Here is a 144179-nt window from a genome sequence, read left to right as displayed (position 1 = left end):
AGTGTTAGACAATCAGAATGGTGAAATCTAGATAAGGTGTACAAAGGGTAAAACATCCGAATGGCGGAATCTAGATATGGTGTACAGAGGGTTAGACATCAGAATGGAGGAATCTAGATAGGATGTACAGAGGGTTAGTCATCAGAATGGTGGAATCTAGTTAGGGTGTACAGAGGGTAAGACATCAGAATGGTGGAATCTACACATGGTGTACAAAGGGTTAAACATCAGAATGGTGGAATCTAGATAATGTGTACAAAGGGTAAAACATCAGAATGGTGGAATCTAGATAGGGTGTACAGAGGGTAAGACATCAGAATGGTGGAATCTAGATAGGGTGTACAAAGGGTTAAACATCAGAATGGTGGAATCTAGATATGGTGTACAGAGGGTTAGACATCAGAATGGAGGAATCTAGATAGAGTGTACAAAGGGTAAGACATCAGAATGGTGGAATCTAGATAGGGTGTACAAAGGGTAAGGCATCAGAATGGTGGAATCTAGATAGGGTGTACAAAGGGATAAACATCAGAATAATGAAAGTTAACGAGTAGAAAGTTGTAATAGTTTTGTCTTCAGATGCATTACCGAAAAAATGGACGAAAACTCAGCAAAACCCTTATGCAAACGATATTTTTAACAGACATGCTAAGAGTTGGCCTTCATTTAAGTTTCGTTAATGTTAGTCCAAAGGGGTTTCAACTATAAGCAATTTAACAAACTATTTTTAGTTGAAACGTCTCAGCCTTCAATGCATGAACGTGCTACCTAGAGCGTTTTTGTTGGTAATAAACTGGTTTATATCGGTTTCACAAACTGTGTATTTATTGTTACAGTTTCAAATAAAACCAAAACTAGTTGTATCGTATTTATTAACGCAAACCGAAACCGGTTTTTGAAACTATCGAAACCCCTACTGGAGGCGGTTTCATCGGTTCGTTGCATCCGAAAACTAGTTCACATTGAAAAACAACATGGCGGTCAGTGCTCCAACACGTGTGTTGAAACACCTTTTATATTAAACATGCAAACGACCATCTGCGGTATCATTGTTTTGAAGAAGTTTATAAATAATGGCTAAATGCAGTAGCACCGCCGGGTTGTTGAAACTGTACACAAAACCATGCATTTGTTACTTCAAGCAAAACTATCAAAACCGGTTACGAAACTGCTGAAACCATTGAAACTAAAACTGAAACTGGTTTGGTATCAACAAAAACGCCCCTAGATTCGCTTTTAATTCCAACTGAAATCTGCTGCTTACTTAGTTCGTGTATGCCTGACGTGAAGACACTGGCTGCCATCACTGATGGCTGGCCCGCAACTGAGTCTGACACACATTCTGAAAAAGATTATATAGGAGAATACCGTTTTATTATGAAATATTGAACATTTTGTTTGTTTATGTAATGTGCAGGATTGCATGGTAACTTTAACAAATAATCAGCAAACGTTTAAATAAGAGCTACACTGATCATTCGTATATATATATGCATCTATTTTTGGACCAACTAGTATAGAATATTATTCGAGTTTTTGCCTGTTTGTATTCCATATAACGCTGGGTCGCTGGTTAAGATTTATAGAACGCATTGACTGATGCAATTTCAAAAGTATCATTGGATTTCAACGATTTTATGAGATAAATGATTTAGGTAGTATACTAGTATTTGATTTTTATCCAAGCAATTGAAGGCTTGTGAATTGCACAAAAGTGTTAGGGTGTGATGAGATTCGAACCTTAGACGAAATTACCCTTGTAGCTAGCAACCGGAGTGCCCCCAATGGAGCAGTTTATGTGTGTGTGTGTGTGTGTGTGTGTGCGTGTGCGTGTGCGTTGTGTGTGTGTGCGTGTGCGTGTGTGTGTGCGTGTGTGTGTGTGTTTATATGTATTTCTTTAGTACTTTTGGATAACCTGTGCAAGCACTTATTTCCAACGGAGTCCTTTGTTTTTGCTGAAGGATCAGCAAGCTAATGAGACAGTGGAGGGATACAAGGAATCCGGGTGTGATACCCAAGCTCTTTTTCGAAGAGACCCATTGGTTCTTTTACGTGCTCGGTGTAAAGCACCGATACACGGGGTACAATTTTCCTGGATTAAACCAGTACTAAGTACACCACTTTTTCAAGCACTATCCTTTAAAGCCGAGCGCCAGGCAAGAGAGCTACTTGTACCAAATTTTAACGTCTTTTGGTATGACGCGGCTTGGAATCAAACCCACGACCTCCCGCTCCGTAGGCGGATGCCTAACCACTAGGCCACGGAGACGGTCTTAAAACCAAATAACAGTTTAAAGTTATTTAGTTATAATCAAAGTTGCTTTAAAGGAGAACAAAATAGTTTTATACTTGATAAATGCGCAAAAGAAATATATGAATTTTAACGCATTATTTTGTCAACTCATTTGACGTTAATAATCAATACAAAAAAAACATATGCTTTGTGTACAGTTTAAAAATCGATAATTTGGCGCTTTTTTTGTGGCCACGTAGCTGTTAATTGAAAACACCATTTATAAAGGTAATATTTCTATATTTTTTCATGCAGCTATTAAATGTAAACCTATATTGTCCCCATTTAATATATTCCTGACGTCATTTATCCTGAAGCGTACTGAAACACAGATGTTTGAAAGAACCACAAATGTTACATAATAATTATGTATTTTTTTGTGGAATGATATATACGTTCAATAAAAATAAAATGCCTTATTTCGCATTTTTCTATTTTTCTGTAAGACGTTAAAAAGATACACTATTAAATACGGTATATTTGAAAAGTGCTTTATTTTGCCGAAAAGAGCTTTAATATACCCATTACAAGTAGCTGTATATTGCTGTCAAGTTTTAGTTTGGATAAATAAATATCAGATCCACGATTTGACGTTTGAGGGGGCGTGTATATGACTTTAAAATATTTGAAAGAAATGTTTTCGTCCAACCTTTAGCCGCAGCTAAAGTATAATAATTTCAATAATAATATACTCAGTAAATTTCAATTATTATATACAAATTATATATTCATTGTTTTTTTTATTGTTCTGATGTTGTCATGTTCTTTGTCATGACATATAATTGTGTTGTATATCAGTGTTGTGTTGTGTTGTGTTGTGATATGTTGTGTTGTGTTATGTTGTATTATGCATTGTGTTGTGATAATGTGTTATGTTTTGTTATGTTGTGTGATGTGTTATGTTGTGTTATGATAATGTAGTGTGTTGTATGTAATGTTGTGTTGGTTTGTGTGTTGTGTAGTGGTAATGTATTGTGTAATGTTTTGTTGTGTTGTGTTGTGGTGTGCTATAATGTTCCGTGTTGTATTGTGTTTTGTTATTGTGTTGTGGTAATATATTGTGTAATGTTGTATTGCGTTTTGTTGTGCTGTAATGTTCCGAGTTGTGTTGTTTTGTGTTGTGGTAATGTTTTGTGTAATGTTGTGTTGTGTTATGCTGAACTGTGTTGTGTTGTGTTGTACTGTACTGTACTGTACTGATATATCCTGTTCTGTGTTGTGTTGTGTTGTACTGTACTGTACTGTACTGATATATCCTGTTCTGTGTTGTGTTGTGTTGTACTGTACTGTATTGTACTGATATATCCTGTTCTGTGTTGTATTGTGTTGTGTTTTGTTGTGTTGTATTGCATTACACTTTTTACATTGTTTTGCGTTGTATTGTATTGTATTGTGTTGTATTGTATTGTACTTTATTGCATTTTATTGTATTTTATATTATTGTATTGTATTGCATTGCATTGCGTTGCGTTGCGTTGCGTTGCGTTGCGTTGCATTGCATTGCATTGTATTTATTGTATTGTATTGTATTGCATTGCATTGCATTGCGTTGTATTGTATTGTATTGTGTATGTACATGTTGATATACATAATTGTGTTATCATATCAACGACCGTATGACCGAATATCGTGATATAAAGAATGTTAGTTTAATGTTTCCTACTCTTATTTAATCATAATACATATACTTATTTGCAAATTCAAACTTGTTGTCTCATACGTGACCAATGAAGCATTTCTTTTTCCAAGAACATAATGTTACCTCTTGAATTTATCAGTTCATTAAAGTGATCGTACAATGCGATCGTTAATAAAAAGATCCCATAACTATTATGAATATTATTACATCAAATATGTGCTTACCAAACTGGGTTCATACATCCACCTATGTTATACGAGACACCTCAAAGACGCCTCAGAAAGTACAAAAAGATGCTTACCCGGTAAGGAGTGGCATACTTCCAAAATCACAAAACAAATGAACGCTGGTTTCATCAGATGCTCCGAATGCATATTAACACCAAGTTGAGTTCTTTATATGTGGTCTTAACCCCCAGTTCTTTGGCTGCAATGTAAAGACATCGAAAACACGGACATGCGTCATGACTGAAAGAATCTGTAACAACGCAATTTATCTATTTGCTGTCCCAAGACTTCATTTAAAGAAGTATTCCATTATCAATGTTAAATCTGGTGGTTAATGAAATTCTATACATGAGTATTTTCAAATCTCTTACTTTTTTTGCTTAATTTGACATCAAGCCATCAATGACACACGTCGACATCTGTTAACGTGTCTTATTTCGTAATGGTCCATTAGATAGAAGTAAATTTGCATATTAAATGGATGTTTAACTGAATTTTCCAAAATAGTTGCTTCCGCTTCATTTGTGGCTATGGCACACTTGAACGATATTGCTTTGTAATAGCGTTATATCATACATTCCGTTTAAAATAAACGTAAAGAAAGTACATTTCTGTCATTTACCTACTATTAGTTTGTTAAATCGTGTATTATAAAAAGACTGACTCACTCACAAATTTAATCATAAATGTTGGCAGCACTTTTATTGAAACTTATTTAAATTGAGTTATTCTAATTACTTTTATGAATAAACAACAACTGCCAAATACTAATTCAAGCAGGATTTTGTAAAACCAAGAAATATTTTTAGTTACGTTACGCTTTTCGGCAAATAAAGCATTCTCTGCCCCTTTTTATATATCTATTAATAACAGGGCTGAAATATATCATTGACAAAGGATTTAATCACATTTCACACGGAATTATGTTTTTTTTCCATGTTCGATTTCAATATCGTCACGCTTTTTGTCAGATGAAGCATTTCCTTTCACTTTTGTTTATAAACAACAGAGTTCTATTCTATCATTGTAACAAGGATTTTTATTACATTTCACACGAAATTAAAGATGCGATCTTACTCCCAAATTAAATTACCAAAATTAATATTATTGTTTTAATATTCCAAAAAGGATGAATAAATGTCGAAAACAATGGTTCTTATGAAGGATACCGCGTTTGATTTGAAAGAAATGAGCATTAATTCGACTCTCTTTATTAAACTGCACTTAGCACATACATGCATGTGATAAAAGTTTATACAAAAGTATACTAATAACTACAATCACCAGGTTGTGGGTTGTTACTATCAGAAGGAAGAAATAATGTGGAAAAGTGGCTACACATTTATCAAAAGGAAAATACATGCTTTTATAATTATCTAACGTTTTGTGTGATTGGAATGCTGGGTGGGGTTTTAAAAGGATTTAATATAATAGCCAAAAATTTGCCTAATTGACGAAGTGTTTGTTCATTGTTTCCATTCATAAGAGATTCGAAACTAAGACAATATCTTTGTAATCGCTCTGGAATTTGTTTTTTCGTAATTGATTTAAAAATCTACATTTGAATAAGTAATGAAATTCGTCTCCGACCTCCACAGAATTACAAACATTGCGAATTATATCGTTACGTTGGACATTTGCCCATCTAAGTTTTTCAATAGGAAGATGATTGTTACACATTCTAAAATTAACTAATTGTTGTACAAGATAGGGTGACAATTTATCAAAATACCGTTCATATTTATGTTCATGTTTGTACAAACGGTAATTAAGGCATTTACTGGAATCAAAGACATTGCTATGCCATATCTGTGAGTACTGATTTTGAAGACTTGATTCTATTTTCTTTAACAACATATCTCTAGAACCATCAAACATTTGGTTTATCCATACATAGCTTAAACCACATTCATCTAGAATAGGCTTAACAAATGTTAACCAGTTATACATTTTAGAATTATGAACATAGTCTGAGTACATTAATTTATAAAACAACGAAGAAAGTTTATCAGTATTTGATATCATATTATACCAAAAGCCAATAATTCGTTTCTTGATAACAATAGAAATGGGATATCTCCCAAGGGTTCCATATATCATAATATGAGGAGTACTATGTTTAACATATAATATATTTTTCATAAAGTCTGTATGCACTTGTTCAGGTTAACGTCTGAGTACCCCCAAACTTCGCATCCATAAGTAAAAATTGGAAGAATAGTTGAATCGAACAATTTAAGTTGGCAATCCACAGATAAATATAGATTTCTTATTTTTCTGTATAGACTAAATAGGCCTTTCCTTGTCTGTTCAGCTATATGTTTTTAGCAGATGTAAACTGTCTGTTTTTGGAGAAACGAATTCCAAGATATTTAAATGTATCCACCACCTCGATTTGGTAAGTGGTTATTTATGATAAAAATTCTTTTTCTACGGAAACAATCTCCAAATACCATTATCTTATTTTTGTCAAAATGTATATCTAATTTCCATTGTGTGCAAAAGTATTAAGCACTGAAGTCAGATCCTTCTTTGTGTTTGCAAAAAGTACTGTGTCATCAGCATATCATATAACAATCAGTTTTATATATGTGTCGAAATTTTCATCAGCTAAGACTAAACTTATGTCATTTTTAGTCAATAAGTACTTCTCTAGATCATTTAAAAACAGAGAAAAAAGTATCGGTGAAAGATTTTCGCTTTGGCGTACACCTCTAGCACAGGGAAAAAAGTTTGACGTCTTATTATCAACAGAAATACCACTTTATATATTTTTTATAATAGTTAACATTTTTCCATTTATGTTATAACACATTAATTTACTCCAAAGGCTGGTTCTCCATATAGAGTCAAAAGCTATCTAGAAATCAATAGATTCTCTCGTCTATAGTATGCATATTGATATTATTAATAAATTCTTGCGTTTTGTCGCCATCCCATTTACGAATTTTTTCTCCATTTGCATCGTTATCAGATGAGTTTATTTTTTGGGTGACTAGTTTAAAATTGAGACAATAATGAACATCAGAGAGAAGGGGACACTATTCACTTACACTAAAATCTTGAAAAAACGAAAGCGAATCGCACGATGCGATTACATAGTCAATAACCGATATATATCATTGCATGTTTAATGACCACTTTTGTCATTGAAAGCTCTGCCATTGATAATAACAAAGTCGTTAGTTCGACAAAAGTCAATTAGCTGTCTACCTAGACGATTTACAGTGTCATCTTTAGAACAACGTTCAAAATTCATATTGTTGGTTCGAAGCTTTTCTCTCAAATTACTATCAAAAACATCCGACGTGTCAATATTTACATAATCAAAAATGTGCTGATCTACAACTGCAATATCCATTAAATTAGAAGCTCTAGCATTAAAATCGCCCAACAGTATCACATATTTGTTATTACAATTAAACTGTTCTATTTCAGTATACAGAGCATCAATTAATGTTTGATTAAAATATTTTGAACTATCCGGTGGTATATAGACAGACAGACAGACAGATAATTAATTTTGACTTGTACAATGTACATCGTCAACAACACATAATGATATAACATATAATGTCAACGTGTATGTAAAGTAACAGATAATGCAAACAAATTAGTATATATATACAAATATATATGTACAAAAGTATTCAATACTTCTAAGTAATTAAATTAAATAAACTAATATATATATATATATATATATATATATATATATATATATATATATATATATATATATATATCAGAGGATGAACATTAAATAGAATTATGTTCTAACATTAATCAAAGCGGATCTTTCTTTGAGAGCATTTTTAACAAACAGACATAAGTTAATCAGTTCAGCTCTATTGTTAGATTTCAACAGCTGCATATATTTAAATACAGAAGGTCTTATAAAGTAACAATTGTTGATATATTTCTTTCTTAAATTGCTAAAGGATTTACAAACACAAATAAAATGATATTCATCTTCGATGTCATTAGAGTTACAACACAAACAATATCTTTGGTTGCGTACAACGTTATTTCTATTGTATCTACCAGTTTGAATATGGAGTGGGTGCACGGACAGCCGTAGTCTACAAAAGAAAAAACGTAAGCTCTTTGGTAAAATATCTAAATAAGGTTCATATTCCAGACAGGTTTTAAAATGTCTATACACATCTAACACCGTGCTATTTTCTATAGTACTATACCAATCTTGTTTAAAAGTATCGATAATTCTACATTTGAATTTTTTTATGAATGATTTAACATCAATATTGTAAATATCACCAAAAACATAACTAAAACCATAATCATTTAATATCTTTTTAACATTATACACCCAATTACGGCAACCTTTATCACTATCACTCTTAGCCTGTTTGTATACAGATTTTATGATAATATTATCACTTTTAGCAACCTTAAACCAATAAGACAATATACGCACATATCTATGAATATATAATGGATATCTACCCAACTCTCCGTAAACAGTGGCATTGCAAGTGTTTGTTTTAACGTTCAGTAATCTTTTACAAAATTTCAAATGAATTCTTTCTAATTCCTTTGATTTAGTATACCCCCAAACCTCTGCCGAATAATTTAAAATAGAACCAACAAATGCGTCAAATAACTGACACATAATTTTGGGTTTTAAGTCATAATCTTGACATTTACAAAATAATACGTTCATTGCCTTAAGTGCTTTGCCATTTAAATGTTCTTGGTTCAGGTTAAAATTTCCAGTATAATTAAAAACAACACCCAAATAATTAAAATCATCAACAACATGTATATCATGACCATTGTAAGTCCATCTTTTATTGGGAAATAATCCGCCTCTTTTACGAAACACCATGATTTTCGTCTTATCAATATTCACCTTTAATCCCCAGGTATTACAGTAATTTGACAAATTGTCCAAATGGGTTTGAATTTCTTCAGGAGATTTTCCTACAATGGCCATATCATCAGCAAATAATAGCATAATTATGACAATATCATCTATTTGTAATCCTGAATTAATATCATTTTGTAGATACAATTCAATATCTTCCACAAATAAAGAAAATAACAAAGGGGACATAACTTCACCCTGACGCAACCCGACAGCATAGCTAAAGTATTCAGAATATGATGACAACGATTTTACACAAGATTTAACCTTCATATACATATCACGCACTATTCTAAGTATTTTTCCCTGTATTTCACATTTATACATTTTCAGCCATAGGGCATTTATATAAATAGTATCAAAACATTTCATCATATCAACATATATAACATAAAGCCTTTTGTTTTCAAACAAATAATTTTGAATAAGAGATAACAATATAAATACAGCATCAGTGGTAGAGCGCCCTTTCTGAATCCGAATTGGGCATCCGAAATAATATCATGTTGTTCACAAAACTTTTCAACACGCTTATTTATAACAGTGGTAAATAATTTCGATAAACAACTAACTAAAGTAATTCCCCTATAATTATTTACATCAGAATATGATCCTTTTTTATGTAAGGGGATTATAATCCCTTCAGTCCATTGTTCGGGAAAATAACCCGAATTTAATATATTGTTAAACAAATCACATAGATGTGATGCTAAAATGTCTATAGTTTCAATAAAATATTCATTCAACATATTATCAGTACCATCTATGGCTTTACAACGTTTTAATGACTTAGTAGCATTTATTATTTCTTGTACAGATATTGCCTCATCAAGTTCTGGAAAACTATTATTTGGTGCATTAAAATCATAATTAAAATTAAAATCTTCTGCGTCATGATTAAAGCTGCCAAAGGCAGAGGTACTGAGATTTGCGAAATATTCTCGAAAATTATCGAGTGGAATTTTATTTGATTTGTTTGTAGTTTTAGACTTAAAATATTTCCAAAATTCTCTAGGCTTACTCTTTCTCAAATTTTCAATATCTCCCATTCTCTTTCTATAATCAATATTCTTTCTCTTACGAACTGTATTCTTGTACTGTTTTTTCGCATTACATAATAACAATTTATTTGCATCTGACCTATCAGTATTAAAAATTCTAAGAGCATCTAAATACAAATCACGTGCTACAGTACAATCATGATCGAACCAATTCTTATTGTTATGGGTATAATTCTCAAAATATACATGATCTGAATAAAAACGTTCTTTTGAAAACAATGGTTCAGCTACACTCTGAATAGTGTTTGTGAAGGAATGTAACATATTGTTAACTGCATCTCTGTTTGAGCAATCAACATTATGAAAAATATTATTGAAAACAGGTAAATTAGAAATAATCCTGGAGCGAAATTGCTCCCGAAAAGAGACATCCCATTTAAATTTAAGCTCTGAGTACTTTGTAGTATTAGGTTCAATAGTATTGCATAGCAATGAAATATGTAACGGAGCGTGGTCACTCCATTCATTGAAAGATTTAATAGTAAATTCTTTAATCTGTGAGAAATTACGCTCGCTTGACAATAAATAATCAATCATAGAACAACCGTTATGTGACAAAAAAGTATACTGATCAGTGTTACCAATACGACCATTAACAATACGAATACTTGACCCTTTACATATATCTAATAATGTTATCCCATGGCTATTACTTGATTTGTCGATAGAGGCCCTATCGGGGATACAGTCAAAGTCATAATCAGGGCTGTCAATATTACAATTATATTTATCATGTATTACATAGTCCTTTTTATTACTCGTTCTACTATTAAAATCACCACATACATATACACTACCAAGACTGTCATATAAAGACAAATCATGTTCTAAAATATCAAACAAATCAACATTAACAGTGTTATATATAGGTGAATCTTCGCCCCAAATATATGCACCACATAAATATATATCCTCAAATGTGTTAAAAAAATTGTGGTCAAACTTAAGCCATATAATTGTGTCAAAGTGGTTTCTAATAATTTCAATTCCCTCGATTAAACAATCTTTATAATACAAAACAATACCTCCACTATTTCTTTTAGCGTTCCTATGCTGAAATTTACGATAAAAATTATGCGATTTATACCCCTTTAATTCAATATTGCTAGAAGAATCACACCATGATTCATACAAAAAACAAATGTCATATTTATCTAAGATATTTACAAAGTCGCTACTCTCCTTCTTGTCCCTAGTGAGACCGTGGACGTTCCACGAGAGAACTGACAGTTCACCCCCGTCGTGTCCCTACGTCCGCACCGGCTTGCCGTCCACGTACAGGGTGTCAAAGATGATCCACGCACGCTTACCCTCCTTCCTGGCGTCCTTCATCTTGGGCACTAAACGTCGTCGTTTGTCCATCACTTCCGGCGGAAACTGTTCATACATTTGGCAACCGGAGCCAGCCAACTGCTTCCACTCGCGACGTACAAGTTCCCTGTCCTTAAAAAACGTGAATTTAGCAATGACGTTGCGAATTCGCCCTTGTACCGAATATACACTGCACCAAATATAACATCTTCATTAGATGTGTTAACGGATTTCGAAAGCTTAAACCATTGTATAAACTCACAAGCTGTAGGTATTATTGAGAAATGATTTGAAATATCTTTTTTAATAAAGGTAGCTATTCCAGATATGCTGATAAAATTATCTAGATGGAACTGGATTCTTCTTCTTCATGTCACTTTTAATTATGACGTTTAAGTATACTTTAAGTCGTGATGGCAGACAAGGGTGTCATGCCTTTATTAACATTAGAATAAAATTTCTGCAACATAAAACGGAGAGTCTAGTTGGGGTGTATAATTGATAACCGTTCAGGATCCATAATGGTTAATTAGGCGTGGTCATCAGCCGCCTCCAAGCCACCGTCCCTCCTCCGCTCTTTAACACACTGACACACATGTATATTTTTATATATATGCCCTCCCGGACTCAGGTTTACGAAATTAATTATGAATATATTAAAGATAATAATAGTTATAGTCGATAATATGGTCGATTACAGGTTAATAAATCAGTAAGAGCTAATATTGGACATGTACTTGCCGTTTTAAATTGAACGTTATAACCAATATCAAAGTCATTACATTAGGGTAGAGTTTTGATGGGAGGTCAATTGCCATGAACCCTGACCTTTGACACTACAACTCATAACATTGGGATGCAGAATGGCAGAAGTTCCTCAAGAAAACGTTTTGGACCCCTTGGCAACCAAGATGGGAGTCCCAACTGACATGGTATTAATGCATTATTATCTCTTATATATTTTCAATGCTCAGCACAAGTCAATTTAGCTTTGCATCCGCTCATCTGATGAAATTCATAAATATGATGCTTCTGTAGTTCTGATTGGATTTTAATTTGTTCTTGAATATCATTATCAATGACTTGAATCGGAGTTGCTTTCATAAGGTTGTTTTCATGTTTTTTTGCATGTAGTATATGTAAAGGGGCAGTTTAATCAGGTATTTAACTCAATTCATTGGTTTATAGACCAGTTTTAAAAGGGTTTTATTCGATTTTTGAATTTCTTGTTTTAAAAAAAATAATTGTATACATGTTATAAATTTTGTATTTTCAGAAATAATGGGCAGGTTTTTATCATGTGGTTCTTTTTTATCTCTTGCTAACTGACTTATCTTTCAGAAATTTATTGACAATTCAATGGACTTTGACCGAGCTGCAAGTGTTCTATTTTCATCTCAAAGCAGTGGTCTAAGTTAGCATAAGCCTGCAATTAATACTCCTTGCATTGTTATCGCAGTGGCAGATCTAGTGGGGGCACAAAGGCCTGTGACCACCCCAGTTGGTTGGCAAGTGAACCCTAAAACACATAATTTAAAACTAAAATTGACACTTTAACAATTAAAACACTGATAAATGTACAATGTATACATATGTATAAACTATGTATATAAACATAGTTGTTTTCTTAAAGGATGTACCCATTTTAACAAGTATTCTTGAATAAAGGGTTGGAATGCTTCAACAATATTAAATGTTGTTGTTTTTTAATTCCTCAGTGATATATAAGTTTGAGGGGGTTTGACTTTTGTGCCCCCCAGTTATGAATTCCTCGATCTGCCACTGTATCTTAGAATGCTATCTTTGCTTCAAGCTTGCTCAAATTCTGGTTGGTATATACATTGTAGCAGGCCGTGCTGATTATTTTAATGCTAAGCAAAAGTGCATTTGGGATATTTCATCTGAAATTCTAACTTCTATGACTGATTAAGCTTTAACTCATCATTATCTCACCTAGATACTACAACTTTTTGTCCATCATTTGTATGAGAGAGGGAAACAGGCTCTAGCCTTCTTTTCAAGGGAAAAGACATATTTGACCCTCAGTCTGGCCCCAATTTCTCGAAACTTCTTAAGTCCCTTATAACAGGATTAAGCTAATCTCACTATTTTTGTTGTTCTATTAAATGTGTTATATTTAATTCTTTAAGATTTCTTAGAAATTATGTAAGAATAATCTGTATGATTATCAGAATAAACCATTTTTCATTTATTAAAATCCATTTTCAGTACGTGTTTTGGCTAATTGAAATAAGCGACTTAAGCCTGTTAAGCTTAAGAAGTTTCGAGAAATTGGGACCAGGATCGTAAAGAAAAAAAACAACAATATTATGTGGTAGTGCTGTAAATGTATTTACAAGTTTGATTTGAAGTGGACTGATTTTATTAATATGATTAAGCTTTGTTAATTGCTTGATATAAATACATGAAGTTGTTCATTTTTGTTTTATTTAAAGGATGTATAGCTACTTACCAATACAAAAACATAGATGTTTTGCATATATCAATGTTTTGCATATCAATTCTGAAGGCAAAGTAAACAAACGTCAGCTTTAGATTAACCAAGAATGATCATTAACAGTTGCTAATGTGGATTGATTGGGCCGTCCATTAAAATATGCAGTGGCTTGACCAAGACACCAAACATATCCTAATTCAGATATACCTTTGCATTGATTTAAAACAAACCATTTTTTTGTTATAGTTATGCTGTTGTATTGTTTACTTTTTCTTAGATATCATATGGTTTAGCCAGGTTTTATAAAGGGCAGGGTACTGCAGAAAAGGGACAGGGTGCTGCAGAAAAGGGACAGGGTGCTCATAGAGGGTAGAAAAACCATATTGTATTGAGGCTGTGAAGAACTTTTACAATTTTCACAACAAATGTTAAAATGGTGTTTAATTGAAGTAGTTTTATTTTTTTATGCATTTGTGATCATATAATAAGCTTTAAAAACAAATTAAACAAAGGAAACATTTGATTTTTTAAAGCATTCAATTCAGGGTTCACATACTTTAATTCTCCATGAGGGAAGAGAGATGCTACCAAAAAAAGCAAGGTGCACCACCCTCCTACGACCTTAAATCTAAAACATTAGACCAATTTTCTTCAAAGGGGAGTTCTTGGAGGGGACACTGCAACCCAGTTAATGCTATCATGGCCATCATATCAACAAACGTAGTGTAAGATCTATTCAATTCTTTTATTCTTTGTTGTTACAATTTTGTAATACCTTTCAGAAAATAATTTGGTTTGAAATTATATGAACTAGGTTTTAATATAATTTAAATTTGTGAATTTTTCTTTTTTTGACACTCCAATACTATAATTAACAGCAATTCACTATCTAACGATTTTTATTGAATGTTAATGTGTGTAGGATGGCCCCCAGGATATAATAATAGCTAAATATTATATATCATAAATGATAAATCTACAATAGTCATTTACATAATACAGCCATGATTCTTCTCTGCTGATGTCACATGATAACAAGTATCCTTTGGGAATATTGAAAATGATGTCATAAAACAATAAAGTGCATCATTAAAATGCAGTTTATTAAATGATATAATGAGAGTAACTGATTTTGATCAGGAAGGCCAAAATCAACTTTCAAGTTGAATACAACTTCCCAGATTAAGACACATACATGTATGAGAAAAAGGGCGAATCTGACAAAGATCTCTTTGATGTAATAAAACAGTAAAGTCCCAGACGTTATCACCCTCAAGCATGTCCCCTGGTAGTTAAGGATGTGGTATGACAAACACTGTTCGTGTATTACCCTTTAAGGTGTTTTTTTACTGACATAGCAGTTTTTTAACGAAATTGAAAAGAAATTAACATTTTTCAGGCTGATTTTGCTATAACCATTTTCTGTTGCAACTGAAATATGTCTGGCAAAGTCAAAATCGGTCCAAACCGACAAATTGTCGGTTTTTAGAAGCCCTGTTAATTACTCGATTGTATGTTTTCCATCCAGGCCATAGTTGTTGTCTGGGAAATATATAATGCCTTATTTATCATCGCTAAAATCATTTTTGTTCACCAAATTTTATCTATTTATTTATTATCTTTTTTTCATTGTATGACTGTGAAGTAATAATTTTCTAGACTGTGCTTTAAATCTAATAAAAATACTTATTTATTCTTGATGACTGTAAAAATAACTGGGAGCTAATATGAACACTCTCTTGTTTGTTTCCTGAATAGAAAGGAGTACGGTACTTGAGGAAATAATTGTATGAGAAAAACACCCTTGTAAGCTGTCCCACAATCTCTTAGGTGAGAGGCGGAGACCTATAAATAATACAAAGTTTTCTACAGCTCTCATCCTTAATAAGAATACTAAAATAGTGCTTAGAAATATCCAGCTTACATGTAAACTGACTTCTACATTATAGTGTATGTTTAAAGAAGAAAGATATTGAATAATGCATTGGATTTTATTATTACTTAAATAGCCTGTATTTTATTAAATTTCATGAAAAACAGGTCATTTTTGATGAACTTTAACATTTAAATTTTAAAGGTCCTTAAAAGTTTAAAAAAAATTGAAAGTCATCTGTTTTATCCTTTAATAATTTAATGGCCGAGGATACACTGGTGGCCTGATTGCTTAACGATTTAACTGCAGTTGTCAAAATGTTGACGGATGAACTCGTCTAGCATACTGGTACAGTACTTGCAAGACCATACATTGTCAAAGTTATAAAATTTGATTTAACGAAAGTAGGGCATTAAATTTTCACACTGCAGTATTGAGTTTTGTATGACAAAATTATATAATGTATTATAATATCCTTTCAGTATGCAAAACTATCTTTACCAGATCAGTTTCTTTAATATTAATAATCAAAATGAAAATTGAATATTTAAATTCCATTAAAGCTTCAGTTTTGCCGAGTGGTTTGTTTATTTATTTGAAAAATATTGACAACTTTTGCTGTGGTGTTGAACAATTCCACCATTTTAATTAATAGAGTTTTTATGTGTAATAAAATCCTTGCATAGAATCTGTCTCCAATTAATTCAATCGGTATGGTTCCTGACTGCAGACCAAGACTTAACTCACAATCAGATCCTTCTGCCAGCATTATATTTTCTCATTTTCCTTGAACCATTATATTTATGAAATTATTTTATGTTCTAACTTATCACTCATTGATATGTTTTTCCAAATCTTCTATTTAAAATTAAAGAAAAACTGCAGCTAATGGACCTTAAATAAAATTGTACATCTTTTCAAGTTTTAATTACACAAAATAGGAATAGCATTTACTTTTTTATCAAATATCTTTTTGAAACTTTTTATACCTCCGTTTTAAAAATACAGGACATACTAAAGTTTAATGGCGGTTTCGTCCAAAATGTTGTGCACTCAATATCTTTAGAAGCCTCTGTCCAATCATCACCAAACTTGGTCAGAATGTGTATTATTTTGTTCATAATATCCTGGACAAGGTCGAAAACTAGCCATTTTGCTCTAGTCACTGGAGAGTAATTGCCCTTTTATGATAGAAATAACCTAAAATTTGTCTTATTTAATCAATTATTTTAGAAATCTTTTTACAATTATCACCAAATTTGGTCAGAAGTGTATGGTTTGAATATCTTGGTCAAGTTTGATAATCTGCCATGTCGCCTCCGGAGATATGACCCTTGTATAGGCAAAAACTGTGTCGGTTTTGTAAATTTGGCTCCACATGCAACCACTTGTCACCAAATTTGGTGTACTGCAAGGGCGGGCATATTTTATGACAGCTGGTGCTTTTGTTAATTTTGCATTTAGTATTCATCATGTTGCGTAGGGAAAAGTTTGGTGTTACACAGAGCACTTTGATGCCCAAGGTACACTTTATCTCTAATAAACAATTTGATAAAGATTTGTTTACTTTCACACTGTTACTATATATAATAGAGGGATCGAACGATTACAATTGATTACAATGCATTTACCTTTATTAAGATAACATTACCTAAGTTTATCAATTACCTGATTGATAAGTTTTGACAATTAAAAGTAAACACTTTCTGGTATAAGCATTAAATTCTTTCATCAGTTTGCTTTACCGTATTATTTGTTTCAATTAATATAATTTCAAACTCACAAGCATATTTTTTGAAAAGGTCCGATTTATATGCTTTTAGATTATAACCTGCAGTTCCGTCTAAAGAGAAAACTTTCATTATGTTTCCGTGCTTAATTGTTTAGAACCAGTTGGAGCCTGTGTTAGTCCCACCAAAATGGTCGTGGTATGGAGCTTGTGTCTTTCTTTCACCCCAAAGGCCATGGGTTGGAGCCCATTTCCTCCTCACACCCAAAAATCCTTGAGTTGAGGTTCGTGTCCTCATTTTACCTGAGGTTTGTTTCAGATGTCCAATCAAACATCCAGATTTCACCTCATTAATTACTTAATATAATTGTACAAGGTTTCAGCTTTCGATCTGCCCAGGTTATTCAAAACAGTTAAACATATATATGAATCACCTGAGTTACTGGGGGGGGGGGGGTCCTTATTTATTTCCCATAGAACCCTTATGAATGAGAAAGTGGGAGTGGTCAAGTGGTTACAATAAATGTCTGCCTCAGAACCGAAAAGTCCTTAGTTCAAGCTTTGCCCAGGTAAAGTGCTCTCTGATACCCTCTCAAAGAAAGGTCCTTGAGTATGGGCATTTTGTAACATTAACACAGGGAACTGACTCTGCAGTTATATTTAACTGTCTGGCTGTTTCCTAGCCCTGGGAGTGACAAATAATGCCCACAAATAGGTAGAACTAATGCTTATAAACTTTTGATTTTGGAATGGATATTATTTTTCAAAATTGGAACATCCATGCAAAATGCGTCATTGATATTAAATCATCATTCTCATCATAACTGATATCTTAGATGCCTAGAAAAGGCCTGGGTCTTCACGATGAAGCGAAAACTTTTGACTGAAAAGCTTCAATTACAATATGCTGACAATATTCAACAATCAATGATGAACAACTGATCATTGACTCATCGTTTCTTGCAGGATGTCATCAAGGGATGGGAGTGGCTGCATGGAAATAGTTGCATCCTCTCAACCTTTGAATTTTTTTCTTCTCATTTCTTACTTCTCAGTGGGGGAATGTTCTATTTGAACCTCTCAAAAAGTCCGTCAGCTCCGGTTTCATCCGAGACATAATAAACTCATATCTTAGATGTCTTCACATTCCCAAACAGAGATAAAATAATCATCCAACTGCTGTTGACTCATTGTTCCTATCAAGATGATGTCACCATCACACACTTGTTTGTTTGTTTTATAAACTTATAGATATGATTTCATGATTATAATCTTCATCATGTCATTTCAAGTAATCTTTTCATATCTAGATATATGTAATCATTGCAATGGAAGTGAATTGTTGACAGATTTAGTTTTATTTTAATTTTTGCATCTGGTTGGGATCAAACCCCTGATTCTTGCTCTGCAGACAGCGACTCTATTGCATGTCTTAAAAGCTAGCTCAATAGCAAGACAGTATATATATATTTAGCTATATATTCAATACCTGGTGACATAAAGTGCATGCTTTTTTTGAGGGCGTGAACTAGCAATTTGTTACATGAATTATATTAAAAGTTTGAGGTAACAAAGGAGCAAATCTTTGCTAACTGCTGTGGGTCTTTTCAACGGTTGATGTATTATTTTAGCTTGGCTCTGTAGCTTCATGAAACCTTCATCAATCATCGCTTATGGAGAAGTCTATATGTTTTGTAAGTAGGGGTATTCACCAACACATATTCATGAAGAAACATCCAAAAAGAAATATATTGAATGGCCGTCCATGAAATTTGTTTGTCTGCAATAGCTTGACCATTACTTATCTCAGTTTAAAAGGTTGCAAATAAATTTAAGATGAAATAATCACTATTAGCTGTGGTGGCTGACTCCTGCTAAGTGGTGTGACGTAAAAGTATTCTATAATTATTGATCATATTCGCCACACCCAGTGGCAGGTTATCACTGTTTTGCTCTTTCGTCAAAAAAATAGGAAATGGCAGTAAACAGTCACCATACTTTGTACTTGAAACATGAGATCAACTTTTTTATATTATGAAGAAATATTTTTGTCTTCTCAAAGGGTAATTTAAACAAATTTAATTGGAATTATACAGTGCTCCAGCAAGGCTACGTCAGAAAGAGCACTTTTAATGCGCATCGAATGAGCCTTTAAATGGGTCACTTAATTGCAAGGGCCAATGTTCAATTGTTATTGTATATGTGTTTTAACTACTTTCAAAACTAATAGTTTGTTGACGACACTTTAAATGTTATCTTTGGCTTAACTTCCTTAGTGTCAAAATTATGTATATTTATTGTTTTTATACTTTTTTCTGAAAGGTGACTTGACAATATGTCAAATATCAAATATAGTTCATATTCATGAACGAGGCGTGGTAAAAAGGCAGCAGGGTGCCAGAAAAGGGCAGCAGGGTACTCCCCCCTGTTATTTAGGCCTAGCCTGGAGCACTGGAGTATATTGAGGGATGGTGGTCAAGTTACAGCAACAAGCAATTTTTAGTATTGGCCTTATGGTGAAGGGTTTCACATGTACTCAAGATTGAAGAGTAGTCACTAATGTTTTTAACAAGAAATGTATATTTCATGTTTACCCTTAACCTGGTTGTTGGTGATTGGTTGCTTTATTGAATAACTATAAGGCCATGGTCAGAGAAAAAATATTTTTAAAATTTGCATCCCCAGCCATTCTCGTCAACAGCCTGATGCTTTTGTTGGACAAAATGTTCAGCTTTGGTCCAAAGGTAAAATAGATGAAATCTAAACATTTTAGACTCATGTTATTTTGGTTAAACAGAAAAAAGAAATCCATCATATTCTGGGAACGTCCATATGAGAACCTAAAGATATTTTTTCCCATGGCTTCGTTGAATAAAACTTACAAACTAATGTAACCAAAATGCTTCACAATTCTATATACTTACATTATATGTATGAATAAATAAATGTATATTAAGGTTTTCCACATTTATTGAACTGAAAATCCACTGGAATTATGTATATATAGATGAATATTCCATTTTAAGATTTCTTCTGATATGTTGTTATTTAGTGTACAAAAAAGTGTGAACAAAATCTTAAAATTGATGTTAATTGTAAAATATAAGACATTCAGATTATAATATTCATTAGAGTTATTCATAATTTATATCCAAACTGTTCTTCCAAGATTTCAACTTTTATGTTGGTTTATAAGTATTGATAATCTGCGTTCTTTGTTAAGAAATAACTATTTTGATAGCCATTTGAAATAAGTGTTGAAGAAGTGTTCCATTAGCATTGTGAAACAGATGAAAAATCAATAGACGTTCTTTGCAGTATCAAATTGGTTCAATATTTAATTGTATATTTTGTAGTATTCAGAAATCTTGGCAAAACAACACATCCTTTGGTCAAATGTTCAGAGCATTGTTGAAGGTTAAACAACATTGTCAGCATCATCGTTGTTAACTTGTTTTTGAAGTCTTTATGTTTGTGTTAGATTCATGGACATGGACATACTTGTGATCTGCAATACAGTCGAAATCCATTGGCTGGATAGCGCTAATGGCTCGATTTTCTCGTTGACTTAAACTTGATGTAAAGGACTGATCTTTTTACCCTTTGTTCGTTTTGCTCGATATTGGCAAGTCTCGAAGAGTTTTTTACCGATCCCTTGGATTTCAAGTCAACGGGTTTCGACTGTACATGTAATATGTCAATTGAGAAAACTTTTTTAGCTATGCATGTTTGATTAAAATACGAGATTAAAACAAAGTATTTTATCTTTAAAAGTTAACAATGATGCCATAAACAATGTTTTTAACTTCACCAAAGTTCTGAACAATCGTCCAATTGTCTGTTAAAATTTAAAATGACATAAAAAATTCTTACAACCTACAGCTGGTGTTTTTCCTGGGCGAAGGTCTGTGTTTGTTATGTGCTGGACTGTACTACATGTACCTACCAGTGGAGAGGGTCGGCACGCGGGTTCGACACATAGTGGCCCTTGTTATCGGTATTCTGATTGGGACGCTCAGTTTCGGATGGTAAGAATCAATGCTTTAGTTATAATACATGTAGAAAATCAATGGCTTGTTGCAACACTGAGTCAGACCTTACTCAATAGAATCAATAGAATGTGTTTCGTTTGTTTTGCGCTGAGATCTCAAACTATCCATGTTTTTTTGCATATTGTACATGTGGTTCTTGTCATGTGACCTGTGCTAAAAATGAAATTAAAGAAATACATAACTCTGAAAAAATGTGATGTTATTTGAAACTGTTAGATGTTATTTACTGCCATTGCATGTCATTATGTAAGTAAACAACACGCATTCCTTTTGTGTGAAATATGCAACAACTGTCTTTTTAATGTCAATTTAAAAAAAATGAAAGTTAAAGTCTGTAAAAAAAAACTTGGGCATGCTCGCTGCCTAGCTGGTATATTAGCAAACCTTGTTACAGTCTTTCGTTCGTATATGCCCTTGGGTCAGATTGTTACATCTGCATCAGAAACAGTCATGAAAGATACTAAATATTGTTAATATTGCAACCCCTTAGTTATAGGTGGTATCATAACAAGCTTTATATTATTGTTTTAGATTTATAAGCAGTATTTACACAAAAAAATAGTAATTCAATGTGCAATACAAATTGGGATTCAATGATAGAATGATACACATCATGTATCCTGTAAATCACATGTACATCAATGAATCATCATTTTAGCCTCAAAACACTTGACATCCTTCAAGAACATCTAGAATCAAGCATAAGTACTCATGAAAACACTTTGTAACAAACAGCTGAGGCATTCTTAATACTAACATTGCTCTTAACCAGGCAGTTGATAAATATGTTTTCTTTTTATTTCAGGCAGTTTTCTTACAATTCATATATATATATATATATATATATATATATATATATATATATATATATATATATATATATATATATATATATATATATATATATATATATGAACACTATACATTTCAAGCAGTTCTTGTTGTATTACAGTTAGCTCTGTCACATTATCACTTTAAATTTAAAGCAATAATTGTTGCATGATCAATGTATATTTCAAGCATTTCTGGTGCATGATCGCTTTATATTTCAGGCAAGTCTGTCACATGATAAAAGTATATTTCAGGCAGTTCTGTCACACTATCACTGTATATTTCAGGCAGTTCTGTCACATGATCACTGAATACTTCAGGCATTGCTGTCACATGGTCACTGTATATTTCAGGCAGTTCTGTCACACGATCACTGTATACTTCAGGCAGCTCTATCACACTATCACTGTATATTTCAGGCAGTTCTGTCACATGATCACTGAATAATTCAGGCATTGCAGTCACATGATCACTGAATATTTCAGGCAGTTCTGTCAAATGATCACTGTATACTTCAGGCAGTTCTGTCACACTATCACTGTATATTTCAGGCAGTTCTGTCACATGATCACTGATTAATTCAGGCAGTTCTGTCACACGATCGCTATATATTTCAGGCAGTTCTGTCACACTATCACTGTATATTTCAGGCAGTTCTGTCACATGATCACTGAATAATTCAGGCAGTTCTGTCACAAGATAACTGTATACTTCAGGCAGCTCTGTCACACTATCACTGTATATTTCAGGCAGTTCTGTCACATGATCACTGAATAATTCAGGCAGTTTTGTCACATGGTCACTGTATATTTCAGGCAGTTCTGTCACATGTTCACTGTATATTTCAGGCAGTTCTGTCACACCATCACTGTATATTTCAGGCAGTTCTGTCACATGATCACTGTATATTTCAGGCAGTTCTGTCACATGTTCACTGTATATTTCAGGCAGTTTTGTCACATGTACGCCCAGACAACCCTTTGTTACATTGCTATGCTGATTCTACCAAGCTCCTGCATGCATATGTAAGTAATCCTGAAAGTAAACAAAAATGTAATTTGTCAACAATTTAAGACCATTGCATCTAACAATTGGTCAGGATTTTTGTCTTGATGTTTTTTTGGAAAAGTTGAATTGAGGGGGGGGTGGGGGGTTAATCTAGCTTACTACGAGATCTTAATCTCACATTTGCCAATAAGAGCCATAATAAATGTGTAAGCCTTAATTAACATAGGTGGCACTATCAATCAGGGATGGTGTTAATCATTGGGGGATACAACTACTACTACTAATTCTAATTAAAATGAAACACATTTTGCATTATCATTGTATGGTTTTAAGTATAACCATCGCCATTTTCACGAAAAAAATATTTTTCGTCACTGTCAACAAACATGGTGGCCGAAATTGACAGACGTTTTTGACGTATTTCCAAAAGCATAGATTAAAAGTTTTTTCTCCGACTTTTCACAGAATATTTTTCCTGCGTCTAATACCCCCTATCGTCTTATAACCAGTCATTTACGGTATATATATTAAAAGAAGGCCCCCAAGACAGTTACAAGACAGTTTTTGCCAAAAAATAATTGTGCTTGCAAAAATCTAAAGCAAATGGAAATAAGTACCCATTAGTTTTGTTTAATGACTTTTAAATTTCATGTTTATTGGGCAAGACATGAAAAAACTTTCTTGGAGATATTTTTAACATATAATGTAATTATTTATATATAAAAAATGCCATCTGTGACTCAATTCTGCCAGCCATGTGACTGATTTGAGCCATTATCAACTTGAAGACTGAGAATCTTAGACTTGCGAACCATCTGGGACAATTTCCTGTGTAACCGGATGACCATATCAATATTTCCCCATGTAGTAGACATACAGTAACAGTGTATTTGCATATTAGAAATCTCCATTTCACAGCAGCTTTGATATGATCTCAGCTTTAATCTTATTGGAAATCCATAGTTAGTGAGGATAAAACCTGTTTGGTGTAACTTTATACATGATAGGAGGCTACCAAGAATGTTTTACCCTTCCATAATACACAAACCTGCTCTTGACATGGACCAACAAACATCTTGTAGGAATGTGTTTATAAATTTCCTATTTTCTTTTTAAAATCCAATTAAAAGAAAATCAGCAACTCAGACTAAGTAACTGGCTCTTATAAATTGACATCTTTTTAGCACTAGATACATAAAAACATTGCATCGTGTTATAGAAGAGTTTGGGGCATTAAGAGCTTTTAAGGTCTTCCAATGCCTATTGGCTGTATTATGGCTTATAAACCCAGTATTGCATCCCCCATGTGGTTTAAAAAGGAATTATGAAGTCAAAGGGGAAATATATAACATTTATTCATGCTCACAGCTGCTAAGTAAGTACTAGTTGTTCAAGCAGTATCACTTTGTTTTATTAACCAGGTTTTCACATAGTGAAACCTGGTTATTAGAATGACGAACGTCGTTGTTCGGTCTATAGAAAGAGTTTATGGGTACCTTTCATGGGATTGTGTTTGGGGGCCCTAGGGTCAAGGTCACTGTTACTAAAAATAGAAAAATGGTTGAAACTGAATATCTTTTGTTAGGGTTGACATATCTTGACCAAACTTGGTCTATAGGAAAAGTTTATGGATATTTTCATGGGATTGTGTTTGGGGTCCCTAGGGTCAAGGTCAAGGTCACTGTTACTAAAAATAGAAAAATAGTTGAAACTGAATAACTTTAGTCAGGGTCCACATATCTCGACCAAACCAGGTATAAAGGAAGAGTTTATTGATACCTTTCATGGGATTGCGTTTGGGGTCCCTAGATTCAAGGACAAGGTCACTGTTACTAAAAATAGAAAAATGGTTGAAACTGAATAACATAAGTTAGGGTTGACATATCCTGACCCAACTTGGTATAAAGGAAAAGTTTATGGATACCTTTTAATGGATTGCATTTGGGGTCTCTAGGGTCAAGGTCACTGTTACTAAATATAGAAAAAACAGATACAGGCTGAAGTTCTTCTGTCAATCATTAAAAACCTGGTTTCGTCGCATTGCTTGTTTAATTATAAAATGACTAATTGCTTTTCATTTACAAATGAATATTGAAATATTGATGGTATGACAGGTCACAAGTTGAAAGTGGAATCCTCAGCATCCCTAACCAAACCCTTGATCAGCCCTTGTTCACCTAAATGGACATCATAGTATTTCTGTTCTTGGCAGACTTGAGACAGGGATGCATAACAAATGTCAAAATGATTAAAAAAATTATCCCTGAACCCTCACTATTGTTGCTAGGATATGCCCCTGCATTCTCTAATAATCTTTATTTCAGAGGGGTGTTTGTCCTAGCCATGGGTTACCTTGTGACGTTACATCTATATCGAGCGTACATGATACCTGAGGATGTCCTGTACAGTATTGATGTCTCTGGGTAAGATTACCGTATTTGTCCTAATGATCACCTAAGCCCATGTCATTTTTTCAAACCATTCGCACTAAAAAAAAAAAGTTGCTGTGTAACCTTTTTGTGGTACATTAGGGTACTTGTTTTAGTAATGGTGACAGCTGGTGCACTGTCAACCAAATGCTGGCCAATAAGTCATATAACAGTAAAATAGCATCATTGTTTTTATTGAATGTTTGAACTCAGTGTAAGCATTTTTTAGAGCCTTCACTCAGTTTAAATGCTAAGGAAAAGATTCACTTGGCTTAATGTTGTTTTTTTATATTCTTGATGTTTGTATGTTAGATATAATTATGTACTCTGGTAGTGTTTATTTCCACCAACAAAGCGAAGCCCCCTTTAAGCTCCTAGGTTTGTAGAACTTAAAGAGAATAAAGAGAGCATTTAAACATATCTGTTATAGTTGACTTGTTAAGAATTGGTGGGGTGTATATTGAGTTGGAAAGAACACTGTCCTGTATTTTTCAAAACTCCTTTTTAAACTAACACATTTTTATTTCAGCCCAGTTATGATTGTCACACAAAAGATAACCAGTCTAGCTTTTAGTGTACACGATGGTTGCTATGGAAACAAAGACATAATGTCAGATTTACGGAAACGATACATTGTCAGGTACATAGTAGAATTTAGCAAATACTTTGTTTCTTAAAGGGACCAGACACCAGATGGTCCAAAAACTAGCAAATACAGTATTTCCTCCAAACAAGCCTAGAATTGTCAATGGGAGCTAGTAGGAGGCGGATGAGACATTATTTTACATGATTCCAAAATAAACGCAACAATCATGTTGCTGTCTCATCTGTGTTTCCTCATTTACAAATAGTGCATGATGGTTTCATAGTTTAAATCATAACTGTTGATGAGTATAGATACTATACCGACCCAATTTTAAACATACTGGGATAAATGTGGTAGATAACCCCAGTAGATTCCAATTTTGGAAAAATGTGCAAAAACTACAAAAAGATATATGTGTCGGAAGTGATGTGATTCATCAGTAAGTAAGATTCATTGCGTTGTACACAGTTTAATGTAAGTTTTTGACAATTTACTTTTTTTCTTGCAATTGCATCATCTGATGTGTTAAGTCCCTTTAAGACCTTGACCTAAATATTATGACATACACCATTTTTTGACGATACTGATATTTATTTATATCGCAAATGTTATGGATGTAAAATTTATGCCCCTTGATGAAGTTTGAAATAGTATATTATAATAGCCATTCTACCTGCCAAGTGTTTTATTTTCATATTTTTTCAAGTGTATAAAAAGCATAATACAATTTTAAAATTTCAATATGTAATTTTAAGAAGGAGGGTCGGAAGGTTATTATGGTCATGACATTGAAGATGTGACAAGCAGTTTGATAAATTCCTAATTAATTACTCCGTTCAAGATATTCTATTTATTATAAAAACTAATTTGTTGGTTTTCAGCATAAAAACGTCACAATATAGAGGTCACATTTTCGATAATATTCATTGATTGTGTCATGTCAAGTTATAACACTAGTAGTATACATATATATATATATATGAAAGGTTTGTTATGAAGTTAATTCATGATCTCAATGTCATTTATGATTTAACTAAAGGTGGAAAGTCTTGAGGCCAATTTTATATAACTTTGATAAGTTGTCCACAGGGTATTTCTCGGCTAGTTGACTAATAAAGACAATTTAATTAATTGGTTAGTAGTTATTATTGGATAAATATTGACCAATCAATAATTGATTTGTATTAAAGCCTGAACAAAAAGCTTAACTGGTTAAATTCAATTGACAGCTGAACTTTTGGAAGTAATTGTCTATCAATTAAGCTCATTTAAAAAACAGTTCACATCGGCCTTTCAGAGTTAATAAGAGTTAAAAACAGATAAAAGCAGATAAGCTTCAATTTTCATATCAAATGTAAAAATATATTTGAAAAAAAACCCATAAAAAACATATCAGTGCTATAATATGTTGTTTAATGATATTAATTAAAAAAATAAAAATAAATTAAAACAAATATTGCGCCGGCAGCAGGGATCGAACCAAGGCCCTTATGCTCTACAGGCAAGAATTTAACCACAGACAGACACCAGGTCTAAAAAATACATATGGTTCGGGTTACCTGACCCTACCTACGTAATAGGCACTGACCTTTCTGTTTTTATAGTGAGTTGTTATATATATATATTTTTATTTTAAGTGTGTGTTTTAATATGTAGTTTAAATACATTTAAAGCTTTATACAGAAGCTTTCTTTAACACCATTTTCCAATGGTGACTATAACGTTTTACCAAAAAATTTAATAAAAAACCCCAAAACCCTACCTACCCTTCCTGTTTTTGAAAAGGATGTAACCCTAACCAATTTTTTTTTATTTCTTTGGCCCCACAGTGACAGATGACTGCAGAAGGGTTTATGGGGTTTATGAAACATATATATATATATATATATATACAATTTGTAATGTTTGGAACATTCGAGCAAGTTGATTTACATTCAAATATTTCTGTTTATTTGCTGTAAAGTATTTACATACTTCTAAACAAAGTTCACCTTTTTGTTGATTTGTTTATCAGAGAGTAATTAAGAAATCCGAAAATGCCAGATGCAACCAGTAATTCATTTCTTTATTTGTGAAATAACATTTAATGGTTATATGCATTGTGTTTTCAATAGTTGATGATCTATAATGGATGTATAATGCACCAATCAATTGTAACCACGGCCCCCTCAGGTCGGGAATAGCGGGGACTTTGACTCTCAGTCCAGCAAAGTCCGGCTAAAATCCCCACCCTGCGTGAGCGAATTGCCGCTAAAATCCCTGCTAAATGCCCCCACACCCCAGGGACCCTAGGTAAAGCCCATTCCCGGCTATTTTTGGCGTGAAGACAAAACCCTTTGGGTTTTGATATCATCAAGCAATGTATCATATGTAACACTTAAAATATTTTTTTATCCTTAAAAGAATGCCACATAGGTCATTATGTCTCCTCCATAAATAGGGTGGCATATTGTTTTATGCTCGAGTTGTCCGTCCAGCCATACGTCTGTCACAAATGGTGTCTGCTCCATATCTCTTTTGAGGGTTAAGGATTTTGAAATAACTTGGATAAAATGTTAACCACACTGTACAGAGGGCATGCTACCACCATCATCTTTCAAGGTTACACTTAGAGGGCAAATGTCATATGGCCTTATTTCGTGTCTGCTCCATATCTCTTGAAATGCTTGAAGGGTTTTGAAATAACTTGCCTAAAATGTTCACCATACTGTGCAGAGGGCATGAACTTACCTCCATTTTCTTTCAAGGTCACACTCATAGGTCAAAGGTCATATGACTTTATCTCATGTCTGCTCCATATCTCTTGAAATGCTTGAAGGGTTTTGAAATAATTTAACACAAATGTTCACCATATTAAAAATGTGCAGAGAGATTTTACAACCAGCTTGGATGAAGGTCATACTTAGAGGTCCAAGGTCATATGACTACTTTTCGTGTCGACTCCATATCTCTTGAACCCCTTAAAGGATTTTTAAATAACTCGCCACAAATGTTCATATAGAGGGACAATGTGAAGAGGGGTAGACATCTGGTTTTGACTACAAAAACAACCATCTTGTAAAGAACAAAATCACAAACAGCAATGACTTCATCTAAACTTTATATATATGGTAGTTTATATCAGCAAACAAAACCCTTTCAAATGATACCCTTACTGTATGGGGTCACAAGGCATCAACATTTAACATAATGGTTTTGTGAATTGAATGGGATCCTCGGGCAGACAATAGCTTATTTGTGGTTCAAATACCTAAAGTTATCTTTCTTGTTTCCAGTCGTCAGCCCAGCCTGCTGGAGTACTATAGTTACATGTTTTACTTCCAAGGCGTTGTGGTGGGACCGTTGTGTTTCTACAAGGACTATATCTCGTTTGTGGAGGGGGCAGATATCTCACCAAAGAAGGGGAAGAATGGATTGGTAGGACTTAGCTGCCATTTTTAGCTTGTCATGTTTTTTCACACACAAAAATTGGTGTACCGTAGTATAGTTAAAGACTTAGTTTCATCGTAGGCATTGTTGTTGTCATCATCATGCAAAAACTTATTGTTGTTCATAATTTATATTCCATTAAGGATATGAACATATTCACCATATATTTGCAGGAAAATAATAATGTGTACCAGTCCAACAGAAAACTGTCTCCGTTTGTAAGTAACCCTTTACACCATAACTCCCAATAGAACAATTCTACTAATAGCAATTTTATTTGTGTTTGTTATATATTATAGTCAATCTTTTCTCTCTGTTTTTCCACACAAGTCATTTGCACTTGAAAGCAATTTGAATGATAACCTTATAGGGTTTTAGCCACTGGCTTTAAAAAGGACAGTGTGCTGCAGAAGAGGTATAGGGTGCTGCAGAAGAGGGCTAGGGTGCTGCAGAAGAGGGCTAGGGTGCTGCAGAAGAGGGATAGGGTGCCAAGGGTGAAAGGGCTCATTGTATTGTGCTGAATAGCATTTAGAACATTATGAATTTTTTGCAGAAATATCAGGAATTGTGTTTAATTGGAGTTACTTTATTACTGGGTTTCCACAGCCAAATATGTAAATTGTGTATGTATTTTATTTTATAATCACATAAGTTTTAATCAAGTCAAAAGAAATATTTCAGTATCTTATGTAATCTAATATCTGAAGCAGAAGCATACACATTCTGTCCCCAGTTTCAACGATCTTAGACACTTATACGGCTCATTAGCCAAGCACACTATTTTCGCTTTGGGTATAATTTGTGTTATTTTCTTCTTTAAAGCGTTTTGAGAATATTAAAGTTATTTCTTAATAAAGTTATCATGATTATCTATTTTTTGTTTTGAAAAGTATAATTTAAGATTAGCTAAAGGAAATAAGATAAATAAGATTGTTATGATTAAGATTTTTGAGAGATTCAGCCCTTCAGTTTGACTCGGACTCAGAAACGTTTAACTTGGACTCAGAAACGTTTGACTCGGACTCAGAAATGTTTGACTCGGACTCAGAAACGTTTGACTCGGACTCAGAAACGTTTGACTCGGACTCAGAAACGTTTGACTCAGACTTAGAAACGTTAAAAAAAAGAATTGTTGTACAAATGCTATTATATAGACGCAAAGATGGTAACAAATGACAAATGTGTTACAAATAATCTGTTCTACAATCAGGCACATATCTTGAATCAAAATTAGTTATATTAAACATATTTTGAAACATTTAAGAGTTCAGTTTTCTGAGTCTGAAAATCAGACTCGAGGCATAAGTGAATATGGGTCTTCGTTAGGGCAGATGGGTGTTACAGTAGAAGACAGGGGGCAGCACCCTCCTATACAAGTCATTATATATTCAGAACTATTACTATTATTGCTCTAGATATGAACATGCAGTTAAATGTCACATTTGTATTGGTTTTTAAATAATCATGCTAGTTTATATATTTTTTGACTGCGCTTTTAAAACACCATACTAATTACATTTCATTATCAATTAAAATATTATTCTGATTTGACCTGAGAACACATTGATTTCCTTGCCTGGTAAAAATCACAGAATCACTTGATGTATATAGTGCATGAAATCTTCCTGATGTATAATTCTAACATAAATATCTTTCTGTGAATATTCTTCAGAATGTAGTTGTGTACAAGTTGTGTATCGCTCTGTTCTGGTTGGGGTTCCATTTCACCTTCAAACCTGTCTACCCTGAAATGCTTAATGCAGGTACATCATTTATATTTATGCAATCTAGAATTAAAGATAAATAATTATTTATGAAATTTAGAATTAAAGATATATTATTATTTATGAAATCTAGAATTAAAGATACATTATTATTTATGCAATCTAGAATTAAAGATACATTATTATTTATGAAATCTAGAATTAAAGATACATTATTATTTATGCAATCTAGAATTAAAGATATATTATTATTTATGAAATTTAGAATTAAAGATATATTATTATTTATGAAATCTAGAATTAAAGATATATTATTATTTATGAAATCTAGAATTAAAGATAAATAATTATTTATGAAATTTAGAATTAAAGATACAATCTAGAATTAAAAATACATATTATATATGCAATCTAGAATTAAAGATACATTATTATTTATGCAATCTAGAATTAAAGATACATATTATTTATGCAATCTAGAATTAAAGATACAATCTAGAATTAAAAATACATATTATTTATGCAATCTAGAATTAAAGATACATATTATTTATGCAATCTAGAATTAAAGATACAATCTAGAATTAAAAATACATATTATTTATGCAATCTAGAATTAAAGATACATTATTATTTATGAAATCTAAATTTAAAGATAAATTATTATTTATGAAATCTAAAAAAGATTTTTAGCCCATCTGATTCTTAAAGATCCTTGTCTTGTTGATGTTGTCGGCATCGGTGTACAAAACCTTTACTCTTGGCCATTACTCAAAAACTGTAAAAATCTTCGAATGAAACTTGGTACATATGTTGCTACTGACAATAAGCATATGTAAAGCAAGACCCATAACTCTGGCTATTTGTTGAGTTATGCCCATTCTGGAACTGAAAAAATATCACAACAGATGAGAATTGGCATTTGCTTATCAGTGCTCTTGTTGCCATCGTTCCTTTTTTCATTTTGTTGCATATTTATAAAAATAGAAAAAAAATCTGCATTATATATCGAAGAGATTTACATTGTCATGGCATTGCAGAACAGTCAACATTAATATTGCAAAAACAAAGCGTTGGACTGTGAATCGGACAACCCGGGTTCGATTCCCGGGCGGACCAGGTCACTTCTGTTGTGATTGGTTATGAAATCCTTTCTATGACCATTCACACTGTACCACTGCCCCTGGCATGTACAGAAGTTATCAGTTCCTTGCAGAGGTGAAGGCACCTAGTACTGGTAAACCACCAGATAGTCTGCCCAGGAAAGGTGTGCGGTGGTTGAACTGTCACTCTGGGACCCTTTAATGTGCTCACGCTGGGACCCGGAGTATAAACTACTAACACCACCACCAGTTTTGCTGCTGCAGAAGACTACTTTGACCCTCCAAATCCAACGCAAAAATGGTTCAGCCCGTCATCTTCCAGGTCAACCATGTCCCTGCAAACGAATCTATGATTGATATGTATCAGTATAGATATATTTGCCTTAGTCTTATGATGAACTTATTTATGTGTGTTTTCAGATTTAGAGTTTATCAGAAGTCATGTGTTTCTATACAGAGTGTGGTACATGTTGATCTCAATGCTGTGTTGTCGAGCCAAGTATTATGTGGCTTTTACACTAGGTAAGTTTTTCTTGGAACTTGGTGTTTACATCCTCGGCACCCCAGCGTATCAGGACTTATATGATACCTTGGGCAAGTCAGCTTCAAAAATCTCGTACTCATGAATAATTGATTAGGTGAAATCAAGCCGCTTGATTGGTCGCATGAGACACACCTCATGCGGAGCGGAAATGGCCGAAAAGTTACGGATGTAATCTCGGTTCGAATTAATCCAATGAGATCACAGCTTACAAATCGTTTTAGGCAGAATATTGTTAAATATGCCGATAGCTCTTTACAAAGGAGATTCTTTCCTTTTTGTTCTCGGCTATTTCATTGGTTGGAAAATCCTTAAGAATATTCAAGATTTACGAAATATCCCTAGCCGATTTGCCCAGGGTATCCTACGCTGAAATGCCGAGGATGGATGTTTAAGTCATATTGCCTTTAATAATGTTAATATTTAGAGCAAATTCATTGCCTTAACTCGATGGGATCACAGCTAAAAAAATTCCAAATGATAAAGCCTTTGCAAAACGATCATTGTATCTGTGAATGAGAAAAAGACTTGTGACTTATGAAATCAATTTTAAGATATCAGATTTTATTTCTACATAAAAATATGATATTTTTTATTCTTTTAGCAATTTCTTGGAAAACGTCTCTGTTTTAAAACATGTATATTGATGAGGATGACGGACGTAGACAGTGAGCACTTGAAATATTGGCTTAACATAAACACACAAATACTGACATTTTTCTAGATAAAAATAAAATGTTTTGGATATTTCTTGTAGGTGATGCCATATGCAATGCGAGTGGACTTGGATTCAATGGTTATGACAGCGAGGGGAATCCAAAGTGGGATCTCATCACAAATGTTAGCATAAGGGGCATCGAGGTATGAACTACATTGCTGGAACTCTTACAACGAAGGATTTAAGCTGTAAATTCAAAATGGGACATCTTCACAAATGTTATCAATAAGAATAACTGCTCCTTTTAATTAAGTTTCAACTTCAAAACAGACCTCGACACAAATGTTAGTGGTAAGAATAATGTGCGTTTGGGTATTGATAAGAATAACGTCCCTTTGAATCGAGATAAGAATAAGGTCCCTTTGAATTGAGATAAGAATAAGGTCCCTTTGAATTGAGATAAGAATACGGTCCCTTTAAATTGAGATAAGAATAACGTCCCTTTGAATTGAGATAAGAATAAGGTCCCTTTGTTTTGAGATAGGAATAAGGTCCCTTTGAATTGAGATAAGAATAAGGTCCCTTTGAATCGAGATAAGAATAAGGTCCCTTTGAATTGAGATAAGAATAAGGTCCCTTTGTTTTGAGATAAGAATAAGGTCCCTTTGAATCGAGATAAGAATAACGTCCCTTTGAATCGAGATAAGAATAACGTCCCTTTGAATTGAGATAAGAATAACGTCCCTTTGAATTGAGATAAGAATAAGGTACCTTTGAATCGAGATAAGAACAACGTCCCTTTGAATTGAGATAAGAATAACGTCCCTTTGAATCGAGATAAGAATAAGGTCCCTTTGAATCGAGATAAGAATAACGTCCCTTTGAATTGAGATAAGAATAAGGTCCCTTTGTATTGAGATAAGAATAAGGTCCCTTTGAATCGAGATAAGAATAAGGTCCCTTTGTTTTGAGATAAGAATAAGGTCCCTTTGAATTGAGATAAGAATAAGGTCCCTTTGAATCGAGATAAGAATAACGTCCCTTTGAATTGAGATAAGAATAAGGTCCCTTTGTATTGAGATAAGAATATGTCCCTTTGAATTGAGATAAGAATGAAGCTCTCCGTTTTACTACTCATATATGAGACTTCATCAAAAATGTTAGTATTAGGAATAATGGCCACTATTAAATGAAGGATTTTAGTTGCAACACCAAAATGGCACCTTGTCACATTTATTACCATGATGGGCTTTGAGGTAAGAGTTATGGTCCCTTTACATTGATGAATGCTTTTAATATTCTATTGGTAACTTAAACTTTGTTAACATCTACTGACCTCCAATAAATTAAAACCTGAATTGCAATGTTATTGTCATATTTATTATAGCAAAAGATCAAAACTGCTTCGATTTTAAAATACTACCGGTGAACAGTTAAACATCTTTGTATACTATTCTTGAACATAACACCAATTAGATTGTCTCGATATCTCAAAATCCATGAATGTTATAGTGAACATACAAGTTATGTATTTCCAATCCAGACCTATTTATTTGAAGTATAAAATGAAATGATGTTCATTTTATTGTATGTATTTTAAGTCAACATTTTTTTTCTAGGGAGCGACCAGTTTCAAAACGTATGTGGACAACTGGAACATTCAGACCGCCACATGGCTGAGGCATGTTTGTTATGATCGTATACCTGTACAGAAGCGTTTTTTCACCTTCTTTCTTAGTGCGCTGTGGCATGGCTGCTACGCGGGATATTACTTCACATTTGTATCTGCAGTGCCCTTATCTGAAGTGGCACGAAAGGTAAATAAATAACTGAATAAATGAATAAATAAATAAATAATAGATTAAATAAAATAATTAATTAATTGATAAATAAATAAATAAATAAATAAATAAATAAATAATTTATTTATTTATTTATTTATTTATTTATTTATTTATTTATTTATTTATTTATTTATTTATTTATTTATTTATTTATTTATTTATTTATTTATTTAAATAAATAAATAAAAACAAATGAATCGATAAAATAAAAATAAATAAATTGATGGCCTTACTTCAAATGCCAAAGATGCATTTTTTCTGTTTCTGAATTTTTGCATCACTAAAATCATAAAGACTTAAAAGGCAAGCCGCATCTAACTGCAAAATGCCCAGTAAATAATTAAGGATTGATTCTTATTTTTTGTGCGTTCATGCAGTATGAACGTTCGGCCGCGATTTTGCATATGCATAAACCGCGCTAGCTAATATTTAAGCTATACACCTACCTCCCTAATATCACGTGATAACACCGACTAGCTATTCACGCATAAGGAATGGATTCTACCTGGTAGACATACCCAGTAATCTTTTTTTAATGGAAAAATAAGAAATAACTGCTAAATTCAAATAAATTGTAAACTATGTGGTACTTTAGTTACTAAGTTTAAATGCATTGTACACAACGATGCCAAGTTTATGTCAGTTTTTGACAATTTTCTTTTTTTTCGCTATTTTATCATACGTAAGACAGCCCCTTTAAAATGCAGTTATCTATTCAAAATAAAATAAATTCCACATTGCAAACATTAATGCACATATTCATAAAATTGTTTTTCCAGGTGCGAAGAAAAATTCGTCCATATTTCCAAACAAGCGAGGGTCGTAAAATGGCGTACAACATATTGACATGGTTTTCCACTCACATTGTGATATCTTACATGGTCGTGCCCTTCACTATTCTCCACCTGGGCCCGACCTTTATTTTCTACAGTTTGTAAGTATCCTGGGGGATAGGAATGTGATATGCTGGAGGTCAGCTTATTCCAGTTTGGTTAGAATGTGACCCTGGGGGATAGGAAGGTGATATGCTAGAGGTCAGCTTATTCCTGTTTGGTTACAATGTGACCCGGGGGGATAGGAATGTGATATGCTGGAGGTCAGCTTATTCCAGTTTGGTTACAATGTGACCTTGGGGGATAGGAAGGTGATATGCTGGAGGTCAGCTTATTCCTGTATGGTTACAATGTGACCCTGGGGAATAGGAATGTGATATGCTGGAGGTCAGCTTATTCCAGTTTGGTTACAATGTGACCCTGGGGGATAGGAATGTGATATGCTGGAGGTCAGCTTATTCCAGTTTGGTTACAATGTGACCCTGGGGGATAGGAATGTGATATGCTGGAGGTCAGCTTATTCCAGTTTGGTTACAATGTGACCCTGGGGCTGGAGGTCAGCTTATTCCTGTTTGGTTACAATGTGACCCTGGGGGATAGGAATGTGATATGCTGGAGGTCAGCTTATTCCAGTTTGGTTACAATGTGACCCTGGGGGATAGGAATGTGATATGCTGGAGGTCAGCTTATTCCAGTTTGGTTACAATGTGACCCTGGGGCTGGAGGTCAGCTTATTCCTGTTTGGTTACAATGTGACCCTGGGGGATAGGAATGTGATATGCTGGAGGTCAGCTTATTCCAGTTTGGTTACAATGTGACCTTGGGGGATAGGAAGGTGATATGCTGGAGGTCAGCTTATTCCTGTATGGTTACAATGTGACCCTGGGGAATAGGAATGTGATATGCTGGAGGTCAGCTTATTCCAGTTTGGTTACAATGTGACCCTGGGGGATAGGAATGTGATATGCTGGAGGTCAGCTTATTCCAGTTTGGTTACAATGTGACCCTGGGGGATAGGAATGTGATATGCTGGAGGTCAGCTTATTCCAGTTTGGTTACAATGTGACCCTGGGGCTGGAGGTCAGCTTATTCCTGTTTGGTTACAATGTGACCCTGGGGGATAGGAATGTGATATGCTGGAGGTCAGCTTATTCCAGTTTGGTTACAATGTGACCCTGGGGGAATAGGAATGTGATATGCTGGAGGTCAGCTTATTCCTGTTTGGTTACAATGTGACCCTGGGGAATAGGAATGTGATATGCTGGAGGTCAGCTTATTCCTGTTTGGTTACAATGTGACCCTGGGGGATAGGAATGTGATATGCTGGAGGTCAGCTTATTCCAGTTTGGTTACAATGTGACCCTGGGAGATAGGAATGTGATATGCTGGAGGTCAGCTTATTCCTGTTTGGTTACAATGTGACCCTGGGGGATAGGAATGTGATATGCTGGAGGTCAGCTTATTCCAGTTTGGTTACAATGTGACCCTGGGGGATAGGAATGTGATATGCTGGAGGTCAGCTTATTCCTGTTTGGTTACAATGTGACCCTGGGGAATAGGAATGTGATATGCTGGAGGTCAGCTTATTCCAGTTTGGTTACAATGTGACCCTGGGGGATAGGAATGTGATATGCTGGAGGTCAGCTTATTCCTGTTTGGTTACAATGTGACCCTGGGGAATAGGAATGTGATATGCTGGAGGTCAGCTTATTCCAGTTTGGTTACAATGTGTCCCTGGGGGATAGGAATGTGATATGCTGGAGGTCAGCTTATTCCAGTTTGGTTACAATGTGACACTGGGGGATAGGAATGTGATATGCTGGAGGTCAGCTTATTCCTGTTTGGTTACAATGTGACCCTGGGGGATAGGAATGTGATATGCTGGAGGTCAGCTTATTCCAGTTTGGTTACAATGTGACCCTGGGGGATAGGAATGTGATATGCTGGAGGTCAGCTTATTCCTGTTTGGTTACAATGTGACCCTGGGGGATAGGAATGTGATATGCTGGAGGTCAGCTTATTCCAGTTTGGTTACAATGTGACCCTGGGGGAATAGGAATGTGATATGCTGGAGGTCAGCTTATTCCTGTTTGGTTACAATGTGACCCTGGGGAATAGGAATGTGATATGCTGGAGGTCAGCTTATTCCTGTTTGGTTACAATGTGACCCTGGGGAATAGGAATGTGATATGCTGGAGGTCAGCTTATTCCTGTTTGGTTACAATGTGACCCGGGGGTGGGGGGAATAAGAATGTGATATGCTGGAAGTCAGCTTATTCCTGTTTGGTTACAATGTGACCCGGGGGTGGGGGGAATAAGAATGTGATATGCTGGAAGTCAGCTTATTCCTGTATGGTTACAATGTGACCCGGGGGTGGGGGGAATAAGAATGTGATATGCTGGAAGTCAGCTTATTCCTGTTTGGTTACAATGTGACCCTGGGGGATAGGAATGTGATATGCTGGAGGTCAGCTTATTCCTGTTTGGTTACAATGTGACCCTGGGGGATAGGAATGTGATATGCTGGAGGTCAGCTTATTCCAGTTTGGTTACAATGTGACACTGGGGGATAGGAATGTGATATGCTGGAGGTCAGCTTATTCCTGTTTGGTTACAATGTGACCCTGGGGGATAGGAATGTGATATGCTGGAGGTCAGCTTATTCCAGTTTGGTTACAATGTGACCCTGGGGGATAGGAATGTGATATGCTGGAGGTCAGCTTATTCCTGTTTGGTTACAATGTGACCCTGGGGGATAGGAATGTGATATGCTGGAGGTCAGCTTATTCCAGTTTGGTTACAATGTGACCCTGGGGGAATAGGAATGTGATATGCTGGAAGTCAGCTTATTCCTGTTTGGTTACAATGTGACCCTGGGGAATAGGAATGTGATATGCTGGAGGTCAGCTTATTCCTGTTTGGTTACAATGTGACCCTGGGGAATAGAAATGTGATATGCTGGAGGTCAGCTTATTCCTGTTTGGTTACAATGTGACCCGGGGGTGGGGGGAATAAGAATGTGATATGCTGGAAGTCAGCTTATTCCTGTTTGGTTACAATGTGACCCGGGGGTGGGGGGAATAAGAATGTGATATGCTGGAAGTCAGCTTATTCCTGTATGGTTACAATGTGACCCGGGGGTGGGGGGAATAAGAATGTGATATGCTGGAAGTCAGCTTATTCCTGTTTGGTTACAATGTGACCCTGGGGGATAGGAATGTGATATGCTGGAGGTCAGCTTATTCCTGTTTGGTTACAATGTGACCCTGGGGGATAGGAATGTGATATGCTGGAGGTCAGCTTATTCCTGTTTGGTTACAATGTGACCCGGGGGTGGGGGGAATAAAAATGTGATATGCTGGAGGTAAGCTTATTCCTGTTTGGTTACAATGTGACCCGGGGGTGGGGGGAATAAAAATGTGATATGCTGGAAGTCAGCTTATTCCTGTTTGGTTACAATGTGACTCTGGGGGAGTAGGTACGTGATATGCTGGAGGTCAGCTTATTCCTGTTTGGTTACAATGTGACCCTGGGGGATAGGAAGGTAATATGCTGGAAGTCAGCTTATTCCTGTTTGGTTACAATGTGACCCGGGGGTGGGGGGAATAAGAATGTGATATGCTGGAGGTCAGCTTATTCCTGTTTGGTTACAATGTGACCCTGGGGGATAGGAATGTGATATGCTGGAGGTCAGCTTATTCCTGTTTGGTTACAATGTGACCTTGGGGGATAGGAAGGTGATATGCTGGAGGTCAGCTTATTCCTGTTTGGTTACAATGTGACCCTGGGGGGATAGGAATGTGATATGCTGGAGGTCAGCTTATTCCAGTTTGGTTACAATGTGACCCTGGGGGATAGGAATGTGATATGCTGGAGGTCAGCTTATTCCAGTTTGGTTACAATGTGACCCTGGGGGATAGGAATGTGATATGCTGGAGGTCAGCTTATTCCTGTTTGGTTACAATGTGACCCTGGGGGATAGGAATGTGATATGCTGGAAGTCAGCTTATTCCTGTTTGGTTACAATGTGACCCTGGGGGATAGGAAGGTGATATGCTGGAGGTCAGCTTATTCCTGTTTGGTTACAATGTGACCCTGGGGGATAGGAAGGTGATATGCTGGAAGTCAGCTTATTCCTGTTTGGTTACAATGTGACCCTGGGGGATAGGAAGGTAATATGCTGGAAGTCAGCTTATTCCTGTTTGGTTACAATGTGACCCTGATGGATAGGAAGGTGATATGCTGGAGGTCAGCTTATTCCTGTTTGGTTACAATGTGACCCGGGGGTGGGGGCAATAAGAATGTGATATGCTGGAAGTCAGCTTATTCCTGTTTGGTTACAATGTGACCCGGGGGTGGGGGGAATAAGAATGTGATATGCTGGAAGTCAGCTTATTCCTGTATAGTTACAATGTGACCCGGGGGTGGGGGGAATAAGAATGTGATATGCTGGAAGTCAGCTTATTCCTGTTTGGTTACAATGTGACCCTGGGGGATAGGAAGGTAATATGCTGGAGGTCAGCTTATTCCTGTATGGTTACAATGTGACCCGGGGGTGGGGGGGAATAAGAATGTGATATGCTGGAAGTCAGCTTATTCCTGTTTGGTTACAATGTGACCCTGGGGGATAGGAAGGTAATATGCTGGAAGTCAGCTTATTCCTGTTTGGTTACAATGTGACCCGGGGATGGGGGGAATAAGAATGTGATATGCTGGAAGTCAGCTTATTCCTGTTTGGTTACTATGTGACCCTGGGGGATAGGAAGGTGATATGCTGGAAGTCAGCTTATTCCTGTATGGTTACAATGTGACCCGGGGGTGGGGGGAATAAGAATGTGATATGCTGGAAGTCAGCTTATTCCTGTTTGGTTACAATGTGACCCGGGGGTGGGGGGAATAAGAATGTGATATGCTGGAAGTCAGCTTATTCCTGTATGGTTACAATGTGACCCGGGGGTGGGGGGAATAAGAATGTGATATGCTGGAAGTCAGCTTATTCCTGTTTGGTTACAATGTGACCCTGGGGGATAGGAATGTGATATGCTGGAGGTCAGCTTATTCCTGTTTGGTTACAATGTGACCCTGGGGGATAGGAATGTGATATGCTGGAGGTCAGCTTATTCCTGTTTGGTTACAATGTGACCCGGGGGTGGGGGGAATAAAAACGTGATATGCTGGAGGTAAGCTTATTCCTGTTTGGTTACAATGTGACCCGGGGGTGGGGGGAATAAAAATGTGATATGCTGGAAGTCAGCTTATTCCTGTTTGGTTACAATGTGACTCTGGGGGAGTAGGTACGTGATATGCTGGAGGTCAGCTTATTCCTGTTTGGTTACAATGTGACCCTGGGGGATAGGAAGGTAATATGCTGGAAGTCAGCTTATTCCTGTTTGGTTACAATGTGACCCGGGGGTGGGGGGAATAAGAATGTGATATGCTGGAGGTCAGCTTATTCCTGTTTGGTTACAATGTGACCCTGGGGGATAGGAATGTGATATGCTGGAGGTCAGCTTATTCCTGTTTGGTTACAATGTGACCTTGGGGGATAGGAAGGTGATATGCTGGAGGTCAGCTTATTCCTGTTTGGTTACAATGTGACCCTGGGGGGATAGGAATGTGATATGCTGGAGGTCAGCTTATTCCTGTTTGGTTACAATGTGACCTTGGGGGATAGGAATGTGATATGCTGGAGGTCAGCTTATTCCAGTTTGGTTACAATGTGACCTTGGGGGATAGGAAGGTGATATGCTGGAGGTCAGCTTATTCCTGTTTGGTTACAATGTGACCCTGGGGAATAGGAATGTGATATGCTGGAGGTCAGCTTATTCCAGTTTGGTTACAATGTGACCCTGGGGGATAGGAATGTGATATGCTGGAGGTCAGCTTATTCCAGTTTGGTTACAATGTGACCCTGGGGGATAGGAATGTGATATGCTGGAGGTCAGCTTATTCCTGTTTGGTTACAATGTGACCCTGGGGGATAGGAATGTGATATGCTGGAAGTCAGCTTATTCCTGTTTGGTTACAATGTGACCCTGGGGGATAGGAAGGTGATATGCTGGAGGTCAGCTTATTCCTGTTTGGTTACAATGTGACCCTGGGTGATAGGAAGGTGATATGCTGGAAGTCAGCTTATTCCTGTTTGGTTACAATGTGACCCTGGGGGATAGGAAGGTAATATGCTGGAAGTCAGCTTATTCCTGTTTGGTTACAATGTGACCCTGATGGATAGGAAGGTGATATGCTGGAGGTCAGCTTATTCCTGTTTGGTTACAATGTGACCCGGGGGTGGGGGCAATAAGAATGTGATATGCTGGAAGTCAGCTTATTCCTGTTTGGTTACAATGTGACCCGGGGGTGGGGGGAATAAGAATGTGATATGCTGGAAGTCAGCTTATTCCTGTATAGTTACAATGTGACCCGGGGGTGGGGGGAATAAGAATGTGATATGCTGGAAGTCAGCTTATTCCTGTTTGGTTACAATGTGACCCTGGGGGATAGGAAGGTAATATGCTGGAGGTCAGCTTATTCCTGTATGGTTACAATGTGACCCGGGGGTGGGGGGGAATAAGAATGTGATATGCTGGAAGTCAGCTTATTCCTGTTTGGTTACAATGTGACCCTGGGGGATAGGAAGGTAATATGCTGGAAGTCAGCTTATTCCTGTTTGGTTACAATGTGACCCGGGGGTGGGGGGAATAAGAATGTGATATGCTGGAAGTCAGCTTATTCCTGTTTGGTTACAATGTGACCCTGGGGGATAGGAATGTGATATGCTGGAAGTCAGCTTATTCCTGTATGGTTACAATGTGACCCGGGGGTGGGGGGAATAAGAATGTGATATGCTGGAAGTCAGCTTATTCCTGTTTGGTTACAATGTGACCCTGGGGGATAGGAAGGTAATATACTGGAGGTCAGCTTATTCCTGTTTGGTTACAATGTGACCCGGGGGTGGGGGGGAATAAAAATGTGATATGCTGGAAGTCAGCTTATTCCTGTTTGGTTACAATGTGACCCGGGGGTGGGGGGAATAAAAATGTGATATGCTGGAAGTCAGCTTATTCCTGTTTGGTTACAATGTGACCCGGGGGCTGGGGGAATAAAAATGTGATATGCTGGAAGTCAGCTTATTCCTGTTTGGTTACAATGTGACCCGGGGGTGGGGGGAATAAGAATGTGATATGCTGGAAGTCAGCTTATTCCTGTTTGGTTACAATGTGACCCTGGGGGATAGGAATGTGATAAGCTGGAGGTCAGCTTATTCCTGTATGGTTACAATGTGACCCGGGGGTGGGGGGAATAAGAATGTGATATGCTGGAAGTCAGCTTATTCCTGTTTGGTTACAATGTGACCCTGGGGGATAGGAATATGATATGCTGGAGGTCAGCTTATTCCTGTATGGTTACAATGTGACCTTGGGGGAATAGGAATGTGATATGCTGGAGGTCAGCTTATTCCTTTATGGTTACAATGTGACCTTGGGGGAATAGGAATGTGATATGCTGGAAGTCAGCTTATTCCTGTTTGGTTATAATGTGACCCTGGGGGATAGGAATGTGATATGCTGGAAGTCAGCTTATTCCTGTTTGGTTACAATGTGACCCGGGGGTGGGGGGAATAAGAATGTGATATGCTGGAAGTCAGCTTATTCCTGTATAGTTACAATGTGACCCGGGGGTGGGGGGAATAAGAATGTGATATGCTGGAAGTCAGCTTATTCCTGTTTGGTTACAATGTGACCCTGGGGGATAGGAAGGTAATATGCTGGAGGTCAGCTTATTCCTGTATGGTTACAATGTGACCCGGGGGTGGGGGGGGAATAAGAATGTGATATGCTGGAAGTCAGCTTATTCCTGTTTGGTTACAATGTGACCCTGGGGGATAGGAAGGTAATATGCTGGAAGTCAGCTTATTCCTGTTTGGTTACAATGTGACCCGGGGGTGGGGGGAATAAGAATGTGATATGCTGGAAGTCAGCTTATTCCTGTTTGGTTACTATGTGACCCTGGGGGATAGGAAGGTGATATGCTGGAAGTCAGCTTATTCCTGTATGGTTACAATGTGACCCGGGGGTGGGGGGAATAAGAATGTGATATGCTGGAAGTCAGCTTATTCCTGTTTGGTTACAATGTGACCCTGGGGGATAGGAAGGTAATATACTGGAGGTCAGCTTATTCCTGTTTGGTTACAATGTGACCCGGGGGTGGGGGGAATAAAAATGTGATATGCTGGAAGTCAGCTTATTCCTGTTTGGTTACAATGTGACCCGGGGGTGGGGGGAATAAAAATGTGATATGCTGGAAGTCAGCTTATTCCTGTTTGGTTACAATGTGACCCGGGGGCTGGGGGAATAAAAATGTGATATGCTGGAAGTCAGCTTATTCCTGTTTGGTTACAATGTGACCCGGGGGTGGGGGGAATAAGAATGTGATATGCTGGAAGTCAGCTTATTCCTGTTTGGTTACAATGTGACCCTGGGGGATAGGAATGTGATAAGCTGGAGGTCAGCTTATTCCTGTATGGTTACAATGTGACCCTGGGGGATAGGAATGTGATATGCTGGAGGTCAGCTTATTCCTGTTTGGTTACAATGTGACCCTGGGGGATAGGAATGTGATATGCTGGAAGTCAGCTTATTCCTGTTTGGTTACAATGTGACCCTGGGGGATAGGAAGGTGATATGCTGGAGGTCAGCTTATTCCTGTTTGGTTACAATGTGACCCTGGGGGATAGGAAGGTGATATGCTGGAAGTCAGCTTATTCCTGTTTGGTTACAATGTGACCCTGGGGGATAGGAAGGTAATATGCTGGAAGTCAGCTTATTCCTGTTTGGTTACAATGTGACCCTGATGGATAGGAAGGTGATATGCTGGAGGTCAGCTTATTCCTGTTTGGTTACAATGTGACCCGGGGGTGGGGGCAATAAGAATGTGATATGCTGGAAGTCAGCTTATTCCTGTTTGGTTACAATGTGACCCGGGGGTGGGGGGAATAAGAATGTGATATGCTGGAAGTCAGCTTATTCCTGTATAGTTACAATGTGACCCGGGGGTGGGGGGAATAAGAATGTGATATGCTGGAAGTCAGCTTATTCCTGTTTGGTTACAATGTGACCCTGGGGGATAGGAAGGTAATATGCTGGAGGTCAGCTTATTCCTGTATGGTTACAATGTGACCCGGGGGTGGGGGGAATAAGAATGTGATATGCTGGAAGTCAGCTTATTCCTGTTTGGTTACAATGTGACCCTGGGGGATAGGAAGGTAATATGCTGGAAGTCAGCTTATTCCTGTTTGGTTACAATGTGACCCGGGGATGGGGGGAATAAGAATGTGATATGCTGGAAGTCAGCTTATTCCTGTTTGGTTACTATGTGACCCTGGGGGATAGGAAGGTGATATGCTGGAAGTCAGCTTATTCCTGTATGGTTACAATGTGACCCGGGGGTGGGGGGAATAAGAATGTGATATGCTGGAAGTCAGCTTATTCATGTTTGGTTACAATGTGACCCGGGGGTGGGGGGAATAAGAATGTGATATGCTGGAAGTCAGCTTATTCCTGTATGGTTACAATGTGACCCGGGGGTGGGGGGAATAAGAATGTGATATGCTGGAAGTCAGCTTATTCCTGTTTGGTTACAATGTGACCCTGGGGGATAGGAATGTGATATGCTGGAGGTCAGCTTATTCCTGTTTGGTTACAATGTGACCCTGGGGGATAGGAATGTGATATGCTGGAGGTCAGCTTATTCCTGTTTGGTTACAATGTGACCCGGGGGTGGGGGGAATAAAAACGTGATATGCTGGAGGTAAGCTTATTCCTGTTTGGTTACAATGTGACCCGGGGGTGGGGGGAATAAAAATGTGATATGCTGGAAGTCAGCTTATTCCTGTTTGGTTACAATGTGACTCTGGGGGAGTAGGTACGTGATATGCTGGAGGTCAGCTTATTCCTGTTTGGTTACAATGTGACCCTGGGGGATAGGAAGGTAATATGCTGGAAGTCAGCTTATTCCTGTTTGGTTACAATGTGACCCGGGGGTGGGGGGAATAAGAATGTGATATGCTGGAGGTCAGCTTATTCCTGTTTGGTTACAATGTGACCCTGGGGGATAGGAATGTGATATGCTGGAGGTCAGCTTATTCCTGTTTGGTTACAATGTGACCTTGGGGGATAGGAAGGTGATATGCTGGAGGTCAGCTTATTCCTGTTTGGTTACAATGTGACCCTGGGGGGATAGGAATGTGATATGCTGGAGGTCAGCTTATTCCTGTTTGGTTACAATGTGACCTTGGGGGATAGGAATGTGATATGCTGGAGGTCAGCTTATTCCAGTTTGGTTACAATGTGACCTTGGGGGATAGGAAGGTGATATGCTGGAGGTCAGCTTATTCCTGTTTGGTTACAATGTGACCCTGGGGAATAGGAATGTGATATGCTGGAGGTCAGCTTATTCCAGTTTGGTTACAATGTGACCCTGGGGGATAGGAATGTGATATGCTGGAGGTCAGCTTATTCCAGTTTGGTTACAATGTGACCCTGGGGGATAGGAATGTGATATGCTGGAGGTCAGCTTATTCCTGTTTGGTTACAATGTGACCCTGGGGGATAGGAATGTGATATGCTGGAAGTCAGCTTATTCCTGTTTGGTTACAATGTGACCCTGGGGGATAGGAAGGTGATATGCTGGAGGTCAGCTTATTCCTGTTTGGTTACAATGTGACCCTGGGTGATAGGAAGGTGATATGCTGGAAGTCAGCTTATTCCTGTTTGGTTACAATGTGACCCTGGGGGATAGGAAGGTAATATGCTGGAAGTCAGCTTATTCCTGTTTGGTTACAATGTGACCCTGATGGATAGGAAGGTGATATGCTGGAGGTCAGCTTATTCCTGTTTGGTTACAATGTGACCCGGGGGTGGGGGCAATAAGAATGTGATATGCTGGAAGTCAGCTTATTCCTGTTTGGTTACAATGTGACCCGGGGGTGGGGGGAATAAGAATGTGATATGCTGGAAGTCAGCTTATTCCTGTATAGTTACAATGTGACCCGGGGGTGGGGGGAATAAGAATGTGATATGCTGGAAGTCAGCTTATTCCTGTTTGGTTACAATGTGACCCTGGGGGATAGGAAGGTAATATGCTGGAGGTCAGCTTATTCCTGTATGGTTACAATGTGACCCGGGGGTGGGGGGGAATAAGAATGTGATATGCTGGAAGTCAGCTTATTCCTGTTTGGTTACAATGTGACCCTGGGGGATAGGAAGGTAATATGCTGGAAGTCAGCTTATTCCTGTTTGGTTACAATGTGACCCGGGGGTGGGGGGAATAAGAATGTGATATGCTGGAAGTCAGCTTATTCCTGTTTGGTTACTATGTGACCCTGGGGGATAGGAAGGTGATATGCTGGAAGTCAGCTTATTCCTGTATGGTTACAATGTGACCCGGGGGTGGGGGGAATAAGAATGTGATATGCTGGAAGTCAGCTTATTCCTGTTTGGTTACAATGTGACCCTGGGGGATAGGAAGGTAATATACTGGAGGTCAGCTTATTCCTGTTTGGTTACAATGTGACCCGGGGGTGGGGGGAATAAAAATGTGATATGCTGGAAGTCAGCTTATTCCTGTTTGGTTACAATGTGACCCGGGGGTGGGGGGAATAAAAATGTGATATGCTGGAAGTCAGCTTATTCCTGTTTGGTTACAATGTGACCCGGGGGCTGGGGGAATAAAAATGTGATATGCTGGAAGTCAGCTTATTCCTGTTTGGTTACAATGTGACCCGGGGGTGGGGGGAATAAGAATGTGATATGCTGGAAGTCAGCTTATTCCTGTTTGGTTACAATGTGACCCTGGGGGATAGGAATGTGATAAGCTGGAGGTCAGCTTATTCCTGTATGGTTACAATGTGACCCGGGGGTGGGGGGAATAAGAATGTGATATGCTGGAAGTCAGCTTATTCCTGTTTGGTTACAATGTGACCCTGGGGGATAGGAATATGATATGCTGGAGGTCAGCTTATTCCTGTATGGTTACAATGTGACCTTGGGGGAATAGGAATGTGATATGCTGGAGGTCAGCTTATTCCTTTATGGTTACAATGTGACCTTGGGGGAATAGGAATGTGATATGCTGGAAGTCAGCTTATTCCTGTTTGGTTATAATGTGACCCTGGGGGATAGGAATGTGATATGCTTTAAGTCAGCTTATTCCTGTTTGGTTACAATGTGACCCGGGGGTGGGGGGAATAAGAATGTGATATGCTGGAAGTCAGCTTATTCCTGTATAGTTACAATGTGACCCGGGGGTGGGGGGAATAAGAATGTGATATGCTGGAAGTCAGCTTATTCCTGTTTGGTTACAATGTGACCCTGGGGGATAGGAAGGTAATATGCTGGAGGTCAGCTTATTCCTGTATGGTTACAATGTGACCCGGGGGTGGGGGGGAATAAGAATGTGATATGCTGGAAGTCAGCTTATTCCTGTTTGGTTACAATGTGACCCGGGGGTGGGGGGAATAAGAATGTGATATGCTGGAAGTCAGCTTATTCCTGTTTGGTTACTATGTGACCCTGGGGGATAGGAAGGTGATATGCTGGAAGTCAGCTTATTCCTGTATGGTTACAATATGACCCGGGGGTGGGGGGAATAAGAATGTGATATGCTGGAAGTCAGCTTATTCCTGTTTGGTTACAATGTGACCCTGGGGGATAGGAAGGTAATATACTGGAGGTCAGCTTATTCCTGTTTGGTTACAATGTGACCCGGGGGTGGGGGGAATAAAAATGTGATATGCTGGAAGTCAGCTTATTCCTGTTTGGTTACAATGTGACCCGGGGGTGGGGGGAATAAAAATGTGATATGCTGGAAGTCAGCTTATTCCTGTTTGGTTACAATGTGACCCGGGGGCTGGGGGAATAAAAATGTGATATGCTGGAAGTCAGCTTATTCCTGTTTGGTTACAATGTGACCCGGGGGTGGGGGGAATAAGAATGTGATATGCTGGAAGTCAGCTTATTCCTGTTTGGTTACAATGTGACCCTGGGGGATAGGAATGTGATAAGCTGGAGGTCAGCTTATTCCTGTATGGTTACAATGTGACCCGGGGGTGGGGGGAATAAGAATGTGATATGCTGGAAGTCAGCTTATTCCTGTTTGGTTACAATGTGACCCTGGGGGATAGGAATATGATATGCTGGAGGTCAGCTTATTCCTGTATGGTTACAATGTGACCTTGGGGGAATAGGAATGTGATATGCTGGAGGTCAGCTTATTCCTTTATGGTTACAATGTGACCTTGGGGGCATAGGAATGTGATATGCTGGAAGTCAGCTTATTCCTGTTTGGTTATAATGTGACCCTGGGGGATAGGAATGTGATATGCTGGAGGTCAGCTTATTCCTGTATGGTTACAATGTGACCCTGGGGGATAGGAAGGTGATATGCTGGAGGTCAGCTTATTCCTGTATGGTTACAATGTGACCCGGGGGTGGGGGGAATAAGAATGTGATATGCTGGAAGTCAGCAGTCCTGTGTGGTTACAATATGATGTCAATTATAACACGATGTTGTTATTCTGGACCCTGATTTCTTAAAAGAAAAAAAAAGGTAAAAATGCCCCAAATTTGAATGCTTCCTCAATTTGTCATGTGCTATACCGCTTAGTAAACCACTAAAGCATAGCTACCGAAATTAACTGCGGCACAGCCTGGTGATGTATTGGCACAACAAAACCAAACAATTGCTACTTAAAGGCCTAGTTTTCAAAGCCTTCTATAAGTGACCCCCCCCCCATCTGTGTATAGTACACATCTTCTGTGTATCAGATGTCTGATCTGAGTGTCCAGCTGTGCAGTTTTAGAGGTTTTATGATAGAAATGGACAATACATTTTGTCTTTTAGTTGTTGTTGTTGTTTGCAGATTTCATGATAATAAAATTATTATAACAATGCCTTTGCATAAGGGCTATTCCATTTAAACATAAAACCCCCGGGGGAAAGGGACTTTTTAATTATGCCACCCCCCTACAGAAGCAAATTAACCCTTGTTGGGTCCAAATTAGAGAAAAAAGACACCCACCCATGTACTAATTAAATAATTGCCTACCCCCCATGGGTTTTATGTTTTACTGGAATAGCCCTAAGAATAAGAGTTATGTTTTGTGTAATTGCCCATTAATATGATTTAAAAAAAAAATAACCTGTAAAAAAAAAATGAAGAAATTTATATGAAACACAGATACAATTTGTTTATATTCTGAAATAATCAATCCATTGATTGAACATATTCTAATTTCAGTAACTTGTACTGGAATGTTCATATCCTGGCTGTGGCAATCTTCGTGATCTTGCGTTATATACCCACATATAAAAATTCAGCAGAGGAGAACATTACTCAGAAGGAACTAGTCTCCACAACTCAAAATAACCTACACTCCTCATTTAAACAACAGCCAAATGCCTCATCAGTTAAACAGCCTGATGTTGACATTTTGAAAAATGAATAGATATACAAAATTATTGTATAGCTGAAGCATAGGAATACATGTTTAAGAAGTTATATGTGTGGATATATTTATGTATCCTGGTATAAGCATTAGTTACTTATATTTTAAACTATATATGTATCATAGTCTCAATTCTTATATCTCTTTTTTTGTTTTTGGTGTTCTTTTTAAGTAAATGAACTTTTAATTGACAAGATATTGTCCTTGTTTGATTTTAAGTTTTGCTTTTTACATTATTATCAGTATAAATTGTGCTACTGTTCTTGTTGGGTATTCAAGTAAATTGATTTGGAAGTTCACTTTTATAGTATTTCAATTATAAATTGTGCTATTGTCTTAATTACTAGTCAAATAAATTTGATTTCTGAAGTTTACTTTTAAAGTATTTCAATTATAAATTGTGCTATTGTCTTAATTAATAGTCAAGTATATTTGATTTCTGAAGTTCACTTTAATATTAGTTTGATTATAAATGGTGCTTTCGTCTTATTAATATTCTAGTAAATATGTTTCCTGAAGTTTGCTTTTAATTTATTTTCATTACAATTTTTGCTGTAATGTCTTATTTACTAGCCAAGAAAATTTAGTTTCTGAAATAAAAAAAATTCTTACCTGTATAGATAAATTCAAGAATGTGTCATAAAACAGAATTTTTAAAAACCACCGTATTTTTAGACATAAATATTTACTGATACATTTATTGAAATAACCTTTACCAGTTCTTAATCCAAGGGCCACAGTCATATGTATACATGAATGTGATCGCATTTCTTGAATATCCAAATTTATTCTATACCTAATTTATATGTCCAATTGTAGACTCTTTATTTTCAACACATGACCATACAATATACTTCAGTAATGGGCTGGATCCGCTTAAAAATACATAGTATTTTTTCTGTATTGTAAAATTCACAGGTGTCATGTTAAACCTATGAAACCGAGACAAGGTAAAGGTTCTGAATGAAAATCAGAATCGACAGATGCTCAAGTTACTGACAAAAATCCTCTTTAATAACCATGACCAATTCTAGTTTGTTTACAAACAAAACATCAAACTATTGTTTTAATCTAATATCAGTGCCTTTATGATTAATATAATTGGAATAATGAGGGTATAGAATAAATACGTTATTTGACATTGTTCTGCACAAACGGGATACATTTGGACTACGTATATGCATGTAGCTAAGAAAACCATATTGGACTTGCCATAACAGCTCATACGATATGATTTTCACAGCTGTGTACTCGTCCAAATATATCTCTGTATTATACAGAACAATGTTAAAACAAACTATAAATGGTATCAGTGGTTACTATAGTTACTAATAGGAAGCTACTAGCGAATGTTAGTTCCATAACATTGAATGCATCACTGTATATAATTGTGTGAATTATTAGTTTTTTGTATAGAGAAAACTTAAGATATATTTGTATGAACTGAAACTTGTTATTATTTGGTCCTTGTATATATCTATTATCAGTACTGCATTCTGATTGGATGAACTAGATATCAGTTGACCAATGGTATACAAGGTTTGAATTATTGGCTAAAAATACTCATTTTGCAGAATATGTTACTCATGTTTAATCATGATAAATAATTGTTGAAAATGTAAAAGATAAAGATTGATCAAATGTTTGTGTGTTTATGCTGTGTGTATCCATTTTAAATGTCATGTTGTTAGAAGCTTTTTTAAAGAGTGGCAAAGAATTTTTTTAATCATATCAGTAGAAGCATTATATAGTTTTATGAAAGTCATTCCATTTTAATTTATGTTATTAGTAGATTTTTATCAAGTGTTGAGTGAAAGGGAACTATGTGAATGTCTGTCCAATACATTATAGCCAAGCGAAATATATAAATTGTGCATGCACAAATATTCCAGTTTTGAAAAAGCCCCGAGTTAGCAGGTTCTGAAGATGGCTTAATTCTGGAAATTATAACAAGCTTTGAGGGAGTGCCTCTCTGTATCACAGTTACATTTATGTTTTCGTAAATTTCATGTTAGCCTTTCAATAAGTATTTAAACTGTATGTTGGTTAAACTTTAAGAGGGTTTTTCAAGACTTAAATTATGTTTGGAAAAATAGTTTTTCAATAAAAATCTAATTGTCAAAAAATTATCCCATTGTTCAAGTGAGTGTCACGGGAATATTTATGACGATGATTTTAATTTTTAAATATTGAATGTTATGTTGTTGCTTTTAGGACCAATGTGTAGGTCACAAAGTTGTTGAATTAAATGTTTAAGGTTGGCTTGATGTGTGAAATTAATGTTTTAAGGTTGGCTTGATGTGTGAAATTAATGTTTTAAGGTTGGCTTGATGTGTGAAATTAATGTTTTAAGGTTGGCTTGATGTGGTAAATTTAATGTTTTAAGGTTGATGTGTTTTGTTTATCAGTTTTTGTGCAATAAAGATTACGTAGACTTGCCATGTATATATTTAGTTGGAGTTTAAAACAAATGCTCTGTTGTGTAGGATTTTTTGAAAGTTTGTTTAAGTTATTAAGACATGATGCATGCAAGCAAATAATAAAATTTTGATTGTATGGTTCTTATTGCCAAACAGTTTTCCAATAAAAATTAATAGAGTTTAATTTAAATGATTTGCTATCGAATTATTGACAGAGTTAATGTTAAAAAAATTGTATTTATAGAGTGTGAGATTAGACAGGCTTAACTTTTCATGTTAAACGTGAGATTGCCCCGGTGTTTTCAGAATGTAACCTTTCATCACCATTACAAGTATTACAACGCATGTGTGGGATTGAGTTTGATTTAGCATTAAATTATCTAGTCTAATTTTCGCAGAAAAAGATAACAAGGTTTTGTAATTGCCTTGGTGTTGTTGTTGACGTCTATATCGATATTTTCAGATGTTTCTGCAATGGATCATGTTAAAAATTACCTAATGTTTGAATTAATTTTTTTTTATTCTGTTTTTAAAAAATATACACTATTTCGAGACGACCCTCATACATAAGTAATATGTCTGTAATCTGTACATCTTAAGCTTATATAAGGCTGAACTGCACAAATGTATTTATTTCCATGAATGCTAAATAATCGCGTAACTAATGGTAAGATACTAATTAGTCAGAAAACATTTTAATCTCAACACATATCTTCACAAATGTCTCAGAAAAAATTTAAGCATGTAATAAAATGAGTTTTTTTTTATATTTTAAGATCCTTCTCTTTCAAATGTCTACTTGTTCATTTTTACTGTTAAAATTCTTATCAAAATAAGGTCAGAAAGTATTTCAATAATCATTATTAAATTGAGAATAAAATAGCTATAAAAAAAATATTACTTTTCAGGTTCTGTTGTGTTATATTTGTATTTTAATTTAAGTATTTAGCTGTATCGCATCTGAAAATATCATATTGGCATGAAAGAAATAAAGCCAGTAACGTTCCTAGTCATTTCTTAGTTGTTTCTTATAAAGAGCTAAAATATGGCTGAATTTTGTTATTGTCCGATTCACTATGTAAATCATGTTCTTTGTAATTTTCATGCTAATAAAGCTGGGGCCTGTTTTAATAAGATATCTGAGCTAAGTCATAAAACCTTGCACTGCTTTAGGGTGCTCGGAACACCCGTAAAGTGACAGGCAAAATCTATTTTATCTATTCAGCACTTTACGCCAAAAATAGAATAACGCATGAAATTTTACAATCTTAGGCCTTTTCTATCTTTTTAAAAAAGGGGCCCAAGTCTTTTATTAACTTTTTTATCCACCAAGCGCATCCAATTGCAACATTATATTTCAAAATGACCAGTTTTATATTTATCAGCATTTAAAACGAAGGTACCTTGAGATTGAGAGAATAAGTGTTGTATTGTGTTCATTCAAGTTTAGACAGTTAAGAAATACTTAAACTTTGCTGTACAGGACATCTCTAAATATGTATACTTGTAGATACACGTTATTAAGTCAGCTTTTTGCACTAGTGAGCAAATCACACTGGAATTGTTTTTTCTTTTATATTTAATTAAAACGGTGCACAAGTTCCATGATCATAATTGTGGCACATTTCATGAGGCACCAATATCAGTAACATGTCTTTATTGCTTAATTAATTTTAAAGTCAAACTATTGATAACATTTATCAATGGCAAATAAAAATAATCTGGACAATACAACTCCTTATAAGGATAATATAAACATTTTGCTAGATTTTTATCCATATTTTATAAATGGGGACTGGGGGTGATATTTAAAAAAAATGACTGTTTAACCGATGAGAAAACCATATACACATACAAACGTGTTTCAAGATGAACCACAAACAAGATCATTACAATTTGCTCTTTTAAATGTGAATGTTTACATCACTATTGTAGGTACCAGTATTAATAAACCCATTCCCAGACAGTACTGGACCAATACTTTTATTTTTACTTGAGTCAATAAGCTTTTAGTGGCCGCTGAATAAAGAGGGGGCAGGCGGAGATAAATATCTAGCAATTCATTTATAGTCAGCTAAGGGACTGAGTAAGAAAGTTAGTGAATGGAAAATTGCAGCTAGTCTATGATAATATCCTCGTTTCTTGTAAAAACATCGTGGTTTGCCTTAAGTTGATGTCTTCTGCTCTATTGGTGCTTAATTCTTTTTTTAATTCCAATATGTACCGAAAAATCAGTATGTTACAGGGCCGGCATTAAAACGTCTTCAGTCATTTCCTAACGTAAGTCACTTTCCTTATTTAAGTTCCGAGGGTTACTGTATATCATATTTGAAAAATGATAGCATGATAACATAATAATTTCTGGAATTATATGTATTTTCATGCACTTAATTGCAAGAAACAAACATTTGCTTTAAAGGCATTAACACTTTAATTTGACTATGAACATTTGAGAAATTCGTCTTAAGTTAGGAAATGACTGAGATGTTTTATGAGCACCAGGCGAGACCCATCCTCATGAAGAAAAGTCTGGAGTCTGGACATAATGATTCGTTTGCTAATATCGATGTTTATGTGTGCTTTTCAAATTTTTAATTTGAGTGCCAATAAAACTGCTTTTATTTAAAAAATATATCAGAATGACCATTATTATTATGAAAAATATTTGGTAATCTAGGTAATATAATTTTGTAAAATAAATACAAGTATGCTTAAGTTTAGTGCTTTCGCCATTTTGAATGTATAAGCTGTGATGAATTAAAAGGCTAAAAGTAGTTTTATACCTGTCCTAATAAATATATTACAGCAGGAGTGTTGTGTTGGTAAACAAAGACCATGACTAAAGGCTTTCTAAGTTACACTGGTTAAGGTTAAAGTAGGACCCTAATTGGCATCATTTTCATCTATGATTAAATTGATAATTTCATAATGAGCATCATTTCCTGGATTCAAAAACAAAATTCTTAAGGATTTTACTGTCAAATAACAATTTTATTTAGAACTTTAAAAAGCATACCCCATTTCAGATTTTTAAAAAAACAACAACATCACCCGAGAGACAAAAACAATTCTTTATTTCATTTCTTTTTTAATCGCCCGAAGGGTCGTATTATGTTATGGCCTCCATCGTCTGTCTGTCCGTCTGTTAGCAATTCCGTGTCAGGGCCATAACTTGGTAACTAATAAAGCGATTTTCAAATAACTTTATACAAATCATCACTACATTAAAAGGATGTGTCGCGCGCAATTTCCAGGTCCATACCTCAAAGACTAGAATCACCATGGGGGTGCGTTAGCAAATCCGTGTCCGGGCCACAACTTGGTCACTAATAAAGTCATTTTCAAATAACTTAATACAAAGCATCATTACATTAAAAGGATGTGTCGCGCTCAATTTCCAGGTCCATGCCTCAAACACTAGAATCACCATGGGGGGGACGTTAGCAATTCCATGTCCAGGCCATAACTGGGTTACTACTAAAGCAATTTTCAAATAACTTTATACAAATCATCTCTACATTAAAAGGATTTGTCAAGCATGCTTTCCAGGTCCGTACCTCAAAGGCTAATTTCACTGGGGGGCGTTAGCAATTCCGTGTCCGGGCCATAACTTGGTAACTAATAAAGCGATTTTTGAATAACTTTATACAAATCATCACTACACTAAAAGGATGTGTCGCGCACAATTTCCAGGTCCATACCTCAAAGACTAGAATCACCATGGGGGTGCCTTAGCAAATCCGTGTCCGGGTCACAACTTGGTCACTTATAAAGTCATTTTCAAATAACTTTATACAAAGCATCATTACATTAAAAGGATGTGCCGCGCGCAATTTCCAGGTCCATACCTCAAAGACTAGAATCACCATGGGGGGGACGTTAGCAATTCCATGTCCAGGCCATAACTGGGTTACTACTAAAGCAATTTTCAAATAACTTTATACAAATCATCTCTACATTAAAAGGATTTGTCAAGCATGCTTTCCAGGTCCGTACCTCAAAGGCTAATTTCACTGGGGGGCGTTAGCAATTCCGTGTCCAGGCCACAACTTTGTGTTACTACTAATAAAGGAATTTTTAGAAAACGTGTCCTAGCCACAACTTTGTAACCAATAAAGCAATTTTTAGATAACTTTATACAAATTATTGCTACATTAAAAGGATGTGTTGTAAGCACTTTCCAAGTCCTGCTACTTTTAAACTTGTATTCTCAGATTTTCTAAGGAAGTTTCAGATATTCTATTTTTTTTATAAAAATATTTCATTTCATAAAATCTGATTCCATATTAGTACATCCTTCATTGCACTACTTACCAGTTTATATGTTGCTTTACAATTATTCTATGTTGTAAAAAAATACTGTTGAACAAAGGTTTTTATTAGCACTGCTAACTTAAGTATCATTAAAGTTTCAATATTGGAAGTTTAAGCCTTTTTTGTAAACACTTCACACCTAGTAAGCAGTATACTAGCATAACCTAAATGTTTATTAAAGACCTCAAACCGAATCTTCTTCGGGCGTATAATGCTCCGTTTCGCGGTGCTCTTGTTTAACATTTTGGCAATTGTATTGTGTCAGATTAACAATACATGTATATATATATATATATATATATATATATATATATATATATATATGCTTTCAGAAATAAAACAATTATTGATCACATCATCAACAAATATTATCAAACTCTTGAACTGTATTAAATGTTCCTCCAGTCGGGTAGCATAAAAAACGAAAGAAGTTAAATTACTGCAATGAAATTTGGACACTTTTCTGGTTTGTAAAGAAATGACAATAATTCATCAGCTCGAAAATGCACTTCTTATTGGCCACTGCTGGGATTTGAACGCAGAACTCTTTCTACATGGTAAGAAGTGTTTTTCTTGAAACCACAGTGGCTGTGTTGAGAGTAGCATGGAGCAGTGTGCCTAGAATCAGGTATTTCATACCAAAATAGTTACCAATATTCAATAACTTGCATTATTAGCATACAATCATTTCATCAATCTAAATACAGTGATCTCCCTTGACAAGCAGATATCTTTGCCTAAATTTAACAAAAACAAGAGACCCACGAGGGCCTATGCTCTACTGGCATAGTGGTCATTTTCAATTCAGAGCATGTATGTATTGGTAATATGCAACAAACATATAGTTCGCGTTTTGTGTTTGAGTTAGCTGAAAACGTTGTGCGTTCAACATATGTGGACAGAAATTGTTGTAAGCAGATTAGTTGCATGAACTATTTTAATATGTGCCAAATCAAGGTCTCCAAGGAGAAAAAATATTTGTTTACAAAATTGTACTCATGGTCAAAATTTCACTGCTGCAGCTTAAAAATTAAGAAAGTAGGTCAAAAGGTCACAGTCGAGGTAATCTGAGGGCAACATTGATACTTGTTTGCAAAACTGTACACATGGTCCAAATTTTATTGCTGTAGCTTCAAATTAAATAAATAAAGTATGTCAAGAGGTCACAAACAAGGTAATCAAAGTACACAATAAATATTTGTTTACAAAACAGTACACATGGTCCAAATTTCATTGCTGTAGCTTCATAAATAAGAAAGAAGGTCAAAAGGTCACAGTCAATGTCATCTGAGGACAACATTGATGCTCGTTTGCAAAACTGTACACATGGTCCAAATTTCATTGCTGTAGCTTCAAAAATAAGCAAGTAGGTCAAAAGGTCACAGTCAAGGTGATCCGAGGACAACATTGATGCTCGTTTGCAACACTGTACACATAGTCCAAATTTCATTGATGTAGCTTCAAAAATGAAAAGATCAAAAGGTCACAGTTAAGGTCATCCGAGGACAACATTGATGCTCGTTTGCAAAACTGTACACATGGTCCAAATTGCATTGCTGTAGCTTTAAAAATAAAAAAGTAGGTCAAAACGGGTGGGGCCAGCTTTGGCCCCAGGGGCATAATTTCAACTGTTTTGCTAGAGGGTCATCATATGATGCTCCACAACAAATATCAAAGGTATGAGCCTTGTGGTTTGAAACAAGAAGATTTTGAAAGTTTTTCTTATAAAGTCTCTAGGAAACTTGTTACTTCCAGGGCAGGGCCAGTTTTGACCAAAGGGGCATAATTTGAACAACCATGGTAGCGGACCACTAATTTATGCCTTATTCAAAATAGCAAGGGTCTGCCTAGCGGTTCAGACAAAAAGATTTTCAAACATTTCCCAATTCAAGTATACCAAACCTGTGAACCCAAGGGCGTGGCCAGTAATGACCTCAGGGGCATAATTTGAACAAACATTCACAATCAATTGTGGTCTTTAGAGCTAAAATGGCCTTTGACTTAAAGAGCTAAAAATCAACCAACCCCTTTAAACTGTATTTTTGATCTCTTTCAACAAGAGCAAAGGAGAATACAACGTAAACTCAACTGCACAACCAAAAACAAGTTGTCTCTCTTTAATCCTACACTAGGCTATACATGTAGACTTAATAGCATTTTTCATCGAGATACAATCAAAACTGGGGACTGCATCGTGTTCACAAGCAATTGTTTACAGACGCACGCACGGACGCACATACGACGTACACATTACCATCGCATAAGGCCTTTGGCCAGTAGAGCTAAAAATAGATTGATTTCAGCTAAATATCACTTATTTAAAAAGCATTTCATCTAACACCATTTTTAGCCGGATTTTTCATCGAAATATTACGGGTTATAAAATGGCGTAAACCGGGCGGGCTGGCTGGCGGGCGTTAACAATTCTGCGTTACAGTTTTCATTTTATGTAATAAAATCAATATTTTTTATCCAATGGTAATCGAACTTGGTCAGACTATTTGTCGGCATGTTATTTTGAATATATATGAATATGGGTCATCTCGGGTCAAAAACTAGGTCACTAGGACCAATCTTTAGAAGAAATATTTGACTGTAATAAAGTCAACAATTTCTATCAAATCTTGATGAAACATGGTCAGAATGCTTGTCTGCATTATATCTTGTATATTTTTTAATATGGGACAACCAGGGTCAAAATCTAGGTCACTAGGTCAAATCTTAGGAGAAAAAAAATCCACATCATAAATTCAACATTTTTTTTCATATCTTGATGAAACTTTGTCAGAATATTTGTCTGCATAATATCTTGCATATTTTTTATATCGGTCATCCCGGGGAAAATTATAGGTAACTAGGTCAAATCTTAGGAAACTCCTCAACAATTTTTGTCAAATCGGTCACAAGGTTAAATCTTAGGAGAAAGAATTCCACGGTCATAAAAAATCATTATTTTTTGTCAAATCTTTATAAAACTTAGTCAGAATATTTGTCTACATAATGTCTTAAACATTTGTGAATATGGGTCAACTCAGATCAAAAACTAGGTCACTAGGTCAAATCTTAGGAAATATTTTCCCGATGTCATAAAAAACATTCTATGCTTACCAAACCTATCAATATCTGTCAACAACTAAATTCATTTGCTATTTTATAAACACACATCCCAATCATGAATTTCATATCTATCCATATTTTTCAAAACAATAAATTTCAATTAACTTTAAAGATATTTGTGTAAATGAAATCTTAGATGATAAAGTGTGTCATCTAGGGTCAAAAACTAGGTCTCTGGGACAGATCTTATTGGAAAAGCTGATGTATTTATAAAATGTTCATTTTTCCTCACACTGGAATAGTTTCTGTTGATCAGGTTACTTGTATGAACGATATCTCCGATTAGTATAAATATGGGTCTTTTTGGTTAAAATGCTAGGTCACTAGCTCAAATCCTAGGTTTGCAAAATTGCATCGTCAAATAAAAAATCCTGCTTTTATGCGGCGTTGACGCATTGGCGTCTTGTAATGTTGTTTAATTTAGAAATATTAAAACAAATAATTGTTTCATTCCCAGAGAAAAAAAACACATTAAAACACGAGGCCAACGAGGGCCTATGCTCTCATTGCATGGCTCTAGTGGTCATATTCAATACAGAGCATATATATTTATGGGTTATAGGCAACATACTTATGGTTCACTTGCAACATTTTGAGTTTGAGTTAGGTAAAAAAGTTGCATGTTCAATATGTGAGGACAGACAATGTAATAAGCAGATTAGTTGGATAAACAATATTAGTGTTTGCCAGTGACAATAGTTGCAAATGTACTAGGAGCCCCTGTCGTGCAGAACCCTATTTTTACATACTCAAATAAAAGTGTGTCATGATTTTGGTATATCCTTTTTTCGGATATTAACCTACCAATAAGCAATGTTTGCATCCAGTTTAGAAAATTATTCATACCCCTTCAACATATCGAGACAATCATCCGCTCTCATGACCTAAAAACCCACCAGGAGCTCAGCCAAGTAAGGCCCATACATTCCAGTCCAGCACTGTTTTAGGGCACCACCACCCTTAAAGCTATAATGACTTTGATCACACAGGCCAACCGGACTACACCCTGGTCGCCTGGGTGGAATGTGACCTCTTGCCCCAAAACTCGAACACATACCTGCAGAGATTTATAATTGCTTGTTCCCTTGCCCAAAATATCTGCCCTAATAACACATCATCTTCAATAGGGGCCACATGGACAGTTTAGTAGAAAAAGGTGGGTTCCCCTGTCCCTCACACTAAAAAAAAAATACAGTGAACAAACTATTCTTTTGCTAGATCAAACTCCTAAAAATAATAATTTATTGACTTCAAACAGTTAAACTTCAATGTTAATGTTTTTGTTCTTGTTCTTGTTCTATATTGTATGCGTTTCTAAACACCTTCTTTGTGTATGTTGTATGCGAAGTTGAAAACCGTTCGTGGCCTATGTTGTATCACTGCAGACATGTGAACCTCTGGCAATGACAGAGAAGTAGATTTAGGTCACCAAAGCGGTAGACAGAAATTCTACTTCCTTTAATTTCCAGTCATAAAGAAACAATGTAAAATAATGATATTTAATTGTTACTATTTTAAGATTTTCGGAAAATACGCATAAAAATACGTCATGGTTCAGGGTCTCGTCAAATGTCGGTGTTTTTTATTTAGAAACAGAAGAAATATTACGTCTGACTAGTGAAAACTAGTTTTTAACCAGGTTTTCACAAAGTGAACGTCGTTGTTCGGGCGGGCGGAAGGCCGGGCGGCGTCAAACTCACCTATGAAACTGAATAATTTCAGTAAGGGTTGACATATCTTAACCAAACTTGGTCTATAGCAAGAGTTTATGGATACCTTTCATGGGATTGCGTTTGGGTATATGGGGTCAAGGTCAAGGTCACTGTTACTAAAAATAGAAAAACGGTTGAAACTGAATAACTTTAGTTAAGGTTAACATATCTTGACCTACCTTGGTCTATAGGAATATTTTATGAATACCTTTCATGGGATTGTGTTTTGGGTCCCTAGGGTCAAGGTCAAGGTCACTGTTACTTAAAATAGAAAAAAAACGGTTGAAACTGAATATCTTAAGTTAGGGTTAATATATCTTGACCAATCTTGGTCTATAGGAAGAGTTTATGGATACCTTTCACGGGATTGCATTTGGGGTCCCTAGGGTCAAGATCAAGGTCAGTGTTACTAAAAATAGAAAAACGGTTGAAACTAAATAATTTTAGTTAGGGTTGACATATCTTGACCAACCTTGGTCTATAGGAAGAGTTTATGGATACCTTTCATGGGATTGCGTTTGCGGTCCCTATGGTCAAGGTCAAGGTCAATGTTACTAAAATAGAAAAACGGTTGAAACTGAATAACTTTAGTTAGGGTTGACATTTCTTGACCAAACTTGGTCTGTAGGAAGAGTTTATGGATACCTTTCATGGGGTTGCGTTTGGGATCCATAGGGTCAAGGTCACTGTTACTAAAAATAGAAAAAAACAGTTAAAACTGAATAACTTTAGTCAGGGTCCACATATCTTGACCAAACTTGGTATAAAGGGTTATGTAGACCCGTCATGGAATTGTGTTTAGGGTCCCTAGGATCAAGGTCACTGTAACTAATAATAGAAGAATGGTTGAAACTGAATAACTTTAGTCAGGGTTCACATATCTTGACCAAACTTGGTCTGTAATAAGAGTTTATGGATACCTTTCATGGATTGCGTTTGGGGTCCCTAGAGTCAAGGCCAAGGTCACTTTACTAAAAATAGATAAACGGTTGAAACTGAATAACTTTAGTTAGGGTTGACATATCTTGACCCAACTTTGTATAAAGGAAGAGTTTATGGATACCTTTCATGTGATTGTGTTTTGCCCAAACAGGTCGGAGTGTAAGTGCAGATGACTGCAGTATTGGAAATGTTAATTTTCGCGCCACAATGTCGTATTTTTTTTATGTATAAAACCAATCACAATCCTACTCCCAGACTGGATAATTACTAAAGTTGCTTTCTCTCAGAGTTTTCGTCCAACGTCGTTACATTTTTTTTTATATTTTGTCCTGGAATGAGCCAATTTATGCGTAAATGCATGGAAACCATTGATATAAGACTGCTGACAAAAAATCAGATCGCAGGTTTTCATGTTTAAGGTAAAAAAAATGATGTTTTATGCATTTTTCCTAAACCGTTCGTAACGCTTTTAGCCATAAAACATTAAATTTCGAACGGAAATTTGAAAATCTGAGATCTGATCTTGGTCAGCAGTCATAAATATCACTGGTTTGCGGATATTTACGCAAAATTGGCTCATTCCAAGACAAAAAAAAATAAAAACGTTGTCAAAACGGTTAATCTGTGAGAGTGCAGCTTTAACACTTTGAAAATGGTATTTTTTTTTATAATGTTTTAACAGTTAATTATATGTCTTTGAGATTAACAAAAATGCTGATAAGTAGGATGCCAATTAATAAAGAATGCTGATTAGTGGTCTTTTTTTTGTACCATACTGGTAACTTAGCAACGATCTCGGCCAAAGAGTTGAGTGAATTGACAAGTTGTTTATTGCACCAAGTTCTTTAAAGTGACATATTATTGGGTATTTTAGCATGGTTTATAGAGCTTTGATTTTTTTCAAAAAAAAAAAAGCCATGTTTTTTGTTCAAGAGCGTTAGATTTCGACGGGAGAGCGGTATAGCGGTATATTTTACCTACTGCCGGTAGAGTTCAAAATGTATGCGTCAGAGGGGCAGGGTGTGTAGTTTTGACACACCGCTTTGAACCTGCCCCTCCACTCCATTTTCTTTTTTTTTAAACCCAGGCTTATTAATAATGATGGGGGATCTAATGATAACTTACCAAAATAATATGTTTTGAATTTTTATTCCATTATCTTTACAAAGTTAAAGAATAATTTATTTATTTTTGTAAGTACCAATAATTCCATAAATACAGAATGCACAGCCAAAACAATATATTGCAACTAAACGAATAATGCCTGAACAATAATATGATACATAACACACATTGAAATACTTCCAGAAAAAAGTGAAAAGAATAAAAGTCTAAAATCTAAACCCCGGTTAGTCTGGTTCCCTGCTTTCTGATATTTCATTCCGATAACGATAGTGTTAGGGGGAGGAACTCCAGACTTAACTCCGGTCATTCGGAGCTCCTCGGCCATTTTATCGAAAACAACACAGGTTGTTTTTGAAAAAAATGGCCGAGGAGTTCCGAATGAACCCCGCTATCCGTCAGTGATAGCAATTAACACTGAATATTAGAAATGCAGCAGGCAACACTTTTGATGAATGCGGGTGGTGCTAAAAGCCGATACCCGGTATCCCCCGGTACCACTTAGCGTTACCGGATTAAGTGCTACCGGAATGTTATCAGATGACTAATCTCATGATGACCTGACACGCTCTTTTATAACCTATTGAAGGTATCATTATCGGATAAAGATCTCTGATGTTGGCGGTATGCTTTATTGTTCTATTTTACCTGGCTTGTAAAATAGTTTGAGTTATAAAGCAATTAGGAACTGTTAGGGACTAGGGATGGGTGGAGGATGAACTCCGTGTGCTCTCCTGGAATGTTCAGGGACTTACTGCTATTAAGCAAAATAGTACCGATTTTGTAAATATTATTTCATCTCATGTTATTTGTTTTCTTTTTGAATCATGGAGTAGTTCTAAAAGTAAGATTAATTTGAATGGTTATGTTTCGCGTAATTTATATAGAAAATTCCAGCATAGGAATGCTCGTAGAAATAGTGATGCCGTTTTAACATATTATAAAGATCATTTAAAAGATGGTATTACAATTGTTCAAAATAATTTAGACACTATTGTTTGGCTTAAACTCGATAAAACATTTTTTAATATGGACGATGATGTATATATTTGTGGTGCTTATATATGGGGAGAAGACTCCCCAGCATATAAAACTATTAATGTTGATCTTTTTGAATTGTTGGAAAATGATGTATCTTATTTTGAGGAACTAGGGAAAGTCTTTGTTTTTGGTGATTTAAATAGCGGCGTTGACAAAAAACGTGATTTTATTACTCACGATCATTTTAATTCTTTCATTGATGATGTAGATTATGAGCAAGATTTTGCTTCTGTTAGGGCCTCAATTGACCCTAGATTTAACAATATACGTTATATTTGTCGATTTGATGAAGTGTTTTGAAACTAAAAAATGCTGTATTCAATTTTAATGGAATACAGACTCTTAAAATCAAGGACGTTGTATTTACTTATGTTTCCATTTCCTTCATTTTTTCGCCATTTTATAACAAATAGTGGTATTGCGAAATTTGTCCTCAATCCGTCAATTTTAAAGATATCAGCTTAAAACTTCAGGACTTTATTTCTGAAACAAAGCACATTCAGAAAATGTAAAAACCTGAAAATGTCATTTTTTCTCATCAGGACCCATTTTCGCAGACTTGGTCACATATTACTAGATACTTACGTATAATTAAGTACTGGTTGAAAATAGCTAATACTAATATTGTTAACTGTTGTATATCTACAAGCAGTAGCTGATAGTAATAAAGAATATTCCAATTGGGTTACCAATGGGATAACACTTCTTAATGATTATGGCTTTACACATATATTCAATAATGTACAAAATGTAAACGTAAACGCATTTGTTCACGAATTTAAATGTAGAGTTATAGATACATTTAAGCAGGAATGACATGGTTCATTATCTAATAGCTCTGTTCTTGATATGTATAAGGTATTTAAAAATGCATTCCAGTATGAAGAATATCTGAATATACTACAAAGGAAATATCGACTTTATATTTGTAGATTACGATAATCAAGATACAAGATACAAGAATCTTTATTTAAAGTCGGGTATGTGTTAACAAGAAACATTAGCCAAACGAGCTATTTTCCGACATGGAACATCCATTAAGGATACAAACTGGACGATATGCCAGAAATAATATTCCGCGTAATGAACGCTACTGTATGTGTTGTAACCATCTTGCTATTGAAGATGAATACCATTTTGTATGTATATGCCAATGTTATTTAGTTATAAGACAGAAATACATAAAACTTCATTATTATGTTCGCCCCTCCGTGTTTAAATATCATCAACTATTAAACTCTGTTAATAGATTTGAGGTTATTAAGCTCTGTAAATACGTTAAGGATCCACTATGTATCCGTAACTGTATTCTTAACAATGATACATAATTCTGTTCATCCTCTTTTACAACCTGTTTGTTTATGAAGCTGTTACACTACTGCGTTTACATATTTATACCTTATAGTAGTTAATTATTATTGCACAACGCTCCTGTAACACAAATATTTGTTCAACTTTAAAACTTACCTTGTACATACACATGACATATTTAAGTGAATTATTATATGTGATTAGACGATGTACGTTAGTATAAGTCTTAATAAAATATATGTTCTGTTTTGTTCAATGACTGTTTTTGCGAAGGCAAAATAATACCAAAACAGAATTTAATTTGTTTAATATATATATATATCTTTGAATTCAAAGACAGAAATAACAAAGAATAACGCATATTTATACATATCAATGTGTGCAAAATGCATTTTAATTCAATGTTTTAATTTAATATACAAGTTTAAAGTAATATAAATGACCATTTTAAATTGTTTTCTATCTTATATTTTTGAATAACAAGAATGGCAAAGTAAAAACTAACAAAAGATAGCGCACATCTCACACAAATTCATAGTCAATTGCACAGGCCAAGATGTGCATTACGCATTTTAAATTGTTGTTATAATTTAAACATGCATGCTACATATAAGTTCATAAACATAGAGAAAATATCACCTCAAACAAAGAGCATAGGTAATTGCAGAGACCATGATGTGTAATACACATTTTTAATCAATGTTAAAATTTAAACAAGCCTCTCGAGACCATCGGGACTGAGGTGGACATTGATACCGGGCCTATCCATACCGGGATTTCTGAAGAGAGTACTATATTACCCGGTACCGACTGTGACGTAAAACCCGGTATCAACATAATCCGGCATCATAAACTGTGATACCGACTCTTTCAAATGTCGATACCGGGTAAGATCCATTAATTTAACCATGCTAGAAATTTTTATCTTGCCCACGGGCGAAGATAAAATGCCCGTATGAAACTTCTTTTAATGGTCACCACATTGTAATTACCTCCCTTGTTGAAGACTGTCGCCTGTAGCGCATCATGGAAACCTTGTCTGGTGGCAATATTTAGAACACGAGTTAATTATTACTCGCTTCAAATGTCACCAGAAAACAGTTTTCACGCACCTTTCAAGAAATAATGCTTCACTCTTCTTAGAACTATTTAAAGACAGATCAGACCATTTACATGTATACTCTGAATCACTGCGCGCATATCCATGACAACCACGAATTATTGCATATAAGTACGCAATTATTTTCACTAAGCACAAAAAAGTGGCGGATCCGTGGTCTTGAGGTAACACACTTGACTATCAATCCAGGGGTCGCAGGTTCGATCCCCCGTCGCATCACTAAAAAAACTAATCGTCTTCCGGGAGGGACGTTAAATGGGGGTCCCGTGTGACAGTGCTATACACTGGTGCACGTTAAAGAACCAGGGTAGCTCTAACCAGGGTTACATTCTGTCTGTGCACATTGCTTCAAAAACCTAAAATGACTAAAATCTTAACGGAGCACTCGCCGAATGGGCAAGGCCCGAGTGCGAGTATAAATAAGCTTACACACCCAAAACTAAGCACAAAAGAGTTCCGGCAAAAATATACCTTTTTACTTAATTTTGTTTAACTGAGGTGGGAGAAAAAGCATCTACCATAGCCACTCGTGTAAGATAGGTTCATCCCGACCCTCGCGCAGGGTGTTTTGTGGAAACTCGGTAAACCTCGTTTCCGCACAACACCCTACGCTCGGGTCGGAATTACACTCTCGGCCATGGAAGATACTTATAATCCATTAGCTCCAACGTGTGTGTACTTTTTTCTTATTTCATTGATTTGTTTTCTGCAATATATTACCCGGTACCGTCTGACGAAAAACCCGGTATCAACATAAATCTGGTATCATAAATTATAGTGATACCGTCTTTTCCCAATATCAATACCGGGCTACGGCCAGAATGCTGATTTTTTTTAAAGAAACTGTTATTGAAGTATTACATTTATATGGTTGTCAGAAAACATATATGCAAAACTTTTGCTTACTTTTCATTAATTATTTTGGTTTAATTCCCAGTTATCTCGTTTAACCCGGAAATCTCGTTTGGACACCGGCTTCATCCTACATCGATGCAGAATAACCGAGGTTAAGCGGTTAAATTTTTCAAGGGAGACCACACACTCGGATTGCTATATTTTCATGTGTTTCACGATCACTGTGAGAAAGTAAATTTTAGGGTTTATTGTAAATATCTCAGCGTGAGTCTGTCAAACGGCCATCAAAGGTTTTATTCAATTTATGCAATTAAATTTTTGTTAGCTTCATCTGTTGAAGAGATTTCTTGATAAAATATTCCAACTCCACCGGCGAAATTTTGGATTCTAGGACATTTGCCCCCCCCGGATGTTTGCCCCCCCGGATGTTTGCCCCCCTTTTGGACCATGGCGGACATTTGCCCCCCCGCCGTTTTCGAGGGGGCGGACATTTGCCCCCCCCCCGCCGTTTTCAAGGGGGCGGGCATTTGCCCCCCCCCGGTTTTATAAGTTTATACCAAGATATTAAAAATATATTAATTTATAAAAAAAATGAACATTTTTTTCTTTAACTATTTGTTCAATTTACGTGCAAACTGCCAACCGATTTACACCAGTTTGTATGTTTGTCACTAATTACATATAAATACAGATTACACCGGCAAATGTCCGCCATGGTCCAAAAGGGGGGCAAACATCCGGGGGGGCAAACATCCGGGGGGGCAAATGTCCTAGAATCGGATAAACTATTTATTTATTTAACTTACATTATATAATGCTTATGTATAGTGATTGTAACAAGCATATTTATTATTTATTGAAATATTTCGGCGTGTTAACTCATTGATTTAGAAACATCGTCACAGAGAGCGCGATTCTTACATGTGCATGTCTCTAATAAGTTTCAACTTGTTATTACAATGTTTTTCTTTCAGATTAAAGGTTGTGTCGTGCCATCATGGATCCGAGGGTTTTATTCTTTGCTGGACTTTTATTAACAGGGAGTGTGCCTTCCTGTAATGCTCGAAGCTCTGACGACGGTATGTATTTCTCGTTTAGAATTTTGAAACTCAGTTCTAATGCTGATGGTGAGTTCTACACTTTAAGTACCGATCGATGCACCGTCTTTTATCTATATACTAGGGATGGCAACGAGTACCCGAGTACTCGAGTACTCGATCGAACGTCCGAGTACTCGAGTACCAAATCACTACTCGAGTACTCGGAAAAAATATAATAAAACAATCTATAAAAATTACCAAATACACGATTTACAGACAAAATATCAGATCTGGTTGGTTGCCAAGAGGACAATTTACGGTCCCTCTAATCCCCGCTGTGTACACAATTGACCTCAAACAATTAGTTGACAGTTGTTGTGATAGTTGCAAACTGTCAACAAAGGACCCCTATTTCAAATTAGCACTGATGTCAATTAGCGAAGTTTTGATAGAGGTACTTTCACCTACACAATTCTATTGTATATCAAGTACCGACCTTTCACCAAACAATGGACGCTAACGAGCGAAAGAGTATTCGACCGTTACGAGAATTGATTTCTTAATGGGCGTATTTTAACTATTTTTGTAATGATTATCACGATTGATTGGTTGATATTTTAAATCAAGAATTATGAATATTAATGAGGTAAACAACAATTACACAGTACGAAAAACTATCATTTAAAAAAATAATAATATGTAGAGTAAACAACTGAACTTCGTACTGAATTTCGTTCATTGTAATTCTGATTGTTGTTCATTTCTGCAGTGCATACTTGTATAAAATGAAACGAATAAGACAAATTAAAAGCCTGAAACAACATTTGTGTTCTTTTTATATCATTTTTTTGTTAAAATACGTAATGAAAGTTTACTTTAAAGGTGAAAATGACCAATAATACGACCAACGCACAACATACGTCATTAACGATACATGTATACACAATCTTGTCTAAAGTTGCGAACACATATTCAATTTTTCCGAGTAATCGAGTACCCGAGTACCCGAGTACTCGATCGAACGATTGTCCGAGTACTCGAGTATTAATTTTACTACTCGTTGCCATCCCTACTATATACACACTCTGATCTAAATGAATACGGCAATTGTTCGAATTCTTTTGAAGCCTAATTTACTATATTCACTTGAAAATTGAAATAATTAATATGGAATTTAATCAAAGCCTAGACGAAATTCATGTTCAATAAAACATAAGGTTCAAATATGTGTGCATGTAACTGCATTTCTGATGTATTTCTTGACGCAATGAACACATTATTTCACATAATTTAGAATCTAGCTCAGGTTAATTCAACCTAAATCTTTGTAGATGACTCTTGGTTCAGCCTGACGAATCTTGTCATTGGCGGCGTTGCTGGGATAGGTGCCGTTGTTGCGGCACCCGTTGTGCTTGGAGCTGCTGGATTTGGAGCCGCTGGTGTTGCGGCCGGATCGTTGGCGGCTGCCGTTCAGGTAAATGCGTAAACGATGTGTTTTATAATAATTAATATAAGATCTATAAATACAGTCACCATAATATTTTATGTCATTCATCAAATAACATACCAATTGCATCTCAAGTAATAAAACAAGGAGCTTATAATCGGAGCCCGCAGAAAGCAATCCGGTATACAGTCTATAAAACAAAGGAACTAACTGGTCCGCATCAAGGATCTGCCTACTATTTACACTACGCTCGTAATGTAGAAGTATAATTTGGTATCATGGGTATGAGACGAAGGAACTGTGGTCTACACGTTATATCAAATATCTAATCCTTAAAGCATTAACTAGATGAGTGTCCGATTAGCGAAGTGATTCGCGCACTGGCTTCTCACTTAGGCGACCCGGGCTCTATCCCTGGCTTGGGCGCATGTGAGTTTGGTTAGTGGTCACCAAGCTGTACAAGTTGAGTTTCTCCCCGGTACTCATGTTCCCCCGTAACATAAGACCACACTCTCGGGCAACATCGTGCCAACGAGAATGACTTAGTATAAGTTATCATAACTCTCTTCACAATCGTTGTAAAATATATGATGTTCAAACTTGGTCAGCGTTACATACTATTTAATTACAACATTTTTTTCTTTAATAGGGACCAGCAGTTGTTTCCGGGAGTGCATTTGCGCTTGCGCAGAGTGCAGGTGCGGCTGGTCTTGGAGTCGGGGCTAAGGCCGCATTGTTTATGGGAGGGGCGGCTGCTGGGTCTGCAGCCATCAAGAAGAACGATGAAGAATAAACGCATTTGTCAACAGTGTTATATTTTGTTTCCATTAAATACACTGAGCTTATAGTTATATTTCAATTGTTTAGACCACCTTGAAGAAATAATTAAAAATATGTAAAGGTTTAAACACTTTAAATTGAAAAAAAAGTTCTACTTATTGAATTAAATGGTGTATTCATTGCTAAGGCAACCTTAAAGAGAATTATTATTATTTAATCCCATTTACTTGATTATATTAAGACAATGCAAATAAGTATCAACTTTTGTTACAATCCAGTTATGTTTATTCATTAGCTTTCAAGCTATTATTTGTTGTATATCGTTGCATCTCTTTTCTATTATACGTTTGAACTTCAATATAACCAACATTTATTCAACACTCAACTGTAATAAAGCTTCTTTGAAATGAAATAAGTTTATTTTCATTCATACATAGATTCGGGTCCGTGTATAAACCGTATTTTCGTTTTTCGTTTTTTACAATTGAAAGTATAACACGAAAAAGGAACATAAATATCATTTTTGGTTTTTCTAATGATTGAATAGAAAACTTAAATTTATAGACTTGAAAGAGCGATGTTGACTGGGATCAAAATATATACAACCGTTGCCTGAACACGGGTTTCGAAACTCTAATCCCCATTGCCACATCTTGAAAATTATTCCACTTAAACAACAAACAAGGCTCAAGATACAAGACAAATTAGTTCACGTCTGATACGTCTGATATACATAAATTACAACAGTAGCTCGCAGAGCTATTTTCCGAGAAAATGCAAATAAAATATATACCATTAATTCAACACAGAACCTGGAATATAATAAATGCACAACAGATTAGAAGTTATAATGCATTTACAAAATTATAGTTGAGATATAAAAATATCATATCAAATTATTATAAATACATCGATTTCAAATAAATGATTACAAGATTGTTCAGACGATGTGTTTTTGTCGTTTTGTTGGAAAGATAGCTTGACTAAAATCCAAAAATGCAAATAATATTGATACAAAAGCAGGTTCCTAAATAAGATACTAATAAACGCGCAAATCACAACTGCTGGTGTGTAGTCAGAATAATTAAATAATTAAAAGGTGCTATGCCACATTTTAATCTGTGCTGGACCTGATTGTTATCCTCTAATATGGAGAAACCTACCTTTTTACGTTAAAAGCAATAAATAATTTAACGTTAGAAAGTGTTTTTATTATATACCCATCATAAATCCACAAATCAAGTCCTAACGACCACTCAGTATTTGTTGTTGATCAGTGTACCCTCAGTGAACGATCACTTACATCAATACTATATAATCCGTTTTTATTATGGCTTTTATCTGTCTGTATTTCATGTATGAAGTGTTCATATATAATTAACCTGTGCTTGATTTCATACCTGCCGCTTTATAATAGCATATTGTATCTGCCTTTGTCATCTTTAAAGTTGTGACAATGCTAACATTGGGTACTGGCAGACATTATAAACTCAAATATTGACTAAATGATCAAGGTTGTATAAAATACTATAGACAGACTATTTGTGGGCCGGTTACTTTAAAAGGAATCATATTTCGTTAATAAACTTCAGGACATTAATGATACGCCACAGCAATCACTTGAAATTTAAAGTTTTGGCAGCCAAGAGCTATTAACATTTTCGTGTGAACGTGTGCTTATATCATTTTCTGAAATCGGATTGGTGCATCGCACAATATTTTGAAGGAATAAAAGGAAATTGCAGTAAAAGTGACATAATATCAATCTTGTTAAGGTATATATAAGTGTTCACTTGTGGATAAACTGGTATACGGACATTTGCCCCCCCGGACATTTGCCCCCCCGGATGTTTGCCCCCCTTTTGGACCATGGCGGACATTTGCCCCCCCGCCGTTTTCGAGGGGGTGGACATTTGCCCCCCCGCCGTTTTCGAGGGGGCGGACATTTGCCCCCCCCGCCGTTTTCAAGGGGGCGGACATTTGCCCCCCCCCCCCCGGTTTTATAAGTTTATACCAAGATATTAAAAATATATTAATTTATAAAAAAAATGAACATTTTTTTCTTTAACTATTTGTTCAATTTACGTGCAAACTGCCAACCGATTTACACCAGTTTGTATGTTTGTCACTAATTACATATAAATACAGATTACACCGTTCAGGTCACACATGTGACGATGTAGGCTTAGGTAAGACAACAATGTAAATCCTTTTATAATATTTTTATTTCAAATCAGAAGTCATATAGCACATTTATAGCACTCATATATACAAGTATATACAGCAAAAAATACGTTTCTGTTCTCTGAATGGTATGATAAGTAATTCACTAATCAAGATCAAAATAGCACATTCATTTTAGCACATTCATCATATCATATTACAGGTACATTACAGATGTTCAGTCCTAACGCAGTCGGATGTGACCCCCAATGGCCTGCAGAAACTCTTCGACCATCTTCTGTCCATTGGATAACTGCTGGCACAGGGTCTTCAACGTCTTCTGGTATCGTACTGTTCCCTTCCTCGCTGGCTTCTTTGATGGCTGGCCTCTCTGGACACGGGTATAGGTTTGTCTAGAATATTACTTATATAACCGGGAGGGCAAATGTCCGCCCCATCGAAAATGGAGGGGGGGCAAATGTCCGCCCCCTCGAACATTGAGGGGGGGCAAATGTCCGCCCCCTCGAAAACGGCGGGGGGGGCAAATGTCCGCCATGGTCCAAAAGGGGGGCAAACATCCGGGGGGGCAAATGTCCGTATACCGAAATTTTGACAGGAGCATCAAGGGAGATAAATTTTCCCAATAGTTTGTTAAAGTCCAAATTTATCATATGTCATGTCAAAGACTGATGCTCTTTGTCTTTGAAACTCCACACATTCTTCCAAATTCTGTACACTCTTGTCATTTTAGTAACACTAATGCACCAGTCAGTTGTAACCACGGCCCCCCCAGGTCTGGGGAATAGCGGAGACTTTGACTTTCGGTCCAGCCAAGCTCGGGTAAAATGCCCTCCCTGCGGGAATGAATTGCAGGTAAAATCCCCGCCAAATGCCCCCGCACCCCAGGGACCCTAGGTAAGGCCCACTCCCTGCTAATGTTGGTGTAAAGACAAAACTACTGCATTCACCCAGCATAGTCTAAAATAATAGACGTGTTATACGGGATTCTTCCAATCTCTAATGTTTAAACGGGAATGTGCAAAAAACGGGGGTGTTTTAAAAATATTGAAATTGTTTAAAGTGAAGTATTTTATGGTTGAAATTGATCATGAAGACAGGGATGATAAAATTCCGGATTAATCCGGAATACCGGATTTAAGGCCTCACGGATCGATTTTGAGAGGGGTACAGGGATCGATTCGAGCTCAGTTCGAACAATATGGGTACGAAAGGTGAGTTTTCCGGAAGTGTAAAGCCGGAAATTAACGAACCTAATTACGTCTTGGCAATCGAGCTATATGATTGGTTAAGATAGCATCCGGTGATTACGGAAATTACCGATGAGACTAGAAGACCGTATCCGGATATGACAGACGAGACGAATAAACGGGTATTGGAAAATTGGAAAAAAACGACCACCACCAACTTCTAAAAACATCGATTCGTTGATTTTAAGGGTATATTTGCCATTTATTTTTAAGAGAAATTCCCGAAACGTTTCTTTTTGAGTTAATAGAAATTGATCAAACTGAGAATGAATTTTGCGCATGTAGCATTATTTCGGACATCCCGATTCGGATTGTGTCATAATAATTGATTTTTATTTTACAAATTTTATTTGGCCGATTGAAGTTTACGCTGTAAACCGTTTTTTTTTAATTATTGTTTTTTTTTATTATTCTCATAATGTTTGAAGCATTAATGATCGTAATGGGAGGTTAAAATGAAAATTGGTTTGGTTCAAATTTAAAAAAAAAATGAATAAATATTTTGTAGTAGTTATATATATTACGTAGAGGCAGTCATTTTATTTTCTATTTGAGACAGTTCAACAAAACTTCTTGAGGACCCAGTTTGAGTGAGATTTAAATTCTTTTGTTGTAATTTGTATTTCCAGGTATGTTTACCTGTATGGTTACAAAAGTCAGGGATGAACAGACACCTCAGCCAGTGCATCCAGTTGTTCCTGTCAATGACTGACAATTCAATCCAGAGGCCATGATACTTGGATTTATGGCTGAACATGCTCCCTGGCACCACAGTAGTGTGTCTTACTTAAGACACTTGCCAAAGATACAAAAGCTCTCAGCGAATTAAAATTCAAAGGTGTACAGCATCATACAAGATGACTTACGGAGTGGCTAGCCATTTCAATGATGAACATGTGGAGGAGTTAATGGATCTCGGTTTTGTTTCAACTAAGACAAGTCAACAAACACAAACACTGAGAAAACTGTTGCAGCTATTTTTCTGGTATAGAATAAGAAATAGTGTTGAGACATTTGGCCTCCTTAAAATCACAAGGGCTGATTCTGAATCAATTTTCATAGAATTTGAAAGCCTGTTTGAGAGACTTGAACTGCTGTGGGACAATCTAGTTTGTGTGCTACTGGACTCATGTAACACCATGAGGGGAAAAAATCTGGCTTGGGGACAAGAATACGTCAAAGTCCACCATGTCCACAACGGCTACGCTGCCAAAGCATTTAAGTCCCGTTTGGATATTACTTGTAATAATATATATAATAACTAATAACATTATATTCTCATCAAATGTGCAGAAAAATGAATAAATACTCTTATGATACATAAAAATTGAATAAATAACACTTTTACAATAAACATTTGCAAGCATGATAATTGATATGTTGTTCATTATTATAAGTCAAACATCCCACAGTGTAGGTTGTTCATACACAGGCATTTGATCATAGCCAGTTGAGTTTTATGGGAAGTGGACAACTGAACCAAAATGTCAGGTACATGTCTAATGCCTGTGACTTCAGGTAAAAAAAGAGTAAATTTAACTTTGTTTAAAGACAACTGTGTTAAACTTCACTGCTAAGATTCCTGATAATTGTTCTGATTGTGGATGTCTCCTGTTGAACATAATTTTATCTACAAAACCGAAAGATGTACTCCTTGAACACTATTCTAAGGCAAAAAAGGGTATTAGAATCCCTGAAATACAGAAAGTCCCCCACCAGGGGCCCCCTTGAGCGGCCCCCTGAACCCCACGCAGACATTTTCAGGATTGGCAACTTGGCTCTGTTATCATCCCTGTGAAGAGTTATTATATATTCATATTTTACCATGTAAGTGAAATGTTATTTTGCACTAAACAAGCATTTAATGCATTAAAACAAGTTGTTTACCTTTCCAATAAAACGAAAGTTGACTGACACAGAAATAATTATGCAAGGGGGAACAACTCGATACAATCGTAATAATTCGGCCACCTCCGACAAAGCTTCAAGATAGACCTCATTATACAATCGTAACAACTCGGCCATGGCCGAAATGTTACGAGCGATTTAAAACTGTGCCCTGAAGCCTTGCAGGTGCCCTTCATGTATATATCGTTATGTTTTGACAGAATGAAATGAAAAAAAGCCGTCAAACTCATAATTTTAAGTTGGATATTTATTTTTTGTGTACGGAACTAATATAAAATAACATTATCTGGTAACATTTCTTGTTTTTATGATATTTGATAGACTCTATATGCTTTAACCCGGAATCCTGATCGGAACAACTACCCACTTTTGATACTAAACAATTTGTACGTGAAGGATTTGCCATATCAAAAATCTAAAAAAAATCCGCCAACGTACAATTATTTGGACTATCACCCAGCACTGTTGGGCCACCTGGAAATATAAAAACACAGCCTGTTTCCCCGGCTATTCCTGGTATACCCCTGGACCTGGGAGACCATGGTTACAATTGACTGGTGCATAACAGTTTAAGTTACCAGAAGTTTGAACTATTGTTTAGGCTAGTTGTGTTATCATAGGCAATTGGGTCCCCTGGCTTGATCTTTAGACAATAATGTGTGTTAAGGGAACGTTTTTATCATTTGGTCATTTATCTTGTTCCCCTTAAATAAGAGTCTATTACTTTCTGTTGTAAGGATGGTACAGCACAGGCTACTAGAGTTATACTGTTACAGTCTGTACGAAAGAGAATCACAGCTGTACATACATGCCATATTTTCTGGAGACCATTCCGGGGGATTTGTTCGAAAGTCTGAAAATTCAGGGGGATTTTGGTAGTATTCAGGGGGATGTTTTAGCAGATCTAATTCGGCAAAATTTCTAAGTATTTTAAGACGAAAGAACGAAAAAAACAAATTGCCATAATTTTGAAAGGCTCCCGAGGGGATTATGTCCAGAATTTAAGGGGATTTGGGTCACATACCAGGGGATTTTCATCTTCGCCATGTAGCATTACGGGCATGACACACGTGCCAATTCACCTTGTTTACCCCCTTTTTCCAGCACTTCATCTATATTTTAAAGAGACACAGCCATATTGCATAATAAAAGCACTCACTTGAAAAATAGAATACATCACAGAAAAATATGTTTCAGAGACAATTTAATGGGCTTACCTTCCTCTTAAATTGGATACAAAATCTGCCTATGATCATAAATAATGACTTTCAGACTAATAGAGAGAATGGAATGAATTATCAATATTATTCATTTCAATTCCCAAATAGTCAGATTTGTTTGCTTCTGATAAAAAGTAAATGCATAATTTATTGTTTAAGTTCATAAACATATCTTCTTTTGGCATTCAACAAAAAATAAAAACCACCACCATAATAAATAAATAAAAGTAATTTCATCCGAATTGTCTACTTTCAGTTTCTCTTCTGGAAGTTCTGTTATTTTCCGATATTTGCGATGAAGGTCAAAGTCATGTATGTAAACATATTAGTGAGGCATAACAAAAAAACAGCATTGTCTATTAGTTATTTTAATCCTTTTCTTTACTGAATAATTTACTGTCACCTTTAAATTATTAATCCTTTTGATGACAATGACACATGTTTTGAAGAACGCTTTAATTTGTTACATCCTCTTTGATTGGATAAAAATTATAGTTTTAACCAATGAAAATCGACCTTTTATCTGACCAGTCTAATTGACATTTCTTACGCGAATTCTGACAGTTTCAATCAAAACAATGCATGAACTGTGCCCTGCTGATTTATTAAGTGTCACCCAATAGGTGTAAAACACACCATCAGTTAATAATCCAATTAAGCTTCAGGACAGCAGGGTTCGAATTTAACTTTGAGGAGCACTCGCAAAATTTTGAGAGTGCATTTTGAGGCAACTCGCAAAATGACAAATCAACTTGCAATTTTATTATTTGCTTTATTCCCTTATAATATTGTATAATTAAAGTAGAAATTAAAACCTAAGACATATTATGAATATTAAAAAGTATCAATCTTGAGTGACTCGACTACTAGAACTTGTTGATGGCTTATTCTATTTGGGGGGTATGGAAAGACTCGTCTGATGCTGGCAGCTTTTTGATAACAAAGCTGTCCAATAATTTGACATTGTTCACTTTGTATATTTACCCTCGCCATCGGGTTATTTAATACCCCTTCGACAAGCACGCTACAGATTTCATTAAGTCTATAAGTATTAAAAACAATAAAATAATAAATTTAAAATAAAAAAGCAACAGTAAATGTAGCGTGGATACTTTGGACCATGAAATATATCGATCAACGAAGTCTATTCATTTTGACAGGATGATGGGCTTTACATATAGTGCGCAAAAGCGCTAAATTTAGCCAATGATTGAGCTAGGTGATTACGTCATTCGTATTTACTTTGTATTATGCACGCCTCGGAGCATCCCGGAAAGATTCGAGATAAAACTCGGCCTTTTCCGTATTTGTTCTATTTTTGAAAACCTACTAGAGCGTGACTCCGTTCTGTCTTCTTTATACTGGTAGTGTAAACATGCCACTTATAGGCTGTTTACACTCGACTACATAGCGGAATTAAGTTCATGTTTATTCTTCTTTCCTTTTAACATTTTGTGGTCTAGAAAAAGCCACTCGCAGAATTTTGCGAGCTTGAATAAAAGTCACTCGCAATTTCCAAATGTCGCTCGCATTTTGCGAGTATGCGAGTCTAAATTCGAACCTTGGGACAGGAAGGGCATTATAACTGTAAACAGGCATATATAATTAAACCCTGTGATAAATTTGCGTAATTTTAAACACACTTTTTTTTAATTCCGGGGGATTTTCATCCCCCTCCGGGAGACTGGGGGATGGGTCGAAATTCCGGGGGATTTTTTCCCCCTCCGGGGGATATGGCATGTATTGTATTGTAGGCCCGCTTGTCCAGCAATAATCTTTGGGGCAAAATGATTAACTAAATATGCATGTTCTAAACGTGTATCTTGTAAATTTTATTAACTAACCTATGTTTACTTGATCAAACCAACTTAATCAGGGCGTTTATCGACCCGAGCTCCCCGGGTTTTGATGCACAGAAATTGTAAATGACCTGAAATGACACATCATAAATCTGTAATATTAATCATTTGAAAGGAGCCACAAGACGTGATCTAAATGCCTTTTTAGCCTGACTATTCGAAGAATAAGGAGAGCTAATCTACTCACCCAAGCGTCGAAATTCTGGTTAAGATTTGGCATGTAACCACTTTTAAGTCAATACCTCAGCGAATACATCATGTATTGCATTGAAACCTTACACACAGGCTCCCAGCCATTTAACCTTCTTATTTAATCAAGTAAGATAACTCTATCTTTCATATTATTTAAATTGCCCCTTTGTTATGCGACTTAGAAATTCTGGTTAAGGTCTTGCATGTTAGCACACATAGGATAATATCTCAGCAACTACTTGATGTATTGCATTGAGACTTTATACAATGGTATTCAACCACCCAACCTAATTGAATAACCAAGTTAGATAAATGTTTTTTGCAAATAATGGCCCTTTATTATTAGACTTAAACATTCTGGTTAAAATTTTGCATGTAACCACATTTATGTTAATATCTCAGCACATCGTGTATTGCATTAAAAATCCAACTGATTATCGATCTGGAACCTGAACGCTTTCCATGTTAATTAGCAGCACTCAAACTCATTGACGTTATTACTCCGCCCATTATGCAAATTAACGGATACCTTCGGCTGTTTTGCTTAGTACGATGGTTTAAAAAATAACAATGCGTAAATATATTTTGTTTTAGTTTTTTTATACCATATTATTCAATTTAAAAAATATATTTTTGTATTCGTTTTTAATGTGTAACAGAAAAAAATAAACGTTTTTCGTTGCACATGGTCTAAAAAGCGTGGGAAACAGGTTCACGCTTACCTTCTGTCAATTTTAATGAAAGTGAAAGGAAAACTGTGTAAAACTTTCAGTGTACAGTAAAGTTCTATTATATAATAGTTTTATTGTTATGCCATTTATGTAAAATAAAAACATTGTTGCAATATTGACAATAGGAACATTGAATGTTTTTGTTTGCTTACGGACAAAATGAAAAACATGAAAGTGAAACTGAAAGTAGAAATGAGAGATATCGGTGAAACTTGAAATAATCCCTGTTGCATGTAGGACTCTGACAAGAATGCATAGGGTTACATAACGAATAGTACATGCATAATTCCTGTTTCACTGAACATTCATTAAATAAATAATACATTCATAAGAGTCAGAACATAATTTTCCAAGTTTTGACCCTGAGATTTTTTTAACCACCTAAGAACAGGTAATAAGACAACAAGGTATAGTCCAGTGCTCCAGCTAGGCCTAAATAGCAGGATGTGGCACCCTGCTGTCCTTTTCCAGCCTTCTGCTGCCCTTTTACCACACCCTTCTGTGCCCTTTTGTTTGACAGAGCAAAATTTCAGAAATTAAAGTATAAAAAGTAAACATAATTTTGACACTAATTAAAGTAAAGATAACAGCTAAGGTGTTCATAACAAACTTATGATTACTGTAGTATGGAAAGTAGTTACTACACATACACAAAAATTGAACATTGGCCTATGCAATTATGCCCCATTAAGGCTCATTCAGTGCAGATCAAAAGTGCCCTTTAATGGCCTAGCACCCTACCCTCTTATTTGAGATTTTTCTAGAATGAAAAGTGAATTAATACAGCTGATCCTAATAAAACACTGGAATTGTATTTTTATGCCCCCGAAGGTTGGCATTTTAAAATCGCACCGTCCGTCTGTCCGTGTGTCCGGCTCAACAACTCGTGTCCGGGCTGTAACTTTCTCTTGTATGGACAGATTTTAAAATAACTTGCCACATGTGTTCAACACACTAAGACGACGTGTAGCGTGCAAGACCCATGTCCCTACCTCCAAGGTCAAGGTCACACTTAGTGTTTATTCACAATGGAATGCTGCATATAAGTTCATAAGAGTAAAGGTTGTCGTGTCCAAGCTGTAACTTTCCCTTGTATGGCCAGGTTTTAAAATAACTTGCCACATGTGTTCGACATACCAAGACAATGTGTCGCGTGCAAGACCTGTGTCCCTACCTCTAAGTTCAAGGTCACACTTAGTGTTTATTCACAATGGAATGCTGCATATAAGGACATAGAGTATAGGTTGTTGTGTCCGGGCTGTAACTTTCCCTTGCATGGACATATTTTAAAATAACTTGCCACATGTGTTCGACATACCAAGACGACGTGTCGCGTGCAAGACCCTTGTCCCTCCCTCTAAGGTCAAGGTCACACTTAGGTGTTTATTCACAATGGAATGCTGCATATAAGGACATAGTATAGGTTGTCGTGTCCGGGCTGTACCTTTCTCTTGTATGGACATATTTTAAAATATGTTGAAAGCCCTGAATTTTACTAAAATGTACATAAAATTTTTGGTCCTACAAAATCTGGTCCGGTCCTGCAATGTAGACTGTATTGCAGGACCTCGTGTCCTGCAATGTGATAATGACTTTAATACGGACTGCTGTTAAACTTACTGAGTAGGCTCACTGGTCATAAAAATACTGTGATCTATATATATAACTTGTACAAACACAGGGCTCACCTAGTTTTGTTGTTTTGGCGAGGTTTCTCAAGGGTTAAAAATTAATATCAGGATATTCAGAATGACACAAAAACACTGCTCTCCAACCAATATCTGGCCTGCATATGGGTATCAGAGCAAGAACTAACTGTATTTCTGCAAATGTCATCACAAAACACTGGGGGCCGTTTCAATAAAGGATTTTAGTCTTAACTTCAATTATCTTAAATCTGTATAAAGAGCACCAATGGTAATACATCATATTGGTCTTATTTCATTATCTCTTAAGTTCATTTTATTGATGGTTAAAGCTAATTATCCCCTGCCGAATCGAAGGTTTCGGGAGGGGATATTGTTTTGGCGTTGTCCATCCGTTCGTCATTAGGCCCGTCCGTCCTGAAACATATCTTGGTAGGCATTGAACAGAAAATGTTCAAACTTGGTCAGAATGTTCCCCTTGATCAAATCTCTATCACTTGTAAAAGTGGGTCACATGGGGTCAAAAACTACGTCAAATCTTAGAAAAATCTTCGGAACAAACTAGAGGCATTACACATGGTCAAATATTCATGAAACTTAATCAAAATGTTTTCCTTGACGAACTCTTGGACGTATATAAAACTGTGTCACATATGATCGAAAATTAGGTCACTAGGTCACAATATTAGAAAAATCTTGTCAAAAACCATTTCATGATAGTGATTGGTCGGATTATGTTCATACATGTATGACTGAACACATGATAATAAATATCATAGCATTGAAACTCGATGAGCTTGAAAATAACACACAGTGAACATGATAAACAGATACCTTAAAATGTCATTTTCCACTATCTACTGTTATCACTTCAGACAAATCTGAACTTTCACTTTGAAATCATTCAAATTCATAGGAACTATTACAAATGTTAATCTATATTCAAAACATTTATTTCAAATAATTCCAAACAAACTCAAACTTATATCCAACGTTCATAACGGTCCATTTCTCTACAGCCATATTACATGTTAATATAGGAATATTCCACCTACTTTTCATTTCCAATCTATGAACTTTGCCTAATCAGGCAGGGGATATCAATTCAACAAATTTGCTTGTTTCATTTAAATCTGAAGCAGAGTTATGGAACTATGATACTATAATAATTTCAATTTGCGACTAAAATCGACTAAGATCTTTATTGAAAACCCCCCCTGGGGTACTGGCATTAATCTCATCTTATGTTTTTCAATGCAAGTAAATCAAGTAATTTAAAAATGGATATGCAGCTAGTTAATACGCTTTATTTTTTTCACCATTTTTGGCAAGGGGCTGTGGCCTAACTCCCTTTTATATTAGGAAAATGCCTTATTTTGACTAAAATTGAGAATTACAGAAAAACACAGACATACAAACTATGCTTTAAATGCTTGTTCAAGAAATGAACAGAATTCTTAAAAAGATTGGTAGAAATGATAAAAGAATGTAATTCAGTGTTTTTTTTAAGAATACATCAACTCTTTCATGCAATAAAGTTTTGGGTGTCCATGTCTTATACGTAGGCCTTTTTCTATAGTACCCACGGGTCCTATTCCCAAAGCAAAATATATGATATTTTTTCCAATCTTTAGGAAAACATAGCAATTAAAAGTAAAAAAGAAAGAAATTATGCAAGTCTTTTGACCTGTACTGGTTGTTTCAACATCCTTATAAATATTAAAAATAAATATTATCTGTCATGATTTATTGCATTAGATATTTACACCCTAAGCATTGATATTTCAGCCATTTCAGGTCTTTTGAAAGGGAAAAGAAACTCATATTTAATAATTTCCTTATTCGCAGAAGACTGAAAAGCTTGTTCTATTAGATGTTAAATTTCCCAATTTGGGCACATTTCCCAAAATATCTAGGGTCTTTTCCCAAATTTGGCAGAAAAAGCCTTGATTTGCTAGTCCATACATCGGGACTATTTATAGTTATGCACCCCTTAAACCAAGGTTGTCCAAGTGATAACTCAACAAAGCCTGTACCTATGGGACTCAGACTTGACCTTGAGGTTAGGCTTGACAAGCAGTCGACCCATATTGATTTTGAGGGCATACATGTCATATCCTCTGGCAGTGGAAAAAACGCCCGGAATTCCGACCCATCCCCCGGTACTCTTCTAGGGGATCCATATCCCCTGTTTGTTTTTTTTCAGAAAAGCTTGAGGGTCACTCATAATATACAGTTGAAAGCATAAATATTATGAGTGTGAAATGCAATAAACACACAATTTGTAGTTTTGTTGTTCCATCAAAGACCAATTTGATTAAGTCTAAAGTTGATGTTATTAGACTAAGAGTGTGTTTCTGTATTTGTAAGTCTAATATTATAAATGTAGATATTGTGCTAAATTTTGCTCCTTAAAAATCTTCTGATGTAATATCAAAATCCCATAGAATTCAGACCAAAATCCCCTGGAAAGCCTCTCAGAAATATGGCATGTATGTGTTGGGATATGGTCAAAGGTCATGGTCACAGTCAGTGACCTTGAAAGCAAAAAGCTTGTCCAAACGAAAACAATGCTTGGACCTGTGATCCCCAAACTTGACTTGGGGGCTGGGCCTGACCAGTAGATGACCCCTATTGATTTTGAGGTCATCAGTTTAAAGGTCACTGGGCCTGACCAGTAATTAATCCCTGATTGATTTTGAGGACAATGACCTTGAAGACTAAAAGCTTTCCCAAGAGTGATATCTTGACACCCATGCCTGTTGAGGCAGCTCATTGGTGAAAAAATGTTGATTGTGCTTTGTTTAAATGATTGACAAGCTCATTTTGCTAAATTGCTCAATTAATATGAAACCATTAGGCAACATGAAAACAACAATATGAATTTCTTTATACTTAATTGTACAATTATACTAATGCTACATGTAGTTGGAGGGATTAAGATTAGCACAGTTGTAAACAATGTTAACATGGACTAGACATAATTATTAAGTTGCATTTCAAGATTTGGTAGTTGATATTAATATGCTTTAATAGGGCTATCTTATATTTTTGGAAGATTTTTAAAAAAACCTTCATTATGGCAAATAGACACTAGTTCTCTACTTTTCAGGTCATTTAACCAGACAGGAGTAGCAACGCATAACTATTGCGCATTCACTAAAATCACTTGATTGCCAAAAAAAAGTTATGGGAGTTTCACTTGAGATGTACCGGCAAAGAATAGGGCGATACAAGAATCATGCAAAAGGCATCATCGATGGTAAGTTATTACGGTATATTTATTCAAAATGAGACAAACTGCATATATTTCAGAACATTGTAGGAAAGAAGTTGTTAAAACACTTTTTCTTTTTTTCTTTTACCGAGTTAATTATCTTATGTTGCAAACATAATTATTGGATAACTTTTTGGTAATTGATACACAATTTCGCTATACTCCAAACTAAACCAAATAATTAACCAGTCAAAATGTCAATTGGCTGCAGTGAGTCTAATTGTGCGTTCCTTTCTAGCTTGGCCGACAACAGTTGTCAACGAGAAAGACCTTGTTGTGATCGCAGGTCATTTTCGGTGTAACTGCAAGATACTTGGTAACGCACTTGGAGTGACGACTCCTGTAATCGCCGGCCATCTGATTTGCCCGAACGTGCTGACCTTTCTTCAAACATGGAGGAAAGAAGTAGAGAACCCTACCTTAAGGCTGCTTCTTGACTTGCTCAAAGGTGTGCCAGAGGGTTCCATTGATTGGAAAGGGCTACGGAAAGGCTATGGTATGTGTTGAGAAACTCACTGGACTAGAAATAACCCTTAAGCTGTATTCAGAGCTCCTCGGCCATTTTTATCGAAAACAACCTGGGATGTACACTGGTACTTCAATCGAAGTAGTTCGTAAAAATTTGAATTATATTATCAATAAAATGTAGTGTATAAGCTTGTAGTTGTAGATTTAAGTTTTAATGGATTGCCAGGGGAGTGTATTATTGCAAACATAATTAAGATTCCCAAGAGTTAAGTCATTAAGTCTAACTGGTAAACTGAAAATACTACGCAATCTACTTGCAGCATAGTTAAAGTGTACCAATATCTGACATTGTAAACCGTCAATATACATCCGAGGTTGTTTTCGATAAAAATGACCAAGGAGTTCCAAATGCCTTATGCTGATCTTGGATTATGTAATAAGCGTTTCAATTTTACGTTGATGAAAAGTGATGTTAGGTATTAACTATGAAGTGATTACATCTTTCCTGCATTATTATGACATCATATGATAAACTGTTTCCGTGCCGTTCTATTTACAGAATGAGTGAGAAATAATTACTGTAAGGTTTCCTTAAATGATTTTTTTTTACTATTGTGAAAAGAAATAATGAACATTTGGTAATAATATAAAGAAAGAATTGCATGATTGATGTCATAATCTGGGATATGAATGCAGTTGGGCTGGTTAAAATATAGGGTCCTTCAACTTCACACACTTTAACCAGCCCAACTGCGTTCATACCCCAATAATGACATCAATTATGCAACTCATTCCTTAATTTAACTTAATTAGCACACACATTTTTTGCATAGATTTAACCCTTTAGCACATAGGCAAGTGGCCAGATTACACCTTCCAGTCAGTAGCCAACTTACTGATAAGCAGTCCTTATCTGTATAGGCATTTTAGGGGAATTGAAAAAGAGCAAATTACTACAGCGGTGGGACCTTAAAATCAATATTACTCCAAATAATTGTGGCCAAATCTTTTTTATGTGAATACATTTTTTATAGATAATTAAATTATCTAATAAATGGTGTCAATGATAAATTATTAAATGATTTTATTTCATCTGTGAATGCATTTCCAAGATGGAATTGTAACATTTCTTTGAAATGTCATAATTTCATTAAATCAAAGGGTAAAAAAATGCTGGGATCGATCTAAATTTTATTACCCCTATCATAAAAAAGACCCATCTGGATTAAAAAGCCGGCAATTGATGTTCTTGTGTATAATACACAGAAATATGGCAGGAATATCCGGTGTCATCCAGGTGAGTGATCCAGTCCAGGGTGTCTGTTTAACTTAATTACCCCCTCATAAAATTGTTATATAAATGTTTTTTCAGTATGAATAATGCATATATAGATTATCAAATGCTTGCATAAATGTGTTTACCTGACCTATTTTACGGCCGGAACCATGCTGGACATCAATCAGCTCCACAGAAAATTTACTCATCATTTCTCAGCTACTTATTGTTTCTATTGTTTGTAAACAAAATATTATCTTCAAATAATTATAATCTTCATTGATTTAAATGGTAAATTGAACTAACGTAATATATTTTATAATTTGGGCATCAATGCATAAAATTTTGGGATTTACCATACAGTACTCGGCCTCGTGGTCTTATTACGTCACAATGGGATATGACATCTGCGATTGGCAGTATAAATAAATACCTTCTAATTTTAGCAGGCGATATTTTCAAGGGAAAGTCAATACCCAAAAGGTTAAGCTTTAGTTTTATAAACATCCGGGCTATTGTTTACCAAAAGAAAGATGCAAAATCGATTTATTGAAATGACCCTATTGAAATATGCGGGATATGGGTTTACATCCAGTAGTTGATACTCCTAATGGGCTATATCGGCCAAGCTCGTATACATGCGCTAAAGGGTTAAGCAAAAAACAATTTTAGCTCAACTATTTGAAGAATAAAGAGAGCTAAACCCTACTCATCCTGGCGTCGGTGTCAGCAACATGCCTTGGTTAAGGTTTTGCATGTAAGCACAAATAAGTCAATAACTCAGCAGCTACTTGATGTCTTGCAATGAAACTTTATACAACCAAGTATGATAACTTTATCTTGCATATAATGCAAAGTATTGCTTTTGTTTCTATTTTTGGAAAACAGTCCTACATGAATAACACGAAATAATTCATTTCATGTATTGAGGCATTTGCAATGTTTGTCTAGGACAGACTGTATTTTCTATTTTCTTAGGTCTGAAGTCAAAGATGTCGTGCTTGATGTCAAGTTCGATTATTCCGTTATCGGGCTTCGAAGACCGGTACAGTAGGAATACTACTACAAGGGTGTCAGGTCAGGATCTAATACGCACATAAATATGTAGATTAGAAATTATGTCAAATATTTTAAAAATCACTATTGCATTTTCTTCTGTGATACATCATCATAGTGGTCGAGTGGTAAGCGAGCGATGTTTGCTTCCCTGACAGAGCTGATGATTATTATTTTTCTAATTGCATGTATAGATCTATAACAGATTTTTTTCATAGGTATATATGTTTGTTAGTCCCTGTTCAAGCTCTTCAGAGTTTAAACTTAATGTTTATCATTGCAACATAAAATTAATGTTAAAAGAAATATTTAATAAGTACAGTAAAACCCCTTTATTCAGACAACCATGGGACATTGTGAAAAAGGGTCTTAAAAGCGGGGTGGTCTCATTACTGAGTTTGTGCTGATTAGGTTAGTGAATTGTCAAGTGGTGGAATTCATTAGATGTCTACATGTCCATGTACAGGTATTATTGGGTATTGGTAATATGGGGCTATTGTGAATTCTATTCAAACAGAAAAAATAAATAAAAAGTTGTGTCATTTATTAGCTCGACTATTCGAAGAATAAGGAGGGCTATACTACTCCGACCGTCGGCGTCCGGGTAAAATTTTAGGGCAAGTTGGGATTTTCACTTATAAGTCCAATACCCTTCATTCAATTGGCTTAATACTTCACACAGTTGTTCAGGGCCATCACATGATGAGGTTAGATTACTCCATATTATCCTTTATACAAATTATGGCCCCTGATTGATTATGGAACTTAGGTTAAAGTTTTAGGGCAGGTTGGGATATTTATTAATAACTTCTATACCCTTTGTTCAATTGACTTAATACTTCACACAGTTGTTCAGGACCATCACACAATAAGGTTTCATAACTCCATATTACCCTTAATACAAGTTATGGCCCCTGATTGACTTAGGTTAAAGTTTTAGGGCAGGTTAAAGTTTTAGGGCAAGTTGGGATTTTCACTTATAAGTCCAATACCATTCATTCAATTGACTTAATACTTCACACAGTTGTTCAGAGCCATCACATAATGAGGTTAGATAACTCCATATGATCTTTTATACAAATTATGGCCCCTGAGTGACTATGGAACTTAGGTTAAAGTTTTAGGGCATTTATTAATAACTTCTATAGCCTTCATTCAGTTGACTTAATACTTCACACAATTGTTCAGGACCATCACACAATGAGGTTACATAACTCCATATTATCTTTAATACAAATTATGGCCCCTGATTGACTTAGGTTCAAGTTTTAGGGCAAGTTAAAGTTAGGGGAAAGTTGGGATTTTAATAAAAAAAACTTATATACCTTTCATTCAATGCACTTAATAAAATGCAAAATTTTTGGCGACCATCTTACAACAAGAAACATAACTCCTTTTTAACCCTAAATACAAATTATGGCCCTTGAATATATATATTTTTTTTAAATTTTATTTTAATTTCTTTTCAAAGGCACATTTTTATATTCTTCACCACATTTTCATAAGGGAAAACAAGTTATTTGAATGACTTGCTTCATTGTTGGGAAGGCATCATCAAAGTCACCTTATGTATTGAGTAATTTTAGCTAGGTTTGACATAAAGAGACCAAACTTGATATATACGAGGATACCTTTTACGGGAATGCGTCTGAGGCCCCTTAGATCAAGGTTAAGGTTACTATTAATAGAAAAAGGGTTGGTATTGAATAACTTAAGTAAGGGTCTACATATTGTGACCAAACTTGGTATATAGGAAGAGTTTATAGAGACCTTTCCCGAGATTGTGTTTTGGGCCCCGAGAGCTATGGTCTAGGTCAAGGTCACTGTTGCTAAAAAAGAAATATGGTTAGTACTGAATAACTCAAGTAAGGATTGACATAGTGTGACCAAACTTGGTATATAGGACAAGTTTATGCAGAGCTTTCATGGATTGCCTTTTGGCCCCCTAGGGTCAAGGTCACTGTTACTAAAAATAGATTACTGTTTCAGTTATGGTTGACATACTGTGACCAAACTTGATATGTAGGAAGAGTTTATGGAGAATTGTCATGGGATTGTGTTTGGGGCCCTTAGGATCAAGGTCACTGTTACAAAAAATAGAAGAAAGCAGTTGAAACTGAATCTCTTCTGCCAATCATTAAAAACCTGGTTTTGTCACATCGCGATTCTTGTTCACTTTTTAATTTGATTGTTTTATTGCTTTTGACAGGCACATATTACATTGTTATTGTATTCACTTCTAAGTCAAAGTGGCGTAGTCGAGCGCACTGTCTTACGACAGCTCTTGTTAATTTACATCATACAAATTTCAAAGAATAACATGCATTAAAACAACACAGTTTCAATGTTACAGTTTCACAGTAAGTCTCCCCGAGAATCCAATCAAAAGCATTAAATCAATCAAAAACCCATCAATTATCAAACACTTCCGTGTGTTTCACTCTAATCTTGACCTCTATCGTAAAGCAGCTACTTGTTGTCGTAAAGTGGTCGGTGAATATCCTTAAACCGGGACACATGTTGTAAACTTTGTAAATGCGTGTCAATCGAGGTGTGAACACAAACATGTATAATACCTATTAACAAATTGCCTGCGGTTGCATTAACGGATCAATTTAACATGTGATTAATTAAAGGGGACTGGATTAAGTGGTCGTATTACAGAATAACCGGGTGCCCGTATTTTCGGGGTTTATGACCTTTGATTTATAGAGGAAAATGATCCGGTCTGAAAAAAATCGGTCTATAAGCAGGTTGGTCATGAAAACGGGGTGGTCGCATATAGAGTTTTAATTGTAGTTTGCAATACTCGAATTTCCAATGTATGAAATCAAAAATGTATTCAGACATATTTTTTTCTTTTTAGAAAGTGACTCAGATATCAGTCAATGTGATGTGTAAGTATTTTAGTGAGTTATATCCTGTCATTCTTACTGAACATGTGAACTGCAAAGACAGCTATTTGGTGACATGAATCAGTCCATGTAAGTTGAAAGAGTGGTCTAGTTGTATTGGTGTTCAACTATCACAAAAGAGGTTGTGCGTTCAACCCCACCAGGGTGAGAGTGGTCTAGTGGTAAAGGTGTTCGCCTCTCACCAAAGAGGTTGTGCGTTCAACCCCACCAGGGTGAGAGAGGTCTAGTGGTATAGGTGTCCGCCTCTCACCAAGAGGTTGTGCGTTCAACCCCACCAGGGTGAGAGTGGTCTAGTGGTATAGGTGTTCACCTCTCACTAAAGAGGTTGTGTGTTCAACCTCACCAGGGTGAGAGTGGTCTAGTGGTATAGGTGTTCACCTCTCACAAAAGAGGTTGTGTGTTCAACCTCACCAGGGTGAGAGTGGTCTAGTGGTATAGGTGTCCACCTCTCACCAAAGAGGTTGTGTGTTCAACCTCACCTGGGTGAAGGTGGTCTAGTGGTATAGGTATTCACCTATCACAAAAGAGGTTGTGTGTTCAACCTCACCAGGGTGAGAGTGGTCTAGTGGTATAGGTATTCACTAGGGATGCAAACGAATATTCGAATATTCGTTCAAACGTTTGGTATTCAAATGTCAAAATCAGTGTTCGAATATTCGAAAAAAAGAGTGATAATACTAATTCTCAATAAAGAGAATAAAAAACTTTTTCCTACAACATTGTTGTTGTTTATAAAGTTTGTTTCCTTTGTTTTACAACGACTGGCCCCTATTGCCAGAGTTGTGAATGTGATGACAATACACTAAACACGCGTCATATGTCATTTAGGGACATATCGTCGGGTACTGTAAAAAGTCCCACTACTTTTACAATAACTGACTAGGAATCGGCTTTAACACCAATGTTTTGTCTCGGCTGCAAATTAAGCTGAACAACATAGCTCAAAATGCCGTGATGATATGAATGCCATGCGCTACAATAATGTCGTTACATGTATGTGCTTTAAACTGATTTCAATGGTTCGATACAATGTTCGTGCTTTGAAATGTAACTGTAAAGTGTAGCGTTTTAGGATATATTTCCTCTATTGTTAAACAATAGATGAGTCAAATCCAGATATGTTTTCGGTTAATTATTTTACTAGTTCCCGAGTTGGTTTAGGTTTTCCATAGTTATATTAAGTCAATTTAAAGGTCAATCTCAGAAGGAGGCTGCTTGTCCTACGGAAGGACCTTCCGTGGGCCTAAAACTATATTTGACTAGGAATCCATCTATTTTCACATTGTTTACGAATATATAGGCAGCGGAATTGAAATTATTTGATTATGTTGTTTGTCTGTTTATAATGTATTGTTTTTTTTTCTTTCTAAAATATCATATTTCAAAGTCTCATTTGGGGGAAATGAGGGCCCACCGCGCGTACTCGCTACGACAAAGTAGAGTAAAATTGCCCCGGCTATTACTTAAGCGAATAATGATACATTTAGTAGAAGTTAACTACATCTTCCAAAACATGTATTTTGGTAATCGAATATTCGAATATTCAATCGAAAGAATTACAGAATATTCGAATATCAATTTTGCCATTCGTTTGCATCCCTAGTATTCACCTATCACAAAAGAGGTTGTGGGTTCAACCCCACCAGGGTGAGAGTGGTCTAGTGGTATAGGTGTTCGCCTCTCACCATAGAGGTTGTGGGTTCCATCCCACCAGGGTGAGAGTGGTCTAGTGGTATAGGTGTTCGCCTCTCACCGTAGAGGTTGTGGGTTCCACCCCATCAGGGTGAGAGTGGTCTAGTGGTATAGGTGTTCACCTCTCACCGTAGAGGTTGTGGGTTCAACCTCACCAGGGTGAGAGTGGTCTAGTAGTATAAGTGTACGCCTCTCACCGTAGAGGTTGTGGGTTCAACCCCACCAGTATGAGAGTGGTCTAGTGGTATAGGTGTCCGCCTATCACAAAAGAGGTTGTGGGTTCAACCCCACCAGGGTGAGAGTGCTCTAGTGGTATAGGTGTTTGCCTCTCAACCAAGAGGTTGTGTGTTCAACCTCACCAGGGTGAGAGTGGTCTAGTGGTATAGGTGTTCGCCTCTCAACCAAGAGGTTGTGTGTTCAACCTCACCAGGGTGAGAGTGGTCTAGTGGTATAGGTGTTCGCCTCTCAACCAAGAGGTTGTGGGTTCAACCTCACCAGGGTGAGAGTGGTCTAGGTATTCACCTATCACAAAAGAGGTTGTGGGTTCAACCCCACCAGGGTGAGAGTGCTCTAGTGGTATAAGTGTTCGCCTCTCAACCAAGAGGTTGTGGGTTCAAGAGAGTGAGAGTGGTCTAGTGGTATAGGAGTTTGCATCAAACCCAAGAGGTTGGGGGTTCCATCTCAACCAGAGTGAGAGTGGTCAAACAAAGAAAAACGTGATAATGACATTTTCAGTCTAAACTGGTTTTATCATAATTTGATTATTGAAGAGAATAGTATGCTTCTTATAGTAAATATGTTTTACTGTTTGTTTAATTTTTAATCCATGTAAACTTCAGGGTTGAAGGGTTCCATGAGAACAGCGAAGGGTGGACAGAGATTATTAGGAAGTAAGTGGGTTTACATTATTTAAATGTCCAAAAGTGGTTCCATCTATGTATGAATGGGAGTTATGCAAATAGAAATAAAATGCATAAAACAAAGAAACAAGAAAAGCCCCCTTTTACGAGAATCAGGGTTTGAATAATTTTAAAAATGCATTTAAAAATATCTGTACTAGACTACTTGTTAAAGAGTTTTTATAGGACTGAGAGTTTTTAGTCTAGTTTTTGCAAAAAGAATACTTTTTGGGATTGATAATGTGGGCTGAAGTACTTTCAGTAAAAAAAACATGTTTATGTTAACAAAATCCTCATGGTTTTACAAAATTAAATAACAGGTTAATGAAGGGTTTTAGTACCGTACTATCTACTAGGAAAAAGTGAAGAAAAGTTTGTTTTAAGCATCTCCAACAATCCACAACAGTTTTCAAAACGAGAGCAAAATTTGTTATTTTTCAGTTGTTGATTCTGAAATATGTTCTAAAACAAACTGAAATGCAGGCCCAAATCTCTTGAACAATCTTACATTGATTATTTCATGATTATGCGCACTATTTTCGGCATAAATTGTGTAATAGTCTCTTTGAAAGGGTTGACAGACTTTTAAATGAAATTATGTTTAAGATTATAATCAATTTAATATATTTTATTTTTTTAAAGTCAAGAACATGATAATTGCTTAAACTTATTCAATATCAATACATGCACATTTATAGAAAATATCAAATTCTGATAACAAGATTGAAACCATGTATTTAATAGCTGAAACCGTAAAAATATTAAATGATAAATGAGTGCTTAATGATTTACTTTAATTAACTTTCATCCCATTAGTAAGAAATACCTTGTTTTCTGCACCTTTCTTTCAAATTTAACTCGGTATCCTTCATAACAACCATTGTTTTTGACATTTATTTATCCTTTTTAGTATATATTTAAACAGTTGTATTTATTGTGGTACATCTTATTTGGGAGTAAGTATTACTTAAAATAATAATTGACAATTTTTCATGCAGTTAATTGTAAATCAAATTTGTCCCAGTTTATTAAAGCATTATACTTCATTGAGGAATTTGTCAGTTAAAAATAAACTCCGATATGTTTCAGCTTTAACACTGATTAATTTATTTACAGGAAGCTACAAGTAGAAGTTCCAAAACCGTGCATTCAAGAAATCCGAGGACAAGGGGACAGCAATATGAATTCCATCAAAGAAAAGTCAGGACTTCGGAGCATTGCAGTGGACAGGCGAAGACAAAAGGCCAAATGGAGGGTCATAACGATGAGGTGTGTACTTATATAAACATTTTAACATAATTATATTGCTTAAGTACACATTGCATTCACATGTAAGGTATTAAAATTCAGAATCCAAAACTTCAACTTGAAAATGAATTGGTTATAAGGTAACTAGTGTTCTTATGAGTTAACATTTGATGACAGTTAGCCCCATACTGTGTGTTTACTGCCAGAAGGCACCAAAACCTCAAAAGTGAGTTGCAACACAAGATTTTAGGTCTGAGAACAGTATTTTTCCTATTATACATGTCCGTTTTAGAGCTTTTTTTTTGAAAAGAAGGTGAGGTACTGTCTTAGTTTGGGTTTTAAGGTCATCGTCGGCATGAAAATTTACCCATTTGAACATTATTACATAATTTGGTTCCATAACTCCATATCATCCTGAATAAAAATTATGGCCCCTGATAGACTTGGTAACTTAAATCAAAGTTTGAGGGCACATTGTGACTGATTAAAGTTTTAAGGCAAATTGGTATTTTCACTAATAAATCTTTTACCCTTCATTCATGAAATTTACTTCATTCTTTACACAATTGTTGACAGCCATCACACAATTAGGTTTCATAACTCCATGTTATCCTTTATTCAAATTATGGCTACTTATTGACTTGGGAACTTAGGTTAAAGTTTTAGGGCACAAACTCAGGTTAAAGTTTTAAGGCACATTTTTTACAATAAAAGTTGAAGTGCAAGTTAGGAATTTCACCAATAACTTGTATACCCTTATTCAATTCACTTCATACTTGACACCATTGTTGACGGCCACCATACAGTTGGGTTTCACAACTCCATGTTATCTTAGATACAAATTATGGCCTTTGATTGATTTAGAAAGTTTGGTTGAACTTTAAAGGGGCTGTACTCTGTATGATGAAATAGCGAAAAAATAGAAAATTGTCGAAAACTGACATAAACTTGGTATCGATGTGTACGATGCATTGATATTTATGCCCCCACAAAGTGGCGGCATATAGGGTTGCCCTTGTCCGTACGTACGTCTGTCCGTACGTACGTACGTACGTCCCGAAGATTGTTTCCGGTCTAATTCTTGAAAACCGTTTGTCCAATCCTCACCAATCTTTAAACACATGTTTGTGACCATAATTCTTGATCAAGTTCGATAGTCATGGAAATCGCTTTAGTCATTTAGGAGTTACGGCCCTTTTTGCCAAAAATACTTCAAAAATATATGTTTCCAATCTAATTCTTGAAAAGTATGTGTCCAATCCTCACCAAACTTTACATACATGATTTTGACCATAATATCTTGATCAAGTTCGATAGCCATGGAAATCGCTTTTGTCATTTAGGAGTTACGGCCCTTTATTTGCAAAAAAAGACTCGAAAAATACGTCCCGAAGATTGTTTCCGATCTAATTCTTGAAAACTGTTTGTCCAATCCTCACCAAACTTTAAACACATGTTTGTGACCATAATATCTTGATCAAGTTCGATAGTCATGGAAATCGCTTTAGTCATTTAGGAGTTACGGCCCTTTTTTGCCAAAAATACTTCAAAAATCATTATGGCTTATTTTCTGTGACAAAAAACCGAAGTGGGGGCATCCGTGTCATATGGACACATTTCTAGTTACTAACTGAAGTAACACATAGTTTACAAGTAATTTATTGTACCCAGTTTTTTTATATTTTTCCTTTAAAAAAGATTACTAGGTATGTCTACCTAGTAGAATTCATTCCTTATGCGTGATTGGCTGGTTGATGTTGTCAGTTGGTATTACCAAGTTAGGTATATAGCTTAAATATTCCAACCGTTGAGAGTGAGCCTTCGTAGCACAGTGGATAAAACACTGGACTGCAATTTTGGTGACACCGGTTCGAACCCGGTCTCCGACTCCATTTTTTTTTTACATTTTGGTAATTTTTTACAATTATGATATCAAAAAGTAAAACATTTTAATAAATAATTGTCCTGAGATTTGTTACAGAAAAAAACTTTTTTTGGTGCCAATCTGGTGTACAGTCCTTTTAATGGCAACTTGGGGTTTTAACTCAAATCTCAATTTATGTTCATTCAATGGACTTAATACTGCACACAGTTACTGTTGTTCACGGACATCCCACAATTAAAAAAAAAGCCCTGACATATATTGGATCCCTTTAAGGGATATAAAATAAGATAGGTGTTAGAAAATGTTGTTGAAAGATGCAAAATCCCTTTACGTGAACCATGTCTTAGTGTTGCTTGGCACATGCTCCTTGTTTCATGGCATTGGAGAGGGTTGCTAAATACTTTGGGTACAGATAAGTGTTTATGTGCGCATGTGTGTGGGTACCTTTTCATCCATATATGTGTATATTGTATCATTTTAGAATGACATGTACAATACCACGAAAAAGTGTATGACTATCAGCAAGCCTTCATGTTCAAGTTTAAAGTGAAATCTCGCAAACAACTACTAAACTAAACTGTTACTCTACGCATACAAGTAGCTAAATGTACTGTACATGTTTGATAACCTGTCAATAAACTCCATGACTTTTAAATAGTATTTTATGAGTAGAATAATGTTTCCAATGGTTTTACAGAGGATCAGTGAAGTCCATGCAGAAAGCTCGGGCAATGATTCAGGCAATGATTGCCGACTGGCAACAAAAATTCAACAATTCCAGTAGCCATGAAACTGTTAGGTGTGTATGAGTGCTTATAAAGGTTACACATTGTAATAATTTATAAGTTGTAGTTTGAATTGTAATTAACTATGAATCTCAGTTTTATTTTTCCATGAACCATGTAAATTGTCAACATTGCATTTGTTGTATGTGAAATCTTGAAAAATCTGGCTTCCATGAAATATGTACTTCAACATATGTCTTTTTAAAAGCCTTTCATAACATACTGTGAAATCATAAATATTGCTGGGACATTAATTTTCGTGGATTTCGTGGGTTGGTTTATCCACGAATTCAAGATCCCAACAAAAATTTGACCTTTATTTTTGAAATTATCATGCCTATGTAAAAAGGTATACATGTATTCACATGAATATACATTGTCGCGGTATACAACTTGTAAGTACCTAAATCATTGTTAATTTTACTATTAATATGTTTTTTATGCCCCCGAAGGTGGGCATATTAAAATCGCACCGTCCGTCTGTCCGTCCGTCCGTCCGTCCGGCTCTGTAACTTTCCCTTGTATGGACAGATTTTAAAATAACTTGCCACATGTATGTGTTCCACATACCAAGACGACGTGTGGCGTGCAAGACTCGTGTCCCTACCTCAAAGGTCAAGGTCATACTTAGTGTTTATTCACAATGGAGTGCTGCATATAAGGACATAGAGTATAGGTTGTCGTGTCCGGGCTGTAACTTTCTCTTGTATGGACAGATTTTAAAATAACTTGCCACATGTGTACCACATACCAAGACGACATGTGGCGTGCAAGACCCGTGTCCCTACATCAAAGGTCAAGGTCATACTTAGTGTTTATTCACAATGGAGTGCTGCATATAAGCATAGATTATAGGTTGTCGTGTCCGGGCTGTAACTTTCCCTTGTATGGACAGATTTTAAAATATCTTGCCACATGTGTTCCACATACCAAGACGACGTGTCGCGTGCAAGACCCGTGTCTCTACCTCAAAGGTCAAGGTCACACTTAGTGTTTATTCACAATGGAGTGCTGCATATAAGGACATAAGAGTATAGGTTGTCGTGTCCGGGCTGTAACTTTCTCTTGTATGGTCAGATTTTAAAATAACTTGCCACATGTGTTCCACATACCAAGACGACGTGTCGCCTGCAAGACCTGTGTCCCTACCTCAAAGGTCAAGGTCACACTTAGTGTTTATTCACAATGGAGTGCTGCATATAAGGACATAAGAGTATAGGTTGTCGTGTCCGGGCTGTAACTTTCTCTTGTATGGTCAGATTTTAAAATAACTTGCCACATGTGTTCCACATACCAAGACGACGTGTCGCCTGCAAGACCTGTGTCCCTACCTCAAAGGTCAAGGTCACACTTCGTGTTTATTCACAATAGAGTGTTGCATATAAGGACATAGGGTATAGGTTGTCGTGTCCGGGCTGTAACTTTCTCTTGTATGGACAGATTTTAAAATAACTTGCCAAATGTGTTCCACATACCAAGACGACGTGTCGCGTGCAAAACCTGTGTCCCTACCTCAAAGGTCAAGGTCACACTTAGTGTTTATTTACAATGGAGTGCTGCATACAAGGACATAGGGTATAGGATGTCGTGTCCGCGCTGTAACTTTCTCTTGTATGGTCAGATTTTAAAATAACTTGCCACATGTGTTCCACATACCAAGACGACGTGTCCTGTGCAAGACCCATGCATGAATTGTCTACCTAAAACTATCTAAAATATCCTCTGGCTTCATGTAGAGTTTTGAAAACAAATATCAATACTGTGCTTTGATGACCTTAATTGTACCTTTTTTGACCTTTCTTATTTTTGAAGTCTCTGTTATGAAATTTCGAGCATGGGTACAGCTTGAAAACATACATCAATATTGACATCGCCAGGTGACCTTTTCACCTACTTTCTTATTTTTGAAGCTACAGTTTTGAAATTTGGATCATATGTACAGCTTTGAGAACAAATATCAAGCTGTATTGATTACAATAGTTAAACACCTTCACTCAGGTGAGCGATTTAGGGCTATCATGGCCCTCTTGTTCCGAAAAACCACGAACTTTCAAGCCCACGAATATAAATCATAAATGATTTCACAGTATATATATTTTTGCAGTAAAAAATATTGGAAATTGTGAGTAGTTTATATAGATTTATTGTCTTATCTTCTTTTTATATCCAACAGGAAAGAACAACTTGTCACCAAAGTGTCAGGAGCAAGCATTAAGGAGACAACTTCCTCCAATAGTCAGCTTGCCACGTCTTTGTCTTCATTTGAATTAGCTAACCATAAAGCCATGGACACGAGCAATGTTACTACTGAGAAGAGCGATGTAACCATGGAAGCAAGTGATGTTACCTTGGAAACATATGCTGAAGTAGGGGCCTGTGCACAAGCTCCTAGTCCCACTCGTTCTCCTCAGCAATCGTCAGTAACGATCATTGGAGGTGTAGCTCCTAGGCCGCAGGCGCCTAAACTGAGTGATTTAGGTCGGCAGAGATGGTCAGAAACACATAATACCACAGGTACAGTCTCAACATTTTGTGATCTCAAAAACAATTCCAGGATGTATTAGAAACTCAATGTTTTAAAAAAAGCAAGTTATAGTTTGTATGGTTTCCGTTATGTCTGACAGTTTACTTCATGGATGTCCTCATAATTTTTCCCTTTATTTTGGCTGGGAAAAAGAATAGGGAATGTAAAGGATTTTGCATTCAGAGCTGAACTAATTACTACCTTCCCTGTTCTTTTTCAGGTTCACATGATCCTATTGGTCTGAAGAACAAGAACGGCCAGAACCTGTGTTTTGCCAATGCGGCCTTACAGTGCTTCCTTCATACCCGAATTCTAGAAATACTTGAGCAGCATCAGAAGTGTTCTGGGGATGTGGGTAAGAGTTTTGATTTGATAACTGTGTAATTTCCAGCTTTTGGTTTTGAGTTGAGTTGAGTTGCCTGACAAAATTTTGATTTTGAAGAAGAGGGTAAGTTATAAGTCTTTCTAGGCTGTTAACAATAATCTGTAACAGATCTAGGGTTTGTTTAAACAGTAGATAATGAGTGATCATTTTATTTCAATAGATATTGAGTCATGTTGTAGCCAACATGCTGAATATATATACAGTCCAGACTCGCTATGTCGACGTCGGATATCTCGACTTTCCGGTTGTGTCGACTTTTTTCTTCGGTCCCAGATTTATTCCTTCTTATTCTATATAAAATAAATCTGCTTTTGTCGATTTTTCTATCTCAATTTTTTCGCTATGTCGACCTCCTATTTCAGTTCCTGTGGTCGAATTCACACATTTCCCTTGTTCCTCATGTCGAACTATAGATCGAGCTGTAAATGCGAAAATATTCATGACTTGCGGCAAGTCGCTAAATTACCGTGCATGTCAAAATAACAAACTGTCATAATTGGAGGTTTAATTAAATAAGTGTGAATAATTAAAGTTGTTTGTTTATGTATTTGATTAAAGAGACATTTATTACACAAGAGACATTTACTGAAACGCACGATTTTTCATGGGAAAAATTTGACAACAATGAAAGTTACGTGACGAAGAAATTTCTCTACACTGCATGTAGAAAGCAAACTTTTTTAAACCAATTCATTGAATTGAATTAAATAAATTTGACACAAATAAAACAATTTTTCAATAATACGTTTGCTGTTTTCACGTGTAATATGTAACAAGAACGTTCAATAGCAGAAGTCCGACATTGAACATAACTCGAACTCAAATGTGTTGGGATTGGGCCTAAAATAAAAAAATTCATGTTTGGAGTAACGCGACCGACCCATAAAAATCGTTGCCGACTCAATTTTTTTTTTGGCATTTTGATCCGCGAATTTTTTTTCAACGCCTTTCCGCTACTATTTTCTGTTTCTGCTCTTTTCTTCTGTTTCGGTTCTTTTCGATTTGTAGACACACTCGTAGAGCTCCGGTTTTTATCGCTGATCGCAATGAGCGTTTCGAAAACATGGCTGACTGCAAGTTTGTCGAACGTGAACCGAACGAAATTACGTTTTGTGTGACAATAAATTACTTATATAAAAAAATTAAAAACAACTTTGTAAGAAAATTCAATGTCGACTACACATGGTACGATGTATTTGATATTTTAATGGAGAATGATGAAACAATCCCGGAGAGCTACTATGACAACTTCGAAAAAATGTCAAAAATAACGGTCTCGTCAAAGCCCTCAGAGACTGCAACAGAAAAATTTAGTCCACATTCATATGACAGGATTTCAGTCTTAATTGACTTTGATAAAAATTTAAAATATGTAACAATTGACATTGAAGACCCATCTAGTAGTAACCAATCAGAAGTTAAGATGTTTGTTGTTCAAAAGTTTATTACAATGCCTTGAATAACTAGTGTTATGTAGTGAATGTACTGTACACAAGATCCAGTTGTCGTTGGAGAAAAAAAAAAAAAAAAAAAAAAACCTACCTACCTACCCCACCTTAAAAAATCTGGGTAGGGTTACTCCAAACAAGAAATTTTTTAAGGTTGGCCTTGGTGATATTTTTTGTAATTCGGATGTGTCGAATGTTCGTTATCTCGACTTTTTTCCCTAGGTCCCGAAAAAGTCGACATAACGAGTTTCGACTGTGTATCTGTAGATTATGATTATTACTTGCATTTTGATCCATTATATGTTTTTTCCTACGAAATTAGTTATTGTTCTAAAGCATTGATTATATTTAAGGGCTATTCCAGTAAGACATTAGCCAATGGGGGGAAGGTAATTATTTTCATAGTTTATGGGTGGGTGTCCTTTTTTCTAATTTAGACCCCAAAAGGGTAAATTTGCTTCTGTAGGGGGGTGGCATAATTTAGAAGTGCCTTCCCCCAGGGGTAATATGCTTTGAAGGAATAGCCCCAAGCATGCAAACTGTTCCATTACACAGAGAAAGTTTTGTTTCCTCTTTCACTTGTCATTTTATCTGAATGTAAGTCCCTGATTTGACAGTATGAAGGGACATTGTTAAACTAATCAGTTAAAATTTACCTGAAGTATTGTATATTTTAGCAGATTTTTGTGTGTATAATGTCTAAAGACTATGATGGTATATCTTAATCAGGTTGCTGTAAATGCCAGCTCAGATTGTTCTTCGAGTCAAAAGGAAACACAGCAGAGCCTATCCTGACTGCAATGAAAGGTACATGCAATTATACAGTTGGGGAATATCTGAGATGCAAAGACGATGACAGCACCATTCAGTAAACCACAATAATTGTTTGGTTAAAAATATACATTTATAGGCCTGGCCTCAGCAAAACACTGTTGACGGAAATATGCAAATGAGGTATAATATTAAGATTAAGTATACGTTGTCAGAGTTAGGCCTAAAAAAATAAATTGTGTGGTTCAGGTAACATGGTCCCCAAGAATAGGTAGGGTAGGTCGGGATTTTTTTTTTTTTTTTTTAGTTTGGTGCACGTTTGTTTGCTTTGTTTTTGTCCTTTTTCAACATAATTTCAGTTATATAAGGACATTGCTGAGCATCGCTGCAGTTAGGTGGTGTGTCATTGCTAGTTTTGTTGCCATTCTCCCCTACCTTCTGAAAGCAAAACATATTGATAATTAAATGTGACAATACTGACCTGCTTCAGCATCTCAAAAACATTTCTCTGCCATTCTCCAAGAAGTAAAGTTAGGAATAATTTATAAACTGTACAAATGGCAACAGACCCAGGTTTCAGTCCCAGTTTAAAAGAAAGTCAAATTTTGTCAGGCACCAGCCTATGTCAGAACTCCCAGTATTTTATATTTCCTTTCTATACTAGTAGTATGTTTGTCCTGCTGCTATTTTATTTAAACTATTTTTTATGATTGCATCTGACAACATGACAAGTGAAAAAGGTCATGCCTTGTCCTGCAGTGGTGGGTGGGGTATATTAAAATTAGACCGGCATTCAATCTTATGTGTGGGAAAACTTATACTATTATCCAAGAGACATTTTGTTCCATTGTATATACCTTTCTCTGAAGAGCGAAAAGTCGGAGAATTTCTTGATAAATTGTACGACAGGAATATCGTACAGCTGTTCTTCATACAAATGGGTCCATGGCCCCTTGTCGGATGTTGACATGTCAATCACGATACAGATCCCGGCTCGAACGAACACATTATCTCTACATCTTCGAAACTCATCTTGGGTGTTATGAGCTTAAACTCCCGACGTTCTAGAGTGTTTTTTTTCGCAAGTGGCACCAAAAAAAACCAGTAGGGTCGGCGATATTTTCCAGGTAGGGTCGGGTGACCCGAACCACACAATTTATTTTTTTAGGCCTTATAATTACAGCCCCTAAGGACTTAAGTTAAATGATGTTTAAAGGAATAAGATATGGCTTTACTTTTAAGAGGATTAACATGTTTACCCCTTTCACAACTTTATACAACTTTGACAAAAGCTACATTTTTTTTACAGATATTTGGCCAAAATACAAGCTCGGCCAACAGGAGGATTCTCATGAGTTTATATTACGCATTCTGGAACAGCTGGCAGTTATTAACGGGTAAGCTAAAGTACATGTAATACTTTGTCATTTGTCGGCTCTTCTTTTTGTCAATGTCAAGACTATGAATCGTTTATATTATGCTTTAAATTGCCCTTTAAGCTCGTGTTTATTAAAGAAAAAAATGATACATTTTCATAGATTTAGGTTGGTGTTTAAAAAGAAATTGAATTAGGAAAATAACTAAAAAAATGTCCAAGATACCTATATGAAACACAAGTTGCAAATGAACAAGACTATTGTATATCAAGGCCCATAACTCTGAATTTTATAATTGTTGAGTTATGACCCAGGTTTGACACAAACACAAACAGACGAGCATTGGCATTCGCTCGGCGGCGCTCATTTCTAATCATGCGATATGATTAATACTAAAACATTAATATCTGTTCAGTATAACTTTTGAGAGATTTCATATCTGTTTTATTTTTTGCATTAAAAAGATAAGTTTTTGCGAAATTATTTATCCCTTATTTCATTGATTTTGTTTTCAATAGAGCTATTTCATTTACATTTGCAATAATTACAAATGCAGTTGGAGTTCAACCATCTTTTCTTTCAGTGACAGTAGCTCTTCCAGTGTAAATGGCTTGGACAAAATGTTCCATGGGAAGTTGGAATACTTAGGTAAACATTATTTATCACATAATTTGGTTGATGATTGGATACATGCAGGACCAATAACATTGCTAATCCAACTCCCAGATGCAGTTTATAAGAGTTGTTTGCAATACTGTAGCCTATTCACCAGAAGCAGCTTTGCAGCCACCTAAACAAACTAACAAAGGTCCTGAATAGTTTTGCGTACAGACAAATTTGTTTTACATACCTCATTATAAGTTGTTCATAATTGAAAACAGGTCTGCATACATCAAGTTTTGCATAAGTACGGACAGTTTTGCATACAGTCCAGTCTGTTAAGCATACCTCATTCAAAGTTTGTTTACTTGAAAACAGTTTTGCATACATTCTTATCAGTTTTACATACAGTCCAGTCTGGTTTGAATACTTCATGTGAAGTTGTTGCAAAACAGTTTTCAAAATTGCATACTTTAAAATAGTTGTGCATACATTAAAACAGTTAAGCATACTGAAAAACCGGTTAGCATACTGAAAAACAGTTTTGCATAAATCCAAAACAGTTACACATACCTCATGAAGAGTTATGAATACATCCTGAACTTTTTAGCTCGACTAAAGACTATTCGAAGAATAAGGAGAGCTATCCTAGTAACCCGAGCGTCGGCGTCGGCTTAACCACTTATGTTAAAGTTTGTGTACCACCTCAAATAGTTTCAAAGTCCATTGACATATGGCTTTGAAACTTTGCACACTTGTTCACCATTATGCCCACAACCTGTACACAGGAGGAGGTAACTCTATCAAGCATTTTGACAAAATATTTCCCCTTTTTCAACTTACCGGTAGAATTTATGTTAAAGTTTGCGTACCACCTCAAATATTTTCAAAGTCCATTGACATCTGGCTTTAAAACTTTGCACGCTTGTTCACCATCATGCCCCCAACCTGTACACAGGAGAAGGTCACTGTATCAAGCATTTTGAGAGAATTTTGCCTCTTTTTGGACTTAGAATTTACGCTAAAGTTTGCGTACCACCTCACATATTTTCAAATTCAATTTATGTAAATATTTCAGCACATCATGTGTTGCATTGAAATCTAATCTAACAGTGATCCATGCATGTTTCGCAAAATCTTTTCAATCCATACACTGAAAAGTGGCGGAATAGTCGAGCGCGCGCTGTCTCTGTGACATCTCTTGTTTTCATACATCAAAGAGTTTAGCAAACATTAGAGACAGTTCTCAAACAGTCTGGTGTGCATACTTCCAAAATCTTTTGTGTAAATCCAAAACAGTGTTGCAGACATCCAAACAGTTAGAAGTATAACCATTTAAACAAGGCTATTCCAAACTCCATTTATCCGAAAATTATCACTATTTCGAAAATATTTTTTGGTCCCGATTTTTATTTCTTCTTTATTAAACTAAATTTTTAATCAATCATCCAAATCCCTATTTCGAAAAGAAGGCTTTTAATTATTGAAGAAACAATTAAGGTCCTGATTCAGTATTTCACACTTATATACCATTTCTTTATAATTTCGAACTCAATACCATAATTGTTCACACCATACGACGATAGCACTCAGGTATCAGCTTGAGGTGATAATGAAGCACAATTAGCGCTTTTTAAAGAATGATTTTGAGCATACGTATGTTACAAACATCATTCTCAGATAATGAGCAAATTATTTGGGTGTCTTAGTGTGTATATAATTAGTGTTTTACAGAATCTGAATTGAAAATTTCTTATAAAATATGATCACCACATTACTCACTCGACCAGCTACCGAACAATCCGGAGAAGGGTATCGTTAGCCAAGGCTGGGGAATATCTGGATCGATAATAAAAGACGAGGATGTTATGTTAAGCGGCGCCACTATTTGAAAGCTACCAGGAGAAGTCATTCTTAAAGAAATAATTCAACAAATCTGTATTCTGCACAATCACTCAAACTTAATATAACATGTTGTTAATGGGTATCTGACATTGAAATCTTTACGACTTAATATTGTACATATTGTACGTCATCTATATTGTTATTTTAAATTTAAATCTGGGTCCTGACTATTTCAAATTAATGGTCTTTAGATGTACAGTCAAACCCCATTGGCTCGAACTCCCAGGGACCGGCAAAATTACCTTGAGCCACTAAAAGTTAGAGCCAAGCGGCATTGCTGGTATAAAGAAATCAGTCCTTTATATCTAGTTTCGAGCCAACGAGGAAATCAAACCAAGCGAGTTCAAGCCAACGGGGCTTGACTGTACATGAAATATAGCTGAGTGATATATAAGGATGCGTGTAATAACGGTTAAATATAAAATGTTAAATATTTAAATTTTAAAGACATTAAAAACTACGCTACCTTTAAACTTGTTTGTTAATCTTTTGAAGGAAAAGTTTATGTCATTGCGAGTGCTATGTAAAATTATTATTCAAGGCTGAAAAAGAAGGCTGACAGTAATAACCCCTTCGAGTTTAACCCCCTTTTTTGACTAAACAAAATATGAGCCAAAGGTGCCATCATTCTTATGCTCTTTTTTCTATGTTAAGGTATGAAAAAGAAATGAAAATGTGTTTCACAGTTGATTGTCACTTTTGCAAATTCTTATTGTAGATAGCTGTATCAGTTGCGAGTTAAAGAACAGTAAACCTGAAGCATTTTCCTGTTTGTCTGTCTCTGTTGAAAAGGTAATGTAGTTAAATTTCAGTTATAGCAAAGTCTTAACAATGTTAATGAATTAAATTATAACTTAGGATTAAATGCATGATTTCATATAGTTAGTTATGGTTATGAAATTTATCAGATTAAATCAGGATATATAGCCAGAGCTGAAAGTGTGGGCCTGGTGCTGGAGGTGTGCCCCCAGTGCTTGGGCTGTGCGCCCAGTTCTGGAGGTGTGGGCCTGGTCGAGGAAAGTTGCGCCCATTTCTGGAGATGTGGGCCCTGTCAAGAAGTGTGGGCCCAGTCCTCAGGGTATGGGGATGATCCAGAAAGTTATGGCTAAGTTCTGGAGATGTGGCTTGGTCCAGGAAGTGTGGGCTCAGATTTGGAGATTTGGACCCTGTCAAGAAGTGTGCACTCAGTTCTGGAGGTATGGGCATGGTCCAGGAAGTGCGGGCCAAGTTCTGGAGTTGCAGACCTGGTCCAGGAAGTATGGACCCAGTTCTTGACGCATGGGCATTGTCCAGGAAGTGTGGGCCCAGGTCTGGAGGTGTGGGCCTGATCCAGGAAGTGTGGGCCCAGTTCTGGAGATGTGGGCCCTGTCAAGAAGTGTGCACCCAGTCCTCAAGGTATGGGCAGGGTCCAGAAAGTTAGGGCTCAGTTCTGGAGGTATGGGCCTGGTCCAGGAAGTGTGGCCCATTTCTGGAGATGTGGACCTGGTCCAGAAAGTGTGTGCCCAGTTCTGGAGATGTGGGCCCTGTCAAGAAGTGTGCACCCAGTTCTTGAGATATGGGCATGGTTCAGGAAGTGTGCCCCTGGTTCTGGAGACGTCGGCCTGGTCCAGGAAGTGTGTGCCCAGTTCTGGAGATGTGGGCCCTTTTAAGAAGTGTGAGCCATGTTCTTGAGATATGGGCATGGTTCAGGAAGTGTGCACCCAGTTCTGGAGGTGTGGGCCTGGTCCAGGAAGTATACGCCCAGTCCTCGAGGTATTGGCATGGTCTAGCAGGGATGTGATTTGTCCGCGGAATTCCGCGGATCTAATCGCCCCAGGCCCCCCCCCCCCCAAAAAAAAAAAAGATAATAAAAATAAATTACAGTAAAACTGCGATCGCTCGAGGTCGCCAGGGACTGAGCCAAAACCTCGAGGGAACCGATGTTTCGAACGACCCGATTTTCAATTTTCCAGTTTGATATGAAATATCTTTCAATGTATTTTAAGTTTGTAGTCGTCAAACAGACTGTTTACTAAGACACCGATTATGTGTTGCGTTGTGGAAATCGCTAATATGTTTAAAGGCGGTCGTAAACTAAATGTAAAACGCATAAGAAAAAATAATAAATAGAAATGTTAATTTTAACAAAAAAGCACATTTTCGTAACAAGCAACATTTGAATGACAGTACATATTGTGGCATTAGTCAGGATTGTTGATTTGCGCATCTTGTCGGTTTCGTAAATTTCTCAAAATTAACTTCTCGTCATTAACTTCTCATAATTATGATCTCAAATGCCCATATCAACTTATATCGGTCATGCGTTAACAGTGATAAAAGGTTTTTTACACCTTATCAAATTGCCTTTCAACTGTCATTGCAATTTTTACAACTTGCGAAAATTTTAACACCTAGCAATTGTTTGTTTATTTTGGAAAACGCGTTTGGGAAAAAGTGTGAAATTATGACCTCGAGGGAGCCATAAGGTTTTGTGCACAAATTGTGTACTTGGGACCGAAGATATTGCTCGACTGCTCGACATAATTAGGTTTCGATGCAGCGTGGGTATATTTTATATGAAAATAGAAGGAAAAAAGTTCGGGACCAAGCTCAGACCTCGAGGGAACGCCGGTTCTCGAACGACCGCTTGTTCGAGGGAACGCAGTTTCACTGTAATAAAAAATATCTTTCTTTTTTTAAGCTGATTTAAATAGTTACTAGTGTGCTTTTGGTTGTTAGTGTTGATGTTCCAGTTTGCTTCAAATTTACAGTCAGAAGAACTCTCAAAAGAGCTTCTAAAAAGCCAGTTTTTCTTCTACGGCAGTGTGCTTTTGACCCAAAAAGTACCACAAGAACCCATGGCCAAAATGGTTTCAGCCCTCCAGCTGCCAGGTCAATCACATCCCTGTCTAGAAAGTTTGGGCTCAATTCTGGAGGTATGAGCATGGTCCAGGAGGTGTGGGCCCAGTTCTGGAGATGTGGACCTGGTCCAGGAAGTTTTGGCCAAGTTCTGGAAATGTGGGCCTAGTCCAGGATGTGTGGGCCCAGTTCTTGAGGTATTGGCATGGTCCTGGAAATTTCGGCCCAGTTCTGGAGGTGTGGGCCCTGTCAAATGTGTGCACCTAGTGATTGAGGTATGGGAATTATCCAGGAATGGGCGCCCAGTTCTGGAGGTGTGGGTATTATCCAGGAATTGGTGGCCAGTTCTGGAGGTGTTGGCCTGGTCCAGGAGGTGTGGGCCCAGTTCTGGATATGTGGGCCTGGTGCATGAGGTGTGGGCATAGTTTTTGAGGTGAGCACCTAGTGCTAGAGATGTACACTTGGTGCTTGAGGTGTATGCCTGGTTGTGTGTTCAGTGGTGCTGGAGGAATGTGCCTGTCCTATGCTGGGGACGTTTGCCAGATGCTGGAGATGTGCGCCAAGTACTTAGGTGTATGCCCGGTACTTTACTGTGTGCCTGGTGGTGGACGTGTGTGCTATTATAAATATATATTGGCTTCAGATTCAAGCCTCTTATAGTCCCAAGTCAATCTTGGTCTGGGATTTTGCATCTAGCTGTGCATATAGGTACAATGCAAGTACATTCTTGCTTAAAAAAGAGCCTTCTAAACTGTCAAGCATTAGGAAACCGTGCATATAATCAACTAAAAGCCCTCAAAGTATATTTTTTACTCAAATTTAACAAACCGAATTTTTTTTTAAATTTCAATTCTCAAACGAGGCAACTTGTTCAGATATCTTTATTCTTATTCCCTTAAAATTCTTTAAACCAAGGTAGTCTTTGCTTTGTTTCTTTGTTTAAAATACTAAATTTTCATTTCTATGCACTTTGTCGCAAATTTTTCAATTTAAAGGGACCATTTTTTCAATTTAAAGGGACCTGGCCCTATATCAAAAGGTGGGTATTAAAATTTTGGTAATGCAGAGCTTAATAAGATAACTAACTATCAATAACAAAATCTATTTATAATAAAGGATGCCTAATAAAGGTGAAAGATCTCGGTGCTTCTGTGCAAACTATTTACCAAAATGTGAAGATAAGTATATAAAGAATGAATGATGTCTACCTGATACCAACTGATCTATTTACCTGTTGGATGTAAGGTATTTTACTAAATTTCTGCTTTTAAAGCAAATCTTTCCTTGGTTTCATTTCCAACACAGGCATCTTTGCATAATCAGTCCATGAGTGAAGTTTCTATCTAGAGAACAAAAACTCATACATGCTTTATATAAACTTGAACCTCAACAAACAGACATAGGTCTTATATTAATCATTTGAAGTTGGCAGTTTTGGACATTCTGTGAAATATATTTAAACAAATATAATTTGTTTATATTTAAAAAACCAAAACACTTATACAATGTAGTACCAATTACCAATAAAACATGTCACATCGTGGCATCACGAGGAATAATGACGTCATATTTGCTGCTTGCATAATAATTTCTACACGATCCATTTCTGTTTGTTGCTGTTGTATTTTAAATGATAGATATAAACTAGACTGAACTATATACATAATAATCTTTTATCTCTTCAGGATTTGAAGCTGTCATTGCGAAGATTTTTATCTCCAGAGGAGCCGGATCTTTGCTGTAACAAGTTTGTAGATTTTGTTATATACATGTACACAATGTTAAGACGATTTATAATAACTCTTTTGAAACACAAATTAATTAATATCGTGGCTAACACATATTATTACATTATATTATACTGTCTAGGATTTACTAGGCTGAACTCTTCATTATAATTCAATGTGCTTCTGCATTCATCACTTATAATATGTATACTTAAGAAGTACAAATTGAAAGTAATTGTCAAATTTTCATAAAAAAAGTCTTTGTTAAATCTTAATTATATTGAAAGATTTCATAGACCTTCATAAAGCTTCTTAGTGAAAATTTTCAATTTAGTGAAATTATACAAACGATCACTTTAAATACCCTCTATTTTTCATCAAATGTATTCATCTGCCTTTTCTATTTGGATCTTTTCCTTTCTTTTTTATAATTTTGGTTCATAAACATTGCTAGTTTTCTTTAAATTCAACTAGAAAGAGCATTTTTTCACTTAGGCCAAATAAAAAAATAGGTACGTTTCAGGTTACCCGACCGACCCTATTTTTTCCCGCCGACCCTAACCTATTTTTCCCTGAAAAAAAACGTGATTTGGGTACGAAAAGCATTTGTTACGAAATTTATACGAAAAGTTGACAATATTAGAGTTGGATTTCTGATTGTATTTACCGTAATTCACCTTAGAGTTCGGACACCTTAAAAATAATTATTTTTTTCGCTGTCTGAATTCATTGAAAATAACCATTTACATTTTATCTCCATGTATGTTAAACCTGCCTTTTTTCTTCATGTCTGCATTTTACCACTTATTAATGTATCCGTAGTAATCAATGGTTATAACGCCTTTAAGTGTAACTCCTTCAGCAAGTTAATTAAAATCCCATTCAACACCATTTTATACATGCATTTAAATGAATAAACACCTATCGGCTTCAGATCAAACAGTCAGTCACACTGTGTGACGTCACATAACTCACAGTTATACCCACGAGGATCTCGTGGAGAGCATGGATATTGTTATGCAAGATTAATGTGTCTGAGTGGTGTTTTCAATTGTAACTTAAGTATTGCATTTCTAACTTTAATTCATCACATAAAATAGTTACCTGTATCATTGAATGTGTTGTTTTTAGCTCACCTGTCACTTTGTGACATGGTGAGCTTTTGTGATCGCCTTTTGTCCGGCGTCCGTCGTGCGTCATCCGTCAACAATTTACTTAAAAGACATCTCCTCCTTAACCGCTGGGCCAATATTAATAAAACTTCATAGGGATGTTTCTTGGATGGTCTTCTATCAAAGTTGTTCAAAGAATTCAATTCCATGCAGAATTCTGGTTGCCATGGCAAACAAAAGGAAAAACTTTAAAAATCTTCTTCTCCCAAACCACAAGGCTTAGGCCGTTGATATATGGTAGGTAGGATCACCAAATGGTCCTCTACCAAGATTGTTCAAATTATGGCCCTGGGGTCAAAATTGGCCCCGCCCCGGGGGGTCATGGGTTTTCTCTATATGTTTATAGTGAAAACTTAAAAAATCTTCTCCTCTGAACTTACTTGGACTAGAGCTTAGATATTTGGCATGATTCATCGTCTAGTGGACCTCTACAAAGATTGTTCAAATTATGGCCCTTGGGTCAAAATTGGCCCCGCCCCGGGGGGTCATGGGTTTTCTCTATATGTTTATAGTGAAAACTTAAAAAATCATCTCCTCTGAACTTACTTGGACTAGAGCTTAGATATTTGGCATGATTCATCGTCTAGTGGACCTCTACAAAGTTTGTTCAAATTATGGCCCTGGGGTCAAAATTGGCCCCGCCCTGGGGGTCATGGGTATTCTCTATATGTTTAGAGTTAAAACTTCAAAAATCTTCTCCTCTGAACTTACTTGAACTAGAGCTTAGATATTTGGCATGATTCATCGTCTAGTGGACCTTTACAAAGATTGTTCAAATTATGGCCTTGGGGTCCAAATTGGCCCTGCCCCGGGGGTCATGGGTTTTCTCTATATGTTTATAGTGAAAACTAAAAAAATCTTCTCCTCTGAACTTACTTGGCCTAGAGCTTAGATATTTGGCATGATTCATCGTCTAGTGGACCTCTACAAAGATTGTTCAAATTATGGCCCTGGGGTCAAAATTGGCCCTGCCCCAGGGGGTCATGGGTTTTCACTATATGTTTATAGTGAAAACCTTAAAAAATCTTCTCCTCTGAACTTACTTGGCCTAGAGCTTAGATATTTGGCATGATTCATCGTCTAGTGGACCTCTACAAAGTTTGTTCAAATTATGGCCCTGGGGTCAAAATTGGCCCCGCCCTGGGGGGTCATGGGTTTTCTCTATATGTTTATAGTGAAAACTTAAAAAATCTTCTCCTCTGAACTTACTTGGACTAGAGCTTAGATATTTGGCATGATTCATCGTCTAGTGGACCTTTACAAAGATTGTTCAAATTATGGCCTTGGGGTCAAAATTGGCCCCGCCCCGGGGGTCATGGGTTTTCTCTATATGTTAATAGTGAAAACTTCAAAAATCTTCTCCTTTGAACTTACTTGGACTAGAGCTTAGATATTTGGCATGATTCATCGTCTAGTGGACCTCTACAAAGATTGTTCAAATTATGGCCCTGGGGTCAAAATTGGCCCCGCCCCGGGGGGTCATGGGTATACTTGATATGTTTATAGTTAAAACTTCAAAAATCTTCTCCTCTTAACTTACTTGGACTAGAGCTTAGATATTTGGCATGATTCATCGTCTAGTGGACCTCTACAAAGATTGTTCAAATTATGGCCCTGGGGTCAAAATTGGCCCCGCCCCTGGGGGGTCATGGGTTTTCTCTATATGCTTATAGTAAAAAAAATCAAAAATCTCCTCTGAACTTACTTGGACTAGAGCTTAGATATTTGGCATGATTCATCGTCTAGTGGACCTTTACAAAGATTGTTCAAATTATGGCCTTGGGGTCAAAATTGGCCCCGCCCCGGGGGTCATGGGTTTTCTCTATATGTTAATAGTGAAAACTTCAAAAATCTTCTCCTTTGAACTTACTTGGACTAGAGCTTAGATATTTAGCATGATTCATCGTCTAGTGGACCTCTACAAAGATTGTTCAAATTATGGCCCTGGGGTCAAAATTGGCCCCGCCCCGGGGGGTCATGGGTATACTTGATATGTTTATAGTTAAAACTTCAAAAATCTTCTCCTCTTAACTTACTTGGACTAGAGCTTAGATATTTGGCATGATTCATCGTCTAGTGGACCTCTACAAAGATTGTTCAAATTATGGCCCTGGGGTCAAAATTGGCCCCGCCCCTGGGGGGTCATGGGTTTTCTCTATATGCTTATAGTAAAAAAAATCAAAAATCTCCTCTGAACTTACGTTGCTTAGAGCTTAGATATTTGGCATGATTCATCGTCTAGTGGACCTCTACAAAGATTGTTCAAATTATGGCCTTGGGGTCAAAATTGGCCCCGCCCCTGGGGGGTTAGGGTATTCTCTATATGTTTATAGTTAAAACTTAAAAAATCTTCTCCTCTGAACTTACTTGGACTAGAGCTTAGATATTTGGCATGATTTATCGTCTAGTGGACCTCTACAAAGATTGTTCAAATTATGGTCTTGGGGTCAAAATTGGCCCCGCCCCCTTGGGGGGTCATGGGTTTTCTCTATATGTTTATAGTGAAAACTTCAAAAATCATCTCCTCTGAACTTAGTTGCTTAGAGCTTAGATATTTGGCATGATTCATCGTCTAGTGGACCTCTACAAAGTTTGTTCAAATTATGGCCCTGGGGTCAAAATTGGCCACACCCCGGGGCTGATGGGTTTTCTCTATATGTGTTATAGTGAAGACTTAAAAAATCTTCTCCGAACTCACAAAGACAAGTAACGTCTTAATTTAAACTGGATAACATATTTAGTACACATACCAATTTTCAATATGGGCCACATACAACAATTAATAACAAATATACATATATAGATACACACGTAAAATCAAATAGTGACAAGAGCTTAGATATTTGGCATGATATATCATCTAGTTGACTTGTACCAATATTGTTCAATCTTTGGCCCTGGGGTCAAAAAATGGCCCAACCCGGGCGGTCATGGGTTTCCTTATATATGTATATGATGAAAACTTAAAAAATCTTCTTCTCCGAAACCAAAAGGCGAAGGCCTTAGATATTTGGTATGAAGCATCGTTTATCGGACCACTATTAAGATTGTTCAAACTTTAGCCCTGGGGTCAAAATTGGCCACGCCCCGTGTTCATAGGCTTAGGTTTTCAATATTTGTATATAATGGAAGAATGTGCAATATATGACAGGTGAGCGATTCAGGGCCATTTGTCCCTCTTGTTTATTGTTCTATTGATGTTTCAATGAGTATTACTGTACCATTGTTGCTTCATAAAGTTGCCCTTATTATGCCCCCCTTCGAAGAAGAGGGGTATATTGCTTTGCACAGGCATGTCGGTCGGTCGGTCGGTCCGTCGGTAGACCAAAGCTTGTCCGAGTGATAACTCAACAATTCCTGGACGTATGGTCATCAAACTTCACATGAAGGTTGGGCCTGACCAGTAGATGACCCCTTTTGATTTTGGGGGTCATCGGGTCAAAGGTCAAGGTCACAGTGACCTTTAATGGTAAAATAATTTTAAAGCTTGTCCGAGTGATAACTCAACAATGCCTGCACCCATGGCCCTCAAACTTGACATGGAGGTTGGGCCTGACCAGTAGATGACCCCTATTGTTTTTGGGGGTCATCAGGCCAAAGGTCAAGGTCACAGTGACCTTGAATGGTAAAAGGTTGTCCGAGTGATAATGTGACAATGCCTGCACCCATGGCCCTCAAACTTGACTTGGAGGTTGGGCCTGACCAGTAGCTGACCCCTATTGTTTTTTGGGCTAAATGGGTCAAAGGTCAAGGTCACAGTGACCTTGAATGGTAAAAGGTTGTTCGAGTGATAACTCAACAATGCCTGCACCCATGGCCCTCAATCTTGACTTGGAGGTTGGGCCTGACCAGTAGATGACCCCTATTGTTTTTGGGGGTCATTGGGCCAAAGGTCAAGGTAACAGTGACCTTGAATGGTAAAAGGTTGTCCAATTGATAACTCAACAATGCCTGCACCCATGGCCCTCAAACTTGACTTGGGGAATTGGCCTGACCAGGAGATGACCCCTATGGTTTTTGGGGGTCATCTGGCCAAAGGTCAAGGTCACAGGGACCTGGAATGGTAAAAGGTTGTCCGAGTGATAACTCGACAATGCCTGCACCCATGGCCCTCAAACTTGACTTGGAGGTTGGGCCTGGCCAGAAGATGGTCCCTATTGATTTAAGGGGTCATTGGGCCAAAGGTCAAGGTCGCAGTGACCTGGAATGGTAAAAGGTTATCCGAGTGATAACTTGACAATGGCTGCACCCATGGCCCTCAAACTTGATTTGGAGGTTGAGCCCGGCCAGAAGATTGTCCCTATTAATTTTAGGGGTCATTGGGCCAAAGGTCAAGGTCACAGTGACCTTGAATGATAAAAGGTTGTCCAAGTGATAACTCAACAATGCCTGCACCCATGGCCCTCAAACTTGACATGGAGGTTGGGCCTGACCAGTAGTTGACCCCTATTGATTTTAGGGGTCAAAGGTCAAGGTCACAGTGACCTTGAAAGCAAACTCGACAATTCTTGGACCTATGGTCATCAAACTTGACATGAAGGTTGGGCCTGCCCAGTAGATGACCCCTATCGACTTTGGGGGTCATCAGGCCAAGGTCAATGTCACAGTTACCTTTAACGCAAAAAAGTTAACAAATCTTCCCCCACTGATATCTCAACAATGCCTGAACCTAAGATCATTAAACTTGACATGGATGTTAAGCCTGACCAGTAGATCACCCTTATTGATTTAGGATTCATAGAGCCAAAGGTCAAGGTCACAGTGATCTTGAATGGTAAAAGGTTGTCCGAGTGATAACTAAACAATGCCTGAACCCATGGCCTTCAAACTTGACTTGGAGTTGCATCTGACTTGTAGATGACCCCTTATGATTTAAGGGGTCATCGGGTCAAAGGTCAAGGTCACAGTGACCTTGAACGAAAAAAAACTTGTCTTGTGATAACTTGACAATACCTGCACCCATGGCCCTCACACTTGCCATTTAGGTTTCTGGTGACCAGCTGATGACTCTGGATTTTGAGTTCATAGAGTCAAAGGTCATGACGGTCATAACACACTTTATCCTCACACTTTAATGGTCATAATCTTAAAACAGCAACAAATCAGCTGTCATTTCGGTCCATGCATATTTCATTCAATTGTCCATATAATCCTGACAACATGGCGCTCAGGGGGGGCATAATGTTTGACAAACATCTCTTGTATTAAAAGTGTGGTACAAGTTTCAAAGTTTATTGGCGTATCGTTTTACAAACATGTCATGTCTGTGTTTTCTTAATCCCTTAATTGCCCTTCTTTAATTCTCCATTATATATATCACACTTCCTTTTCAACAGGCAATAAATCATTTAGTATGTTTAGTAACTAATTAACTTGTCACAGTGATGTAATTACGGTTAGGTAATCAAGCCAGGCAAATACATTCTAAGAATAAAGATCAATAATCTTTGTCTGTGAGACTTAGTAACTGTAAAAGTCATAATCGATGTCCTTTGGGTGTCCGAAAATTAGGTAGTCACTACGCAAAATAAATTATTTTTGAAATTAATAATGGGTGTCCAAATTTTTAGAGTGTCCAAACTCTAAGGTGAATTACGCGAAGTTTGTGCTTGAGGGACAGGTATTTTCAATTCTTGAACTTTATTTTCTTGTCAGATGTATCAGATACTGACTTTCGGATTGATATGTCAAACTTAATTGTGCAATTTTGGCAATAAAACCTGCATGTTACTTGTTCTTCAAACCTGAACCCCCAGGTCCTCTTGACAGCATTGAGGTTTCCTTGGCTGATGGCTTATATGGTAAATTTGCTGTCCCACTCTCCATGCAATTATGTCACAGGCAGGTTAGCATACTACAGCGGGTGATTGAGAGCAAAAGGGTGCATAAAGAAAAGTAAAACCGTTCCTGGAAAGTCTATAATAATAAAAGAGTGGTGTACCATAACTTAGTTGAAATCCAACCATCATTGTCAAAGTATTTAACCAGACAAATAAAGATTGTTTCCTTTGAAGCATGAAACATGTTTAAAAATTGCTGATAAATCTGAAAATTGTTGACTTTTATTTTTGGTACAGTCTGAGTCAACAGTTACTGAAATCAATATATCAAAAAAAATATAATAAAAAAAATAAGAAAATATTCAGACCTACCTACCCTTTTTTTTTTTTGGCAGAGTTACCTGAAACGCACCTATTTTTTATTTGGCCTTAGTTGAATATTTTAACTAAGATTTTTTATGAATATGGTGCCTGTTGTTGCCTACCGGTGTTATAGGTTTGCTGTAGTATAATGGTTTGTTTCAGATGCAAGACTGATGGCACTATGTCCAAGAAGATTCAGCTTCTGGATATTCCAGAAATGCTCATTTTACATGCAAAGAGGTATGAGTTTGCAAAATTTAACGATTGAAGAAAAATTAAAATCCATCAAAAAGGTGAAAGTTAGATTTCTTGTTGTCCCATTTATTGTATTTGAAAAAGTGTTTTTTTCAGGCCACTTAAAATGAGTCAAAGTGACCAAAACTATAACCTTTCAGAAAAGGTGAAAAAATATTAAATCAACATTTTTTCCAATATTAAGATAAAAACAATGCCAAAATCACTTCCTTGTAAAACCATGTTGCATCAACAACACAAATCAACTTCCAGAAGAGAGAAACATGTATAGAAATTTGAATACTTCATGGGGTATTTTTTTAAACATGCACTTAGAAGGCAGGTTGATCATGACCAGTATATGAATCCTATTGATTTTGTGTTAGTAGGTCAAAGGTCAAGGATATGGTGACTTTGAGAAAAACATGTTCAAATACATACATGCTCAATAATGCCCAACATTCTTATATAAATGGACAACACAAATTGACATTCACTCAGTTTTGTAATGACTTACTATCTTCGTGTTCTTACTTTGCTCTTTAAAAGAGTTAGCAATCTATATTCAGTCATCTAAATTATACTTTGGGATGAACAAGCCTGAATTTTAATACTTTTGTTTAGCATCAATTTTTTTAACAAGCCCTGCTATATACAATTCAGAATTGGAGCAAGCCCGGAAGGCATTTTACCAGTGCAGGGCTTGCGGGCTTGTGTTAATTTCGACCAATGTATAATATTTACAAACTGCATGGGCAGGTAGCTAAGGCAGTAATGAAAATAAGATACAAAAGGCTTTCTGTCCATATGTGCCCTAATACTGAAGGCTATCAGTCAAACAAAGCCTTTCAGGAACATTTGACAAGTTCCGGTGACAGTATCAAATAGGCACCATGATACATTGCCTGGCGCTATCATCCTCGGGTTGTCACATTTTCATTACCGCTATCTCACTTCTCAATCCTTACCAAACTTAATGAATATGTTATGGCATATTATCTCAACATGGTTCTTTTTACAGCCAGACTAATAAACCATTTTCGTTGTATTCTGTTTGTATATTCTCTATTGAAGGCTCCTTTCTATTGAAGAAGTAAGGTATACAAGCTCAATTTGATTAACACTGTTATTTATTGTTGTGCACATTACTGGAATGTAGTTTGTCCTAATATTTTACCATATTTGCCAAGAAAAAAGAGCTTTGTAATGTTCTTTAGCTATAACTGCATGATGGAATTTATTAATAGATGGAATCCTGTTTTTCGTGCCTTCATGCATTTTAAAAGCTTTGGTGTGAGCTAGCAAATTCATAAAGCATGCTAAAGCACTTGTCAAATTAGGAGAATAAGAGCGGTGTTGTGGTATGTGTCTGCCTCTCACCCAAGATTTTGTGGGTTCAGTTCCCACCAGTGGTACTTTCTCATTGCCTTTGAAAATGGACAGCAGTACTTGTTACTGCCCAGGAAATGGACCAGACAGTGATTCCATTACTTATCAGTTTTCGTCACAATTAAATCAAGCTAAAATAAATTAATAAAAACTATGTAAACGAAATCAAATAAAAGCAACGAAATAATCCTTGCTGTCATAAGATTGTATGATTTATGCTATATAATCTCTGTAGAAAAGACCTGGTGAGGGCAATGTAAACAGGTAATATTGTATATTGTATAAACATTGTGAAGAAAGAACGCTCTTAGTGAGGCTGCAGCTTGTACAAGGCATTCTATTTTTGTAAAACATCAAACTTAATCCTCATTGGTCTACAAATAATTACCCAGTAATAGTGCATAGCTTTAATGTTTTACAAAAATAGACGTTACTGCATAAACTAGAATCAAAGCTTGTATGGCTAGTTAAAACTTTAGTGAAACCATGCACATGCATTGCTTGATGTGTTCAACACTTTCAGCTCAAAGCGTTTCAAAGCTGCCTTTTGACAGTATGTCCATCGTGGACATACTGGCAAAAGACAGCCTTGAAACGCTTTGAGCTGAAAATGTTGAACACATCAATACTGTACTAACAGAGTTCATGTGAACTCTGGATTTAATGAAGCATCAGTAATAATGACACCTTAACCCAGAAACCCCTTTTTCCATTCACTGCTTGTTGTTTGACTTCATTTCCCCCCTTTTCCATCAATCACTGTAACCGTTTTATCTGACAATTATTTAAACAGATTGACTAAAAGAATCCTTTGATTAGGATGTAGTAATATATTAATTATATATAAAATTCCTTATTATGTCCCCCTTTGAAGAAGAGGGGTATATTGCTTTGCACATGTCTGTCGGTCGGTCCGTCGGTAGACCAAAGCTTGTCCCAGTGATATCTCAACAATTCCTGGAAGTATGGTCATCAAACATGACATGAAGGTTGGGCCTGACCAGTAGATGACCCCTATTGATGATTATAGGGGTCATCGGGTCAAAGGTCAAGGTCAACAATGCCAAGACCTATGGTCATCAAACTTGACATGGAGGCTGGGCCTGACCAGTAGATGACCCCTATTGATTTTAGGGGTCATCAGGTCAAAGTTCAAGGTCACAGTGACCTTGAATGATAAAAGGTTGTCAGAGTGATAACTTGACAATGCCTGCACCCATTGCCCTCAAACTTGACTTGGAGGTTGGGCCTGACCAGTAAATGACCCCTATTGATTTTGGGGTCATCAGGCCAAAGGTCAAGGTCTCAGTGACCTTGAAGATAAAAGGTTGTCATAGTGATAACTCGACAATGCCTGCACCCATAGCCCTCAAACTTGACTTGGAGGTTGGGCCTGACCAGTAGATAACCCCTATTGAATTGAGGGGTCATTGGGTCAAAGGTCAAGGTCACAGTGACCTTGAAGGCAAACTCTACAATTCCTGGACCTTTAGTCATCAAACTTGACATGAAGGTTTGGCCTGACCAGTAGTTGACCCCTATTGATTTTGGTGGTCATCGGGCCAAAGGTCAAGGTCACAGTGAACTTTAACGCGAAAAAGTTAACAAAGCTTCTCCCAGTTATATCTCAACAATGCCCGGACCTATGATCATCAAATTCGACATGGAGGCTGGGCCTGACCAGTAGATAACCCCTATTGATTTAAGGAGTCATCTGGTCAAAGGTCAAGGTCACAGTGACCTTGAATGCGAAAATGTTGTTCGAGTGATAACTCTACAATGCATGCACCCATGGCCTTCAAACTTGACATTAGGTTTTGGGTGACCAGCTGATGACTCCTATGGATTTTGAGGTCATAGTGTCAAAGGTCATGGTCATAACTCATTTTCATCATTAAAATTACGTCATATTTACTTTTTACCTGCTGCTAAGAGGATACATTTTTATCTGCAAATATCAGTCATCATCTAAACATGATTTAAAACTGCACCTTCTATCCTCACACTTTGAATGGTCATAATCTTAAAACTGCCTCAAAGGCATCCAATGTCAATGACAAATCAGCTGTCATTTCAGTCCATGCATATTTAATTCAATTGTCCAAATAATCCTAACAACATGGCGCTCAGGGGGAGGGGGGGGGGGGGTCATAATGTTTGACAAACATCTCTTGTTAATTTTGTTTTAATAATGTAAGTACAATATCATGGAGAATGCTGCATACGACTCCTTGTTTGACTTCACTCTGCTATTTTAGTCTCGTCTATAAAAGGATGTTTTCAAATAAATTTGATTCTTTGAAAGTGGCCTTTATAATTATCTATTTAAATCAAATGTGATTTCTTCCTGTACACAATAATGTCTTGGGGTGACAGTACTATTTCACAACAACTATTCCAAATTGTTGAATATGTATGCCAACTAGTAATGAACTCTTTTTTTCTTTGTATCAATATTGTACTTTATCTTTCCTTGTCTGGAATGGATGTTGTCTTTAGCAATAAACATGTCTTCGTTGTTTTTGTCTGCTGTCATCCAATGATTTTCCTCTTCAGTTGACTTCGTTGTCTCGGGCTTGTTTCATTAAAGGATCTTAGTCGTTATTGGAATAACCTCAAATCTGTATAGTAACGTAACAGATAGCAACCAGATATGTTTTTTAATTTCATCAATTTAGTGTTCATTTATATTATTGGATGAAGTTCAATTCGAACAAATATGCATCCGAATAACGAAGATAATATCATTTTGTGACAAAGATTGACTAAGGTTTTATTAGTCTAAGAAAAATCCCCTGAACTGTTACTTTTAGGCTTCTGGTGAACGACAATAATTTGCACTCAGGTTGAGCTCATTTAAGCAAATACTTTAAAAGCAAACCAAGGTCTACTCTCAAAAATGTTACTTACACCACCAGAGGTCACTTACACCACTAGAGGTCAAACTGTTTACACTCGGTCATACATTCTACATTAATTCTGCCTAAATTGAGCCTTGGTTAAGTAAACAATCTTAATCTAGGCAGTTCAAATGTTGACAGAAGTGTTCCAAGGGACACCTTTTGGTTTATAAGAAGTAGGCAGTTGGTTTTTGTTTATAATTATGTGCTAGTGCTTCACTGTTTATATGCCAGAAAGACTTTAAATTTAGTACGAATATGAAATAAAACTAAAAAAGAGTAAAATTTTGTATAAACCCTGACAAAACGCAAAAATGTAGCCACAATACATGTATAGATTACAGTGCAGACAGACATTTATAAACTATTTAAACATGAAATAGTGATAAAACTGTATTCACTAGTACCAAATATAAATGAAAATAAGATTATTTCGCTCTTACCTGGAAATTGAAACCCCCCATTTCTTCACAGATTTCTCCCTGATGGTGGGAAGGACAGGACGGTGATGCGTGTCCCACCGGTGCTTAAGATTCAATGCAGCAACGGGGTATGTGATAGTTGGATATTTTTTCATCATTTCATTCGAGTTTAAATTTGTTATTGTTAGTAATATTGCTGTGGACAAAATTGAACATGCACTTGTCAATATAAAAACAAAGTTTAAAAAAGTTATTCATTTTCAATAAAGTTGATTTTCAAAGAAATATATCAAGGTACTGTCTTTATTATGTCCCCCAATGACTGTCCGTCTGTCAGTCAGTTCATAAGTCAGAAATTGTTTCCGCACAATAACTTGCGAACTTGGAACTTTTGTGTGACCTTAGTGAAAAAAGGTTTCTTAAAATCCTATGGGTCAAGGAACTTTATACTTGGAATAGAAGTAGGTCATGACCAGTACATAACCACTATTGATTTTAAGATCAATAGGTCAAACGTCAAGGTCACAGTGACCTTCAGGTGAAAAACGATATGTTGGCAATGACCTGAAGTTGAAAACTGGATTCAGGTCAATAACTTTAGAATGCTAGAACCAAGGAACTTTATACTTGGTATGCCAGTGGGTTTAGACTAGTAGATGATTTTCAGGCCAGGAGGTCAAAACTAAAGATGACCTTGAAAAAATAAAGGCTTTAGCTGAATAACTGAAGAACACTTGGACCCAGGAACTTCATACTTTGTTTGCTAGTTCATCTTGATCTGTACTTGACCCCTATTGATTTTTAGGTCAGTAGTCAAGGACACAGTGACCTTCAGGTGAAAAAACAATTTGTTGGTCACCAGTCTGTACATCACACATTTTTACGCTGAATAGACCCAGGAACCTAATACTTGCAATCAGGAACTTCTAACTTCGTATGCATGTTGGTCATGACCTGTAGATGACCTCTTTGTTTGTTTTTCTCCAGGTTTTAAGTACACATTTCATGACCATTATCAATGATTTCTCACATACAACAACACCATGGGGGAGACGAGCGCTTTTTCAAAAACGTAATTTCTAGTTTTCCATGGTTTTGTTGGCATCATCGATGTTGTTGTGCAAAAACGTTAACCTTGGCCATTACTTAAAAATGTTCAAGACATTCCAATAAGATATTGTCACAGATATTTTGTAGCAAGGCTCTTACCTCTAGCTTTTCTAATTGTTTAATTATGCCCCTTTTAACTAAAGAACAACAGACCAGAATTGGGGTTTACTGGTTGGATCGTCTGCCTGCCAACCTGTCTGACTGACTGAACAATCAGATTAACAGGCTGAAATGTTGTTCAATTAAACAATCTCTGTTGATATATTTATTGCTTAACCTCTATCTGGTTTGCAGACAGAGGTGCAGGCAGATTTGCTAGGGGGTATTTGCCATCTAGGTGAAACAAGGGATAGAGGCCACTACATTGCCTATGTTAAATGCCATGAGCAATTCTTTCGCTGTGATGACGATCTGATTTTTGAGGTTTGTGGTTAAGATATTAAGTATTACATATTCTAGCTCACCGGATAGTCATTTCACATGAATTCAGCCGTGCTGATGAGGCACCCCCCATGCTAGCTGAGTCATGTTCTGTGACTTAATAATATTTCTTTTATTTTACACTTTATGTAAGCATAATAATATTATTAAGATATTTCAATAGATGATTTCCATAAACATTAACTTTACAAAAAATATTGCTTCAACACAAATCAAAATAACCCTTAAATGATGTTATATTTAAGGAACTTCTTAAAGTATGCAGTGAATAAAAGTTACTGCGCGTCATGACATCAGTAAAAACCGACATGCTTTTTGGTGAAAGTACAAAAAAGTGTTTATCCATATCAATTTTTCCCCAAAAAGTAATTAAGGTATGCTAGAGATAATATCAATTATGTGTGTGTGGTCTGGATAGAAAAATCCAACCCTCGGGCAAGCTGCGTAGCTATTATCTAGGCAAGCCCCATGACCTAGCAACACAGGTGTCTTCGGGTCGGACTTTTCAATCCGGACTGGAAACACATAACAGGTATTATTAATATCTATAGGTTAACAATATTTTAGTGAGTTTTTTTAAGTATTTTACTTAAGTACGCGTCTGCTGCTAAGTACTGTTCTCAATTTTAAAGTTAAAAAAAGAAAGAGTTACTTGCATATTAAACTTACCAAATGACTGGAAACCCTTATAGAACAAAATTGTGAAATTTAATGCTTTGGAATAAAACAATGGAAGAACATGTAAAACTTACACCCTCCATATTAAACGTTGTTAAAATGTTGTTAATAGGGAAAAGACGGTAAAAACTGCTGTCTTTGTCACAAATAATCTGTTCTTCAACCAGGCACGTATCTTTTGTCAAAATCAGTTACATTTTCGATATTTTGAAACATTTAAAAATTCGGCTTTTTGAGTCGGAGTCTAAAAATTAGTAAATACGACTCTTGGTCAAAATGAGTGTTGTTTGCATATTTAGGCATTTTTATCTGATACTTCCATTTCTCTTTTCCAGGTGGAACTGTGTGCAGGGCAAACAGATCTCGATTCCAACGGATATGTGTTCTTCTACAAGAAAAGGTCCAGTTGACCAGGATCCTCTGATATAGGAACAAACATTCCAGGATGAAGTTGTCTTCAAATTAGTATTAAGCTTTACAATTATATAATTAAGTTTTACATTCCATTGTGCCATTGGTGTAAGTTGTAAATATCGATGACTGGCGACCCCATATATTTTGGTATATTTTAAAAGGCAGTGATTTTTTTGGAAATATTTTTACTGCCTGTGCCTTGCAAATTGGGATAAAGTCGACTTTGGAAAAAATACAAAATCAGGCCAAAATAGCTATTAAATATAATGGCAGCTATACATGTTTTCACTCTTTTATGCATACAGTATGCTGTGAAAGGGTTAGTCTTGTTAAGATTTTGTTTATTTTTAAGAAATTCATTGCTTTTTATTAACATAGATTATAAAAATCTTAATGCCATTTTTAGCTCTACTGGCCAAAGCCCAGAAGAACTTATGCGATGGTAATGTGTGTGTCCGTGTGTGCGTCAGTGCGTCTGTAAACAGCTAATCAACACATTAAATGTTTTAAATGATACCAAATGAAAGTGGTGTCTTGAGACAAAAGGCAAATAATTGTGTATGGGGTATCTTTTGTGCAAATAATGATACTGAGATTCGTTGTGAATAAGAGATGCTTTTGTCTGAATGTCTTTCCTTCTTTAAATAAAGTTATTATTATTAATATTATTAGTATATTTATTAAAGTGCTGTTTGTCAAGTTTAATAATAATAATTGTTGCCAAATATCTGTCTGTGTATTGTTACATTTACCTTGAATTTTAATTTTCTGAGTTTTAAGATTACATTACACTGGAAAGGGCAGTAGATATTTAATGCAGAAGAGAATTAAGAAAACTGATCCCATACAGCATTGTGAAAGTATTTGTAAACATTTTTGTTGATTTAATATATTGTTATAATATAACACTTGGTAATATATATTTATATATTGAAGAAAGGTACAAACACAAATACATATCCATACATAATTTCTGTTCATAAAAGTGTAAACAGTAAACGTTAATGTTTTAGATTTTCAGCTTACCAGAGCACGAAGTGCTCAAAGTGAGCTATTGTGATCGGTCTTTGTCCGTCGTCTGTCCATCAGTCCCTCCGTCAGTCCGTTCATCAACAATTGCTTAAAAATCATCTGAAACTACCTGGTCAAATTCAATGAACCTTCACAGGAAGCTTCCTTAGGTGTCCCTCTACAAAAATACAACAAGAGGTCACGATTGTTAACAACAACAACAACAAAATGGCCGACTTCCTGTTTTGCTTTAAAAAGCAACTCTTCTGAAACTTCCAGTCCAAATTCAATGAAACTTTACAGGAAGCTTCCTTGGGTGACCCTTTACAAAAATACATCTTCTCTTAAACTACCAGTCCAAATTCAATGGAACTTTACAGGAAGCTTCCTTGGGTAACCTTCTACAAAAATACAACAATGGGTCTCGATTGATCAACAACAACAACAATCTGGCCAACTTGCTGTTTTGCTTTAAAAAACATCTCCATCTGAAACTACTAGGCCAAATTCACTGAAACTTCGCAGGAAGCTTCATTGCATGACCCTCTACAAAAAAAGAACAAGGCATTGAGATGGATCAACAACAACAACAACAACAAAATGGGCGACTTTCTGTTTTGCTTTAAAAAATAATCTCTGAAACTACCAGGCCAAATTCAATGAAACTTTACAGGTAGTTTCATTGCATGACCCTTTACAAATATAAAACAAGGCACCGTCATCAGTAAAGATATGTTTAAATTGCAACATTTTTATTAATGCTTTATCACAGAGTTACGGCCCTTTGCTTAGGTGAGCGTTTTAAGGCCATCATGGCCCTCTTTTTTAAGTAAAGTTATTGAAAATAAATTGTTTCAGATAAATTAACTGATGATATCTTATGATAAAAGAGATATATACGTTAGAAAATGACTAAATATGATAAATGAGTACCGGCCCAGGCCATAAATATTTAATATATTTTTAAATATTTAATATATTTTTAATTAGAACTTATCGATTGTTTTTCACATATTTTTGTACACATGCATGTGCTTGTGTTATTATGATTATTAAGGTTGATCATGTTAAAATTGTTTTAAGGTATCCAATGTAAAAATTAGGGAGTTTTGGAATTAATTTTAAATACTGTAGAAAGAATTGTTTACCTAAAGTAACATTACAAATCAGTTGTTTTTGGCAGTGCTAAAATTGCAATACAGTTCATTTCAAGCCAAATCCAAGTTGAAATGAAGTACAAAAATACACATTGAATTAACTTGATCTGTAATAATATTTCAGTGATATATTTTTATTATAAGTATTCATTACCCGGTGCCCTTTAAAATGACTCTAGAATGATATTGGGTCATCAGGTATCAAAATGTCACATGTCGCCAATTGTTCGATCAAATGACAATCTTATTTGTACATCGAATAGCTTAAAGGGACTCGTTTTATACGGTTGGACATACAAAATATAGCAGTGATAAAACATTATTAAAGTTTGAATATTAGGAGCTTTATGGTTAACAATTTTTATGCTTTTTTATGAAAAAAATAAATCCTTCATATTCTCAAGAAACGTTAGTTACCCTATGGAAATTATATGACTTTATTTAAAATAAATAAATTAACTAACTCGTATTTGAACCTTTGACAAAAAAGATTGCAAACAAAGTATCAGTATATGAGTGGCTTTAAGGAAACAAAATTGTTATTTATTAATTTTAAAGATTCTATAGAGTTTTAAAGTAAATCAATTTTAATATTAATGTATTTTTTTAACTTTTATATATTTTATGGAAGTTTTTTTTTATTTCGCTGAGCAATCATTTTAACAACCAATTGAACATTACAGTATAATTGTTGATGGTGTGTCACGAATAACTGTTATTAAAGGAATAAAAAAATGATTTATTTATTTATTCAATCCGTACTTTTGTTTATTCCTACACCAAACGGAGTTTCGAGATGTGTCGCGGGCCTCAAAGAAGCGATAAATTACAGTTTCATCGTTCTTACATCCAATTAAGGATGAATACCAGCCCACCTGGTGACACTTGGAGTCAGTTTCACGAAAAAACTAAGGCGAACAAATATGTTCCCACTTGAATTGCTTTCATCCAATTGTAAAGTAATTATTACACTCCAATAAGATGGTCATAAAGTCTTTGCTTCGTTTTTTACTCGACGTAATGTTTGCTTGAAATAATAGCCAAGGCTTCTAGCAATAATAAGGTATGGAAATGTATATTTACTGCATAGCATATATAAATACAATTTTAAGAAGCAATATGTATTTATTAGCTAAATCTGAAGTGCAAAGCATTGTAATGAAACATTAACGTTTCAAATATGATTTAAGCAAAGTAACTAAAAACAACAGGCTATATAGTAGTTGAAGCAGCATGTTCTGAATTCGCCGAAACATCACGTTTCAACATAACGGATAACATGAACTGTCCCTTATTTAATAGAATTCAAAAGAAACGGATCGGTTAATACGTATACAACAGAACTCCACTTAAGGCTGTTCGGGCGTATGCAACACTAGTCGTACCTCCTGTAAAACATGCAGCAGACAGATATACAAATGCAACCTGTCCGGCTCCACCTTGGTCTTCTTCAGCTGTTTCTATTCCTGTAGATCTGCCATCCTTCCATAGGCAGAGTTTAGCTTTTTTTCTCCATAAAACGATTCTAGACTAAACTAAAATAAATAGACGCCGCTTTCTGGTATTGTGTAACACCCGGTGTCAGATCTGTAGTCGCTGCATTCATTTCTGTAGATATTTCCATACCTCAGTTTGCTTATATTTGACAAAGTAATTTTTAAATAGGTATATGTTTACTTTACTGTTAAAGAAAGTGATTGATTTAACACATTATGCATTGAACGAAAAGCCTCTGGACTACATCCATTAGAATACCGATAACGCTTTACTTGGGACTATTTCAGGTATTGTTTTATCAACATTTGAAATGGTAATATGTGAAGAAAAGGAAAAAAACAACAACAATTGAAATTGATAATTAATTGTTTTTGGCCTTTACAGAAAATATGTCATTTACGTCCGATTTCAATATGAATAACTCGATCAAGTATGCAAACGGTAATATTTTAATATATGATGAACCTTGGTCATTAATATTATTAATACGAAATCGATACCTTTTAAATGATACCAAACCTATATTGGAAACAAATTTAACATTGAAGTGATTAGACACCAGCCGGTCAAAAAATCGGCAAATACAGCATCTCCTCAAAACAAGCCTAAAATTGTCAATGCGAGCTAGTAGGAGGCAAATAATGCATCATTTTACATTGTTAAAATGATAAACGCAACACTCCTGTTGCTGTCTCATCTGTGTTTTCCCGTTTTAATAGCTCATAATGGTTTCCTAGTTCAAATTATATCTGTTTATGAGTCAATGTTGTATGTGTTTTTGACAAAGTTCTATTTTTCTTACATTTGCATCATCTGGCGTCTTGTACCTTTTAGACATAACGTCAAAGGTCGGGCCTACTCGAGGATCCCTAAAGCTGAATGTGGATTTTTCGCCATTTCTATAGATTTTAATTTAACATGATAAATGTTTTATGATGGAAAGCAGCACGACATGGTGCGTTTCGGGTTGTATGTTTAATCAGTGTATACTGAACGTTCACTGAGCAGTTTTTCATTTTGTCGTACGTTTCCCCAGCAATAAATGAAGATGACGCATAACGTGAATATGTGCCGAAACTTACAAGCAATTGAAAATGGTTAAAAAATGTATATGTCCTAGATTATAATGGACGTCGTTTGTACAACATATTTGGACATAACGAACGAAAGCTTAGCAACGCTGACGACATTATTTTGCCCCCAAAATGTATTAAAATTGCATCGTCCGTCCATTCATCCAACCGTTAGTCCTTCCAGTGTTCCGTGTCCGGAATTTTGTTATCCATTGAGGGATTTTAAAATAGATTTGCACATTTATTCCGAACATAGTGGGTTTCGCGTGCAAGACCCACGATCTTACATCAAAATTAATATTTCTGTTACGTTTTGTGAGTATGTACTATTTAGATGAAAGGAAGTAATGATTAAGACCGGGCGGAGTGCGCGTAGTTGGCAAACCTTTAAATACCTGCGAAAGATAAAAAAATAATGAAAAAGCCTACCTATATGCAATTTTATTGGGTGAAAATATAGATTGTATTTTAAAGTCATGTAATGCCAAACGGAACTGAAAGTGTGTGAACTTTTTTCATTTTGTCTCAGTAATTTCACCCCGAGTATTAAACATGTTTTATGTGCATATTTATGAAGCACTGATATAAATCTGTTCATTTTGTACACGAGTGACTTAGGTTGAGGGGAATATTTAGATACATCAATTAATATTCCAGCAATAGGAATTTTGCATGAAGGTCCTTTCATGGTGGAACGAGACCTTAAACACTTATTTTATTAACATGTCCAATTCATCTCGTGTTTAAAACGTAGTGGAGATTTTATTAAACAATGCGTGAATGTTTTACCCGTAGCAGTGCATTGTTTATGAAACCAAAGTTCCAGATAAGGTTTCATATGCAATTGATTATAACTCCATACTTTTGAATTTATTTTGGTATTCTACATTTTAAATGAGTATTTCAAGTGACTGTTACTCCATGCTTTTGATTTAGATAAGTATCAACATAAATAATCTAAAAGTTCTTTAGAAAGAACTCATGCATGTTGCATGCATTTTCTATCTTTAGAAGTTAATGTTTTATTTTCTACAAATTACATGACTATACTCACAAAATGTAGCTGCCCGAAAGCCTTTCAACTCTTTAAGCGCTTGGAATCTTAGTCTGAGACCATTTTACAACAGGATTTGATTGAGGTGTACAAATACTTCCTCTTCTTTATGCCAGTTTGCGGGAACTTATCACTTGCATAAAATGAACATGTGACTTTCGCCTGTATCCGTCTACGAACGTATTTTCTCTGCCATCAAGACGGTATTTAGCCTATTGTTTTTTACCGATACTGTAAACACACACACACACACGCACACACAACGCACTAGCACACGCACGCACGCACGCACGCACACACACACACACACACACATAAACGCGGAATAATCAGTATCAATTTTTTTTTTCATTCAGTACACGTTTATTTTGAAACTATTTGCGCATTCAGTTTTTTATAATGCGTTTATCGACTTGTCGATATTAATATTATTGCGTTTTCTATGGTTTTAATTGCGTTATTGCGCAAATACGCTGCTTATTTGAGGTGGCATTCAATATACAACTTAAGTATATCTTATAGTCATACGTCATTGACTGCATTCAATGTATAGGCCCTTGATCTATTTTAACCACACAAAACATTTGATGAATATTTATTTCAGCGCTAATTGAACAGCTATATTCCGACTTTCAGGTAACAGAGCTGACCGGCCTGAAAAAAGTTATACAGATTATGATAAAGATAATCCCGTTTTGTGTGAATATCACATGATCTGCTTAAAATAAACAAACGTTGAAAAATTGCAGAAGCGGCTGATAACTGACTGCAATGACATGTGTGTCTCCTTTTCAAGCAATGAATAATAAAAATTCATTGTCAAATGAACGATATCTACCATTATTTGGCATCACCTTGAACCAAATTTCAAGTAGAAGTTTATTTTTCGTATAAGCCACAATAGGTACGTTACTCACAATCGATTAAAACATTTAATATGCTTTTCTCATTAAAGTAAGCATTTTTTGGGCGATATTAAAGAATGACGGCAAACTTATAATAGCATTTTATTAATAGGCTATCATATCATGCTAGGAACTAGCACGTAATTTAGTGTATGCCCAATAATGATGATAACGGGGAAAATATTTGATTTTTTGACTATTGAGTTTGTTTCTGTAGTTTTTCTATAAATATTTCAACTTTGTAGACATCTCGATCTCACTATATGTAAGTTTTGATCCTTGAGATAAAACATACATCAAATAAACAACATGTACGAGTAAACCATGTCAAGGGCTTGAATACTCCTCAAAGTAAACTCCAAATAATATACTGATTAAATTTGGCTCGACTTTTATAACATTGGCTTCAGAATATCTACATTTAAAAACAAACACAAACAGTTAATTTGTCAATATTCCTAGGTTGTTCCAGGCATCGATAGGGGAAACATTGATTGTATTACACTCAAACGGTAAAGCTATTTCGTGTACAGAAGTACACCACTAAAGGCAGTTCGGACGGGGTCAATGCTACTTCCACTAAAGCACGAGTGTACCGATACTTTTGATCCACGAGTCAGATATATGAATCCAACCTGTCCGGCTCCTCCTCCATTTTCCTCGAATGACTGTATACCCGTTTTCATGTCATCGTGATATAAACACAGGACAGCACGTTTTCCGTAACGGGCTTCTACACTAAGCCAGAACGAATAAACGCCGTCTTCTGGTGCTGTGTAATAACCGGTAACAGAACTGTAGTCGCTGCCTTCATTTCTGAACACGCCGCGATGTCTCAGTCTTAGTCCATCCCTCATGTCATCTTCGCGCTTTTGTTTTACGGCATAGAAGCTGGAATGTTTACCTGAAACAAATGACTTATTGATACAATAAGTAGTTTAACCATGTTCACCAGGCTCACTTGTCAACTTTGATAAAGGGCAAGTCTTTGTTTAAAATAACTTAACATAGTACAACAAAAGCAATCTCTATTTAAGGACTGCTTCAGAAATTGTTATATCTATTTAGCAAAATCTACAATCTTGAACGGAAATGAAATCGTAAATTTCCATTCTTTAAACGTAAATCCGAAAACCGGTAAGGCCTCATTTAGTTTAAACAATAAAATAAAAAGTAAGATTTTTGCCCATTCTGTAAATGGGTCAATCATTTATATCTAGGTGGAACGATTAGGATAAAAGAAAAACCAGGAGAAAGGTACGAACGAAAAATAACATGTACTGTAACACATATAAAACGAAACTAAGTTGCTTTACATTTGTAACATAAGAGTAGTTTTAACTAATGAAATAAAATATAACATCGACACAATCTAATTATATTATACATTATTTCGCAACACAATATCCACAGAAAAGTGTTTAAAAGTTGCTTAATCGCCGAGTTTAATCTGAAAACTTACTTAATTTTGTTTCAATTCCGCTAATCCGGTAACCTACAGAGTCCGCAGAGGTTTTATAACTCCTGATGTTAGAGGAGAGGGTGTCTAGCGATGATTTGTAGCTGGACAGTTTACCGTCTATGCTACTGAGTCTATACGAATGTCCGGATACACTTGAGCGGACGGACGAGATCGCGCTGTCGTGATTCGAGAGTCGCGATTCTAAATACACATCTTTTGCAGCAAGATCTTCTAACGCATCTTTGAATTTATTTTCAAAGATAAGCGAGTTATCCAATGATTCGTTTTGAAACAGAGCCATTTGGATATCTATATCAGACTCCTTCAAACTATATCTTGTCTCCAGCTCTTTCGTTTGATTTAGAAAATGTTCCTCAAATTCAAGTTTCTCTGTTTTAGTTTGGTGTATGAGGTTACTTTTTAAGTCTTCGAACAATACACTCAGATTATCACTGTCGTTTTGTATAACATTTTTCATCCCTTCCAGTTCATGTTTTGCACTGTTAAATTCATGTTCTATTAATGCTGTTTGATTTTCAAAACGTTCATCCAAACGCATTTGCGCGTTCACAATTTCAGATTGCATTTGCTTCGAATTTGCGTCGATATCATTCTTGATTTGCATCAATACCTTCTTTTCTTGCTTTATCGATTTTGTTATGGAAACGTACTGAGATTTGACCAACCCGGTTACAGAGTTGGAAATCGTTCGTTTAATGTCGTTTGCAATGTCACCCATGTTTGGTTCATACTTGTTGAGAGTTTCTATGACCTTGTCTATTTTCCCATTTAGCCGCGATTCTAGCTCTTCCAACGACTTCGTGAACTGAGCTTCCATAGATTCGAATTTATCTTCGTTCGCCATAACTTTAAACATTATCTTTGTCAGCATTTCGTCAGCATCGATGCGACTAATTGACACAACCATAAATAGTAAAATAAGTCCTAAATTCATTTTTATTGTACAACTGTAAGCCATTGTTCTGGTTAACTTGCGCAAATCAAAGTTTTCTAATGTGTCTAGAGGGACACGTTCCCAAGGTTGTGCTGGTTTTTATCACAGACGGAACGTGTATAAAGAAATGTAAATAACAAATGATAGGTCCTTAATGATGTTGGAAATGTTGTTAAGATGTTTCCTTATTATCGCTCAAGCTGCTTCCTTCTATGGCCTCCTCAGGACTTAAAGCATCTTGAAGACAATTGAAAAGCAAATCATGTCAAGTCCTTAACGATCCGTTACATAATATTTGCAATTTTTTATATCGGAACAATGGAACAAAGTTGATTCCCCCCAAGGGATTAATATTACGTCAACCACAATACAAAAATGCAGTTTGAAGAAATGAAGATAAAGAAAAGACAAAAGGCCCTTATTTTAAACAGAAAACATAAGCCCGCTGCACTATTTTGCACCAAACAAGACAGTGGCGTTCCTTAAGCATTTTAAACTGTTTGCCCGTGCACTTGAGCGATGTGTTATTTACATTTGAAGCCCTTTCTTTATTTGGGTCTCAAGATGTTATATGGGGTGGGAGCAGAAGAGATCTTTTTGAAAATACAGTTACAAGGAACTATATAAAAGCATTTTGAACGTTAACATTCAGTCGAATTACGAAAAAACATAAACCAGTGCAAACATGTATACACAGTATACAATCCCCAAAGCCATTGATATTCATTCCTGATTTTTAGTTTAAAGCACATGGACTTGTCATTTTTCGAGACCCTAAATTCATTTGTATCTCCAGGTGTAATGGAATATGCTTCTGACAGTGTTATCACTAACGTATTGATATGCCAGTTTTAAGCGAGACACTTAATGTTGTTTTTAGCTTTCTTCGCAACTTTTATATCAGTACCAGGGTATGTATTACCCCCTTTCCTGTTATATAATTTCCACTCCCCAAACCTTATTTTCTTGAATTGAAGTTGTGAATATTACTTAAAATGATAAGGGACAGTCGAATCATCCTTTGATAGCAATAAATTTAAGAAGAGTCACAGGTCGGAAATGTTTTTGTTTCACTTTAAAATTTATATTTACTATACATTTACATTACATTATATAAGAACTGGAATTAAAGTTAATAAGCACACATATTCTGACATTCTTTCGCGGAAGTAATAGCTTGTTTTTGTTTTGTTTTTAAAACTCCTGTTAAAGACATCTAGCTCAGCGCTGTAACACAGGTTCCGTATACTTTTTTAAAGGCAATCGTGTTATCATTATTTTTAAGTAAGCTTAAGTCGTCTTAGACAAACACTTCAAAGTTTCCTTATTTTTGTGAAGTGTAAGTCATACATACCACTTTGATGTGATCATAAATGGTGAAGTCCCCCTGACAGTTGTTTAGTACTTCCTTATTGATATCGAATATTCACGGTTTTAAAGTAGTAAACTTGTTAAGTTGTAAGTTCAACAACTAGCAGAATGAAAATATATTTCACATACTTATAAATGTAGTACTTATCTAATAATAACTAAAATTGATAAATTATTAACCAATGTTGTTTTTCCTACGTTAAGATATCCCGCCATTTTTTTTATTCTTTAACGTCTGCATTTTAAAAGAAAATACAGTCGAGAATACTTTCGAAAATCAAAGTAGTCGTAAACCTTTTATCATGTGAATTTGATTATTATTTAATTAAAGAAGGATATCCACAAAAACAGTAAATCAATGAGGAAACTATGATCAATATAACACTAGCACAACAGTCTAACCGTGCCCCAGGTTATTTTGGGCTTGAACGTATGGTCACTAGAACACTAGCATAACAGTTTAACCGGTGCCCCAGGTTTTTTTGGCTTGAACGTATGGTCACTATAACACTAGCACAACAGTCTAACCGTGCCCCAGGTTATTTTGGGCTTGAACGTATGGTCACTATAACACTAGCACAACAGTCTAACCGTGCCCCAGGTTATTTTGGACTTGAACGTATGGTCACTAGAACACTAGCACAACAGTCTAACCGTGCCCCAGGTTATTTTGGGCTTGAACGTATGGTCACTATAACACTAGCATAACAGTCTAACCGTGCCCCAGGTTATTTTGGGCTTGAACGTATGGTCACTAGAACACTAGCATAACAGTTTAACCGGTGCCCCAGGTTATTTTGGGCTTGAACGTATGGTCACTAGAACACTAGCATAACAGTTTAACCGGTGCCCCAGGTTTTTTTGGCTTGAACGTATGGTCACTATAACACTTGCACAACAGTCTAACCGTGCCCCAGGTTATTTTGGGCTTGAACGTATGGTCACTATAACACTAGCACAACAGTGTAACCGTGCCCCAGGTTATTTTGGGATCGAACGTATGGTCACTAAACACTAACACAACAGTCTAACCGTGCCCCAGGTTATTTTGGGCTTGAACGTATGGTCACTATAACACTAGCACAACAGTCTAACCGTGCCCCAGGTTATTTTGGGCTTGAACGTATGGTCACTATAACACTAGCATAACAGTCTAACCGTGCCCCAGGTTATTTTGGGCTTGAACGTATGGTCACTATAACACTAGCACAACAGTCTAACCGTGCCCCAGGTTATTTTGGGCTTGAACGTATGGTCACTATAACGCTAGCATAACAGTCTAACCGTGCCCCAGGTTATTTTGGGCTTGAACGTATGGTCACTATAACACTAGCATAACAGTTTAACCGGTGCCCCAGGTTGTTTTGGGCTTGAACGTATGGTCACTATAACACTAGCACAACAGTGTAACCGTGCCCCAAGTTATTTTGGGCTTGAACGTATGGTCACTAGAACACTAGCATAACAGTCTAACCGTGCCCCAGGTTATTTTGGGCTTGAACGTATGGTCACTAGAACACTAGCATAACAGTCTAACCTTGCCCCAGGTTATTTTGGGCTTGAACGTATGGTCACTATAACACTAGCATAACAGTTTAACCGGTGCCCCAGGTTTTTTTGGGCTTGAACGTATGGTCACTATAACACTAGCATAACAGTTTAACCGTGCCCCAGGTTATTTTGGGCTTGAACGTATGGTCACTATAACACTAGCACAACAGTCTAACCGTGCCCCAGGTTATTTTGGGCTTGAACGTATGGTCACTATAACACTAGCACAACAGTCTAACCGTGCCCCAGGTTATTTTGGGCTTGAACGTATGGTCACTATAACACTAGCATAACAGTTTAACCGGTGGCCCAGGTTATTTTGGACTTGAACGTATGGTCACTATAACACTAGCATAACAGTTTAACCGGTGCCCCAGGTTATTTTGGACTTGAACGTATGGTCACTATAACGCTAGCATAACAGTCTAACCGTGCCCCAGGTTATTTTGGGCTTGAACGTATGGTCACTAGAACACTAGCATAACAGTCTAACCCTGCCCCAGGTTATTTTGGACTTGAACGTATGGTCACTATAACACTAGCATAACAGTTTAACCGGTGCCCCAGGTTCTTTTGGGCTTGAACGTATGGTCACTAGAACACTAACATAACAGTCTAACCGTGCCCCAGGTTATTTTGGGCTTGAACGTATGGTCACTAGAACACTAGCACAACAGTCTAACCGTGCCCCAGGTTATTTTGGGCATGAACGTATGGTCACTATAACACTAGCACAACAGTCTAACCGTGCCCCAGGTTATTTTGGGCTTACCCACAAACAAGGGTTACGCGTTTTAATACATAATACAAAAGCTTAAATAGGTGATGGCTTTAAAAGGTTATTGCAATTATTCCTACAAAATATGATTTTGGTTTGACGTACAACTCCGTTCTTATTGTTTTAAAATGTGCCTCTAAATGACATCTTGTCTGTTCTTTGTATTTGTGGAAACGTTCTAATTTTGATGCTTATAAAACTTCGACAAACATGGATTTTGAATTGGCCTTCCATATTGAGCGAATTTAAGACTTTATGTCTAAAAATTGTAATACAAAAACATATGCCCAAGTAGGGAAAGTTTTTATATTTCGATATTTGAAACAGTTTTGAAACTACAAGTACCAATGACGTCAATATTGAGCCGTCTGTCTTTTTTGCGCCCCTGCTACAATAACCGATATTTTTATCAATTCCTCACTTAGCGCTATGAAATGCCCTTCTCAAGTGCGTCCTGTGAGCATATTCACGGACACTTCTGTTCTGTTCTATATTTTTCTTTCTCTTGTTTTACGTATTCTATATTTTAATTCGCCTGAAACGTCAATTCATTATTCAACGTATGATATTAAAACGTTTAGCATGACGTTAATCGAAATATTGTTTATAATAATAAGATGGTCAGATTAGAAACTTATGAGAGTCTTGCTTTGTAAAAAACTCTAATATGTTTTATGTTAGGGTTATTGTTATTTTTGTTGTACTAAATTACGAATTCAACATAAGACGGACGCTAAATAACTAACTTAATAACTTCAACGGATGACTTAAAATTGGCGGCTATTTCCATGAGAGGCTTTCTAAATGATTAAGCAATCTCATTAGCCAAATCATAATTATTATATACTACACATCAACACTGTTTTAAGTGATGGGATAATGCTGTTAAGTGCTTTGTTTTTATCTTATCGGCTACAGTAAAAACACCACAACAAACAGTTCTACTACAGTATAAGTTACCCAACTTTTCTATCGATATAAGTATCAGCAGAGATCTGAAGAGAAGAATACCCTAGACTAAGCAAAAACATAATAAATCCAGCTTGTGACATACATTTCACTAACAATATATTATTACTTACCATCCAAAAAGTGATTGTCGACAGAAATCTGTACCGCATTGTAAGTACAAGCGGATCCAGGCGGTAGTGCCCCCTCCCTCAAATTGAATTGTCCAAATTTACTTTTTATGACGATATCGGAAATGTAACAAATAAGCTAAAATGCACCATATTCGGACTAGAAAATGTCAAAATTTTGTTTACCCCCAACACCCCCCGCCTACATTTTTTTTAAATTACTACAATTTCAGCTCTGAGGGCGGGGCGGATGTCAAAGTGTTATGCCCCTAAGTAACACATCCTCTTATGTCAATTTCTGGATCTCCCCAGATAAGTACCTTGTATGCGACTATAAAGGTCAGTGTTTGGATCTAATTTTGATGTTGCCAAGCAGAAATCGTTGTATAAAACACATTAACAATTAATAAATTCAATTAAGGATGACCATATGATTGACTTCGTTTGATATTGAATATAACCCTTGATCAACTTCCAACGAAGTACATTTGTCACGCAACACACAGCCATTAATTACCGGTCGGGGGGGGGGCAGTTCTAACGTTAAAAAGAAAAAGAAACATGACTCACGGGGTCAATATTCAACAAGGTCAAAATTGAATGCTTCATCGGCGTTAACATGTGACACATTAACATGTATAGTTTCTATTATCCTATCTTGTAAAGGGTTGCTATAGTTCATACACACGCATGCAGCACACGCACAATTAGATAGAATGTATATTTCAAACGGTTAAAATGATGCTCTCAAGGTAAGCAGTAAAATGCTGTTTAGTTTCGTTAACAGACGCATTGTCTGTTGCCACGCTTACCTTGTTATTCTTTGTGTGTGTGAGTGTGTGTGCGTGCGTGCGTGCGTGTGTGTGCGAGTGGTTGTGCATGCCTGCGTATCTGACTTGTGTGTATCTGTATGTGTTTGTTTGTTTGTGAGTGTGTGTGTGTGGGGGGGGGGGGGGTGAAGGTGTGTGTGCGTGGTTGCGCATGCCTGCGTACCTAACATAAGTTCATTTTTATATTATATTATATATTATTATATTTATTTTCTTTTTAATGGTTGTAGGTGTATAAAGTTAATTGTAATTATGTTTTGCTGATATGTGACCTGTGATCAAACATGCTGGTTGTTTGCAACATATTACTTGAGAAATAAAACATATGTTATAACAATATTTTCACGAATTATTGTATAGATGCTTTTCAGACTGCATATGTATAAATTGAGATATGCTGACAACAAAAACGTTTCTGCATGTCAAACAAGAAAGAAAACACAAACATGATTCGAATAATGTATTGCATCTATAACGAAATCTCAATTATATGCAATTATACAATGATCTTATTTTATCTGTGTAATAAAGCAATTTGAAATATCGCCATTAAGAGCAGTAAGAACTGCGATTGTTTGGCGTTTTGTTGAATTTAATTAGACAAAATTCATGCAAAACAATCAGTATCAAATACAAAAGACATGCCAAAACAATACGAATTGTCAACTAATCAATCCGTTTTCAGAGATTTAGGGAGATGTTTTCGATGTTGTTTTTTCTGTTATTTCACGATAATTAAACAATGGGTTTACAAACTCACAATATAATTTACAGAAGTGTGCTTTAAACCCTGAACAGGTTTTGCCTTAAAGCTGCACTCTCACAGATTAAACGTTTTGACAACTTTTTTTAATTTTTGTCTTTGAACGAGCCAATTTTTGTGAAAATGCATGGACATCAGTCATATAAGACTGCTGACAAAAAAGTAGATCGCAGATTTATATATTTAAGTTCCAAAAATGGTGTTTTCTGATTTTTTCTTAAACCATTATTAACGGTTTAAGCCATAAAACATTAATTTTCGAACAAAAATATTAAAATCTAAGAACTGATTTTTTGTCAGCATTCATATATATCAATGGTTTGCAGATATTAACGCAAATTTTTTCTCTTTCCAAGACAAAAAATAAAAAAGTTGTAAAAATGGTATATCTGTGAGAGTGCAGCTTTAAAAAGGGGAGATAAGGTTTTTCTATATCAGCCAATTTTGATAATGAACATTTCATTCGAAAAACTATTTTTATGTCCAAACGATTGTTCTAACAAAATGAAGCACACTTTGGTCGTTTCGAGTAATTCAAGCTAACTATGATTTTCCTCATTGATAAACAAGCCAGTCGGTCCGTCGGTAGTCCAAAGCTTGTCCGAGTGATAACTCGACAATTCCTGGACGTATGGTCATCAAACTAGACATGAAGGTAAAGCATGACCATTAGATGATCCCTGATGATTGATTTAAGGGCTCATCGGGTCAAAGGCCAAGGTCACAGTGACCTTTTAATAGAAAAATAATTTTAAAGCTTGCCCGAATGATAACTCAACAATGCCTAGACCTATGGTCATCAAACTTGATATGGAAGTTGGGCCTGACCAGTAGATAACTCCTAATGTATTGGGGGCTCATCGGGTCAAAGGCCAAGGTCACAGTGACCTTGAATGGTAATAGGTTGTCCGAGTGATAACTCAACAATGCCTGCACCCATGGCCCTCATAATTGATTTGGAGATTGGGCTTGACCAGTAGATGACCCCTATTGTTTTTGGGTGTCATCGGGCCAAAGGTTAAGGTCACAGTGACCTTGAATGGTAAAAGGTTGTCCGAGTGATAACTCAAAAATGCCTGCACCCATGGCCCTCATAATTGACTTGGAAGTTGGGCTTTACCAGTAGATGACCCCTATTGTTTTTGGGTGTCATCGGGCCAAAGGTTAAGGTCACAGTGACCTTGAATGGTAAAAGGTTGTCCATGTGATAACTCAACAATGCCTGCACCCATGGCTCTCATATTTGACTTGGAAGTTGGGACTGACCAGTAGATGACCCCTATTGTTTTGGGGTGTCATTGGGCCAAAGGTCAAGGTCACAATGACCTTGAATGGAAAAAGGTTGTCCATGTGATAACTCAACAATGCCTTCACCAATGGCCCTCAAATTTGTCTTGGAGGCTGGGCCTGACCAGTAGATGACCCCTATTGATTAAAGGGGTCATTAGGCCAAAGGTCAAGGTCACAGTGACCTTGAATGGTAAAA

At 36.2% G+C, this 144179-nt stretch overlaps 3 protein-coding genes across 14 annotated transcripts; 2 read left to right on the top strand and 1 right to left on the bottom strand.

Moving 5' to 3' along the window:
• Positions 1-12248: 12248 nt before the first annotated feature.
• LOC128205818 (lysophospholipid acyltransferase 2-like) lies at positions 12249-56241 on the top strand. Of its 4 annotated transcripts, XM_052907807.1 has the most exons (15): positions 12258-12351; positions 12761-12796; positions 19111-19173; positions 21362-21507; positions 23310-23387; positions 25695-25793; positions 26329-26439; positions 29661-29802; positions 29988-30032; positions 31487-31577; positions 33062-33163; positions 33940-34043; positions 35460-35657; positions 36464-36618; positions 50814-56241. In XM_052907807.1, exons 3-15 carry the CDS (start codon positions 19153-19155, stop codon positions 51019-51021), a joined length of 1500 nt encoding a protein of 499 aa, XP_052763767.1. In that variant the 5' UTR covers positions 12258-12351; positions 12761-12796; positions 19111-19152; the 3' UTR covers positions 51022-56241. The 4 variants fall into 4 exon arrangements, with proteins under 4 accessions (XP_052763766.1, XP_052763767.1, XP_052763768.1 ...); XM_052907808.1 differs by lacking the exon at positions 12761-12796 and having other exon boundaries at positions 12334-12351; XM_052907806.1 differs by lacking the exons at positions 12761-12796; positions 19111-19173 and having other exon boundaries at positions 12249-12351.
• A 12746-nt stretch (positions 56242-68987) lies between these two features.
• LOC128205704 (ubiquitin carboxyl-terminal hydrolase 12A-like) lies at positions 68988-130113 on the top strand. Of its 9 annotated transcripts, none has more exons than XM_052907601.1 (24): positions 68988-69239; positions 69950-70054; positions 71347-71489; positions 72112-74017; positions 74629-74812; positions 86342-86491; positions 86745-87002; positions 89229-89327; positions 92173-92203; positions 94753-94803; positions 95929-96081; positions 98643-98744; positions 100904-101244; positions 101475-101609; positions 103817-103894; positions 105168-105255; positions 105818-105882; positions 108458-108531; positions 112263-112324; positions 119782-119859; positions 120928-120951; positions 124617-124692; positions 125969-126097; positions 127129-130113. In XM_052907601.1, the coding sequence occupies exons 6-24, from the start codon at positions 86419-86421 to the stop codon at positions 127201-127203; spliced, it is 1992 nt and encodes a 663-aa protein (XP_052763561.1). In that variant the 5' UTR covers positions 68988-69239; positions 69950-70054; positions 71347-71489; positions 72112-74017; positions 74629-74812; positions 86342-86418; the 3' UTR covers positions 127204-130113. The 9 variants fall into 9 exon arrangements, 8 of the variants coding, with proteins under 8 accessions (XP_052763561.1, XP_052763562.1, XP_052763560.1 ...); XM_052907602.1 differs by having other exon boundaries at positions 68989-69198; XM_052907600.1 differs by having other exon boundaries at positions 68989-69206.
• Positions 130114-133990: 3877 nt separating this feature from the next.
• On the bottom strand, positions 133991-136439 carry LOC128206468 (putative leucine-rich repeat-containing protein DDB_G0290503). The gene is made up of 2 exons (XM_052908896.1): positions 135367-136439; positions 133991-134808 (listed from the first exon to the last, which is right to left on the bottom strand). Exons 1-2 carry the CDS (start codon positions 136343-136345, stop codon positions 134423-134425), a joined length of 1365 nt encoding a protein of 454 aa, XP_052764856.1. The 5' UTR covers positions 136346-136439; the 3' UTR covers positions 133991-134422.
• Between the last annotated feature and the right edge of the window lie 7740 nt (positions 136440-144179).

The sequence above is a fragment of the Mya arenaria genome, chromosome 10, assembly GCF_026914265.1.
Source record: "Mya arenaria isolate MELC-2E11 chromosome 10, ASM2691426v1".
Classification (NCBI taxonomy): Eukaryota; Metazoa; Mollusca; class Bivalvia; order Myida; family Myidae; genus Mya; species Mya arenaria.
This window is presented reverse-complemented; position numbering and strand designations above follow the sequence as displayed.

Coding starts and splice junctions, on each gene's coding strand:
- LOC128206468 (XM_052908896.1), bottom strand. CDS start 136,345: ATGGCTTACAGTTGTACAATAAAAATGAATTTAGGACTTATTTTACTA. Junction 134,809..135,366: donor CGGAATTGAAACAAAATTAA/GTAAGTTTTCAG, acceptor CATTTGTTTCAG/GTAAACATTCCAGCTTCTAT.
- LOC128205818 (XM_052907806.1), top strand. CDS start 12,283: ATGGCAGAAGTTCCTCAAGAAAACGTTTTGGACCCCTTGGCAACCAAG. Junction 33,164..33,939: donor TTATGTGGCTTTTACACTAG/GTAAGTTTTTCT, acceptor TATTTCTTGTAG/GTGATGCCATATGCAATGCG. Junction 35,658..36,463: donor TATCTGAAGTGGCACGAAAG/GTAAATAAATAA, acceptor TTGTTTTTCCAG/GTGCGAAGAAAAATTCGTCC.
- LOC128205704 (XM_052907601.1), top strand. CDS start 86,419: ATGGGAGTTTCACTTGAGATGTACCGGCAAAGAATAGGGCGATACAAG. Junction 119,860..120,927: donor CTCATTTTACATGCAAAGAG/GTATGAGTTTGC, acceptor TCTCTATTGAAG/GCTCCTTTCTATTGAAGAAG. Junction 120,952..124,616: donor CTTTCTATTGAAGAAGTAAG/GTATACAAGCTC, acceptor ATTTCTTCACAG/ATTTCTCCCTGATGGTGGGA.